This window comes from Triplophysa dalaica, chromosome 23, assembly GCF_015846415.1.
Source record: "Triplophysa dalaica isolate WHDGS20190420 chromosome 23, ASM1584641v1, whole genome shotgun sequence".
Classification (NCBI taxonomy): Eukaryota; Metazoa; Chordata; class Actinopteri; order Cypriniformes; family Nemacheilidae; genus Triplophysa; species Triplophysa dalaica.
The window spans coordinates 4,045,371-4,189,549 of NC_079564.1; the positions used below are offsets into that span (position 1 = coordinate 4,045,371).

Sequence of the window (144,179 nt, forward strand, 5' to 3'; positions counted from 1 at the left end):
ATAGAGTTGACTATTGTATAACTATTGATCTCCAAATTGATTTTTCTTTGGTTTTGTTTATGCTTCTTTTCACTTATGAAACTACCTTTGTATGCACGCAGCACACTTGAGGTGGCCAAAATGATTTTATGCTTGGCTTTTCACCCACGAATGGCCACAAATGATCCATCCACCATCTTGACTCGCAACTTTTATGATTCCCGATGACGTCAATCACCTTTTTTTGTAAGTCTTTGTGGCATGAGACACTAATCTAAACCTCGAGGGTGAGAAACGCATGTAATGACAGATAAGAAACTGCGATGATAAGGATTATAATTGGATTTTTTAAAAGAATTATGTGGTAATTGAACATTGGGGACAGAATATTAATCTGACACAGTTCATTTCGTGATTCAACCTGATTAGCCAGAAACGTTTGTGCTAGAATGAAATGATAACTTAAATTGGTTATTTATAAAGAAGGTGCAGTTTTCAAAGTTTTTCCAAAGTTTTCAAACTATTTCAAAGATCTTCCACAAAGACTTGATGTACCTTTGCAAAGGGAAAAAAACATTTTACATTTTTTACATTTCAACACTTTACATTTCTTAACATGACGCGGGTGACGCAGACAGTGGAGGTATCATAAAGCAGACCAATAAAACCATTTTGTGGAGATGTGTGAAATATTGGTATGCGGGTAACATAACAGGTTAACGTGACTGATATGGAAATCAGTTGTGTTTTTCAAAGCTCTTTTCTGTGTGAAATGAAACGCGGTTGATTCGTCTTTAGTTTGGACCGGGTTGCAAAAGGAACGAATTTGAGAGGAATTAATCAAAGGCTGTTCAGTAAATTTTGCTTTGCATTTGTAATGCTGTGAAATTCAGAGAACATACATCACGAGGCAAGGCTTTAATCTTTTAGATCAAATCGAGTTGGCATTTCATTTGACAGGGAATGTTGATCAATTTCTTGTTTGGATATTGAATTCTCTGTGGAGCTATTAGGAGTTTGACATGAGGCATCATGCGTATAAACACTTCACGTGCAACATGTATAGTTTGCAAAAACCTAGTAGAATTAAAGTGCAAGAAAAAAATAAGGCAAAAAAATAAACAGGCAAAAATGCCCCAGATAATAACACAAAATGGTAAAGGTACTTCAGATTGTTCTTTTTTTATTATATAACAATTGATGTAATATATTCTGTTTTAGGAGTCAGAATCAATTTAGTTTTTCAATGAACAATCCCAACAATTAAAATTTAAAACTGAACATCAAAGAGCTGTATAATCTAGGGACTGGTTGGGAAAGAGGATTATTATAGCCACTTATAAATATGATCATCATTTTTCTTGGTGTGCCATAAATCAAATGAAGAATGTATGTTGCTAAAACATACATTATAAAGGGAAATATTTTGCCTTAATATTGTTTTCCCAGCAGTGATGTATTTCACAAGAAAATGAAAGTCCTCTCATCAGGACGCAAATCTAGCACCAGATGTGTCTTCTGATCTGAATCTCCTTCTGGGAGATAAGCACGCTGTTAAAAAATGAAAATCTGAATATTTGAGACATAAAACGTTCACAGCTGTACGCAATTTGCCTTTTAATTGGCGGTTCAGAGGAATGAAGAAGGAATAATGTTGTAAAAGAGCAGCACTTTAACAAATCTGCCGTTATAGTCAAGATCTTAGATTTACAAGCATGAGACTGAAATTACCGCCGCCGTATTCATGATTATTTGCGTACTCAGATAAGTAATGATCTTCCTTTAAAAGAAGACAATTCAGCATAACGGACAGATGCTGTCAGCTCAATGGTAAAGCCAGATGACTCACATCGGTGTTGGACAAGGATGTCTGAGGCCAGATTTGTGATTCCCCCCATATTTGTGTTTTCAGTTGAGACAAATACAAAATACGAAAAAAATCTACAATTCTCTAAATGCAGTTTTTTACATTTAGACTGGCAGTGGCAAAACAGTTCTGCCAAATGTCACAGATAGAGAATAAGGTAGACCTACTGTGATTGCATTTCATCCAAAGGGAATTCTGGGAATGTTGTGCTTTTGATTTATAAAGACTGAAACTTTTGTTGCTAAATTACTTTTGTGAGATCAAAATAATCTTTCTGTTGCACAAATCATTAGTGATTTGTTGTTCCAACTAATATTCTCAACGTTGCACAAAACCTGACTTTTATATCGATCTTAAATTTAAATCAAGATATTGATGTAGAAAATAAGAGCACAATAATGTCCTCGCTGTCTTAAAGATCCAGTATATGTAATTTAGCGGCATCTAGCGGTAAGATTACGAATTGCAACCAACGGCTACCCTCCGAAGCAACACGGTGGCTGGACTAAGATGTCGTCACGTTTTCGCTAAGGAGATAACGTATTTAAGAAATGCACTTTGCAGAGCAGTTTGTCTATTTAGGGCTACTGTAGAAACAACATTTCCATGTTAGGGGACCTGTGGTGTATGTTGATAGAAAAAGCTCATTCTAAGGTAATAAAAACATAAGCATCATTATGTAAGGTCTATACTGAATCAATTATCTGATAGAGCAAAACTTATAAAAATACATTTAAATTCATATTAATATTGTGCCTCTGGTACACCAAAAAAATTACATTTAGAAAATGTACAGACCAACAGGAAATCAGTGGTGTTCTCACACGGGGTAAATTATTCATTTTGTTGGGCTAAAATATTGAGGGCAATAAAAATATGGAAATATCCACAGAACGTAAATAGAAAAGTACAAAATGAAACTGAAATGATGTACTCGCCTGTATGTCAGTCCAAACCCATACGACTTTCTTCTCCCTATGAAACATTAAAGAAGCTGGACAAAAAACACTATATTTCCAGTAAGATCCATACTGAAATTTAGGTCATTATTTATAAAAAATTGTTTGCTTGACAGCTCCGGTCATCATTCAATTTTATCGTACGAAAAAGAACAGCTTTCCCATGCAGCTATATATAACTCATTTCGTGTTGCACAGAAGAAAGATCTACGGGTTTCGCAAGACATGATGTTGAGTATACGATGACGGAAATTTCATTTTCACTGAACTGTTCTTTTGAAATGACTTTTAATTGAATTGAAAAACAAATCACCCACGCACACGAATAAACAAAAAAATTCTGAAAGCAAGATGTCTTTGTTGCATGACAAATATTCAAACCAGACACGAGGGAGCCAACAGCAATAGTAAATCCCTATGGGGCGATCTATACCCAATGCTGAATTAATGGTTGTAAATGTGCATTTCAATAACGTAGACAGGGAGACCGACACAGACATGAAGGGAGAGGAAATTGCAGAGGAGTTGGAATCGTGCTTGCCCCAGCTCTCGTGCCCTTGATCTTGATTGAAAGTGCCAGAGGACAGCATTCAGAGTCATCAAGGGCAACCCGTAAATGAACGAGAACGCGACTGCGGTCGAGTTTGTCACAATCATCAGTGACAAATCATCAGACCTCATTATAACCTCCGTGATTCGGGTCTGAAATTCCCTCGCATCACGCCTTTTTTCTCCGGCGTTGGTAAAGCTGGATGTAGATTTACAGCTTCATTCGTTCATTTATTCATTCTTGGTTTTGTTCTAGGTTTAATATCAAATATTTCCTCTCACAGTGACAATGAAGGTACAGTTGCTTACACAAGTTCATACTCAGATCTCTACGTTTGTACAACTCGACACAACACTACCGGTAAGGGGAAATTCAAATCTTTACGTCACTTAAGGGATGTACACTGTAAGTCGATAACAAATGATCGAAAAATCTGATATTCATGCAGTAGAGCTCACGTAGAGAAATCAGTCTGTGTCACAGACTAGAGTCAGTCTGTGGCTCACGTAGAGAAATATTGCGGTTAAGGCCTAGTCAAAGCAGCTACTGAAGACGAATAAAAACACTTCATAATCGGCTTGTGATGTCATCGTCAACTTTGCATGTCATCAGAGCCAAACAAAGCTCAGTCTGTGGCACAGTTATGGTAAACTAATTGCTTTGGGAAAAGATCCATGGATGAGTAGAAAATAACAGCATTCATTCAAAAAGTCTCTAACCTTTCATATCATGTCCATTAGGAATCGTCTTCGGTTTTGATGACGTGAAAAAGCGTTACGTTAAATATGACCTGGTGTCCATTGTTCCAAGCGTACACCGCTCTCTCTCGTGCGTTGTAATCGAGCATGGAGATGTGGAAGTACTGGTTGTGAAACGGGATGTCTATGTACTCGTACGTGGACGTCTTTGTGTTGTACGAATAATACACCTTCGCTCCGGTCAGGTGGGAGTTGGTGATGTAGAGGGTTCCACAGATCATAAAAGACTCGCCCGCGTTCCGCTTGGAGTACTCCGTGTTCCAAGTCTGGAGAACCTCGAGCGTTTGAGGCTCCAGCTGAGAAATGACAATATTCCCCGCGTTCTGATTGGTGGCGTACACGGCCCACAAACCCAGCTCGTCGGCCATCAGATCAATGTCCGAGAAGCCGCCCCAGGTGTACGGATAGACGTTGTGGAAGCCGGCATATTCCAGGGCACGTTGTGCAAGAACCCTGCCGGTCTCGAAACTATATTTCACGATGATGTTGCTTTGTTCCTTGTTGTAATACAAAGAGCCGTTGTAGACCACATGGTTGGTTCCAGCCCACTTGAATGGGAGGTAATAGGTTCTTGACTCCAATCCAGAGACAAAGTCATCGATGTTCTTGTACTCCCTGACCACCTTGCTGTTAGTGTAGGTGTCCATGTACCAAATCTGTGTGAAACGATAAATGGAGATTAAACTTTTTTTTTTTAAGTCGGGTGCAAACGGGGTGTTTGCAGTCCTTGGAGTGAAAAAATGAATCAGGTGAATGTGGAGACGAACGCCGCCCCCTGCGCAACTCACCCTGTTGTTTCGTGATGAAGCGAGTGGGTCGGTCATCCATGCGCCGAACCGTGTGCCAGATGTCTTTATTGTTACAGGGCCGTTGATTTTCATTAATTTTCCACATGCTGGAAATGAACAGGCAATACATTTCTTTATTGTCATTGTTAAATTCCTTTCCATTTGCAAAGTCATAATAAGCAATTTTATGGAGTTAAAAGGTTGCCTTAAGAGTCGCTCTTGAAAATATAAAAAAAACACTTAATAATGTACTAGCTGAGTTCATCTAATTCCTCCTACGCTAGTTTGTAAATATCAGAGATATTATTAACATAACATAATAACATTGAAACATCTGCCAAATTTGCATAACCAGTTTATTAATATTGTGTGTTTTTTAACACACCGTCATTAGAATAACAGGTGTTGTGATCTGCATATGGTGAAATTGAATTACATCTAATCAGCACATAGATATGAAAAGTATGTGGCCTGGAGCAAAAATTTTTTAAAACTCTGTTATGGATAAACAAGCCTGTTACTATTTTCAAGGCTTTACTGGAATGTATCTCTGAATTAGGTCCCTGAATCTGACAAAAAAAATCAACTTTAAACTAGATGTATCAAGAAACAGATCAATATCATAAAACATGATGCCCCCTTTTTTATTTCAACACATCATGTACATGCATAAAATATTATGTTTATAGCTTAAAATGTAAAAATGTGGTAAATTTCTGTAGTTTATACAGGACTAAAAATAGTTGATATCGCCTGGTCAGGTAAATAGTGCACCGCTTGTTTTGGATATATTACCAAGATTTCTAAATAGTGCTGTCAAACCGATTAAGCATGATGAATCATTTCAAAAATAAATATTTGTTTATATAATATGTGCGTGTATAGCAAATATATACAAGTATACATTACAAATATATACATTTATATAATGTTTAAATAGAAATATATATAGCACATATTTCTTTAAAATATTAATGTGTATTTATATCCATATAAATACATATACACACACCACATGCTAAATGATAAAAAAAAAAAAAAAAATTCAAATTTTAATTTAATCAGCATTTCTAGATGTATCGTGACTGTTCTAGTTGAGTGTCCATTGAATTTCAACAAAATCAAACATCAGGGGTGAGAAAAAGTCACCCAACAGCAATGTGAAAGACTGACAGCAAGCTCGGATTTGCTCATCGGGAGGACCTGGAAGATTCCCGGTGGGCGGTCTTTCTTTTTGGTTGCGAGGGCTGGTGTTGTTATGCCACTGCAGGTGCGGACTGGCCATCTGGCATACCGGGACGAAACGTTAACGCATGGGCAGAAACACAAATGCGGAAAGACGGATGGATTACAAATGCGAATCGGAATGATAGCACCCAACGCCATCCATACCCACACCCCTCCAACCCCACACCAGGCGACAGAATGGATGGAGAGCCGCTCTTGGTCAAGAATGCCAGGGCTGATTTTAAGACACAATCCGCCCCTGACTGACAGCATGACAAGACACATGAAAACTGTGATAAAACTTGAGGTTATCACTAAAAATAATATATATAAATAATTTTCTAACTTCTAAATACATGTAAAAATATTACTTTTCTATTGCCTTACAGTGAATATGAACTTGTTTTCTTTTGAAACTGATTTTGAAATTGTGTCTTATTTTTTCCGTGGCTGTATATTATATGAAGACAAAATGTATTTTTTAAATAATTTATCACAATTAATCGTTTTGACAGTCCTTTTTATAAAATATATTTGAATGTAATTTAAGTAAATTACAATTTATGAACATAATTGCAATATCCATGAAATCAGTTGTAATTTTGTCACATTTAAATGTTTCAAGTTTTTGTCATTCTGAACTTACTGAGTTTGCTCATGCAGTTTCGCAGACGGCTGTCCAGACTGATGACTCTCTGATAGAGCTGCTCATAGTCGTAAGCACCCAGCTCCTCCTGGATGCCTGCGAGCACCATAGACAGATTCCTGATTTCCTCTTTGAACTGAGAGATCAGTTTAGCATCTGTTTTGTACTGCTCTAGCACAGGAATCAATGGTTGGAGTTCATCCATGCGGTCCTTAAGCTCCTATAGACAGACACACATTTATGATTTTCCATTATGAAATTCTAAGAGTTTGGTTCCAAAATGAGATAACTCAGTTTTTATTATGTTATCATGTTTTTATTGTGTTAGTTAGCTTTTTTATTTATTTAGTTATTATGGCTTAAATCAAAACAACCCACCTGCAGTTTGATTGATATTAATTGGAATGCACAAAATAAAAAAACATGAATTTAGATTTTTTTACAATGGAGTTATCTCATTTTGGAACAGAAACTCTTCATTTAACCTTTAACATACAACTTCATCGATCGGTTGCTCACATTTGCATTTCTAAGAGCAGATTTATGCAATCTTTATTATTATAAAACACCTACCTTAAAATTTCTAGCCATTGTGGTTTTCCTGTCTTCTTCGATTTGCCGGAACTTAGTCCGCAACCCTTTCATTTGATTTTCCATTTTCATGACGTACTGAAAATCTCGCTGTGTCCGCAGGTTCAGAACTTCAATGGACTGTGACATGTTCTGCACCTAAGCACAACCACAAAGTTACATACTGTATGCATCAACAACTTAAAACTTTGGTCTGTTTCGCACAACAACAAAAAAATATGTCTTTAGGTGACTTGAAATATAGCGCACAAATTGTATTGACTTTTTCTGGAGTGAACTATTCATGAAAGAAATCACGTCACTGACACGGACCCTTAAAGATAGACTCCAATGAATTTATCTTTAAAAAGGGGCTGATAAAAAATAGCTAGCTCCAATCTCATGGTGTTTATCATTGTCAAACGCTCCGATTTGCTACCTTGACAGGGGCAAAAAAGCATCTATGAATCATAAATGAGATTTGTTCTCTGTGGGCCCAGGCTTTCTTCCAGGCAAATGAAGCTGTTAATAAATGTAAATATCAATATTAACAGTGTTCGTGCTCCCGCCGAATTGAGGCACGTATCTTTTATCATAGATCAGGTATTAATGATCCCGCATAAAATCAACCTCTCGCTAATGCACTGAAAGCACCATCAGCGTTTTGTGTATATTTACTGCAGTGTGTGTGTGTTTCCTAAATGGGAATGAGATTGATAAAAGAGGATGGGGGGATTGGGGTGGGAGCACAGTGTAATGGAGAGAGAGAGAAAGAGAGAGAGTTAGTGTTAGTGCATTAGTGGCGAGCTAAAGTTGCCCGCAGGCTAAACAGTACATTAGATGTCCGAACAATATATACTATACTAACCAAATAGTGCGTCTGTGTGTTTGACACAGAATAGAAAGCGAGAGAAAGAGAGATGCAAGACCAAATCTGTCTACACTATGTACAAAAGGAATTGATGCTATATTTATATATTAGCCATGCTTTACATACCAAAAAATATTAAGCAAGATTGTGAACGTTGCAGTGATTTAGACGTACATTCATTTGACCATTAAGGTTACATTTCGGTTGCTCTCTTTATTACTATAAGTGGAGTATAACAACATCAAGACAGAGATGTTTAATAGCACTGCATTAAAATTCAGTTGAAAAAGTCTATCTATTGAAATGTTTTAGCAAAGGAAATTGGGTTATATTGCGGTTTGTTATGTATTGCTAGAAATAAAAAAAAAATCGGTGAAATTCTGTAATCATTTTTTACTACAATTCTACTGTGTTTTACAAAATAGAATCAGCTTGACAACAAGTAAAACATACAGTACTCATCACATCCCATCTTTTGTGTTTCTCTCTGTGTTTTCGATTTGGCCTAATACAATGTATTTTGGAGAAGAACATTTTTTTTTAACTCTGAAAAAGACTAAAAGACAGAAGAAAAATGTATGTGTTTATGTATGAGACCTTCTCCAGCAGCTGTCGAAGCTGTCTGCTCTTGGCATCCCTGGAGCACAGGTTTTGTTCCGGTGCGACCACAGTGCAGATACAGCGCCCGTCAGCATCCTGTGCCGAACTGTACACCTGCCATCCCTCCTTTGGACCAATCGTCTGCAAACACAACAACATACGTTTGAACATATCTGCAGGTGCGCAGAAATGCGTACAGTATGTGCATATACAGGTGTTTGCCCACCAACTGCAAAAGTAATACTAAAGACTTACTCTGTCTAATTTGCCTTTGAAATGTTATGCATGTATCTTGACCAAGCGGCAACCTTCCGGTCTCTCTCGTAAAACCAACATGGACGTGACTTAAACTGTAATTCATCAAAAGGCTGTTAGAGACTGGCTCCAAAAGAGAGCAGAATCTCATTGAGCCCTGTGTTAAAATGCACAACCTTACAGCAGAAAAAACATGTATACAACATGGTGCAAAAATATTTTGGTATATATAGCTAACTTTGCAATTCATGGCAACTGTGAAGTCGTCCATTAAGTAAAATTACATTAAGCCTTAAAATTCTGCATACTTAATTAATTCAGTTTCAGCAACCAGGCACCTCAGCTCCAACCGTGTCCTGCCCATTTTTGATTATCCGGGTGTGACTTACAGTGACATGCTGCTAAGACTGCTCCACCCAGCTCCTCCCACTTTAGGCTTCAAAAAAGCTCCTCAGAAGTCATTTTTATTGAATATAATAATTGTGATTAATGTAAACACTATACATATAAGTTGAGAGTTTGTAGTTGTACAACCAGTAACATACTGAGATTTAGGAAAATGTTTATTCTTAGGTCAGGTTAGTTTATTTGTACCCGTAGGCCGATATTAATAGGTTTTACTTCACACATCTTACATCACACAAAAATAAAACTTCTGCCATCATTTACTCATGCAGAGTTGTTCCGGATCTGTATAGATTTCTTTTTCTCAATAAACATAGACAAAAGAATGCTTGTAACCAAACAGTTTTCCGCAACAATTTACTACCATAGAAAGAAAAATTACAATGGCAGTCAAAAGTGCCCCGGAACAATTTGCATTCCTACATTCTTCTCACATTCTCTTCCTAGATTCTTCTCAAGTGTTCAACACATTATTACAAATTTATAAAAGAATTTTCCCTGCTCTGGTGGTCAATGTTGGCCAAGAACTGTTTGGAAGAGATATGGAACAACTTGAGGGTGAATAAATGAATACAGAAGTTTAATTTTTGGGTGAACTGTTCCTTTAAGTATTCCGGATAAAAATATTCTTGCATAACCTATACATTCACCTTTGCTTTGCTGACTACATGTACAGTAATTGAGATGAGGAAATAATATGAATCCTTACTCTTCTGCAGCCTTGAGATCAACACTTACAAAAAGGTTACAACAAGAATGCTATAATTCAATGTTATCTTTTATTTGAAGGATGTGGAGAGGCTTACTATCAGTTTAAGGCATGCCTTCACAGACCATAACAGTCAAGCCAGCATGCTATTGCCCCCCAGACAGCTGTTTCTATGAAGATGAATGAAGTAAATCGCTTAGGTTGACTGAAAGTCAAAAGGTCCACTCTGTACAACCACTTTTATCTATTGGAAATCTGTCTGTTGGTCATCATAAAGGTGGGTGTGTCTCTGCCAGTCAGCATAACGCTAATGCTTTCTCGTTCCAGTTCACTTTCTGCAACCGATTCAATTCCCAGTCTCTGATGTATTCTATAGACGTGTCGTAGAGCCGATAGGCACGACACATAGGTTTACCTTCGACGAACGAACAAAGAGCAGAAAACAAGCAAAAAGGGCTTTAAAGCTAACAAACACATCAAAAAGTGCAGGAAAAAAGAATAGGGTTAAGGATTGAAAGATTGAGAAGAGAGGGAGGATTCACCTGAGAGGACAAACTGATAAGCTTTTCGAGCCGGGATAGAGGCGTTCCATGTCATACATGTACAGACACACACACACACACACAATTTACTGCCGTCATCCATGACTGCCTCTGACTCTATTTCTTTCTCATGCTCTTATACATTTTTTACCTAGATAAAGATGTGTGTGTGTAAATACGCGCACACACACACACACACACACATATATATATATATATGTTACAGCCATCACAATATCACATTTTCATAGAAAAAAAGAATTCACTTTAATGGTGCTATTGTGATTACTATTGAAAATGTTGGAACATTCATAAATCATGATGGAATATCAAGATTACATAATAATTTGCATTAGACTATATCATATTGGTTTAGGAATAAATTACACAAAATGTAAGTTAGAATTTACTAGTGATCTGAGAAAATACAGACTATCACTGAACAGATACCGATGAGGATATCTTTTAAACGGAATCACATTTCATTCTTGGTGAAGGGAATCTTATTGTCAGAAATGCTTGAACTGAGACAGTTTAAATCACTTTCGTATGGACAATAGGGGAAGGTCTGTACAATTAATAGGAAATTAATCGTAATAGTCAATTTTGGCCTACATCATTTACACAAACAAAATAATTGAGGTAAGACGATTATTGTCATGCATTCCATTTTGCAAGAATCCACTCTATTCTTGTAGTATAAATTGACAGTGCACACTTTCCTTAATTCTTTACATTTATTTTTTCAGTTTAACTCAATTTAAAAGACAAGTTGTTTTATTTTTCTATGTTGTTTCCTAAGTCTGTGAGTAATCGTGTTAAATGATCGTGATCTCAATATTGGCCAAAATAATCGTGATTATGATTTTGTCAAATCAATCAGCCCTTCAAGCGGGTGTGTGTCTGTGAGCACTTCTGTTTGTTTATCGGTGTACTGAATGCAGGGGCTGATGTGATAGTTCTAGCGCAATTGAAAATGCAGCAAAGAACGTCCTCTAATCTTTTACTCCCACCAGTATTTGATAAAGTTAACAGAGTTAAACTGAAATAAACAACACCTGTTTCGGAATTAAATGCCTTAGCCTGCTGCCCGCATTATTTATTATAGCAGTGAGAATTGTTATTGCTTTCTAGATGGAGTTGTGATATGCATTTATGCAAAAAAAAAATACTTGGCATATTTCCTTCTGTGTTTCTACATGTCGGTCTATAGAGAGGTTCAAGATAGCCACACCAAACAAGCCAATGCAAAAGAGGATAAACAATACAGTATTACTACATTCTTACTGTGCTTATACCAATGCTTACACCTAAATTTATGCATAGTATAACTTCCAGGTATGTTTAGGTACAACAGGTAGGGGTATAACAATATGCTGGTTCCACAAAATAACCGTGATATAAAAATCTCGCTATTATCAATACCGTGTTAAATCTGCATTTACAATATTATTGTTAATTATTCAAACTCTCTCTCTAATCCTTACAGTTGAATTTTACGTGTGGCTTGTTGGCCAAAAAATTAAATCCAAAATGAATTAGATGTTCATAAAAACTGGGAGATATCGTGAAAATATTGCTGCGCCAGGTTTTTTGTTCACGATAACCATGAAGTGAAATTCTGATATCGAGACAAAAAGAGTAGAAATCAGTACAGAGCACATTTGAATTTATCAGACAGGAGGAAAGAGGACACTTGGACAGAGTCCCACATTTAATCAGTGTTCTGACCTCTAGACCATATCTCCATATGCGACTGCACTTTTAAAGAGAGAGAATAGGACTTTGTGGTAGGCAGTAAATTTGTCTCAGAAATTAATCTTTAAAGTAATAGACTGAGTTTGTGTATTGCATCCATTATGTGCATGCACACACTGCAATAATCTGTACGAATATTGCAAAGATAAATGTCCTGATGTATATCTAAAGACATCTTTTGAGCTTGAGATGTAATTCATATTTGTCCATTGGGTTTTCAAATATCTGAATACTGCTCCAGGCTTTGTAAACACAACGACTCACAGCTTGGACAGATATGGGAAAAATAGACTTTTACATCTTTCATAATATTTGTGCTAGAAAAGTTACCAAACCAAGTTCAGTCCCGAGGGTTAGGCTGCTGGACTGTCAGCATATTCTCAACACCATTAGAAATTAAAAATAAACAGAAGAGGACCTGTCAATATACCATGCCTTCCAATGTACACCAAGAACTGCGACTATGGAGACAAAAACTAATTACAGAATGTTGAATGTGATGTTGGTTCATATGGCTGGAATTAGATTCTCTCCACTGACTTTAGAGAGCAGGGTCCCCTAGGTGTGTAATGAAATTTGTACCCATAAAAAGCACAATTCGGCATGTCATATTAATCTTCATGAATCACTCATCCCATGAGCAATTAGAATACCATCATGCTTGCGTCCAGTCAAATAGCAAAAAATGAATAACTATCCATACATCTTACTATGCATTACATTACTGTGCATTTTCATTTTTATTGATATGTTCAAATGGCCAAGTTCACTAACAAGTAAAAGGTTACAGAAACAAATCATTTAAAGAAATAATTATACAGTATATTAGAATTATATTATGTGCATTTTTGTAAAGACTGTGGTCAAATAATTACACAATTCGTCGTGTGCATATTAACATTTAACAGGACCCAGACTTGTTAAAATTTTAGTTAAATTTCCTTAAAACCTCGAATGCTGCGTGACTGCACTCGTTTCCTTGCAACACGTTCGCAATGTACAGCGTAATATTTTATGATTCAGAATAATGTGAAATTATATTCAGAAACACCACCTTGAAGACAGCATCATCCAACTTATTTGTAAAGCATCATTGTGTAATTCGAAAAACTCTCCCTATAAAAATATTACGTAGCACCTTTAAATCTTTTATGTAGCAATGCATACAATCTATACATAAAGACAATTTTACGCTTTCTAAGGTTTTCAGTCTCAAAGATGTGATATTTAAAGCCAACACACTGAAGGCAGTGGCAAACTTATTTTGAATGCATGCATTATTTTCAGACAGGCTCGCATAAAGAAATAACGCAGCATCTTTAAATCTTTCAGCTCATCATCGCAACTTACCATTGATGGATATAGTCCGGAGAGAATGAGGACAAGCAGGGGATTCAACTGACCGAAAAGAGAACGCATACTGTCACGGCTGTATCGCACTTTCTGCCGTTAATATCACGTCCTCGGTGTGGGACCGAACGATGCCCGAACAGAACAGGGCGGATAGATCCACATTCATAACCCTGATGCTCCGCCGCTCGCGCGCAGCCGATACTAAGCGCGCGCTGCCCAAAGTTATGACCGCACGCGCGTGAGGATTCAGTGTACTAGACTAACATGCAAGGAGCTTCACAACGGATGTGACATCATTTGATGATTCACGCAGGTCATGGTGCCTTATGTTAACTTTTTGATCAACGTTGGGGACTGCACCCATCAACACACCCAGTTTGATCCAATGCAACGCAAACGTGAGCTGTAATGTACGTAGACAGTTTCCTCTAAACATGGAAAAAATATTTAAAGATCTGGTATAATTGAAAATAATTGAAAATGTTGGTATCTCTTATAAATACAAAGGTAGTCAAACGTACGTGCCCCACAAGCGTTTATTCTTCACTCTTCAAAATATCTTCTTTTGTGTTCTAGAGAACAAGGATATGTATAAAGCAATTTTTCCTACTATGGTAGATGGTGGCCAAGAAGCGTTTGGTTACGAGCATTCTTCCAAATTGTGGAACCTTTCTCTGTTCATCAGAACAAAGACCTTTATTCAGCTTTGGAAGAACTTGATGGTGAGTACCGGATTTTCATTTTTGGGTAAACTGTTCCTTCAATTACATAGCCAACTACCAATGCATTTTAGGAAGATTTACTTGAGAAAAAATGACTCTGGTCTCACAAATAGCTGGCTTATGTTCCTCAAGTGAAAAGGTTTGGAAGAGAATTCACACCCTCCATTGGACAACAGCCCAAAACAAATATATTGGATAATAAAAAGTTTTCACCATAGATATTAATGAACGTCGTGAGATTTCATTCACACACACACAGCAAATCCTCATCACGGGCAAATTATGCTCGGCAAACACTTTGAGTTCATAGCTAGCAGAACTTCTTGTTTGAGGATGGTAAATTGGAAAAATTCTCATCCAAGATTTATTTGCACGAACGGCCCTCCATGAGAAAACAAAGTCAAGTGTTTGAAAATGAGCTTTTGTTGAATCTCCGCATGTTTATGTAAAATTTATTGTAATTTGCTCTTTCAAATTCCGCCTGCATAATTCATGAGTCTTTCAGAGGGGTCTACAAAACTGTTTACTTCTGTTAATGACCAACAGACGCTATTGTTGCTTACGAATTCTTCACCTGTCTATTAAGCTAACTTTCACAAACAGCCACAGGTGAGGATTGGCAAGCTTTTAAGGTGTTGTGTTTGAGAACTTGCGCAGGTGTGTGTGGTCTGTTCCAGTGCTAATGAGCAGATTGTAAAGGAGAGGGAGCTGTCGAAGGGCAGTGAGTGTCCAGCAAACACCTGAGCTTCCCACACCACCACATCACATTAATCTCTCTCTCTCTCCCCCATCTGACTTGGCTCCATCTTCCTTGTTCATTAGGAGTTCTGTTGCTCGGCAACACCTGCCGATGATTTTCATTGGTCCTGATATTTAGCCTGAGCACTTTGTTTGTGTGTTACCGGGCATTTAACCGAAAAGCTTGCTTTGTAAAAAGTAGTGTTGCTACTCATGCATGCCTCATAATGATGATCTATTGTTGTTCTCCGTGTGTCATCCATTAAAGTGCACGTGTACTCATTTATATCACTCACTATCAAACTTACAGCTCTCATGAATGTAGCCACAGTGACTTTGATGTCTAATTACAGCAGTTTTCAGGAGAAACCAAATCCACCACAAACCTCAGACTCATAAAATTCCCAGACTGGTGTCACATGTTGCATGCATCCCCACGCCGATATTTTCAATGCACATCAATAATTTGTGCATATAATCTTTATATGTTCATAACCTAAACTTTAAGGTCCAATATGTATTTTTCTGGAGGATCTTTGCACAGAAATGCAATATATTATACGTATAGTATAATATACTATGTCTTCAGAGGTGTATAAAGACCTTACATAATGAAACGTTATGTTTTTATTACCTTAGAATGAGCAATTTCTATATACATACACTGCGGGTCCCCTTCCATGGAATTCGCCATGTTGTTTCTACAGTAGCCATAAACGGACAAACTGATCTACAGAAGGAGTTTCGTAAATATGTTATCACCTTCGGTAAAGAAACTTAAACGCGACGACATCTTAGTTCTGTGTCAGCCACCGTAGTGCTTCAAAAGGGAGGGGTGAGCGGTGGAATGAGCTTTTACAATATACATTTACAATGCTTAGTATTTAATGCTTAACTGCATGACAGCAGTGACAGCAGTTTGAAGTTATAGCTGTACTCAATTATATTATGCCATTACTATTTTCCCTGCTTAAAATATTCCTCTGTTGTCTGATATCGATCACAAAATAAGACAAATTTTGGGACCTGGCTCTCCGGGCTGAGACTGGTTTCTCACAAGTTATTTTTTCTCCATTTATTTATTATTGGAGTTTGGGTTCCTCTCCACAGGGCCATGTTGGCTTGGTCACCAGGAGACTGCATTTATAAGATATTATTTCCTAGAATGATATTGCTTGTTCTATGAACACCACACATTTAGCTGTGTTTCACATTTTCTGTGTTTTTCTCATTTTCTCCTGTAAAGCTGCTTTGGAACAATGCACATTATAAAAAGCGCTATAAAAATTAAATTAAATTGAATTGAGTTACTATTACTATGGTAAATACTGGACTAATTACAGCCCTTCAGCTAGTCAAAGGAGGAATGTAATGCAGCAAGACTATCAGTCATACTCACATACGTTACACAGCACAGGACAGCAGTGCCCAGGCATAAGTGCTAAACACTTATTTGTGATTTGTGGACTGTGATTCAGACCAGCGTTTCCAAAATTATAATGGATTTTAAATGCAAACATGTGCTTGTATGTGTTTTCATCAATTCCTCTACTGAACACCTTTTTTTGTGAGCATTTACACGTATCACTGTAAAATAACCAAGAAAAATTGTTGTGAAAGAGAAATGTGACAGCTGTTTCTAAAGTGGTGAAGATTGTCAAAGAGTGCAGTTTTATTTAAAATTGATTTGTATTTATTAGTGGCACTTCTTTTGAATCGCTCGTGGTTTTATAGCGGGTTGCCACCTGAAAGTGGGTAGCAGGTCAAGGACAGCAGAGAAAGGTAAAAAAGTGCAAAATAAAGATGATAAAATGTAACAAAGCATTTTTTGTACAACGTTATGATGGCAACATGCTACTGTTAATCAAACTTTTTTCCAGTCACTTAGAATTATTTTGTAAATTTAAAATATAAAAAATATTAACAAAAATATTAATATAAAAGGAACAGTTCCCACCCAGAAAATTCTGTCTTTATTTACTCACCCTCAAGTTGTTGCAAATTTGTATAAATGTCTTTGTTTTGATAGACACAGAGAAAGATTTTTGGAAGAATGCTATATACGAATATACAGAATAATGCACAAATAGGATTTCATGCACCAGGTTACATATATGGTTGGATCCTCAATTCAATTGTAGCGATCTTAAATGATTTCTATGAATCAAAAACACGTTTTTGTTTGCATTACAGTTTTGTTCCACTGTCCTGAAACAACCAATCGAGACCACACTGTTAAGATAAATCTTTCAAGTCGCTGTTATCTCTTCTAACACATGCTGATCAGAACTATGATACAAACCCCAAGAAACACAGAAAACGAAAGCACCTATTTTTCCTCTAATAAATCACCGAAAACCTATTTTCCATCACAGCCAAACAAATACCTGCTCCATATTACAGACACCCGAAACAACAGGGGACTTCAGATTCAGTAAATGTTCTATAACAATCAATCTCTTTCGATATCACATCTCTCGGGTTTGTCTGGGCAACTCGAATGAAAAACAGAGAAACAGTTTCAGAGAAATTTAGGCAGAGAGATCCACAGCTGAGCAAAAGCGTGTATTACAATGCCTTTGAGAGAGAAAGAGTTTAACAGTGAGATTATGCTGAAAAAATAAATAGGAGGTACAGTCCGGAAAATGTATGTGAATTCATTCATTCAAATTTCTGCTTACATTTTTATGTGATATTTTAGGTCATGGGTTCAAATCCAAAAATCCGTTATTTCTTACAGAAATGCAATGCAATATAAATCACTGTCTTATGAGGTGCAAAAACCTTACATAATGAAGAGTTATGTTTTTATTACCTTAGAATGAGCTATTTCTATCTACTGTACATACACCCCGGGTCCCCTTGCATGGAACTTGCCGTGTATTGCCTAAACGGACAAACTGCTCCACAGAGCGCATTTCGTAAACACGGTATATCCTTAGGCAAAGGAGTGAAAACATGACAATATGTTTGTTCTGAGTCAGCCAGCATAAAGTGCTACCAAAGGGAGGTGTGAGGAGTGTAGTGAGCCGTTGGTTGCAATTCGCAACCTCACCACTAGGCTGTTAAATTTCATTCAATAGAACCCCTAAATATATTTTTTTGGTCAAAATAGTGGTTTGATATTTAAGCTTTTTCCTGTTACAGATTGTTTGTTTTGTGTTTCCAAATTGTCACTTCTTACATTATGAAAATGTACCATAATGGCGGGGCATGTTTTCACAAAAGGTATCTTGCTATGATGTTTAATAGCTTACAGTCATACAAAATGACTAAATATAATATAAACCTACTCTGAGGAACAGCATATTCAGTTCAAATGTGCCAACCACCCAACAAAGCATCCTTCATCCTTTCACTGCCTCGTCAACGTGTACAAATTGTGATGCAGCCAGCGAGCTGTTAAAATGACTTTTGCTCTGCCTCACCTCTGCCGAAAATGACAGTTTATTCCACGACAGGTTTCAGTCATTCAGTCCCATGATGCACATCTCAATCATTCCCGTCATTACCCAGCGCTGATTACTTTAAACAAAGCATCAGCGCAACAGATCGGGGAGAAACGTCTCTCTGGGGTACTTTCCTTTAAACACCCCGCACGGCGCGATGCATCCAAATGCTTCTTTACATCTCTGCTGCCTGTGGGAACGCAGAAGATGTGCTTGAGCCTCCTCGTGCCCTGTGTTGAATTCTAGAGGCTCTTCTGTGTGTCTGCTTCACAGCTCCCTGCTCAAACAAAGATGGCTGATGGAAGGATCTGTCTCACGGCCCATCAGACCAAGCTGTCCATTTTCTATTGCAGAGGTGCTGGATCACGGTTTATCAGGGATTGTGCGATTCCCAATTTTCTTGTTGCTGTTGAGTCTACTCCCTCTTCTCCTTTCGGCCCCAGTGGGATCAAAATGGAAGAATCTTGTCTAGTTTTCAGAAGTCTTGTTTTTAAAAAGTTACTGTAGGCCTATTCTTTCATTTTATCTTACTGCTGGCTAAATCTGAGTAAGGGATCTAGAGTAAAGGTCACATTTGATGTTATATAAGGCACAGCATGAGAATTGAAAACTAAAGGAAAGTTTTCTAAAGTTTCTTTGAGACATTAACCCCATCCCGATTTAATGTTTTACTGCTCATGGCTTGCTCACAAGAAATCCAACTCTGGGCACGAGTCAGACTATAAGAAATGATTTGGGTTGTAATAGATTTCAAATATTTAATTTTTTTACAAAAAAAACCCTTCTAACTTAGCTCTGTATACTGTCCTTATGCGGTCCCAATTGCTTCCATAGTTTACCCCATCTGAAAGTCGCCTAAATGAATAAATGTAAATATGATATTTACTCCGGAATAAAACTGTTTTGGAATGAGCCATGACACTCAGTGATGTGAATGTCAGTTTGGACCGTATTAAACATCTTCAATCAAGCTTATTTACGTGGAATTGATTGCAATTTTAAGCCGATGTCCTGCCAAATGGGCATCAGACTGCTTTGACACACATACTGGATGAGCGAGATGAGAAACATTACATTTAGTCATTTTACAGACGCTTTTACCCAAAGAGACTTACAAGTTGGGTAAACAATGGAAGCAATTGGGGCAAACTTTAGGACAGCAAAAAGCATACGAGCAATAAAAACATGCCTCACAAAGCCTACTACAGTGTAGCAGCAGGCAGATCAGTCCCCAAATGTGGAACCGATACAGAGAAGGTTTGTGAGAGCTATTCTTTACCTTTTTTTTACCTTTTGAAATAACTGTTCATCTTACAGTTATTAGATAAACTTACAGTAAATCTAATTATTCACTGCATGAAGTCGTTTCGTATGCGTTCACAAACACAAGTTCTCGCCTCTCTTTGAGGAACAACAAGCCAGCACGCAAGGCGCAAATTCATATCAGACCTGAGGCGATCTTAGCATAAAAAATTTATTGAGATATGCTAAGCGCGGTGAGTGCAGTCAGGGGAGTTATGAAATTCATATAAAGTAATCCTGTTGCATTCTAAGTTGTCAGTACCTGTCAAAATGTGAAAATACTTTCATCATAAGGGAAACATAAAAGGTCATATTGACATGCTATAGGCACTTCGTCTGAGTCTTTGAGCCACAGGAGCTGTCATTCAACTGCTGCTAACACAAGTCAACACTCGCCACTGCTGATGTGGTCAGACCTGGCAGGATTCTGCCCAGCGGATGACCATATGGCAGCAGGTTTCTGGCTTTATTGCTCAAGAAAAGAGTATTCTTTAATTCTCAATACTACACATGAAATATTAAATGAATGTTATGGGCTGTGTTTGAAAATATACATGTTTTATTGGGTGTCTGCGTGGTCACACCTTTGGCTACCTGTGAGATTGTAAATACATCTAAATCATGTTTTATGCCAAATCTCTTAAAGGGATCAATCACCACAAAATGAAAATTCGCTCATAATTTACTAACCCTCTTGTCATTTAAATCTGTATGACAGGACGCAAAATAAAATATTTTTTATAATGAACAACGGCGATACCCATTCACTTCTGTTGTATTTACACAAAAACTAGAATATCGTAGATGTGCCCTATCAAATACCAAGAATACCATGGCAACCACAACCTTGCCATTTGCATAGCGATGCCCTAGCAATCAACCACATCGCAGCACTGTGGCAGAATTCTGCACATGCACAACTGAAACTTTACGTAAAAAACACATTTATTTCATTGTTTGGAGATCTATTTATTGTCAGACAATTTAAGAAATATGTTTATCAGCTCTAAGGTAAATACTACATGAAAATACAGTATGTACAAAATGTTCATAACATGAACATCCATTTAAAGTCACAAAATTCATGAGCTTGAATACGGCAGGTGTGAGAGATTTGTACAGATGATCTATAATCGTCGCTCTTTGTAGCTCTGCATGAGCGCAGGTTTAATGAGAGACAGACATGTATCCCGCTGACTGACTTTTCCCTTTATTGAACAGTTGTTGTTGTGTTTCGGCTCCCGGGATGCCATTTGTAGAGCGTCTCTCCATTTGAATCGCGTTTAATTGATGATGGTGACAAACACTTCAATGTACCTTACTGAATAAGAAGCTTCTCGGTTTGTAATTGGTTTGAAGTCTGAGTCAATTAGCCTGTTACACCACCATTGTCAGGATTCGCTATAAGATCTGATGTCGGTCTTTTGTTGTGTATGAATTTTGCAGTTGTTCTGTTTCCTCCTCTCACGATCACTGTTGTGCCTGCACTGGCACGATGCCATAAATCTTTGCATCTTATTTTGCATACTGTAGTTGTCAAATAGCATGCGAGATTAGAATTAATCGTGGTTGGTAGTATGATATACTGTATGTGCCAGGATTACGGTACTTCTCAGTTTATCAATTTGTTTTATGGTATTATTTGTTTAAAGGAATTTTCATCATCAGAATGGAAGTTCTGTCATCATTTACTCACTCTGTTGTCATCTTAAACCTATTAAAGGTATTCTTTCTTCTGCAAAACACAGAAAAGGGTTGATCACCAAAAACTGTTGGTCCCCATTCACTTCTATTGTATGGACACAAAACCAATACAAGTAAATGGGGACCAACGGTTTTCTTTAGCAACATTTTTTCAAAATATCAAATATCAGAATTGTGTTCTGCAGAAGAAATAAAATCATACAAGTTTGAAATGTAAGTAGTTTTCGTTTTCAGTAATTGACTGAATTATTAAGGCGAACTATTCCTTTTAAGTAAAATGATCATCTTTGTATCATTCTGTAAACGAGTGACAGCATTTCTCCCAATTCCAAATGAAAATATAGTTTTTCTGATTTACATTACATCATTATTTACACTGTTACATTTTAGCCAAACCTACCGACATATCCTCATATATTCCAGACATTATCTTCTCAGATACAAAGTTGATTGATTTTTTTCACACGTTGTTTCTTTCCTTTGACATAACTGTGTCTTGTGTTTTTAGTCATCTTACCTACAGTATCTAATCTGCTTCACAACAGGGTAAGAGATGGGCAGTTTGTGTCATGAAGCCGGAAACAACTGGTGCCCGTTGCTGTGGTTGGCATTCACGCATGTACCACGCCTCATGTGTGCATTTACATAAATATGAATACGCGATTCTCAGCATTCCGTGCTCAAACTAAATTTCATAGGAAGTCTATATACTTTCCTCTTTCCTTGAAATGAGTTCAACTATTCACTCTTAATTAACATTCCTGGTTTTACTGTGGACGATTGATCAGACATTACATTCTGTTGCACTTGAAAACATATGATTCCATCATGTTTACTAAAATGAAAGCAGTTCTTTCCTTATACAGTGACGTAATATACTTCCGAAGAAGAAGCCAACGACACTGAGCAGAGACATGTTTAATTCTTAATATAGATAGCAGTAATTACTAAGCAATCTAAACACAACATTTCACAGTCATCAATAATTCAAGAGATCAATTCCAGCAGCACTTGGACAGCAGCGGGCTTGGCAGAAGATTTAGACTGATCTCAGGAGTGCAGACTCCCTGTCCCCGAGTCAAATAATGGCACGATTCTGAGACAATGCGATAGCTTCTCTACAGTCACATTACATCTCATGTTGCCTTTGTTATAAAAACGCATCTTAACTGAATCAGTCAGACAAATCAAAACGAGCCCTGGATTTGTCTTTAGATCTCTGATATGGGTTTAATGCAACTTTAATATGTTATGTATCGACTATACCGGCGGAAACCCAGAGGCCAATTTTCCTCTACTGGTTCTGTGCAACATTGTGGACGGCAGGTTATTTTCTCCCAGACGGGAGCCGAAGTATAATACAGTACCTGAGATATCTGAAAAATAGATTTTGTAGGTGAGGGAAAAACTGAGAGTCATTTTGTTCCTGCATCAAATAAAAGTCACCCAAAGACATCCTTGAAACCATCTAGAAAACACAGAATATTCTACGATGAGAACCAATTTGTATTCAGAATCCCCCTTTCCACCCTTTTGATTTACCTTCTGATGTTTGCTGTCAGGTGACACACCTTCTCCTTTTAAGCAAAGCGTTCTGTTCATCTGTTCTTCGCACGCCCGGAGCTCGGCCTCTTACGATTCTGCCGCTGACCAACATCTTCTGAGAGCCACAACCACTAAGGTGCAGGAGCCGGGGGGATTGAGCCTTATTTTCCACGACACTCCGCTGCATCGCGTTACGGTCCAGGGCGGCAGGACCTGATTGAACTTATTCAAATGCCAGGGTGTCTTTGATGGAAAGCTTTGTTGGGCGGCCCAGCGGGGCTCCGTGTTGACAGTCTCTCAGGCCTGCGGGAGAGGGAGACCTTGCGGAGCGCCTTGGGCCCTGTTCAACATCACTTTTCTTCGGCTCTGATCACATTGCCTCTTGTCTCAGCTTTGCCCTTGAAGTCTGCGCGCTCGCTCCGCAAGACAAACATGTGATTTGCGATCCCTTTCTACGGAGTGTCAGCGTCGTCCGTCCTTTGTTAACAGCGTCCTCAAGGTAGTTTATTAGAAATATAGAGGGTATGCACGTGACGTCGCTTTCCCACGTGAAGACCACATGAACAAATCAAAAGACGCTCCTTTGAGTGGCAAAACACTCAGCAAAATGGCTGCTCGCAACATAGTCTAAGGACACCTTGTTCCTTTGTAAATCGTAAGGATCACTGTCGGGTTAAAATGCTTTTAATTTCAGTAAATAATTGCGTGCTTTAGTCCCAATTTCTTTGTTTCTTCAGGACTAGCATTATTGCACATTGTCTTCTGCGTTCTCCAGTCATTTCCGGTAACAGTGTTCACATGCAAAAATCATGGCAGATTATTTATATTTTTAGGGCAGTCACTAATTAAAAATAATAAATCCTGTTTGTGACGTTACATGCATTTTACATGCTTTAACGTGAGTTTTATGACAGATCTTGAATTAGCAGAAGTCCTCCTAATGTATTTTATAAACATATACTTATCTCCTGAATAACAAATCTGTTGTTTGCACCCTGCAGCAGTCCATTGCTTTCCTAAATGGAGTTAGTCTCATTGATTTATAGATTATATTTCATACATTTTAATGACACTTAAATTACACCATAAAACAACTGTTAAATGTTCTACGTTTATTTTGAATTATAGACATTCATTCACATGGGATGTATTTAAAGCAGTGTGCAGATAGAGCAGATTTAGTGCAAAGAGTTTTTCATATAGCCAAATATTCATTAATAAAGTATTCAAAACAGGGAATGTTTTCATCTAGATCTGTGTATTTAGGAAATGTTCTTTTTGGTTTGAATTATGATTCCACTCAACATTGCACATCATCGTGACCTGTTACATTTTATGTAATGTAATCAGACTACTTGGTATACTGGATTACATTTGGATTACTTTTGATTTAAATCTTTTTTGATGTTACATATATTGAAGCAGGATAATTATGCATTACTTTGACAGATACAACAATGAAAAGTATTCCATTCTTCATCACCAACAAGAGCCTCAACATCTTTTTAAAGAATAGCACAGACAAAATACTAACACTCATATAACTTCTTGTTAGTATTTACACTACAAAGTTTTCCCATAAATTATTTTAAAAATGAAAGGGTGTCAATTAGGGGTGTGACAAGATCTCGCAAGATTAAAATGTGACAAGATTTCTCGTCAAGGTCTCGTGATCTCTGCATGATGGAGTTGTTAAATTAGTGAAATTAGTACTGATGATGCCCTGCCACTTTTAAATCATATTATAATTCATAAAACAAATAAAATTACTTTCAATTGAGCTATATTTTCTAAATGCACCTATTTTGCATTATGTGACTTTCAGTTGAATAAAAGACTATATTCCATCATTGAGGATTACATATAGTGTAAAAATCTTGTCTTGTTCTCTTGAACCCAATCTTGTGTCTCATCTCATGTCGTGGGATAAGTGTAACAAGGTATATTATGTCACATATAGCATCAAATGAGCCTGTCACTGGTGCCCATAGTACAGGTTAGTTACTCCTAAAAGCAGCTTTGCACATCATACACATCGCTGTCATCCCACACAGATGCACATGCAGGCCATCATGACAGCCCATTTTAAAGATCACCTGCTGCTTTTGAAACTTAATGACACTTGCGAGCAGATCAAGCATTTAACGGTTGGTTAGTTGATACTTTCTCACCCATTAAACTCATTAAAGGTCCATATACAGGAGTACAAGGCAGGTGAAGAAGATGAGCCAGAATTCCCCTACTTTACGAAAGCTGTTGGCCAGCCTAACCCTTCCCATTCTCACTTGCCCTAACAGGGAGAACTGGTTCTGATAAAATTGCAGACCAGTTGTTGTTGAGTAAGGACCTTACAGAAGATTTATCAAAAACGTGGTGTTTTTATTACCAATGATGTTCAGATTGATTTTTCACATGTATGCTGTAAAGTGTATGTTGAGCTTTCAACATGCAACAACACAAAGTGAATAAATACTTAGGATAAAACAACAGGAGCCAACAATAAAGATTCTGTTATAACTTACACACTCACCCGCAATCGGAATCCTGACAACTAAGGGCTGGAATACACTACCAGACTTTTAGAATACGAACAGATTTTTAAACTAGACGTCACACACTTTTCAAGTTTCAGATAGAATCACACTAACTGATCTGAAATCTGCAGACTGGCACAGACTTCTGCAACAAATAAGGACTGAAAATCTGGGCAAAATCTGAGCAAAAGTCCTGTAGTGTATTTTTGCCTTTCACATTACTGTCTGATAAAGTTCCCATTTTTTAAATCAGGGGTAAAAAAACACCAGTTACGCAGCAACTCTGCTTTTATTTTGTATAAAATGTGTGGCTGTTTGTGTTTTTTGATTTGCAGCTAACTATTCCTTGTGAGGGTATTAAGGACTGTCAGTTACGTAGCATCTCTTTGAACCAATACTGCTTAGAATATTCAAAGTAAATGCTATTGGCCGGGCTCTGTTTGATGTAGGTTCATGTGCCTTTGAGGAGATTGAGAAGAGAGAGAAAGGTCTCATACAGCTCCTGAGAAAGGAGACATGTGGGTGTTTTTCTCCTTTGACGTAAAAGACGCCGCATGGAGAAAATTAATTGCACATTTTCATTTTTGGACAGCTCAGGTAATTACTGCCGGAGTGACGAGCCAGACACAGACAAACACCTTTGTTGTGGTTTATGTTTTGGAACAAATTAAACAAGCTGCATCCTTCAAGTTTCACTGAACACAGCAGAGCCATGCGGGTGATGAGGGGGTGGGGCTTAAGATGAATCATTATGTGATTGAATGTTACCTGACGGTGTCAATCAGATGTAATTCAGTCAAATCTCAAGAGACCGGTTCAAACCATCAATTCATCCAATACCTAAGGACTAGTTTCACATTGACAGACTTTTGACATAAAATCTGGTTCACTTACAGATACCAGGAACTGCTTATTCGAAACTTGACTGTTTGACTGACACTTGCTCCATCCAACCACAGTTGACAGACAAAAGAATTGGCAGAAATATATGAAGGCTTTGTAATCAAAGTTAACGTCCACCCAAAAGTAAAGTACAATCTATTTTTCAGACATAACAAAACAACTGAATTTGTAACCTACTATTATGTTTGTGGATATTTATTATAGACCTCTTTGGATAACGTAAACAATGCTGTTTCAACACTGGTCCAGACGAACTTCCTGTTTTATTTCTTTAAAGCGAGCGGTAGAATGGGAGTGAATGGGCGTTGACTTTTTGAAGCTCCAAAAAGGGAATCCATCGTCAAAGAACTGCTCGACATGGCTCCGTGGTCTGAAAAAAGGTCTTCTGAAGCAAATCGATGCGTTTCTTTAAGAGAAATGCGCATGAACCTCAGCTTGTTTTTCTGGTAAATGACAGAAACGAAAGCTCCTGCAAGAGTAGACGCTATCCTATTGGCCGTAAACAAAAAACAGGATCGTTCATCACCACAACACCAGTGTCATCTGCCGGAAAAACAAGCCTCTGGTTCACGGGCGTTCCAGAGATGAAGGAAGCTAGACATCAACGTTAATAGCGCTGTCAATATTTATATTTCCTTAAACAAACGCATCGATTCGCCTCAGAAGACTTTTGCTCAGACCACAGAGCCATGGCGAGCAGTTCTTTGATCGATGGATGCACTTTTTGGAGCTTCAACACCCTTTTACTCCCATTCTACCGTGTGGAGGCAAAATGATATGGGGTATTATAAATTCGACCGCATTATTCTTCACGATGAAAACCATATTCTGTTAGGATGCCTTGAGGGTGAGCAAAATAGGGGGAAATTTTGATTAAAGGGTGACTAGACAGCGCATGAACAGAATATTTATAACCGATTGAAAATGTTAAATAAATATCTTTAATGTTTAATTACATAGGATTGAAAAAGTAAGTATTATTAAATAAATAAATACTGATTCCTGAATCTTTACATCTTTCAAAGTCATCTATAAGGCCAAGTGTAGTTTCTGTAAAACACATTAAACAAAACTCTCAGTACTTCATGGATTTAATACCTGTAACACAAGTTATTTTTCTAAAGTATTCACAAAGACATTCTAGCATTCTAACATTTTTTTGTGCAAAAGAAGAAAACAATGTAGGCCGTCAGACTGGCTTTTCTAGAAGTTCTAGAAGACAATTCTGATTTTGCTTTGTCATTTTGTTATAAATTTAAATCAGCTTTACACAAAAATTCCGGGTGCATTCATTCTCTCCACATTTTTGATAAAAGTTAAAAGTATCTTTTCCTAAAACTGCTTTGTTTTCTTCACCTTGCTTAACATGAACGATTCATGCACATATTTATCGTATATCTAGCACAAACAATAACAGATAGATAGCCAAAAGTTTATTTATTCATTGAGTTCTATAACTTATAAGACTTTTGAATTGAGGAGCAAGATGCGACATGTAAAAGTGGATTCTGAAACAATAACACACAAAAGAATAATTTTAGTTTTATTTAGAAATACCCTTTCTCCTTCTTTGAACATGCACTATTGTTTTTATATATAATATAAACTTATATCTGGTCTTAAAAAACTGCTTTACCGATGTTGTTTTCTAAATCTGTCTGCTTGGTGTGCACAATTTATATCTAGCAGAAACAATGACAGAAAGTCTGCCAAAAGAAACAGTCTCCTGCAAACTCGGCTAACAAAGCGTGAAAGAAGTTTTAGGCTTTAAACGTGCTGTTTAGCAACAAAACAAACTCTTTGAGGTTTGAAGTCTTTAATGTATCGTCAGATTTAACATTGCGACTTTCTTCAGAATGCTGGAAAGCTGCAAACAATTTCTCTTTCATTTCGACCATAAACAGGTTACTACTCTTTGAAGTAACCCCTGTCCTCTTTTTGCTGCTTTCTCATTCGCTTGTATTTTTCAGCCGTAGTCACCAAAACACATCATCGTACTTAAAATACTTTAAATAACAAAGAAGATTTTCTATATCTTGAAATATAAAAGAATAAATGTCAAAATGCCGGACTATAGGCTATCCACTGAGAATCTGATTCCTTGAAAACCTTTTTAAATGCTAAGCAGAGAATGCCTGTCACAAAGGAACGGTGAAATGGCAAACTCAAAGTCTTTGCCTTAAGAAAAATATTAAATTGGCATTCATTTGAAAGCCTGAATAGTGATGTCCAATAATCATTTTGGGAATTCAATGGCGATCTCACCATTGAGGATACATCAATCGCAGAATAAAGAGAGGTCTTATTTCAGCTATGCCTGTAGTTTATATTAAAGACGATGCCCAATGAGACGCAACGGTACGCACCAGCAAATCGAAATGCTTTAGCTTCCAGCGTCCTATTAGTAAGCAACCAGAGGGACCAATGATACGCGTGCTGAAGCTTCTCCAAAGCAAACATGTTGTTCTCACCTCGTTCAGACACGCTAGACACCTGCTAATGAGATCTAACGCATGATAAACGATACGAGATAATAATTCATTTACTACGAGTTAGCAAACATTTATTTTACGCAGTGCATGTTTGGAATATTACAGCTCACTTTCTGGAACGTCAAAGATTTCGAAATCTTCAGATGTTATCACCAATGGAAATGAACATCATTTGAAAACATTGCGGAGAAACACGGATGATGTGGAATGACAAACAAAACAAACAAACAATCCACACCTCAGTTTCATGGTTGGTTGGAATCCAGTTTTTAATAATGAAATGATCCATAAAAAGCACATTAAAACAATTTCTCTTCTTAGTTACAGAAATGGGTCACCGAAAAGGCCTTATCATTGCATTCACAGACGTTTTGAATAAGAGGCCTAACAGATATGTATTTCTCCCATTAAGAAAAATCCCCACCCGAAATATATCAACTTAACTGTATTACCAAGGTATATACAGGGCACACCATCCTTGCACCGGTATGGTTTTCACGATAGACTGAGGTATACGACTGAACTACAACTGAAAAATAAAAACCTAAAACAAACAACAAACAAAAAAGAAAGAAAAGCATTAAATTAAAGTGAATGAATGATTACTCCAGTCAACCACAGGGGGCAACATTAGTGAAACGTTGCTTGCGAAACGTTGTGCCGACGCATATTCTTCTTGTGGTTAAGTGGAGTCCAGTTGGCCGAATCGCGTGTTTAACTTTCGGATGGTCAGTATATACAAAGGACTTGCATTACATTTAATAATAGGGATCTGTTTGACAGCTGTGTTTTATATGTTTCATAATAAGTACACAGTATTCATCCACAAAATATCATTCAATTCTTTATTTATTCAGTTCTATAATTTATAAACGTTCGTGGGGAATTTTGAATTTGAGAGCCATTGTGATACACATGCAAGTTTTGAAAGCAGATTCAGAAATAACAATAATGTACAAAATAATAATTACAGTTTTATTAAAATACATCCTCTTTCTTATAGCACCTCTTTTTGTATTTTGAACGAGCACCATTGTTGTGTGTTTCTGTTTTGTTTTCATATATTTGCACTGCACCGAAAAAAGAGGTCCTTCCTTTCTCCCGCTTGTGGACCCCTCAGGTTCACGGTTTGCCTTGGCTCGACGTTGTCCTTCACCTTACGTTCCATAACAGGTTTCATGTCATGTGATCCTTGCCCTACAAGGGCAACAAGTATTTTCCTGGGTAATACATACATACATGGCAAGACGTGTTCGCTACCCCATTTTTTCAAAACTTGCATGTGGCAGGAACGGGGCTCGATGGTTTGCCGATGTCGAGACGAAAAGTCTCGACTCGCCTGCTAACCCGTCCTACCCTGTCAAGTTATCTGTATTTATTGTCTTTGTCTGTTTTTTTAGCCAAGGAAGCACACCGGACCAACTTCGAATCCAAACTTCTGGTTGGGATCACCAAAGTCAGTGAACATCACGTCGACAATCGGAACCTGATCGATTTTGGGAGTGTTAATCTCCAGAACAGTCTTTCCGTAGCCTTTCCTCATCTGTAAGATAAGAACAAGACAATAAGAGGTGGTGCGCTTCCATATTTCTTAATTTGTTTGTGCATATTCTTGGAGAACAAACTTACCGAACAGCTGTCTGACACGGCCTTGATAAAGGGATTGTTGTCGTATGACATCTCCTCATCATTGGAGCCGAGGAAGCGGAGCCCCTTGTCGTAGCTGTCCGTGGTGTCGTCGTACCAGGCTACGGATTGATGGCAGCTGTAGGTCAGGTTTTGCCTGGCAGAGGCGGTCAGTAGTTTGAGGAACGTCATTTGGACCATGTCTATTGAGTTGCCGTCTGCGTCCACATACGAAAGCTTGAGGGTAAAATAAAAACAAAAGGGTTTTCAGGTGATTCTGAATTTAAAATGTTCCTTTTCATCTCTGGGTTAATAAATCATTATTATTAGTCACCCCTTTATGTTTGTCACTGGGTTTTGCAAATATCTTACCAATAGAAAGTATTAGAAAGTGCTTGTCAAGTTTGACATCACAATATTTAATCATTAAGTACTTTCGACATTTCCAGAAAAAATAGTGAATTTTAACATCTGAGGTTTCGGAAATATATATTACATACAAATATATATGTATTTCTTAAACCTCAGATGTCCAAATTCACTATTTTTCAGGAACATATACATACAATATATTAAATAATTCAAACTGAGAAAATTGTATGATTAACCATATTAATTATTATTTATTACAAATTAAGAGTTCATTTGAAAAAACAGATAATTCTGTTTTTAAAAATGTTCAAAAATCATGTTTTTTATTGTACATTCACAATAAATATAATCAATCAAAAGGCTGTATGGTTGATATAATTAAGTAATAATAACTTTCAAAACATCTAACTAACACAATAAAACTATGATTTATGATAATAAATAAAAACGAAGTTATCTGTTTTTGCAAATGAACTCTTTAAATATTATTAAACTTCAAATAATAATTCAGCATCCTGTTTCCTCTCAATTCAAATGAAATTGGAATTCGAGGTGCATTTTCAATTCAATTCTGAACCTAAGTGAAAACAGGTAAAATTATGTTGTAACCCTGAACAAAAGCAAAACTGTTTTGTTTCTGACAAAGTGGAAAACAGCTGGAATAAAAAACAGGTACACAAAGGTGGCACATTTCTCAGAGGTGCCGCGTCGCCTCTATGACACTCCACCGCATCAAATATAAATGCGGCGCGTGGATGTGTGTGTTCTGTATGAATGATGGTGGGTGTGCTCAGATTGTTGATGGATCCGGGCCGCGGCTGTAAAAAGCACAGCTTTTATTGGTGTCCATCTAACGGTCGGGTAAAGTAAGAAGAGGAAGGAGACCACTCTGATCCTTTTAGCTTGGAGAAGGACTAGATGGTGTTTTAATATAAAGGAGAGGAGAAACAGAAGATGAAAGTGGGATGAGAAAGTGCACTTACTATTTTGCCACGCTTAAATTCACTGAACCAAGAGCCAGGAACCTCTTTGGGCCATGAAGATATCCTCACCTGAAGAAAGCGTGAGAAACGGCAAAAGCTCAGATTTGGACAAACAGATTTAACACATTAAACACATTTATCAGCGGAATACTTTCACTTCAAGTAAACAGTAAGCTTATTATTTCAATTTAATTCTCTTAAATTGCTAAGCATGCATACATTATGGTAATATTTGTTTTACTGCACTTAATTTTTGCTCAAGAAAATAATTTACAGTGTTATGGTATAACAGTAATGAGAAACTAATGAGAATCATCATCGACCATAATGAGAACTACAAACAAACTCACAATGAAAACATCTAGAAGCATTACAGTAATGAGAACTGGGTAACAATAAAAGTAGGACATTATTCTTGGGGTGAAAAATGAATCGGATCTATTTTTCACTTCCAATGACCAGCATGATTTTCCATTGATTCTATGTGAGAGAGGTAAGACGCTTTCAGGTAAGTTGTCTGTTTTCGGCTGGTTCTTCCTCAGAAGAGGGCTTTGAGAATGTCACTTACTCCGTTTGACTTTTTATCGGGGAAGATGCAGGTTTCGCCTCCCGCTGTGAAGTTGCAGTACACTTTGAAGGAGTCTCCTGAGCATCCCTGGTTGGGATCAATGTGGTATTCACCTGAGATGAAAAAACACACATACGCTCTCTGAGTCAAGAACATCTACAGATATGGCTCTCAAAAATCCGGGAAGAGCTATTGTCATTATGATTTCGTTCCAGGATATTCCCTCGTCTCCACGTTCTCTCGCGTTTTATCTTTTTCAGAAGATAAAAACACGGTGGATTGGGTGGCTCGCGTTAACAGAATAGCGGGCTTATGTGAGCGTAGTAAAAGCAGCTCTGAAAGGTCAGTCTAAGAGCTGGCATTTAGTAAGGCATGATTTGGAAGATTGGTCGGCTGATGTGGGAGTCCACGGAATGCTAAACATCTCTCCAATCAGGCGCCTACATCTATGATTCAAATCAGCTCTGAATTCTAGAAACCAGCAAACCGTGTTATTCAGATTTATCTTTCCGTGTCCTTTCCGATCGCTTACCATCTGGGAACTCCGGATGAGCGAGCTGGAGGTCTTTGCAACTTCTCGCGGGGTTGCCCTGCGTGCCCATGGGGTACTTCATGCGTTCGATGTCCTGTTTGAGGTTATTCAAGGAGCTGAAGATGTCCTCCATGCCCTCTCCGTAGTCAAGGATGGTGCCCGCATCATCGGCCTGCATGTCGATGGAACGACGGGACTTCTTGGGCATATGGTAGGGCAGAGGCTGGATGATCTCACCGGGTGGACCCTTAAGAAACAAGGAATGAATGTACGGCCAAGAATGTCACGTTTTACGAAGACCTCGAAACAGATACTTACAGGAGGACCAGGAGGTCCAGCAGTGCCGGTGTCTCCCTTCTGACCAGAGGTACCCTGCAGCAAGACAATTTCAAACCATGAGCTGCTTTAAAACGCCAGTATGACATGTACGTCAAATGGTTCAGAAATAAAAGTTGAACTTACAGTTGAACCCTTGGATCCCTTTGGCCCTTGTGGACCCTAAAAAATTCGTTGGAAAGAAAGTTACTTGAATGCAACAACCAGTAGAATTTGTGTACAAACATGTTTGATTCATTTAATAAATTAGTTATTCATCATGTCATAGAAAGTCCAAATCGGCTTTCTAGATGCACATTTTTATGAAATTATAGGATGAAAATGGGTAGTATTAGACAAATTGATATTATCAAGTTCATAATTATATATTTTTATTTAGTTGTTTTCAATACTAATATTAAGAAGATCAAGGCTTCCGGACGGGACAGGCCAAAATGATCATTTTATTGCTCAATTTCTTTTCATAAGTTGTAAAAATAGAACAAAATATGTCATTAAAGAAGGAAACAGAAGGAAGACTCACAGGCAATCCAGGAGGACCAGGTGGACCAAGGGGACCAGAAGCTCCACCAATACCCTACAATTCATAGAGCAGATGGTGATTAGACTGTGCATTATTGGATACATTCAAATTCATAAATGACCCACAAGACGTATAGATATCAAGTCAAATGACAAACTAATGTTGGTCTTCTGCATCTCCAACAGCGTGAATAAGTGACAAAATGTGTATAGATTTTTCACTCCAGGAACAGTCTGCCAAACAAACGACACTGCGTTGCTCACAGAGATGAAAACGGCTCTTGTTAATTGTATAATCCTCTGGTGTGTATTACACACTGATCATCCCAGTTCATTAGGAGTCAAGGACTATTTAAGTTGTTCTGTGGGGAGAAATTCAAGCTCAGTTACCGAACGCAGCAACAGACCGCACATCTGTCTAATGGGAAATGTTAGTGAGATGTAATGGACTTATCTATTTTTTTCTAACTCACGGAAGGGGAAAATACAATTTCATCAAGCTTAATAGGAATAGGTTTTTTAATATATCGCATTATAAAGAAGCGAGAGGTCGATGGAGGGGCAGAGCTATTTGTAACCTTCTATTTCCTCGATTTTATGTAAAGACAGACTTTAATGTTTTTCATCTGTAAGCAATATATTTGCATTCAGGGTCTGAATCGAAACCGTTTAGATTGTTTGACTAAAATAATGAGTTCAATTTACTGATAAATGTAAGGTTTAAGTCATAAGTTCATGCCTATAAGAATATGTTGCAACAAATATGTAATTCCATATACTGTATATTATACAAATATCTTATTTCTCCTCCATTTATTCAAATTGCTTTCTAATAGAAACAACTGAGATGTTTTAAAGATTTTTCTGTTCATCGGGATTGTAAGAGGAGGCGAAATCTTTACGCTTGACCTGTTTAGATCTGATGGTATTGGGTAAAGTATCTTATACTGTATAGTGTTTCAACTAAATTTAAAAAGCAAAAAACTTCACAGCTTTACAATGAAACAAAGGCCTACTTTAAAACAATATAACCGTCTGGTGTAATAGAGTTACAGCTGGCTTACTGATCTCCTCCGCCTGTTATGGCAGTTTCGTCCATAACACGATTATGATGATGTACACAGATGCAATAAGCGCACACATTATTGTTTAAGGTGGTCGTTACTTTAATGTGCAAGCAGCGTTTACGGTCAGAGCGGGAGGTCCTTGTGCTTTCTGGTGAAGGTTCGGCGTGCGTTTGGGAAGGTGGGAGGGAGAAATAAATCATTAGCGACTTACAGAATCACCCTTGCTGCCACCCTGGCCCTGAGGACCGGGCAAACCTCGATCTCCCTTCTCTCCCTGCTCACCGGGGGGTCCGATGAGACCAATTAGACCGGGGTGACCCTGAAGAAAAACACGAACGATAACAGACATCACACATCAGTGGATCGGGCTTGATGATGCTTCATTTGCATACCATATGTACAGAGCACACAAATTGAGTTTATATGAGAGAAAGCCAGAGGCCAATGAGCCAACCGCCAAAGACAACAATATAACAAGGTTAACACAAACAGGTATTCCCGTTCAGGCTACACCATTTATATTAGTACATGTGGTCCCTGGGTATTGAACGCATGACCGTTAGCATTGCAAGTGCCACAAGCTGAGCTAAAGGAACTGAAACGTGTAAAACTGATTATGATTATCAAAATATTGATTATGAAATTATAAACCAATGCAAGATCAGAATAGGCATTCATAATATTTGTGTAGAACTAATAGAATTAATATGAATATTGCTTGAATGGCTGAATGAATAAAAAACGACTAAATTAAATGAACAAATACTCTTTATAACTTTAAAAAGGTTAAAAAAGCTAAAGAATAAAAGTTTTGCAGAAGCTGCTGAAACTTCCCCCCCTGGGTTTCTTCAGAATGACTTTCTGTGAACACTCCCAGTCTTTAGATTTGACCTTGAACCTTCAAGAGATGTAAGACAGCACATTCATAAAAATGACAGAAAAGGAATTAATGTGTCACTGACCTTTTCACCCTTAGTGCCAGGGTCTCCTTTCAGGCCAGGGAGACCAGGAGGTCCCTAAACAGCAAAACACCAACGGTACGAATTAAATTGGCGTGCACACACGAAAAAAAGAGATAAAAAAAGGGAGACATAAGGAACGAAAAGGGGACAGATCTCGTACCATCGGTCCAGGTGGGCCATCTTGTCCGGAAGCACCAGGAAGTCCTTGTTCACCCTGTGAAAATCCATCCAATTACAACAGTCATTATTGCAACCTGTTTTGCTTACGGTCTGCTATCGATGTACTGCGAGCGGGACAGTGATTAATGGCCCAGATACTACAAAACGTGTGTGCGAACAGACAAGAAAAAGATACAGATTGTACAAGCGAGGGGAGGTGGGGATTGATTTGTCTGGTTATTTACATCTTTTATGCAGTGGGGGGTGTGTATTAAATGTATTTAGGGTATACAGTACCCCTAAAAGGAATTTGGAAACTTAAACAACATAAATGTCATTATGCCATTAAAGAGATTCTGTCATCATTTATTCACGCTCTTGTCATTTTAAACCCGTTTGGCTTTCTTTCTATATTTTGAATATCTTTGGTAACCAAACAACAGCAGAAACCATTCCCTTCTATAGCATGGACGCAAAACCAATGGAAGTCACAAACACTGGTTAAAATATCTTCATTGTGCTCTACAGAAGAAACAAAGTCAAACAGGTTTGAAATGACAAGAGGCTAAGTATCTGATGATAGCATTTTTTAATTTTTAGGTGAACTATCCCTTTGAAAAAAAACAAATGTATGAATGTTTTATATTGCTAAACAACAACAAACCAATCTGTGATGGGTGCGTTTTTGTTCGAATCCAATATTATACATTTAAAAAGGAAGCTTAAAAATAGACTATTTTGGGATCGTTCTTCATTGGTGTGCAGTTGCAGTATTAACTAAAAAGAAGAATGAAATAAGGACCTACCACAGGGCCAGGGATTCCCCTGAGACCTTCAGGACCAGGCTTTCCGGCGGGACCCTGAGGGCCAACTGGACCCGTTTTGCCTGGCGGACCCTCAGATCCTGCCTCACCCTAGAGAGAAATGCCCAAACGAAAGAAAACACATAGATGAGATCTATCTAATACCCGCAATCACAAGTCCATATTATTGAAGAGCTCACTATGAACTCAAACATTTCTCATCAAATTTACCCAAATCCAACCTATCTTATACAATCTACAACAATTGTACACCTCAATTTTTTTTATCCCTACTAAGCAACTTTAAATATTAAACTGATGCATTAATGAAACTCAACTACCGTAAGCAGTCCATCAAACCTTCTGAGCTATGAAAGAGTAACCATTGAGCAATACAACTTTCCTCTGGTATGTACTATGTGTGAAATAATACAAAATAAAACGCTTGAATTTATTTACAGAATGTATGTAAGTAAACTCAAACACACTCTTAAATCCCAAACCCATAGCTTCCATAATGACAGGCTTTCACACGTGAGTCATTCAGTCAAAGATGCGCTTTCTCTCTTGGCTGTCTGGGCTTTAATTATGGCACTAGAAGCTGCAGTGTGTAACGCGCTGAATTGATTTGGAATGATGCGTTACCTTGGCGCCCTTCTCTCCTTGCCTGCCTTCGGATCCGGCAGCCCCCGGGGATCCCTGAGGACAGAGGAAAGGACAGAATATTTGAGCATTTGTCTGTGCTGGGCTATAAAACAAATGGTAAGAAGGTCACGAAAAGACATCAGAGTAGCACTTGGGGGATTCTGCTTGATGGGTATTAATGAGAGAATGGATTCGCTGGGTGTAGTCCGTCTTGTATGGGCGTACACACTTTCTGTGAGGAGCCGGGGATTGTGAAGAGTGTTCTTCAATAGGGGAGATGAGTTGTTACACGTTTTACTCCAGTTAATATTTCTCAGGAGTTTATTTTTGAAAGTCAATTTCCGTGTAGAAACAAAGACTCGACAACAAAAAGGTTTTCAAATCATTGCTATGGCATGGGAAAAAAAGTTGAATAAAAACAGGTCGACCTTTTCTAAAAGAAACCCTAATAGAGGTTGCTGTAACGTAATTGGATAAAGGGAAAGTTGTCAAGATTATGCATTTATACTAATTTAAAGCGCGAGACGTGTTGAATTTGTGAACTGTAAACAGTTGTATTTCTGTCGAAATCTATATTCGTAACATACCCATGTGTGACAACTTGCCCCGGCCTCCTCTACATGCAATGCAATAGATGATCAAGTGCAACTAACCATATATTGCCAGTTAAAAATATTCAACGGGAAAAACTAATTAATTTTCAAGTTGACTGCCAAGGGACCGGCTGAAAAGCGAAAGAATAAGAAAGAAAAAGGAAATAGGGGAACGATTTACATATTCATTTCAAACTGCAGTCGGTAAAATGCTGAAAAAGCGAAACACCTCGTGTTTAATGCAATACAAGCTCTAGCCGGAATTATTGATGCCGCTGAGTTAATACCGCGAGACTGGTCCGAGATCAGTTTTCCCCCGACTGTCTTTACCGTCTAGGATTAAAACACCATTGGTGGGCCACTGGTGTCTGCATGCGGATAGGATGTATCATTTTACCGGGGAGATTGCCACGAAGTATATTGGGAAAGCGAGTGGTGTTTTTTCAACGTTTTGCATGAATAATGTATTTGTATGCGGAAGTAATGCCATAAAGCTTTATGGAGGGAGTTGCCCTAACCGCCTATTATATTTCAAGCGGGACTTTTTGCCTTATAGAAAAATGACAAAACCCAAAGAGGGACTGTTAAACTCTGGTGCACATGCTAAAGGCCCCTGCTAGACTTAATCTCGAGAAATGTTTAAAATCTCAAATCTTTATGACGTCTAAACGCTGGTGTTTTTTGAATATAGAGACTGTTTTTTTAATAACTGCAGGAGTAACACAACAACTAAAACAACACACACTAGCCAACATACAGCTGCAGGCGGCACAAAGTGCGGGTACACACATTTACATTTATATTTAGGCATTTGGCAGACGCTTTTATCCACAGCAACTTACATTACTTTATCCTATACATTTTACTTAGGTATTTGCAATCCCCTGGGATTGAACCCACAACCTTGCGTTGTTAACACAATGCTCTTACCACTGAGCTACAGGAAAGCTACACACAATGACCCCGCTGCATGTGAACCCCGAGACAACCGTTAAAAGATGAGAAAATACTGTGTAAAGTCAATAGGAAATAACAATATACTGCCGCAGGCCCTGAATGCACCTCAACACGGTATAAATTGGAAAAGTTTACTTTTCCCTGTTTGGAAAATTGATGCGTTATTTTCCTGACTGGTGCAACAACGCTATTTCCGTGAGGCGGCGAGGTGTCAGACGGCAGAACAAATTTCTTTTGATGTGGCGGGGCGAAAAGGAGCTTGGGTTCCCATCACAAATGTGACAGTTATATTTCCTCTTCCTCTGTAAAATCCTTTACGCCGCTGTCCCCTCATCGCTGTCAATCAAACTGCCGAGATCAATACAGTGTCTGGACAGATTTTCCTCTCTCATCCTGAGAGAGATGTAAGACCTCGGTGGAGGAAATTAGTCCGGGCTTCGATACCATTAAAGCGGTGTTTTCGACTTCAGGCAGATGATTTAGTATGCGCCATTCATCATCCTGTAAAGGACTGTTTTTATTTTGCTGTTAAGCGGCACGACCCCGGGCCAGAGCCAACCAATCATGCGTGCTGATTATCATTCATCTCAAAAGAAAAAGGATGACCTAATTTACACAGGTCGTGATTTTCATAAAACGGCTCGGACCATCAACAGCAGTTGATTTCGTACCATTTTGAGATCAACAGTGATCTGCTTGTTCTTTGAAAACAAAAATACGGATCCAAAAAGCCACAGGTGCTGCAAAACATGGGGAATAAACATGCATTAAAATATAAGATGAAAGCTTTACTTACTCGCTTGCCGGGAGGTCCTGGTGGACCAGCTTCTCCAGATGGACCAGGGGGTCCCTAAAACACAGAAAATAAAACAAATATGAACAACTTACATTAGAAGACGCAGAATATTACTAAACCAGCAGATGGTAAATAAAAGACTTTGGCCCGGTTTCACAGACAAGGCTTAAGACTAAAATGAATGAAAACTTAATTGAAAACAACTGCCCAGAAATATCTTAAAAATATATCAGTGCCATTGTTTTGTCTCAAGACAAAGTAATGTATTCTTTATTCAAAGTAATCTAAGGAATTTTATAAAAGCAACATAAATCTTAATTCAACTAAGCCATAGTCCTGGCTTAAGCTAAGCCGTGTCTGTGAAACCGAGCCTTTAATTTATAAATAACAAAATTCATAACTAAACTTTCTTTGCCTCGACTGTGGTTGCCTATTTTGGAAAAATTAATTGAACGCAATTAGTAGACGCTCTGGGGTTTCATGAGCATACAAACGTAGGATGGATATAAATTTGCAAACTTATTCAGCTGTGTAATTGATGGATTCTAAAATGATGAACTTCTTATCAAAATAAGGGAGCTGTAAATGTTTGCCTACGTCTTGCAGCACAAAACAACCCCACCTCATTAAACTTTCAGAGAACCGGCGCTTATACATGGACCTCGCAATGAATCGCTCACAACAGTGATGCTAGACACCCAAACATCTAAAGCTAGATTCTCAAATGTTGAATTTAACAGTAAATTACCCATTCCCTGCACTGGCAAACCTAAATTACTGTACAATATAAAAATAATCATAAGGACTTAAATTTATGAGCTACCGCTGTGGGCTCAGGAAATGACTTCAGTATGATCTCAGTATATCCAAATATTAGATTAAAGGGATAGTTCAATAAAAATGATGTCATTATTTTACTCACCTTTGAGTTGATCCACATCTCTTCATATTTCTTTGTTCTGATATATATAGAGAAAGATATTTGGAAGAACCTTTGGAACAAATAACTGAACAGATCTTGGACCCCATTGACTACCATAGTAGGAAAAATTACTTCTAATTTTTTTGTTCTGTTGAACACAAAATATATTTTGAAGAATGACGGACAGCGAACAGTTCTGAGGCACTTTTGACAACCATTACATTTTTCCTACTATGGTAGTCAATGGGTCCAAGGATTGTTTGGTCACAAGCAATCGTCCAAATATCTTTCTCTGAGTTCAATCAAACAAATAAATGTTTACAGATTTGGAACAACTAATGAGTGAGTGATTCATGACAGAATTTTCATTCTTGTGTGAACTACCCCTTTAATATATTTATACACCTACGCACGGAGGAAAACACAATCTCTCTGTTAAATTGATTTAAAAATAGACAAATAGCTGGAATCAAAAAGGAATTCAAATAAATTACTGACAAAGTAGCTTTTATTCAAAAGCTGCTTTCAAAATGAAGAAACTTCTGTACAATAGGAAAATGTATTGCTATACTCACAGGTTGACCATTCTCTCCATCTTCTCCTTTTTCTCCAGGTCCTCCATCTATTCCCTGATATACGACAGATGTAATTATAAACAAAATTAAAGACGGAAAGAAAAAGGATGAAACATTTTTTTTAACTGAAGAGAGTGATTTTTATCTCCCAACATCTGTGACATTTATAAGAATAAAGATGGATTTTGGCACTTACACCAACACCTGGCTCACCAGGTGGACCGGGGTCTCCAGGAAAACCAACAGGGCCCTATAGTAACAAAGCACAAGGTTGACAACAAGGCAATAACTTAAAAGCTAAATCTGCACTTAATAAATTCTATAAAACAAAATTGATCTATGTGAGCAGTACACGCTTCAGTAATTTCAATTGAATTACCTTGTTATATTCATCTGGGACACAAAGCACTACACTCATTTCCAATAAGTGAAGGAAATCTCACATGTAATTAGCATAATCCATCTCAAATACCATTACCTGTTATAGCAAGGCTCATTTGCTCAAGGAGATCATTAAAAAGTGTTTTTATTTATTTGACCTCCCTTCTCATCTCAATAAGGCCATGAAAAATCATATGTATGCTGTATGTATACAAGCTGTGTCACACTTACGGAGTTACCCTTGGGGCCATCATCTCCAGGGGGTCCTTTGGGACCAGAGGGTCCGGCGGCACCAGATGGACCAGCTTCGCCCTTTTCTCCTCTCTCACCTTTCGGGCCCTGCAGCATATATCAGAAAGATGAAAGGGTCGAATCCAGAGCCCTGGGGCACTTAATGAACCAAAGCATCCGGAGAACAATGAGCGTAGACAAGCTCTACATTCTAATGTGCAAATTCAAAAGACTTCATCAGCTATTCATGTCGGTATTGACAGGCTTGGCTTGCGATTGGCCATATTCCCATCTGTAGATACGCCAGAATATTCATCAATATACTATAGCAAAGTTTACTTTTTAAAAGCTTTTGAGTTATCCGAATGACCGGAAATAACTGTCAAAAAACACCCATCTGTCTATGCAATCAAAATGAAGAACCCATCTCTCAACAACTTTTCACCATGGCTGATATTCCCAAACCTCTTGTTTTTTAACCCTTTCCTAACCACCTGTCCACATAGTGATTTCTCATGATCTAATCAATTTCCAGAGGATACAATCCTTTGAAGTGCTTGAGGGAATATGACCTTGAGTTCCTTGACAATAGTGTGAGTTATATTTCTTTAGAATGTTGACTGTTGTTTGTATGACTAGTAAAATCATCTTTTAACAAAAACATTTTGTGACCAACAAAGCCAGAATTTCACTCACCCCGGGTCCAGGCTCTCCAGAAGGTCCAGGGTTGCCAGCTTCACCTTGCTCACCCTGTAAAAAATATTACTTGTTTAGTAGAGATATATGATACAGTACTGTACACCGGTGTCACCAACTACTTAAATTAGAGCCATATTCAAATAAGTTTCGAATTCTGTCCAGTCAGCAAACATTGTAACATTGGCACAATATCAGATTGAGTATGACCCTTACGAAAATTAACCATGGTTAAAACGTGGTTACTGCAGTAAAACCATGGTGACAAAATAACCATGGCTTTGAAAAAACTTAGTTAAACAGGGTTACTATAGTGAAACCATGGATAGCAATCAATGAACCAAACCCAGGGTCATTACACTTTGACCACAACAAAACCATGGTTAATTGGTTAAATATTTTTGTGATACCTATCGAAATTAAATAAATAAATGATGCTATCAGTCAAATTCATCTTTAATTTTAAGTTTAATTTTGTGTTTATCTTCTCTTTTTTTAACAGAGTGAGTTTGTGACCACTGGTTCAAAAGCACACCCTATGTTGGAGTGTCATGCAAGTACTGGAGCTGAATGTTTTAAGATATTATCTGTATGTGGACTAACACAATATCAATAATCACAGTTCTTCATATCCCGGTGTTTGTCAATGCATGATATTGTGACAGTGCTACACACTACATAAATAAATGGATATTAAACATTGATTTGAGTTTAAATAATTTTATTATGCGAGATACGAGAATCTTCTAGAATAGTTATGTATAAAACGGGTTGCCTGGGACCACAGTCAATTCTAGATTCTTTTTTACCAAAATCTGAATGTCGTGACTTAATCGATGCGAATTAGGTATTCCAGAGAGCCGTGTTATAAAGCTGAATACAATTATATCCGAGCCAGGCTGAAGTGGATAAAAGTACTTCCAACTTCTAATGGACGTAACATAACAGTGACCTAAACATATTCTAGATTCCTCACAGCAGCCAGCCAGAGAATTAAATATTAATAGCCGGTGTGCCTGCCAAATAGCGGTGAAATATTGTCAGATCTGCACTGAAGTAGGCATCAATCGTGTTCTTTTACTAATTTAGACAAGAAGGTGACACTTTAAATGAAGTCTACAACAGTGACTCCAAGCAGAGTATCTCTTTGAGACCAAAAATAAACAGAGCTAGAAATTTTCTTACCTTCTCGCCGACGGATCCCATAGCTCCTATTCCACCTGGAGGACCTTGTGCACCCTATAATACAAAAAGTCGATATGTTAGGAGGAAAGACATTATTGTTAAAGCTATTTAGCTAAACAAAGTGGTGTAATTTGGTCAATCTGTTGGGATAAATGCTCTTACATCAGCACCGGAAGGACCCTGAGGACCTCTAGGACCAGGTGGCCCGGGGGGTCCCTGGCGTGAAAAGAAGACAAATAAGAGACAAATATGAAATTACTATTTGAGCTTTACATTACGATTTGAACGAATTAATTCACTATTTGAGTTGCCATGATGACTGCTACTGATATGCAGTGACCGGTTGTATTATTTAGGTGGACATTCTGCAAACAATGTGACATATTTCCCCAAAGGGACAGACTATAAAACAAAACGATGTAAAATATGCATATTTATTCAAAGTATATTTCAAAAAGCATGTGTAGGGAGTTAAAGCTAAAATAATTAATTATAGAGGAGTTAATAAAATAAATTCATATATAATATATTCCTGAAAAGAATCTAAATAAATTATATAATCAAATGTAATATAATACAGTGAAATATTATGTAATGTTATATCAAATTAACAACACAAATTGTTAAAACATCTTACCATAGGACCAACGTCTCCATTTTCTCCTTTCTCACCTGACGGTCCAGGAAGACCCTGTTAAAAAAGAAGCATAATCTTATATTTTGATGTAGTGTTAAACGATGCCCTATCTTCACACTTATGGTAAAGTCAGTAATATACAAAGAAGCATCGCTGCTTACAGACAACACAATGGACTTTTGATGAAAGGGAATTCTGGCGCATATGCAGTTAGCAAGGACAGCAATAACACTAAATTTCTGAACTGGCAGAGAAAGTAAAGGGGCCATATGGCAATGGAAGCAGCAGAGGAGGAGTAAAGGCATTTTAATTGAGTTCCAGTGTCCGTGATCTTGAAATATAACAGAGCACCTAATATCGTTCTTTAGATTTTCGTCTGTGAACACTTTAGGGTTATTTTCCCACCTGTGATCGATGTAGTAGACTTTCATCACTAAACACAATATAAAAGCTAATTTAGCCAGCACAGAAACTTATAATCGATGCTCAGTCATTACACAGGTCTATATTTTTCTCTGTTAGAACAATCCCTGAGGATGACCAGCGGTGTGCGACACACTTCTTCTGCACTCCACTGAGTAACTGTTTGCAAAATTTATCTTGTTTTTCAGTTTAACTAATGGCCAATTAAAAGGCAACTCCATTAAGAATAAATAGTACCTGCTGATAGTGATGTAGAATAGAAATTATGCAAATCAATTAGCAGTGCAAACATGAGCCAAAAAACGTTGTAATAAGATTACACAACTACAATTCATAGAATGGGTGTTTAAAGCACAATGTTAATACCGCTTACTGGGAATAACTCATATTTGTTATTAGACCTAATTTACTTAGGAAGGGAGGTTTTAACAATGCAATACGTACTTACTTTAAAACAATTCCAAAAAATCTATCATATTATTTACCATGTTTGAATACCACAATGTTACACCTGACAACTAGGGCTGCACAGTATTGAAGAAAAAAACAATACGCGATAACTTGATAAATAATGTAATTTCTGATGTGATATTTAATGTTTGTAAAAACATTTTAAATGATATTCATATATACTTTAAAACTGAAAATGAATAAATTATATTACTCTCTTTGTATCTCTGCTATGCATACACTTTGATACCTTATTGCCAACTTCTGCGAGATGCACAATGCAATATGCATATTTCTGATAATTCCATAATTTAGATTTATCTTCCATCTATACTGATAAATAAGGAGAAACTTTCATAACGCATCCTTTTTTGAAGGTATAGGACCCCTTTGAAAACACAAAGACCTGAAATGCATTTATTGTTGGATGAATAAACTAACCACGTGACCCTGGTGTGTTTTGGTCCCTGACATTTACTCTCTAATAGGCCCTTTTCACACGGCGTCACGCATCTTCCATTCTGCCGTGAAAAAGGTGTATCGTTACTTCCGCTAGCGCCTCAAAATGAGTTAAAAAATCAGAACCCTGCACAGCTGACACAAATATGGCTAGATGGTGTAAAACATCATGCAGACAAATTGTCTCTTACGACAAGATCAAAGCTAGAAAAAAGAATACAAATTCTTTGTTGAACAGTACCTGTTTGATTACGAAGGTAAGGGTTTTGTTTTCTTTTTGTGTTAGCGAAGGTGCCAGGATAAGTATTTGAATAAGTTTTCTTTCAGTTTTTTTTCAATGTTGTTAAATTCCAGAGCGACGGCAAAACGTAAGTTCTTCTTCTTCTTTTTCTTGTTTGTTTTAAGACGGATGATATTATACACTGCTTTGCAAAAAAGGCGGAACTTAAGTGACGTCATTGTGATAAGGGCCTATTGCCTCACAGACCGATCACTATACAGTAGGCGTTATTCAAAAGTGCCCCACTTGTTAAAAGTAAAGAGATCTTAACCCTAAATCTAAATGTTTTCCTTATATTTATTCACCCAACTATACCAATAACTTGGCAAAAGCAAACATTCTCGCTAGTTGATTCTTGGTGATTTCTCATCAAGGCAGAAGCTCTTAGTCAGAGACCATTAATACAGACACTTATTACGGCCTGGAGAGTGTGTGCACTCTAATGTCTGTTGGACCGAGTCACTAAATGCAATTAATAAAATCCAAATGGAAGTACATTACGCCCAATTAAAACTCAATTGAATCAAATGGCTCAGAGATTTGATGGCATAAGAGAACTACGAGCAGTCGATGTACCCCCATTACCGCAATGACTCGCTTTCAGAGAATCAACTAATTGATGGATGGTGGATTGGTAGAACCCAGAGGCTTTGTTGTAATATGGTCAAATGGAAAGAGGAATATAGCATGTTTGCCACTCAAACATGAAATATCTGCTTCTGTCCTATTTACCTGTTCCTCAGGATTGATTGGTTTGGTTTACTTTCATTCCTTAAACCACATTTAACGTCTTCTCAAAACGAAAACAACAGAACAACATGCTTCTCCACTATTACTGTCTTCCACGTGCACTTTTTTTTTGTACAGTATCTGATCGACAGCGTTATTTCTACTTATTTGATTTTTACAAGATGTGTTCCTGCTGACATTCTTCGTTCTCCACAGCAGGAAGACCTCATTCCTTATGCTTTTTTGAATGAAAATGGTCTGCCACATTATATAAGGATTAAAATCAAAAAGCAAAATCTCACAGGCATTCATGCTATGGAACTAAACGCCAGCACAGCTGTGATGTCATTCTCATGACATGATATTGCTTAGATATGGGTATGCAAGTTAACTACCTGTATTTGGATAAATCTTTCTGTTTGTGAGATGCGAGCCAAATCGGCCCTGAAGGGACGATAAATCATTACTTGTACAAGCTCACATCAATGAAAGACGTTAGGAAAAATACACAGCCAATCCTCTCAGCTTGAGACTGTTATTTATCTTTATTTTCCTTTGTTTTCTTTTCTTTGTCTGCGCTCATGAATTATTCTTCTATTCAGCAGCATACTTGAGTTAGAAGCGCTGCATTGCCAGCTACCCTCCTTTCCTCTTCTTGCAATACATTGAGTCTGGACTTGTTCACGTGGCGATTCCATCAGTGGGATAGTCAAAAGGAAATCAATTCACATCTGAAACACCTCCCAGTTCATCTACTGCCCAGGGCAACCGGCGAATAGCCTGTGCTGTATTAATCTGGGTTACCATGAGACACAAATCTGATCATATCTGGGGTGGTGTTTGACACAATTGCACACACCTGCAGACCAATGGGACCAGGAGGTCCTGGGAAGCCCCTGGCTCCTTCATCTCCCTTCTGTCCAAACATACCCTGCTGTCCACGGGGACCTGGTTCTCCATCAGATCCCTGAAAGGGGCATGATATTTGATCAGAGTCTGAATATATATTTTACTGCATAACAAATGGCAAACATAATGGATGGGGTTAGTCTGCAGTGCAGTAGGACATACAGCAGGTCCGGGAGCTCCGAGAGGACCCTGAAGACCAGACGGACCTGGAGGACCCTGGTGGACGACATAGAGAAGATATTGATCAGATGGAGAGCAACTTGGATCTGTTAACACCAAGGTTATTATAGTTTTCTAAAACTGTTAAACATTTTGGTAAAATTACAAAATTCTAATAATATAGTAGATGGCCTAATTTTGTTTGAAAAACTAAATCTGAAATTAAAATAAGTTAAATAAAAAAAGTTCTGAAAAGTAAATCATAAATTTCTGTTTATAAAAATCAAAAAATAATCACATAAAATAATACAACACAGCATGAAATAATACAATATAGACCTGAAATATATTTTTTTAATAAAAATAAATCAACTGGAATAAAAGTTTTTTTTTTTTTTTAATCATATTGAAATCAAACATAGTATTATAGGCCTTATTAAAATATTACAGCCGTGAAAATTATATTCTATGCCTAGTTTTATTTGGAAAACTTTAATTGAAATAAAATAAAATTAATAAACATTTCTGTTAATTGAAATCAAATAACATAATACAGGTCTAATCATTTAATATAGGTATAGTTTTATTGGAAAAAATAATAATAAAAAAAACATAATATAAAATAAATGAACTGCACTGAAATTAAAAATGAAATACTAAAAATGTAAAAGAGTAGTTCACTTAAAAATTTGCCCCCATTCACTTTCCATATTAGCAATAAAATGACCATGATAAACGAAGGGGGAAATTTTGAAGTGATTTAAATGAATACTGAAATGAAATAATTAACCATTTTCAGTTTTACAATGTTTATTCTAAAATCAAAATGTTTATTTTTAACGAATGAAAATAAATAGGTGTCAAACATGGTTCTATGGGCATATTTACTCACCTGTTCACCTTTGTCAGCTTTACTTCCCTTCTGGCCCGGTTCACCAACTTCTCCCTGGGACAAGTTTTAAAATCAGTCAAGCAGTGCCTTTCTTGCATTTTGATAACCATAAACATTGTTCTGCATTAAAAATCACCCACTGGTGATTGTAATGGAAAGAGACATGTCTAAGTAAACAGTTTAATAAATAGTCCGGCGTAGACGTTGACCCTCATGAAGCTTTACTGTAAATTAAAAATATTGTTTCAGAACAAGCCACGATGGCCGGATAAAGCACAGCTAGAACATATTCGTGGCACGTAAGCCCACGAACCTTGTTAGAAGATGCTGATGGAGAGACAACGTTTATGGTACCCTACGCTAATTCCATTATAGACTGCCTTTGCTGCTGATGATGGATATGCGGCAGAGGAGAGCCGCGGGGAGACGGGCATGCATTACAGATGCCCGTGTGTTGTGTTAGTGATGATGAAGAGTGATTACAGATCTGTTCTACCCAACAAGTGGCTGTGGGTGAGGAATTCTGGGAAGCGGTGCGAGGGGTTTGGTTACTGGCTGCACACTGCAAAGCATTCTGAATCAGTGTTTTGTCTTGTTTTCCTGTAAAAGTATTAAACCATGAAACTTAATGAGGGAAATTACTTCAGATATGTTGTTTTATGATTTAGTGACGTTTATGTCTAATAAACAGGAAATAAAATGTAAAAACAAAACAAATTTAATTCTTCTTGTGCAATTTCTTACGCAACAAGACGTGGTACTAATTTAGAAGAATATTTTGCACAGTAAGCCTGTTACTATAGCTTCAGAGGTTGTGTTTGTCTCTTTTGTGTTGATGTAAAACTTTCATCTAGCCATGAGTATGCTGCAGTAAGTAAAAGTAAAGCAGATATCTTTTTGTGGCGGCAACAGTGAATGTGGATCTGCCATATCAGGAGAGAATTGTTTCGTTTATGTTTATGTATTAGTATGTAAATTATACAGCACTTTGTCTTGTAACGTGTAGTCTACCTAATGTCTCAATTTACCTTGTCACCATCTTCTCCAGGTGAACCCTGAGGTCCTGCTGGACCAGGCAGACCAACCGGACCTTGGACTCCATCACGACCGGCTGGACCAAGAGGGCCTCTCTCTCCCTGAACAACGCACATACACACATACACTTTACCAAAGCTTTATAAAAGCAAGTCAAATCACACATATAAAAACATGAATCGATTTCCATATCTGATCGGCTCATTTACCGGGGCACCCTTCTCTCCAGCAGGTCCTGGAGGTCCTTGAGGTCCACTGCGTCCAGACAAACCGATGGGGCCAGCAGGTCCTGCCGCTCCTCTCTCACCGGGAGAGCCCTATGATCACCACATGCACAAAACACATCAACTGAAGAGGTTTTATTTCATAAAGAATGCAAACATGGATGTACATTTAGTGTTGTCGATCCAAATATAAATTTTGGCTTTGAGTGAGTTTCAAAAAGCATTTTTATATGCCTTCCTGAATACTGCTTATGTTTGTCTACTGCATAAATAACTTCCAAACATAGAAAGCTAGATACAATACCTGGTATAAACCAACCCCGGCCGAGTAAAACTATAATGCCGAGGAACAAGACTGTTATGTTTCTGAGAATATCCTGTGCAACAACCAAGGTCTTGCTATGCGGTTGCTAAGGTGTTTTGAGTATTTTTAATGTGTTGCTATGCAATCGCTAAGGTGTTCTGGATAGTTACCCACAAGCCGAAGTCATAAAAGCCCCCGTATCTCTTTATTATTCAGGTCTCTACTGCAGATATGGCTCGGTCCCGCCTCAGATGTGCGTTTATACAATTTTTCACCCATTTTATCACATACTGGGTACAACCGGCTCTGAACACTTAGAAAAGCAATAACGCGCCTTTTGCTGAACCTAAGGTTTCATCATGGCTGCAGCACAAAGAGGTTTCCGCACCACATTTGTTAACCCTGACGTATGAGCAATAGATTATATTACATTCTGGCAAAGGTCATTAAAGGTGGTCTACGACAGACAAGGATAGGATTTAGCCCAAACAACCTTTAGGGCATCCGATCAGCTTTTGTATGTTTGTACGATCCTTTGAATCAATCTATCAAAACACAGCGACGTCATTCCGGAAATGTATATAAGTATATAAAGTGATGACCCCTACTATATGTGACGACTCCTAACAGTGGGAAAACATACACTCCGACTTCTTTTCTGTCCTTGCAATGTGGTTTAATTTGTAGACCTCAGCATCTTCATACAAATGCTAATGTGTTCTTTATCAGACTGACACAGCTGAATTTAAAACTCCTCAATGACTTTTCATCCATCCGTTCTAATCTCACGCTGTGCCGTCAGGTCCGAAATAAGAACAATTATGTGGTGACAATACCGATCTACTTTCTCGAGAGAAATGAATCAGCGAGTAAAAGAATTTGGTTTTAATTCAAAGGGGTCTCCGAGACATTGCAACTGGCCCGTCACATGCAACGGGTATGGTGTAAAATGTCAAGAGGAAGTAATTATGGACGGAAGATGTGAATTTCTCTCGACTCTGATAGACGCCCCCTAGTGTAAACTCATGGCACTTCATGCTTGAAAATGGGGATGTGTGACACATTGATCGAGCTTTGCGCTTTGGTGAGGTGTGCATCGACTGTGCTCTTCTGATTTATTTGCGCTTGGTTGTGAAGTACACTTTTAAAATCCTTAATGGTATTTTTGAGCCTTAGATCTTTCTGACCACTCCCTCAACTCGCGGAGGTCCTAAATATTGAATGTTGCTTTTGGGAGTTTTCCTGCATTGAGTGAGGAGAAACCATGGTAATAGAGTACTTACAACAGGGCCGGGTGGACCCTGAGGTCCCTCTGCTCCTTTTAAACCAGCTGAACCCTGCACAAGGTGAGAGAGAGATAAAGAGAAAAAGAACAAAACACGGGTAAATCAAAGCCTAATAAACAGGTTTACACTGGAGTGTCAACAACGCTTTCCCCCCTATCTGCATTATCCGATGTGTCATCTACTGGATTTCAAAGGCAGATAAAAACACAGTGCACTTTTTCAGACTGAACTTCTTCAAAGAAATCCAGCTAGACAAGACCAGAATAACCAAGATGTATTTAAATCCAGTCCTAATTATTCTATTTATAGGAATTTTTTACCAAAGAGAGACAATTTTATGGGTATGTAATTCACTTTCAACTGTCAAACGGTTAATCTCAATTAACATTTGCATAATGTATGTTCGCGAACAGTGCATATTAGTTTTGTATTAACAACATCAAATACATGTATACAAATTTAAGAAATATTTAGATGTATTTATTTATATTTACCAATCATTTATATTACACATAGATGTTTAATAATTTGGATAACGTACATATTTTTTTTTATATAAATGCATGTGTCTATGTGTTTATAATACAAAATTAATATGCACAGTACATGATAAAAACTTTTAAAGACAAACTTTTATTCTTGATACAATAAATCGTTTGAAAGCCCTAAACTAACTAAACATTTTTTTTAATAACTGCAATTCCAGCACACTTCTCAATTTTTTATCCAAATAAAAACAGTGTTGTTGGCGATTCTAGAATGAATAAAAAAAGTCTTCAGATCCATACCATTTCACATTCCTAGACAAATTGTTTAAAAACACTGGCAAAATAATTAACATTTAACTCTGCGAGAATGTATCTTGACTTCTGCTTCTACATGAATCTTTGTATTTGGATGGATTAGAGAGAAAACTGACAGCGGGTTTTGGTCTTTCTCGACTCTGCAATTCATTAATCTTCTGTCTGATAGTGTGATCCACAGAACTCTATCAGCCTGCTGCTTCTGACTCAACAAGATTGATATATATTGGCCTGTTTGAGGTCTCCCGCAGGACGCTTGCCAGCTGGGGTACGGTAAAAATCAAAGAGTCGACACGAGATCGTATGCGTGTGTGCGTTTGGAGTGGGTAAGTTTGTGAATCTATGTATATGTAAATGGAGGTCTCAAACTACTGGCTAAGTTCCTCTACAATTAATGTAAAATCAGCCCAATAAATACACAAATCATTTTCACTCTGACCGTTAAAGGTCTTCTCTATTATCGTTATATAATTTATATTTACATAATACATCGCTGATGTCGTTCTGAAACCTCGTATTTCCTTATTTTGTGATTTAGATTTTTTGCCATAGATCACTATTATTAGTCACCCTTTATGTTTGTCACTAGGTTTTGCAAATATCCAACCAATAAAAGTATTAAAAAGTGCTTGTCAACTTTGAAAGCAAAGTATTTAATCATTTAAAAAGTAAAGTGTTTCCATTTCCTATAAAACATCGAGCATCTAAGGTTTTAGAAGGACAGCAATGGTTTAAACAATGGGATATGAAGGCGATTCTCTCAACTACAAAAAAGCCTTTGGACATATCAATATATTCATAACTGTAAAAATAACAGTATATAGGTAAATTTGTGGCTTTAAAAAACACATATTTGTTGTGACTGTTGCAACTGTCCCCGGTGGATATGGACTAGCAGCCCGGGGTAATTTGAGGTCGCTGAGATAAATGAATTTTCTGAGTTCTGAGTGTCAGTGTTATAAAGTCGGCTGCCTGTTTATGCAGTCTTGAGTAAAACTTCCATCTGGGAATAACAGCCTGGAGATGTATATGTTTTATAAATGTCCTTGTGGGTGCATCTGTGTGTGCCAGGGCTTGGGGAGTGTGCCCTTGTGTGTGTGTGTTTGCGTGTGTGTGGACTTGAGATTGCTTCTCTAAAGGGCAGACACACACAGTGGCCCCAGTAATGACTCTTGCTGTCCTAAGATGGGAAAAAAATCAGCCAGTAAAAAACAATCAGCCTCCACGTGGAAAGCCAGAGCTCGCCGTTGACCTTGGGATCAGACATCAACAGTGAACAAACAACCTATAGTCTCCGCAAATCTAATTGGCAACCTTTCAATTAAATCATTCGCTGCACTAATAATGCATATAAAGGACACAACAAAGCTGGTAATGTTAAGGATAGCTGAATGTGATCCGCTGCAATTTCTCGTGTTTTTGTTTTAAACAATGAAAAGTTTGCTTGTTTTAAGGTTATTGGTCCTATAAAAGCCCAATTCCTTAGCTGTAATGAGGCAGAGCTGCTGTGTAACTCCCTGTAACATTAGCAGGATTTATCTGCGCGCTTTATTTGCGGCGGAGACGTGATCTTACCGTCGCTCCAGGAAGACCTCGCTCTCCCGGGAATCCTCTCAGACCCGGAGGCCCGTCTTTTCCAGAAGTGCCCTGAGGACCTGGATCTCCCTGCGGACAGACAGTCGCAAGGGTTCAGGAAATTACAATATTTATTTCATTAAGCCTATAACTATCCATTAAGTTTATAATAAAAATACATTCTAACCACAAAATTGATTGTCCGCTGATTATAATGAACGTAATATGGATTAAACAAACATGCTAGGTAGCTTAAAATCAAGTGTTGCTCCAAAAGTCAGAATTGTTAATTCAAATTACTTTTATTACTTTACAACATAATTTAAGGTAAAGTGTGTTTATAATTGATCAATATATATATATATATATATATATAAATATATATGCCCTCGAAGCGTCATTGGTCAGGAACATAGATAGTCCTGCCCCCAAATTGTGTATGCCAATGATGCAGCAATGAGATGAACGGTGCCACACATTTTTTGCCACTTTTTGGGAGACTCAAGCTACTGTACGAACTCAACTCGTGTCGTTTTTCTTTATACTTTAGTAAAAATTAGTACCTTTGAACCAATCAAAAGCAAATCCTCAAAAAAAACATGCAATATGTTTTTTCAGGGGCCAACAAGTTACATAAAAGAGTTAACTGCAATCAGACGGCCCCTTTATCCATCAACAGACTGGATACTTGAGAGTTTGTAAATTGAAGGTTGAGATTTGCTTAACACAATTATATTTTCCCTATAAAAAATGCCATGTTCACTTGACCTCCATGTCTTATGACCTAGTAGATGATGTGCATTTTGATTGGACCACTGTGATTTTTTGCTAATAACTAGAGGAAACGAACGAGTGAAATCAGACTTCAGAAAGAGTCAGACTGTGGCAGCACTCTCTCTGCCTCCAGGGCGTTCGCTCACATCTGACGGCCCGTCTGAAGTGGGCCGATCAAGCTGATTAAAGTGTCTCCATTCAGGAGTGACAGAAATTGAAACCGAGAAAGGAAGGGCGGATGCTCGAAGAAATTCCATCCAGATTTTTAAAAGCACAATTTAGGTTCCATTTAGAAAGTGAAAACTTGACTGCCCTACAGAACGGGTTGTTGGGTAACTTAATGGTATTTCTATTTCTTAAAGAAACACAGCAATAAGCCTGACCATCATTTGGTAATTTGCTGTGCCGTTCTATGCCAGATAGTATTTAAAAAAATATAAAAAATACTGTTTATCTTTCTTATTGTCTATAGTGGTTATCACTTACGGTTATGTATTTATGTTTTTCATAACATTGATTAATATGTACTGTGTGCAAAACATGAAGATACTTACCTTTGCACCTTCTTTTCCACCAGCGCCTGGAAGACCTTGCTCTCCAGGAGGACCAGGGGGTCCAGGATGTCCTCTTTCACCATTGGGACCAGTCTCTCCTGTTGGACCCTTTCAAGAACATTACCGACACATTTGTGAGCTTGACAGGCTTTCAGTTTTTGTATAAATGAAAGCTGCACCAAAATACATACAAAATGCAAAACTCACCTGAGGCCCGACAACACCTCCAGGTCCAGGTGGGCCAGTTTTGCCTTGGAATCCCTAGGACCAAATTCAACAGCAATTAATACAAATCTAAAATGACTGAGTAGCCAGGTAGACCAATCTATCTATCTATCTATCCATCCATCATCCTTAACAAATTTCCCATGGGCAGACATGTGACAAACGAGCATCCCCCAGACGATCAGACACAGCAGGATTATGCACCCACATGCTTGAACACCTGACCGATGATGTCTGCTATTCAAGCAATTGCTGAGGTGCAGCAAGTAAGCAACAATTCACTTACCGTCTCACCGCGCTGGCCAGGGTGACCGGGCAGCCCGTCCTTTCCAGGTGGTCCCTTCAAAACAAAAATATAAATAAAGTATGCTGTAAATTACATGACATAAGACGATCCCATGGTGTTTAAAACAGCACATGTACTTACAGGGGGACCTTTTGGCCCTGGGAAACCAACAGGACCCTGGGGCCCTTGAGGTCCCTAGAACAGAGAAGAGAAAAGTACATTCAGTCTAATTTAGAAATAAATTAGAAGCGCATGATCGCCACACCGATATTTTAACACCAAAAATTCAAGGACTGTTGACTATATAAAAGAGAAGAATAAAGTGTGGTACAATCCATAAAATCGAAGCTCCATTGTTTATATACACACAAAACACATGAATAAATTATTAAGAACCAAAACTATATAGAGTATGATGCAAAGTCAACATTCAACAACAACATAAAAAATGCGTAAAATCCAGACGGACAAATAAAGAGGAAAATCACATTAAAGAGAGGTAAACAGAGGCATGCCAGAAACAAACAAAACAACATCAGGTTTCACTGTGATGTAAGTCTTGGCCAACAGGCTTCCAGTAGTCTAATGCTGAAGAGCTCTTTATAAATCTATAAAAGCTTCCAGATGAAAACACGAGTCTGTTTGGAAGTCCTCTTATCTGGAGTTCTCCCACATGCTGAGCTTATCCTCGCTGTGCTTCTTGAAAAAGCATCACTCTCACTAACAGCACTCAGGGATGAAAACATTTTCTGATGAAATGCATTCTGGGTAGCACTTACTCTCTCACCAGGTGGACCAGGTGGACCATCATTGCCTGCTGTGCCCTGTGAGATAATGAGAGAGAATATAACGACTGTTTAAAGGTAGCTCACAAAAATAAACCACTTTGTGGTTAGCGGCAGGAATAAAAAAGTTGTACCTTAGGGCCCAGTTTTCCTGTTGGGCCTCTGGCACCACGTGCCCCTCGAGGACCCTGAAAGTTTAACAAGGCTCAGTAAAACTGCATGTGCATTGTTTCATTTAGAAGGAATGTTTCTTGATAAACATGGTAGTAGGAGTTGGTTAAATTATAAAAGCATTGCATACCGTTGGACCTCTTTGCCCTCTTGGACCGGCTTTTCCTGCCAGACCCTTTGAAAAGAAATGAAAAGATATGATTGGGCTAAATATTGAGAGTGAATTCAATAGCTGTACACAATAAATTGCTGCAATTGTCAAAGTTATTTTTGCCATGATGAGATGTCGGCGCATATGAGGGAAAACAAGCATTGGATACCTTTCCTTAGGATTTCTGGGTGCCGCTGTGATATTTGTTTTAGATGAGATGTGGGTTTATTAGAGCACAAAGAGCACTTATTTATGTGAACTTTGAGAAATTAACACTTGTGTTGCGAGGAATATATAAAATCATGAGTGCTTAGGCACTCTACCGGAAGTTAAGTCGTTTGTTTATGTTGTAACTGCTGAAACTGTCTATAAGCCAAATTTAAAAAACCTGATGTATTAGTTCATGCTGTCCGTCCCGACAAAAATAACTTGAACACACCTGACGTCGTAAACACGATTGGGCAGCTCGTAAATGTGAACAACCCAGAAGGAGTAAAATACACCAATAAACCCAAAGGTAAATGTGAACGTAAAGTAAACCTTTAAGGTAAATGTAATTGTTACTGTGGACTATCCCCGGTTGATCTTTCACCTGATGTACTCAAACACCTGCTTCGATTTCTGAACCTGAATCATTTTCCAGATGAACGATCAATGTTGAATCGCCGTCAACACAATAGCTTCTGCATCTTTTGTTGGGACTTATTGATTTGAGTCCATGTTTTGGTACAGAGTCATCATGCAAATCCTTTCATAAAAGGAATCAATCAGCACTTTTCATGTGTTTGTTATAAAGCCGCGCGCACTTGGAAGAATCCATCTTACCCTGGTTCCTTTCTCTCCGTTGGCTCCTGGGAATCCGGGGAAACCGGTCGAACCCTGCGAATCAAAGGAAAAGGCTTATTGGAGGAAAGGAAGGTGTGCAGGACCTGCATATTAATGAATGATGAACTCCAGAGTCCCAACTCTACTACCGAATCTGACACTGAAATGCCATTACGATCTGTTAGCATTAGCACCGTTGAATTTCCTACGCCGCCAGAGTTTTAAACAGCTTTGAGACTTTGTGTCCCTGTTGTTGGCAAGCTTTTATTATTAGAATAATTCAGCAGCACAAAAGTAGCCTTCGAAAGTGTGTAGTATATCCCTACAATGTGGTTCTCGGTTAGCAGCTACTTTGTTTTATTTGCACAAAACTAACCACAGGAGAGCGTTGGGAATCTTTGCTAGGAAAAAGGTCTAGGAGAAAATTCAACAGAAACAGCACTCCGGATGTAAACAAACAAACAACCAAACAGACGATTAAGAGTCACCGTCGATGAGTCTTAATCGGCGCTCACTCACTTTCAGTTTTTTCTCTCTCTCTTTCCAAATGCAGTAAATTAAAAAGAGCTTACCGGCGTTTCTCAATCCCAGCAGCAATATAAGCATTGGAGAAAGAAAATCAATACACTGTTTTACACATTCATTGTAGCCGGGCCCTGCAGAAATCGGGTTTGATTTACCACAAAGGATGTTATGAAACTCTAAAGGTGATATAGCGACGGTTATGTAATGCAATATGCCACAACGCTGAAGCCAGTAACCACGGTGATGGCTGGTCTTAAAAGTGCACTTCATGATAATTTGAGAGTTGGCAGTCTGGTCGAATCCATTCCTGACCGACGGGGAGATGATGGGATGCCAAAGTGCTTGTAATCACATCACTTGTCTATCGTTCCTTAATCCTGCTAGCTAGAAACTTGGATTTTAAATCTAACCCTGAATTAGCATGTTCGCTAAAAATGGGCTTTATTCCAACAAATCCAAGAGAAGCTATAAAGTGAATGTTCACACAGAAATGAAAATTCTGTCATCATTTACTCGCCCTCTTGTCATTTTAAACCTGAATGACTTGGTTTTTTTTTGTTTGCAAAACACAATTAAAGATTGAAAAATGATGTAAAACCAAACAACAGCAGGACCAATTCACGCATGGACACAAAACCAGTGGAAGTGAATGGGTCCCGCTGTTGTTTGGTTTTACATCATTTTTCAAACATCTTCTTTTGTGTTCTGCAGAAAAAAGAAAGTCATACTGGTTTAAAATGACTAGACGGTGAGTAAATGATGGCAGAATTTTTTTTTGTAAACCCTTACTTTAAATGCGAAGTAATTGTGAAATCTGCAATATATGTGCCTCTATCAATCGCATGAAACATGAGTTAAGTTAAAACGTATTTATTCACTATTGCATATGGTCACAAGTAAGCACAGTGGCATAACTGTAGTGTACTATTTGTTGTTGTGTTTTGTTTACTTTTGTATATTGGTTTATGTTTTAATTTTGAACAGCACTTTGCCCAACAGCTGTTGTTTTTAAATGTGCATTATAAATAAATATGATTCATTTGAATTTGCACACTCTCATTCTTAGGCCATTCTTGAATGTTTTAAGTTTTAATATAGCAAATCGCTGCGGTTCTTCCGAAAACTGAAATGTCCAAATTTGCAGTTTTTCAGAAAAGGGAAAAAAAACTTTTTGAGCTACTAAATACTATGTTGTCAAAGTTGGCATAGCCTTTTTTTTTATCATTTTCATTGGCTAGAAATTGGCTTGAAAACCCAGTCACAAACATAGAGGGTGACAAATAATATTGATTTATTAAAACTAAAATCACAAAATATGGAGCAATGAGGTTTCAGAAGAACAACAGCAAAATGTAATGTTGCCAGAAGGTCTTAAGATCTAGTTTGGGGCTGGATACAGCCAAACTGCTTGCCAACTAATGCCGTTGTTGAAAAGAGGCCTAACAAGAGCATCTGTACTCTGGGATGTTCCTGTAGCTTGCGTGACCAGCATCCCCAACAGCGGTGGGAACAATCTTGCCATAAGTTGTCCATAATAAAAAAGCCTTGCTCACTGTTCCATGCATAATTCATTCTCAGGAGGGCATTAGTTCATGCTAATGAGAGGAGTTGTTGTCTTGCTCGTAAGTGAAAGAATCGTGATGCAGGTACAGGTGTCATGTTTAATATAAGTGCGTACCTTTGGCCCTTGACGTCCCGGATATCCAGGCAATCCAGGTACGCCGAGCTTGCCCTGGTGAAAAACAAACCAAGCATCATTAGTGCGTCTTTGGACAAACATTAATATTCATAACAAAAGGTCCAGATCTCTTCCCCGTACGCTAAGTACAGTAAACCGTAATCAACAGAAATCCACCTTTTCTCCAGCGGGGCCCAAGGGGCCAGATTCACCGTTGGGGCCTGAGCGACCTTTCGGGCCCTCCGGTCCGTCCTCACCTCTGGGGCCGGCCAATCCGAGCTCACCCTAAACACACAAAAAAGACCAGCCAATCAGAGATGCTCTATATGATTCATGCAGTAAAATTAGCATGGGATGGACGCCAAAGTGTCTGAATGTCGTTTATTTACCCTGTCACCTTTAAGACCCATGTCTCCCTTGAAACCTGGGAAACCGTCCTCACCCTGAAAGCAAAATGAGAGAAAATGGTAACTAACACAGACATCAGGGAAAACTTGTGGAGGTGATGAAGATGTGGTTCATGCGTAGAAATACAGCGGCTCGGTCCTTCTTTATAGAGTTGTACTACACTTCCCCCTGGTGGCAATAATTCAGCATTGCAGTCAAGTCTTTTACAAGTATGCATACTAATAAAATGAACTTGACTCAGATACAGTTTACTTAATCCATCATCTGGGTTGTATTCATAAGATTTTGTGTGTCACTCGTATATTTCTTATTCCTAATTTTGGTGCACGTGTTTGTTTGCATAATGTCATTTGTGGCACCCTTCAGCTATTCTTTATTTATGTGGCTTTGTGTGCTGCAAGGCCTCTCACGATGGCACTCGAGCATCAATTCCACCATTAAACATCGCATATCATTTTCACGCTATTTACATTTAAATCTGTAATCAGCCTGATTAGAAATCCTTTCAAAATCGTTGATGGATTTCACAAAAGAACATTGCATGCACACGGACATAATCGAAGGTTACGGAGTGATTTTAAGTACATAATAAGTGTTGCGATCACTCTGCATGATTAAACAGCACTTGATGTGGTGTGATGTACAAGTGGAGGATGTGGACACTTCAGTGCATTTCGGCGCTTGCTGTGAACTGCCATTATAGTCAAGTAGTGCTTATAACATCTAGGTGATGGATTTGGTGTCGATGTACACGTACCTTCTCTCCTTTGCCTCCCTTTAGACCACGAACGCCATCTGCACCCTGTGAGACAGAAGGTATGTGATCAGTCAAAGATCTGCACTTCACGCGAACACATCTAAATCCAACACACGAACTGCTTTACCTTCACACCGCGAGGGCCAGGATAGCCGATGGGCCCTTGGGGACCAGGTTGACCCTGAGAATGACAATAGGAGAATATCATTATTTATAGCTGAACAGCTTTTTTAGGTCCGAGACTTTGCCAAATGAACCGAACGGATTTACAATCTATAAATGATGTAGAATGACTAGAGAATATAACAGTAAGTACTGTTTGCTCACCAAAGTGCCTTTCTCTCCGGGCGGACCCTCCTTTCCAGGATGTCCCTGTAGAAAGAATGTTATTCAATTCTGGTATTTCTCAGGTGAGTGACAGGAGTGTGTTATTTTAGCTACGGAGTATGCTCAGAAAATTTGACTAAATGTTTTTGACTGTGAAGGTTTATATGTCTGTCGTGTTCTTAATAGGAGCAGATTTCCAAAGACAGTCTCAAAAACGTGGTTTGAAACCATCTATTTTTTCTACATCAGAAACATGTTGCAAACCATTCACAGATGACCCAGGGGATCAGGAGGTCTGAACTGGTGTGAATAGTTGGAGGCAGGGACTAATTTGCATATTCATTGAGCATCAATGCAAATAGAGCCAAGATACACAGTTGCATTTATGGATTATCACTTTGATATCAACTATGACTCTTACAGGTTACATTTACATGGGGACTTTGAGCTGATATTTTATTGGCTTATATTTTATATTTATTCTATACACTTTAGAGAAAGGGGGAATTCAGCTGGACTCAAACTACATTATCCAAAAGAGCATAACATAGCAAAAATATCAAGATGTGCAAAGCACCGCAGCACAGTTCGAACTGTTTCTGTGAAACTGTTCAAATAAAGGTATACACCTGTTTTTCTGATTAGAGATCTCTTATATGATGCCATTATACTTACTTTAGTATATAGCTATAGTATATATCATCTATATATGAGCTATAGTATATATCATCAGTTTATGTGAAATGTGTATGAGGGCAAATAGCTGGTGGAGGCTGTTGTAATGGTATTCTGTTTCCTGTACTCATTATTCTTCGACAATACTGGGCCAGAGAGGTTTTAATTTAACAACGTGTTTCGGACTAATTGCAATCCAATGCGATATATCATTTTGTGGAGCTGTGAAGTGAGATCTTATACTTACAGGCGGTCCATCAGCGCCAGGCAATCCAGGCAAGCCCGATCTCCCCTGAGGACCCTACACAGAGAAATAAAAAATCATTTTGATGCATTTCAATGAAAAATGACACTATAATATAAATGTCACAAATTGAATATAAAATCTGTGCTTATTTAATGAGAAAAGATGACATCGTGTAGTCATTTTATAATTGTGACTTTAAATGCATATTTCTGTTTCAAAAGTATTATGCTTTGAGTGAATGCATAATAATGAAGGCTATGACAGGCTTACTTTCTCTCCGGGCGATCCGATGGGACCCTGTGGACCTGGAAGACCCTGTACAACAAAAAACAGACTGAAAATATCAGGCTTTGTTGCCATGGCAGCAGGGCAGGGGGAGATACAGGGGTAGGCTTAGGTAGAGAGCAGCCCCTAACTGATGACACAAACCCAATAATGGACGTATTGTACTGTTACTGTATGCACAGTGTGTGTGTGTGTCTATTGGCAGGGTCACTAGTATTTGCACAGCATGCTTGAATGTGTGTGCATATATGTATGTTTACAATGTGTGTATTTACAGCGGCTGGTCCAGTGTGTTTGTGTGTGTGAGGAAATCTGAGCTCAGTGATTTGACCGCTGCAGGTTGGGCTTTATGAATGAGATGCTTTCTGTTGCCCACTTCCTCGAGTGAGACCAGCAGACTTACAAAAATATTGTAGATCGGTTCACTGTGCCGCTAGAACCTCAATGAGAGAGCCATTTGAAAATAAGCTAGCAAAAGGGTCAACTGAATTCCAATTATAACACATTATAGCTTTTAAGAATACAATCGTTTAGCAAACCAAAATGAACGCTTCACGAGGTTCAACAACAATGAACAAATAATCCTCCTCACCATTTTATTTGCAAACAACATGAACGCAGACTTAAATGTGAAGGAAAGTACAACCAATGCATGGCAAATGGACCGGCCAATCCAAAGGCAACCAGTCAGTTTCACGCACATTAGAAACTACATTCCAACTACATAAAAACAAGCAAGTCTACATATTCCGTCTTTATTTATTTTTTTTGGTGTTTGTACTTACTTGTGTTCCTGGGATTCCCTGTTGTCCCGGGGGACCAGGTTCTCCCTGCGGTCCCTATACATCACAGACAAATAAAAATCACTGACAACGTTGTCGCAGATGTATGAGTTGACATGCAGCAGTTGAAATGTGTTCTCTTTGGCATAAATGCGATCATAATGCAACAAACAAAATGCTCGGGCTGAGAAGCTCTCTTACCATGTTTCCTTTGGGGCCATGTGGACCATCAACACCAGCGATTCCCTGCGAAAATCAATGGTCAGAGATTAAAAAAGAAAGCCATGAGCATTAGATTCACAAAGTTATACTGTGAAACACTTACAGGCTGCCCGGATGGCCCAGGAGGACCTCTAGGACCAAGAAGACCACGGGGGCCCTGAGAAAAGAGATTAGGGATCATATTAAACCATGCAAATATACTCATCTGAATATAGGAATGAATCATAAATAGGATACTTAATTATGTTCTGCCCCCTAGTGGCACATTATACATAAAATCACTGCTTTGTAACTAAATGATCATTATTACGCGGGAGAGACACTTACACTCTCACCAGCCAGACCTCTTGGTCCGATCTCTCCATCTTCTCCCTGTAGATAAGAAATAAAATGAATATCAAAATTTGGCATAGATGAAGCCACAAAAAGATTTTATTTTGGCATTTGTGTTTCTCTTTTGTCTCTTTAGTACGAGTGCTTACCCTTGGACCGTCTTCTCCAGGAGGTCCTGGGGGTCCAGCAGGGCCAGACTCACCCTGTTAGAGAAAGACAGAGGTTGAATACAATATTACCTCCAGAAGAGTTGATGGTTTCTTTTGGAGTCCTGTAATTATTACTATTGTATAAGAAAATACTGGAATAAGCCTACACAAGGATAAGCACGCCACACACATGCTAATGTTAGCTGAGAAGAGCATTATGTTACATAGCAATCAATATAAGAGCTAGTTAAATTCTATCAAAGCCTTTTTTTAAATATAATAATTCTTCTCCTTAAAGGCAGATTGCAATCTTCCAAGCCTCATTTTACGTAATAATTAAATCCATTCCTCATTTTTTGCTTTCTAAAAAATCCAAATCAACAAAATTTGCTGCATGTTTGGCATCCATGTTGTCACATTTTGGACTACAGGATAAAAAATTTCAGAGAGTCTAAATTATGATGAATTGTCATGACTTTTTCTGGGAAAACCATGTCATTTGAAGATATGGATTTGCATATATTCAACTAGAATATGAGGTATCAAGAGCATTCATTAAATATAATGCAGTAAATTAACAATGACAGTAAAGACAGTTATGACACATTACTGTTTAAATAATTAATCACCATTTTATTTTGATGACTTTTATTACATACTTCAATCAGGAGAGCTGAAAATATCATGACAGTTTTATTGTATTTTTTTGTATTACTAAAGCTTGTCATGACAGTTGTTTAATAACATTATATTGTAGCTACAGCGAGCTAATATATGACGTCATTTTTTGGTTTGTTTCTCAGTTTTCTATGATGACTGTTTTCTACTTGTGTCACAGACCGTTCAGTGTTATGGATTCATATGAATATGTGTTGGTTTAAGCAGTGACACATTAAGACCTGCTTCAAAAAGTGGACAAATGTAATGAATCTCTTCAGGCTATATATTGCTCATAAGTACCCCCTCTAGACAACGCTGTTCATTCACTTTAACCAATCTGCCACAACGACAGCTTCTGAAAGGTTCTCCTGGGATCTGTGTGTGTGCGTTGACCACTCACCCGATGACCCTTATCACCAGGTAGACCAGGAAGCCCGTCAAAACCTCTGTCACCCTGTCAAGACAACGTTAAACATGAGCGCATTCATCTTACATTTCCACTGAATAGCTGATCAATTTTGCTCTAAATATGCGAGTCAAAAAGAGGGTCTCTGTTTTTTGTACCTTGGATCCTGACTCTCCAGGCATACCACGGCCCCCATCGGCTCCGGCACGCCCCTGTCCAAAGGATAAAACAAATAAGAACCATTATGTATGCTCCTAATAACGAGAAACAGAGTATAATAAAAACGTCTACAGTAAAGTGTCAGTGAACATCCCTTGAATTTGTCTCTGAATTGCAAAGTATCATAATCATGTTTACAACATGCTTCACCGTTTGGTATCGAAAGTTTTCTGTTTTTGTAAACTTCAAAAAAATCTTACCCTCTTGCCAGATTTTCCAATCGGCCCTGGTGGGCCCTGCATACCCCTCGGACCCTGTCATGTAAAGAGAAATCATTTTGTAGGTAGATAAACAATAATAAATTAGGTGTTATTAGGTCATCGTTTTTGCCATCTCACCTGATGACCAGGGTCTCCGCTGTCTCCCTTCAGTCCAGGAGCACCTGGAAGACCCTAAAGAAGATTGACACCAGAGAGATGAGATCATCAGACACAACCAACTCATTGAAAGACATTTCTGCACTATATTAAAACAAACAGCAGGTGGCAGTCTTTCTCAGTAAATACAATTTGTCTCGTTCTGGAGTCTCTCAGAGACGTACGGCGTCAACAGGTTTTGGTTTGTTTTAAGAAGCACTGTAGTTATTTTGTGACTTGTAGTTATTTTGGAAGAATGTAATCTTTGGCATCTTCATATGAATTCTGAAACTCATGATTTTGAAATTGATGCCCTCTAAGCCAGACATATTTAGCTCATTTAAAAGATGATTTGAGAGTTTGTGTTTATTCTTTAAACGCACCCTACACTAGTCACAAGAGGAATCATTTGGAAGTTCAAGTAATTGAATCTGTCTGCTTTCAAATTACACATCTAAAGATTCATAGCAGACTTCTTTATGAGATAAATATCATAATTATAAAGATCTCAGCTTGTTATATGCGTGACAAGTGTGTCGACCCACTTTTTCTCATTTCTTGTATCTTTGCTATTGGTTTGTCATATCTGAGCATGTAAATTTCCTGCGTGAAATTGTTTAGACTTGAGTTGACTGTCTGATCGTGTATCAACAGGTCTGGATGATACCAGCTAATAGTCGACGATCTGAGATAGATTTTCTGGTTAATGGAGCACAACCATAGATGACAAATTACTCTCCTCTCTTCAGCACAGCCGCGAAAAAAGAGATTCAAATCGTTGGAGGTTTAATGTTGTGTGTTGAAAATGCTCTGACATTATGTTTTGCTTAATGATGAAGCAGTGCATTACATTAAATCAGTGTTATAAGCTAAATCAGTACATTACATTTCAGTTCAGGTCAAGTGTCAGGACACTCAAACCCAAACTGGGCGAGACCCTTGCAGAGGTCATGGGGTAACTGAAACTCACCACTGGTCCTGATCTTCCAGTAAGACCCATTGGACCTGAGGGACCTCTCATGGCGAGCTGTGGACACAAATACAGAATCAAAACCATTGGACAACAACCTAATAGTCTAACTTCAAACACAAATATTTTGGGTTGACATCTTCTGTCTTTATGAGAGGGTGGGGCGGTGTCAGCATTTGTCAAGGACAGATCGTGCCGCTTACGCTAATCTGCAACACCTGTCGGGGTCGTCCTCCTGCGGGTCGTGAACTTTAGTATTTTTAACAGTCTCCCCGCGTGAGTCAACGGACACTCTGCAGCTCCGTTTCACTCTTGTTTTAGCGCAAACAAGGACGGACTAAATCCCCTCCCTCCCTCTGACCTCACGTCCCACCTCTTCCCTGCAAACAGTGAAGAGTCCCTGACATCCCCCTCAACAAACAGCTGGGTGAAGCTCTGGGGCCATTTGGCCCGTTGCTTGAGCTTGCATTGGACCGTGTCGTGTACTCACCCGGGCTTGTGAGAGAATGGCCTGAGCCTGGGCCTCTTGAGCGGACACCACTGGACCTTTCTCACTATCACCGCCGAAACGGAACTGTGAAACACAAACACACAATTAGTAACATTTCATACGATGCTATACTGAAATTTACTATATATTGTAACTTAAAGGGATAGTTCATCCAAAAATGAAAAATCTGTCATCATTTATTCATCCTCAGGTTTGTTCAAACTTGTATACATTTCTTTGCTCCAATGAATACAGAGAAAGATATTTGGAAGAATGTAAGCAATTTACAGTTCTGGGACATCATCCACTACCATACTAGGAAAGAAATATTGTATTTTTCTATTCTGTTGAACACATAATCAGATATTTTGAAGAATTTAAGAAAACGAAGAGTTCTCGGACACCTTTGACAATCATTTAATTCTTCCTACTATAGTAAATGATGTCCCGGAACTGAAAATCACAAACATTCTTCCAAATATCTTTCTCTGTGTTCATCGGAAAAAAAATATGAGTTTATGCATTATTATGCAAGGATGACAGAATTAAAATTTTTGGATGAACAATCCCTTTAATTGGTGGAGTATTGCGTTTGTTTTCCCAGGAATATATATACTTGTTTATGTCTGCAAATGAAATGTGCGATACACTATAGTCCATTATTACAGTATATTTTAGTATATCATAGGATAGTGGTGTACCTTTTTAAAATATTTCCAATCTTAGAAACATATAATTGAATGATTTTCTTCATTGCTGTAATGTGTGACTCTTGTGGTACACAATAGTCGTAAAATCTAATAAAAGAGCTGTTTACTGTTTGTTAGATTGGCATTCTAAGATATACAAGTGCTTTTAGGGGTCTTACTGGCAACATCAGCATAGTACCAGGGGGGCCTGGGATACCATCTGCTCCGGGAAGACCAGCTCGGCCGTTAGGACCCTGGGGAAGCACAAAGAGAGAAATTATATAATTTGGGAACTCGACACTTCTTGACTTGACAACACCCAGGTACGAGAATGCCAGGAGGGAGAGAGATCAAAGGGTGGCAAAGAGACAAGAATAGAGAGAGAGAAAGAGAGATCCACCTTATACTTAAGTGAAGACCCTATTTTAAATATACTGACTGTGTTTAAATGATCTTGGATCATAAGGAAAGGAAATAATACTGTTACAACATGTGAAAATCCAGCTAAAGCCATTTTTATGATTTACAACATGTTCTACTTAAATCGTCCTTTCTGACAAAGAACATTATGTGAAAATATAACCTTGATATCTTTATTAAAATGAATTCATGTTTGAAATCAAACTTTGATGGTCATTATGTCAGAATTACATTTAGTTTCCAATGCTCAGCATTTGAACATGCCTAACCAGATTCTTATTTTAAATCCTGTTATTAAAGCATTTATGTAAAATCTATTTTATTGACATTTACATTAGCTTATCTGCGTAATATTTTCACTATATATTTGCAATTTAGTTTAAAAGCCTTTTATACATTACCACCTCTCTTTATTAATAGCTATTCCATCCTATGAGGTTTACCGAGAGGGATGTTGTGCTGCAAGATGTGTGTTAGTTGCATCATTAGAATCCTTGTGTGTGTGTGTGTGTGTGTGTGTGTGTGCGCTCGCACATTTGTATACGCAGACGTGCAATATCCACAAAACAAACCTAACATCAGAGTGCCAGACAGACTGTGGAGTGGGTGTGAGACTTTCTAATGATAATTATCCTCGACCATTTCAAGGCAGACGAAGTTTTCTGCAACGGTGGATGTCTTTTGCATACATATACACAGATTCATATAAGTGCCACGTTTCATTTCATGAAAATATTTTATATATTGAAAAACCACCATTCATTCCTCCGTGCAAGTATTGATCTTATGATATATTTCCTAATTTGGTTTGATTGATGGATAGTAAGTTTCACAAGTTCTTTAACACGCTTCTTTCAGCTTTACATCTTAAGCCTATCAACCAGGGCTGTAAAAGACGAGTGAAAACTTCACTGAACTTCAAGTAATAAAGAAAGTTACAACCAGGAAATGGACACTTAGCTTAAAGCCCGTGGAATGGTTAGACAACAATAAATCCTCACCCTGTCACCTGAATCTCCAGCAGGACCAGGGGGGCCTTGCAAACCTGGAGGACCTGGTAGACCCTACAGACACAAAAGCAAATTGAGTATAATTACATTTAAGTCTATTTTCAAGATTCTAGACAAATTCAGATCAAAGTTACAACTATTGTAAGTGTCAAATATAAGTAACTCACGGAAGGGCCAGGTGGTCCGGAAGGCCCCTCAATTAGCATTCCCTATGATAAATAAACAAAATCATTTAAAACCTATATAAATAGATACAGTGTATCTGCTAAACAGTTTGCCAAGTTTGGGCTTAACGCTAATAGACACAGACAAGGTGCACAACATTACAGTTTGGATGTCACAGGAATTGTGAGGATTGTGCAGGATTGTCCCTAACCCACCGGCTCAATAACGGCAGGCTCTCCCTTTTCTCCTTTCTGTCCCAGAACAGCACCTCCTCCCACCTGGAAACATAGAGGAACATGAGATGAGACAGACAGACAGGTGATATATCCAGAGGAAAGGTAAAAGATTCTACAAGCAATCTATAACTGTTAGTGGTGGTGCAAAGTGTGTGAGCTGTGAACTGTCATGCAACCATCTGCAGTATGTGATCATTGTCAGACCCTCGAACCTGGGACCAGGTGGGTGATAAGATGGCTACTGGTACTCTGAAAATTTGTATGGGGAAGAATGAGCCTCTTTAGGGTAAAGAGGAGGAGAAGGGTGTGTGTGTGCAGACAGCTGGGTCTGTGGTATGGGGTAATTGCCGTGTCCCCGGGGCAACCCGTGAGATAAGGCGCTGACAGTCAGGGAGTTCAAATCGCAGCAGCTCAGATCGTGTGTCCGTGTAAAGATCTGTGTATGTATGTGAGGGTAATATGAATGAGAGGAAGGAAGAAAGGTGATTTACTGAAATTCATTAGAGAGGGAACCAACATAGACAGAGAGAAGAGATGCACAGGTCTGCGCAGTATGTTTTAAAACATGCCAATGACAACACAGAGTTCATCCCAAACTGTAAATTCTATCAGCATTTATTCACCCATGCAAATAAATGATGACAAAATATAAGTTTTCGAGTTATTTACCATAAACCAACCCACTGAAGAAGTCAAACAACGAGATGGACCTCATGCAGAATGGTGCACTATAGAGTCAAGGATGCATAACCAAGAGTCCAAGCACAACGCTCCCGGATCTCGGGACAGATCCATACTTACTTCCGACCTCACTTCGGTTTCGTCTATGTCGGTTTCTGCAGCCACCCCCGGCCCGAAAAAGTCCTCATAGTTGGCCGTGGGGTTCGGAGCGACGCGGCCGAACTCATCATATGCTCCGTACTCATACTGATTTTTGTTAAGCCCAGTCAAATCATATTCTTTAAGATCATACTCCTTAAAGTCGTAGGTATCCACTGCAACGGGCTCGGCGGTGCCACTGGGCATCACAGGCTCTGGAGCAGCGGTCGGGTCCAGAGAAGCCTCGGGCACATCAGTGACGAAGTCACTGAAAACCTCCTCTTCCTCTGCCTTATTTTAACCAAATAATGCAGCGGGAGGAGGAAGGTTTGAGCAACGGGGGAGAAATGAATGTTAGTTTAAGCTGTTAAAGCAAATACTAATGCGTTTATGTTCTAATGCAGAGCAAAAGAATATAGCATATTAAAGGGATCGTTCACTCACAAACTTATTCACCCACCTGTCATTTCAAACATGCATGACCTTTTTTCTTTTGTAGAACACAAAAGAAGATATTTTGAAGAACGCTGGTAACTGAATCACATTTACTTCTGTTGTGTGGACACAAATCCAATGCACGTCAATGGGTACCGGCGTTGTTCGGTTACCAACATTCTTCAAAATGATCTTCTTTTGACGTCCTACGGGTTTAAAATGACAAGAGAATGAGTAAATGTATTTTCATTTTTGAGTGAACTATCCCTTTAAGAAAGCACTTTAACACTGGGCAGTAAAAAGGTAACGCTTTTTTGTCCCGATGAGAGGAAGTACTTGGGAAGATGTTTAAAGAATAAATATACCACAAATCTTTGAAAAACATTTTTTTAGAAATACGTTTTGCCAAATTTCCTGGACTTTTTTGTAGTGTTTTTAGAGGGACATTTAAAAGCATTAACTTACTGATTATAAAAGCATTATTTATTAATAATTCATTAAGTATGCAACTAAATTGCAGTCTATGATGATTTCTGTCTTTTTCTTCGATGAACACAATGTTAAAATCAAATTATGATTAAAGGGTAAAATATGTCTGAAATCCCACTAGAGGGTTTTATAATTGCTCATACTATTGCGCCCATGATGTGATCAAATGCAAGATACAGTAACAGTTGTAAAATGTTAAATACAAAGTATGTAGAAATGTTACCGAACTCAATGCATTTGACACAGCAAAAATTGCAATATTTAAAAGACAACTACAAAAGCATTCAGTGCTGAATATGATCACTGAAAACACAACAAATATTCCACTAAAATTACACCAAATTTGCACTATAAATATATTGAAAGAGTTCAGTTCTGTTGCAAACCAACAGAGCCAGAACTCTTATACTAGACTACAGCAGCACAAACTTTGAGAACTTTCATTTTATTCTGTTATTTGGAGTCTGAATATCAACACATAAATGCATTTATATCAGCTTGTTTAGGGAACTGTTGGTAATTGAATACATGATCTTATCAGTGATGGTTGGGGCTACAATATGTGCATTCGGCACATATTTTTTTAATCTTCGTTGTTAAGTTTTCTCAAATGTAAACCTGAGCATCACTGAAAAAACAACAGTAAACTGATATCAATGGCATGACCTGACCAAGTTTAAAACATGGCGTGAGTTTCATCCACAATTTCAGCTTTACGTTGTTAAATGATCTTGATATCAAGCAGTTCCCTTGAAATGAAAAGAATAATTGCTTCTGCTTTGCTTTTGAATTGTGCCTTTGTCATTTCATATCATATACTTCCTTCTCCAGAAATCTGTCTTCTCCCAGTGGTAACCCACACATTTTGTGACCCTCGCCCCACACTGTCACAAGAAAATCAAATAATTACCTGGCTAGGTCCAGAAGTTGCCCCAGGAGTTCTGGTATCATCTACCGTTCCGTAGTCAATTTCACTGTCTGTATAGAACTCCCCATCTACATTGTTAGGCTACAGAAGTTTACAGTGAGAGGAGAAGAAGAAGAAAATAAGAAAGTAGGAATTAACTAGGAGTGAATTAGGAACTCCACAAGAGCAACAGGGTCGAACCACTAGGACAGACTGCGTCTGCGTTCAGTCTGGTGGAGAGAAGAGGACGGCCGGCGGGCTCAGACTATCATCAGAGATTTCTCTCATTGAAAGAGAGATCTTGATGGGTTCTCATCTGAACTATTCTCGTACAATTACCCCTACAGCTTGTCTCGGAGATGTAGCCGGCAGGTATCCATATCCCTTCTTCTTAGTAGTTAACTTTTTACTAGCCACTGTGTGCTTTGGTTGCTGGTACTTATAGGGTTTGGGAACAAATTTGGGGGACTTTTTCGTCCTCTTCGTTGTCATGGAGACACTACGTCTCACCCTCTGGAGAAAGGTTATGGTGAAGGTAAAATACACATCAAAACATTCAAGACAGATGACCAATAAAATCGGTTTCCTTGTCTTTACTACACTACATTAGATTCAGGATAACTTGACATATATGATGCATATTTAATATAACATATAAAATATATATAATACACTCTATGACATTATGCCTTCTAAATACAGTACCTAACAGATGACGTATTTTTGTAGGCTAACCCGTAAGTAAGTGCAGCGCTGGTTCCCGCTACCGAAAGCCTATGCATTTTTTACATAGACTTTTGGAAGATCGCAAAAAATAAGCTCTGTGATTAACAAAGGTTTATGATTTTCACACATTTTGTCTATCCAGATAATCTTTACACATTAAACCAACATTTGTTACTTTTCAAGCCGGCACAAGTATAAAGCTAACACGGTGCTACTAACAGACTAGACTTAAGATAGTTAGATATCAACGTCACCACCAATAAGCCTCCGACAACTCTTTCAAACTTTATTAAAAATGTGTTCCCTGGTAACTTAAGTAATTCGTCCGTGAATAAATCCGCATCTGTTAGACATAAACCTTATTTTAACCGATTTACCAAAAACCCAATTAAAAAAACATAGACTTTGGGGCGAGTCCATTTAAGTCCTTAAATGCTAACTCGCTTCCGGGTTTGCATACAAAAATACGTCATCTCTGAGGTACTCAAAAGACATCGACCTTACAAACACAACAACATGCAACACGACAAACATTACATGGGCAAAAGTATGTGAACCAGATTAACAATTTTATATTGCATTAGGTGGATTATTGTCAATAATGTTGATTTAACGTTGAATAAACGTTAACTGAAATTGAACCAAACACATGATGTTCAACTCTCATACTTTTGCACATTTTACACAACACAAAGAAAGGGGAGGGGCCAAAGGATCCCACGACTGACAGCAAGACGCCACATGACATCACAAACTCATCAGGTTTCCTGCATTTACCTGCGGCTCAGAATATTCATCTGTGGCTGTGGGGGTCGCTGCATCATAATAATCATATAAATCACCATATTCAACAGCAGTTGGGTACTGTACACAGAAATAGGACAAGAGAGAGGTTAGTAAAGCGTTTTCGAAAAATATATAGCTCTCTGAAGAATGTAATCTACCCTTTGGGTCCATTACATACAGTACTCTATGGTCCGGTTTCCAATGTGTCAAAATTTGGACTTGTCACATTAAGGTGATGTTACGGTTAAAAGCTTAATAGTACGCTTAAGGAATTGTAAAAAAGCTAGTAAACGTAAGCAGAACGGTGGATTTATAAAATTGATTACTTGGGTGAAAGGTGCACAGCACATGTTACATTCAATACTTTAATGTATAACACTTGATGTACCTATTCTACAAATGTAGGTTTTAGAGACCAAATAAAAGGGTTCCGGCACATCAGGGACAGTCGTGAAACTACTGTAAGATAAAAGCAAATGTGTGGCCTGAAACCCCCTAAAACTAAATATGCGTCTTTAAATTACTGTCTGTCTTTAAAACATGGCAGATTATAGACTCAGATCTACAGAAAGAGCTGGATTCTTTCAAACACGTTTCAAAGTTACAGCTATAAAACCTTAAGTGTCGGGTCAAAAAGAATTTTATATATATAACGCTAGACTTCTAAAGTTAATGACAGAATGTATGTACATACAGTATACAGTTATAGTTTGTATCATATAGATACGTCAATGCCTATTAGCAGTTTAGCATAGTGGCTCTCAACTGGTTTTATTTAGATTTCAGATTTTACATTGGAAAATAGTTTAATTTACTACTTCTGTCTAGTGATTTTAAATAAGGTCAACAGCGGTTTTTGGCAATCAAGTTTCATTGACTCATTCATTCATTTTTTTAAAGAATAGTTCACCTTCAAAATGAAAATGCCCTCATTATTTACACTATTTACCTTGTCATTTCAAACCTGTTTTGACTTTTTTTGCAGAACATAAAAATAAGCTATTTTGAAGAATGTTGGTAACAGAAAACCGTTGGTCCCCATTGGCTTGCATTCATTTTGTTTCAATACACCGGAAGTCAGGGACCAATGGTTTTTGGATACCAACATTTTTCAAAATATCTTCTTTTGTGTTTTGCAGAAGAAGGAAAGTCAAACAGGTTTAAAATGTAAAAGTGAATGATGAAAGAATGTTCCTTTGCACGTTGGTCAGCCTTATTTTACTATCGTATATGCAAGATTATACGATTAGTATGTAGTTGCACTTAGCATTGTTAATGCTAAACCTGATCCCAATAAGAATCATTTCTGCAACACACCAGATGAGAACCAGTGCTTTAATATACAATAAAATCTATTAATTTTAAAAACAGATAGTATTTAGTGTTAGATTTAGTTATTTAAAGTCTGTTTCAAGAAAAAGGGACACGACCAACTACGTACTCATTCATCAATTGCGATACTCTGTAATTAATGAATGAACATTTTAAAAGCGTTTATTTGCAACAGTTAACAGTGGCCTCTTCCTCAAAACAAAGGCCACCAGAAGAGCAGGAAGGCTGATAAAGCACAAGTATGTGGTAATGCTCATACAGCATATGAGAGCTGATGGTGTCATCCTCTTCTGTGGCTGTGATAACTTGAGTAGGATCCTATTCAGCCAGACAGAGTTATTTTCATCCTCATGTTTGAAGTGACAAGACATGAGATAGAGGTTTATTGACTCCTCACACAGGAAGACGTTATTCCTGTTTCAGCTGGATGTAATGTGTAAAATCATGATGCGTTTGTGGTTTTTGGCCATGGGGAATATTGCTGTCTACGATCTATTCTAAATTAATTTAAAATCAGCCAAAAGATTAAACACGCTTGACCCAAATGAATGAAAAAACACAATTTACATATTTCTAAATAGACTATTTCATAAAATATTCACAATAAAGAACGAGCAGGCATGGCCAGGCATTTGATTGACAGTGTCAAACTGTCATCATCGGAGCGTAGCAGGAAAGACCCTTTTCTCCGATGGTCAGTGCAGGGGGCGATTTTGTCCTGATGTCACACTAACCTCCTCTGGTTCCTGTGCTTGTATTGTGTCTTTGTGAGGTACGTCACAGTCTGGGATGTAGTGTTCACAGTATTCGTAGGCTGCTTTGGGATCGGCCACAATCAGCAGTTGTTGAATGTCACCCTGATGATGCAAGATAAAAAGATCAGCGCTGTTATATACACCTGCACAATATAACAAACACATATTTATTCCTAAAACTGATCCTGATTGTTGATGTAATTTATGACTACAACCCTCTTCACAGTGGTGATTTTTGTATTGCTGTTTTTATATATTGTTGTTGGTAGCAATGCTCTATTAAGATTACTTTACGTTTTTTGTATAAATAATAATCACAATTGCACAACATAAATATATAGCAATAACAGGGCAGATTCTATTTGCAATACTGTAAGTGAACGAGACATTTAAGTACAGTATGCTGCAGAATTTAGCAATGCATCTTATCTAAGTAAAGATGTAAGAAAAAGCCTAAAAAATGTGGCACAAATGAACTATATCCGGAGTAAAATAAACAACCTATAGAACATTCTTTCTCTTGTACGACCAGAACAAGTAAACAAAACACATATCATTAAGACAGTGACAAACAAAGGTCAGGCGGTCAGGAAATTGCTGCCCTTGTTGTTAAGGTTTATAAGCCGGTACATAAAACACGCTTCAACACCTGGCTACAAGAATCCACACAGGAAACATGTAAGATGAGATCTGTTCAGTCTGTTTTGCTATGCATAAGCAACGGTTCATTAAACCTGTTGGCCAACAGCTAATTAAACGCATAAGAAGTGTGCGACAAATCTGTTTCTTGCCTTTGTTGTGTTATAACCAATAACGTACATATTGTCTGAAGTTTTAGGCAACTATATATGGATCTGATCTCCAGTAATCTGATAGGCTCAGGCAGCATAGAGACCTAGACCTGCTACAAAGCATTAGTATTAAAATTTCCACGTGACAGATGCCAATGAGGATGTGTTGGAACGTGAGAGAGACAAACAGAGAGAGAGAGAGACCATAATATCTAGCATCCACTGAAAAAAACCAGCAGGCTAGAACTTGTTTGGGGACAGCAAACAAGTGTGTGTGTGTGTGTGTTTACACTTCTCTCTGTAAACCAACTGTATAAACAAAATGCTCAGGTGTGCCCACAGTAAAACAGAGGATGCTTTACCTCCTCATTAAAACCAAATACCATGTTGCATACCAGCATTTCTTATTTTAGACTTCCAAAAATAAACAGGCTTCCACAATTATCATAATTTATTCAAACATAGAAATTACTATTACAGTGAACAAAATGTTCAGAATAATTAAAATTCCAAACTAGATTTGCTTTGCTAACATTGGAACCATTGCAAAAATTAACCAGACCATTAAAGCATCGGTGCCAAATTTCAGGACTACCATTGTGGACTAGTGCCAGAATGGAGAAAAACAGAGAGATCAAGCCATTGGTTGATCAAAAATGACATGTTTGCATCATCTGTCACCCGTGTGTCATAAACAAGTCCATGGACCCTTTTTTAAGGAAAGTGTGTCAGCTCTCAATAAATAATCTATACACATCTCTCAGCCTGGATATAACAGGTTCATCTAAAAGGTTCACTGTGTGAAAAAACTTTTTAAGATTTGGACCCCCGGCTCGAGCATACAGTTAACAGTTCAAACAGCGACGTTGCACAGTAGGAAACCCCTCATTAAGCGCCATAACCTCCCAGCTTTACAACATGAGAGAATTTGGTAAATTTTCTTGGGTCATTTAATTGTCCTCAACTGCTTAAATTACAGAACTGAAGTGAATGGTGAGCAAAAAACCTGTGACAAAAGACGCGTTGACCTTTGATGTAACCGAGCCTATAGAGCTGCGAGCCGATTGGCCGCATGATACGCCCAATACTATTAGCCGTGGTCAGCACAGTTTCCTCACCTCACAGAGAATAGCAATTAAGACAATTAACGTGTCACTCAGAAGGTCCAAAAAGTGCGGATGTGTTGTACTGTGGTTCAAAGCGTATAAGAGACTTATGTGGATAGGGTGGGGTTACATCAGGTTTGGGAATCAAAAATAAGTTGAATTATTATAAGTAGCTACGTGGATTTTTTTTATGTCATGTTCACTTTCAAACTTCATAAATCAAGGGCTTCTTTACCAGCCGTACAAAGTGATTCAGTGTTGATTCATCTGGGCTCACTAAGGGATGTTACTCCTATGACCAGGTATTTCCGCCATATTTCCCAGAATACACTTCAGAGGTAGCCATGCATTGGGAACAGACACCGTTTTCATGCCTTCAGACAGAGACCTCTGTGTTTCAAAGCACACAAATCCCAACTGAGATCCTGAATTTGGATACTGGGCATACCTCTCGCTGCGTTCTATAAATATGCGGATTCATAAGGCAAGAGGTACAAATGAAGAGTTTGTTTCCAAAATGAGATAACTCTTTTTTTGAGTTATTATGGCTTAAATCAAAACAAACCAATTGCAAAAAACTGGAAATAAACTCTTCAAATATAGAATCTGTGTCTGGGATGAAACTCCGAACTCTTTCGAGTCAAATGCATTCAAGACCACTTCTCAATTACCACAGACAACAACATCTGAAATCATTTCTGATCATAAGTTAAATATACGAATACTATTGTTAAGAAAATTCAGAATGCAGAAATCATATTAGGTATACAAATCTGCACATCAGTGACAATCGCACAATGTCAGCACGGTCGCTGACAAAACGTTCCTAATTTTTTTTGTAGCAATAAGTCGGATGAGGTGTTAAGATAGCTTTCCCAACCCCCTTGTAACCAGACTCTCTCTATTGCACAGGCAAACACACACGAGACCTCAAACTTGCCCCCTTCTTACCACAAAGCAAAGCATTTCAATATCACCTGTCAATCGGGCCATTGTACATCTTTATTTACAGCTTTAACTCAGTTTGACCTTGCGCATTCCAAACTGCCTCAAACATGACTATTTAAGCGCACACAAAACAACACAGTAAAACAGAAACGCTGCAGTTAAAACAGCCAGATTGATGCTTAGACACAAATAAACACACTAGAAATTACATTTATACATGTTGTATCTATACGTCCTCACCTGGGGGACTTGTGTTGTATGAATCACCAAAAACGGCGGTATTAGTACAAAAATCTTTTCTAATGAAGAGACAATTTCACCTATATCTTGTGTGAGTACATTTACATTTAAATTATTTTTTCATTATTCTTTGAACTATCCCTTGACGGTTGGGTCTTCTTAGGATAGCCTATATTACATTAAGTTTGAAACAACCAAGTATAGTTATATGTCATGCACATACAACATCAACCAGCCATCAGTTGGCCGTGAGCTAAAGCCCAGAGCGATCTGTGAATGAAGAGACCTCTGACACTGAGAAGCTTTAATTACAAGGTGAATGAAGCCTTCATAACAGGATTGAAGGGGAAAACCCGACTGCCCAAAAGTAAACAAGTCACACAAGGCTTGTCTGTGTTGCCCGGAGTTCCAGCAGTCCATGTTCAAAGAGCCTGTATCCACCAATGCTATTTCTGAACCCTGATGTTTGTAGAATCGAAGGCTATTTTATATTAATCCCAAAAAATCATACATTCACATTAATGACTTTCAAAGTTACTCACAGTTCAAGAAAGTGCACATATTGCCTAAAAAAGGCAAAGTTGCTCTTAAAGTGATAGTTCTCCAAAAAATGAAAAGTCATCATTTACTTAAACTGTAGTCATTTCAAACCTGTACGACTTTCTTCCACAGAACACAAAAGAAGATATTTAAAAAATATTTTGGTATCTTAACCCACACCGGTACCAATTGACTTGCGTTGGTTTTGTGTCTATAGAAGTGTAGATTACATTAGCTTTCCCTGTAGCTCAGTGGTAAGAGCATTGCGTTAACAACACAAGGTTGTGCGTTCGATCCCAGGGGATTGCACATACCTATGTATAAATGTATAGGATAATGCAAGGTAAGTCGCTTTGGATAAAAGCGTCTGCCAAATGCGTAAATTTAAGTGAATGGGTACCGCTGTTGTTCGTTCTTTAAAAAATTCTTCTTTTTGTGGTCAGGAGAAAAAAGAAAGTCATACAGGTTTGAAATGATAAGAAGGCGAGTAAATGACTTTTAACCGACCGAATTTTCATCTTTGGATGAACTATCCCTTTAAGGAACCACTGACCTAAGTGACCATCCCACATACCATCACCCACATAAAAATGGAGGTTGTCATGGAGACCACTGATCGTTTTCTTGGAGGAACAAAAGTAAAGCAATGAATGAGATGCTTAAGCAAGGAGCCGTTAGCTAATGGTAAACACAAATGTATACATGCCACAAACGTTTTTGAGGCATTTTCAGTACACCTGGCCCGAATTTTTGTAATAGTGCAATTTTTCAAAAAAAATATATGTTGGAGTAAAGTATTTGAGGTGAAAAAAGAACAATTTCTCATTTATAGGCTAATTACGTTCTGCCCCATGCTGGTTTTATTTGTCATGAAACGAACAACACACAACATATCGTAGCATGCGGAGGTTTCCAGAGCAAGACTATAAATCTTTTACCAGCTATTTACTCCACTCTCCTAAAATGGACAGATGTTCTCAGCGTTAAATGAAATACATCAAAGACCGGATAATTTTTTTCTTGATGTGAAAGCTGATGTATAGTCCTTTATCTAAGTTCCTTGAGAAATGAAATTGGATTTACCTCAAAAGCTTCTTCATCCAGGATCCTGGTGCCAAAGACGGTTATGCCATTGGTGTCAAGACCGGCACGGTCACTCCTGCCCAAGGGTTTGGTCAACTTCTTTTTACAGTCAACAGTTATAGTCACGGTCTTCTTCTCAACGCTGATGCCTACACGATGCCACCTGAAATGGACCAAAGAGCAGAAGATCGTCAGCAGAAAAGAAAAGTAAAAGACGACTGCACGTGAGACGCGTCTTATTTAAAACCCAAGTCAGATTTACTCCATTTCTGATAACATTCAAGGCCTCAATAGACCACATTCCATCCTTCAAACTTTGGCCTTGTTTAACACTGGATTAAACTCATTAAACTCCTGACCAAATCCCCCCGTGAATTATTCGGCATGACAGGCACCTTGAACATTGTGGAAAGTGTGTGTCAGAAAGGTTAGACACAGAAACCGAACTGCATAGTAAAACATCGAGCTGAGGAAGTAAAGCGTCGGTTGGGATATTGGTAACAAGCCAAGAGGTTTCAAAGAGATATCAATAGCAAACACACAAGGGCGATCAATTTCCCATAATCCACTTCAATAGAAGGAAAAGCTTTATTCTGGCTCATGTCTTTAATGTGCTTGGCAAACTTTAACTGCAGTAGGACAGGGCTTACTTGTGTTTTGAAAACCACAGATTGAATAGGAAGTGTTTAGGGAATTTTATGAAAACAGAGTTTAGACAAATTATGTGTATGATTGACAGAGCTATATGTAGACCACAATGCATATTTCATGCCTTGAGGCACTATAAATATCCTGAGAATCTACAAAGAAATGTGTTCAACACAATCCCAGGAATGGTCAAATGCAATGATTTAAAGACAAATATTTTCAGTATGGACATTTTCCCTAAGGGAATGCAGCAGTATAATTCTTCTTTCCGTGAATGTATGTATAGTAAATCACGTCAACAACACATTGTATATAATATAGAACTGCAATATGTTGTCCATACATTTTGACACACATATCACATTTTGTGTTTTATATCCATTCTAAATCACCATATCACCGCTAGCACATGTCCCTGGACCTTTTTCTTTTTAAAAACTTGATTGTTGATTAAAATTTGTACAAAATGGAATGTGAATATTTTAAGGGGAAATATATTTGACTATTTATCCTTTTTCACAGCGACTGCAACCAAATTCCAGTAGTTCCAAAAGCTCACATTACATATATAAACAATGATGAATACAAAATGATGAATGCCCTCTTACATATTGCATGATTAGCTTGGATGGGGAAATTATTTAAACATTGGAAAAAAATCACCTTTGAACAGTCCTGTGATGCTATAGACAAATTACAGAAATCCTATCTAAGCTTCCAAAAAGATAATGCAGAAATTCATATTTCAATAAATTAATTAATCGATTCAATTCTACTTGAAATGTAATGTCAAAGGTTATGTTAAACTGCAGAGAGATGATCTGTTCTACTACTGTAAAAAACCCTTACTAAATATCCACTCGTGTCAGTAATTCTTTCAGCATGAGGGAGCAGAATTGGTACTATAATCCTCCACATAGAATATTACAGTTTTTGCAGCAAAACAGCACATGTTTAGATTCATGCCCGGAACTGACCGACTACCCCAAATAATGGGCTAACTCAAAAACTTCTTAATAAACTAATTTATTGGAATATGATTACCACATATAATTACAAATGATTCAGATGTCCACTGAATTGCATCTTTACTCCCTTAAAGCAGTGTTTAAATACAGCTTTAGATAACAGACATTCTGCATGGATGATGTAATCCAGGAGGTTAATTTCAGAGGTCAAGCATCATCCCCAATGGATCCAATGTTTCATCTTTCTAAAATAACCGAACCTTGAAGGTTAATGGTGAAGGTCATATCACTGCGTATCTGCAAGTTCACCTCATGTACATTCTGATTTGTGTACTTGTCAACCGAACTACTAAAACCTTCACGTCAATACTGAACAACAAGATTTAGTAAAAAAAACCTAACTTTGGTGCAAACAGTTCCAATCTTTGGAATTCAAACCCATGACGGGAGCACGGCTGACACAATGCCCCACCGAACACCAAGCGCGTATGAAAGTGAAACTCACTGCGGGCAACAAATGACTTCCTGCTGAACCAGTCTGATGACTGACCTCTGCCTGACCCTGTCCGCAGTCAGTCTGTCTCTCACAGGATGGTATGAAACAGGGCTAAAAAAACGTACTAGGCATTTCATGCCTAACTTACTTCCCGTCGGCCAGGTTGAGGGAGCGGAACAGGGGGTAATCCTCAGGGGCGGGCTTGCCCGTCTGATCCTCGTACAGGAAGACAGGAGAGCGGCCCACTTCGACACCTAGTTGCTGGATGCCTTTCTCATTATAGATGGACAAAAGGAAGGACTGGATCCCAGCTTTGGGCCTGATGGTGGTTAGGATGGAAAAGTCTTCAGGGAACACACCATCTACAAATAACACAAACAAGAAGCATGTTTAATGTAGGTTCATTTGGTTTGGCATCCAAACCACGAAGTGCTTTCTAGAATCGACAGGCATTACATTTCCTGGCTTTGTTGTTAAATACCTCGAGGCAAGCCGTTTTATCACTCACATTTTCTTGCATTGTTTTACAAATGCTGTGTGCATTGTTGCATTTTTTGAAACGGCCATTGGACAAGTTTTTGTAAAATGTAATATTTTGTTTCCAGCTTGAAAAAAGTAAGAAACTTTGTAATATATACCAGATTTAGGCTTAACAAATGCATCTGTTTGCAACCCTTTAAAAATACATCTTGCAACGTTATAATCACACATTCCAATTACATTATACACTCCAAACCTATTGAGCAATTGGAATGACTTGAAATGAATTACATGGTTTGTATAAAGTACTTGTTTATCGTTATGTTTGCATGAATTTAAACCGCCTGAAGATTCCAGATTTTTTTTTTTATCCCGGGTTTGTAATGACATGAGAGCACATGCCAGAATTTAGGGTACACTATGCCTTTAGAGACCCCCTAAAATTTCTTGAAGTGTGGTGACATAACGTTTTAACATAGCAGTTAGTTTACCTCACAACGTGGAATTTAATGAGAAGTAAACGTGCAGAATGATGTGATAAAAATCGATGATTTGAGATGGCAAAAGTCATAGACTTAACGTTTTGAACATATATCCAAAATACTAACATATTCATACTAAAGGCCTTCAGTTTTGATTTCATGGAGACTAAAGATTCGGTTCAATTGTTACACAGCTAAGCTGACAAAACACGCTGCGGTCAGAAGATTTCGGCCAAGTTCTCCTGCAGCTTAACAATACAAGAGTTTGAGAGAAACACGGCCCAGCACCATCAGGGATAGCATCTTCTGTCTAAGCCCTGGCAACCGCAACAAAGGCCGCATTTAAACTCAGCTGAACGCAGGCAGGATACAGAGGCACGTTTCTGGGGTTCGGCTTACCTGGGAAAAGCTGCTTGGTTGGAGCGCTGATCTGGGCGTTCTTGCCTACTTTGTAGGCTGTGTCCGGCTGCGATGATCTTCGGTTCGTACAAAAGCCTGAAGTTTTCTGTACTCCTTCTGGGACATTGTGAAATTCTAATACTTTGAGGACATCCACGGGTTCTGCTGTAGGGGGTAGAAAAGACACAGAAGTCTTTATGTAAGGCAAAAATGCTTGAGCTACCTGTACATTAATGCATACAGCAAGTAAAGGCCGGGTTTAGCTGCTAGACGTGTATTTATGATGATTAAACTGACAGAATAGGACATGCAAGTCACAAATACAGTACAGATCACGAACGCTAAAAAAGTATACAAGCAACTTCTGAAAACCAGGTTTGTCAGATTAACATTAAGAATGGATGGAAATCTAAAAATCAAAACCACACCAGCCACATTTAATTTCTCAATGAATCGATAGAATTTAACTTTCAAACCACCTGTTTAGTAGAAAAACTTAAAAGAATCCAGTGAAATCAATCCCATACAGACAAGCTCGACTGAGTCTGGAGCTCATCTAAATATCCTTGCAGATCTTTTTGACAGAACAATATTCCAAGAGAGTTTAAGGGTACCAAAGTATCCACAGATTGCCAATTGTATAATAGTCTTTGGTCTGTAAATTCAAAAGGATCTAGGGATCTAGGGATCTAGGGAGGCAGAAAGAAAGATCTTAAATCTCTAAACATCGTTTAAAGACACACAGACAAGAGAGTAACTCGCTAATACTTCAGTTCAGCATCTGCTTGCCTTGGCTACGGTATAAACCAAAATCTTCAGAAAGTCTCTGTGACGTGACCCTTGTAAAACAGCTGGTTTCCCCCTCGACTCTTTGGAAGACACACATGAGCAAGGGCCAGGTTAAGCAAACTTGTTTCATTACGGTTAACAAAGCAAGAGAAAAGATCAACACTGTTCACCCCGGAGCTCAATTTGAGCGCTCACAGAACAACCTTAGAAAGAACCAGGGGCCGGATTCACAAAACATTCTTCTGAAGAATTGTTTTCTTAACTGTCATGTTATTTCTTAAACTCTAATTGAAGAACAAGTTAGGAATGTTATCTATTTCCGAAAAAATTCGAATGTTTCTCAAGATTGATATTAGTAAAAAAAATTAAGGAGAATCCAAATTCTCGAAACAAAAGCTGTCCTAAACATCTTCTTAAAATGAAGACCTCACGGTTGTTTTGCTCGATTTACATGTGACGTGTATTGTATTAGTATATTTATATGCGAGTTAACGTCTTTCCATTGACTTTTCATGTAATTTACTTAATTTGTGTGGGTGTGAACCCAGCATAACCACTGAGCCACAGGAAAGCTAGTAATGTATAATATATTGCATTTCTTTTAATAGATCCTCAAAAGAATTACACACTGGACCTTTAAAACAAGTTCAACTTTGTAAAAATTGTATTTAATGGTCTCACATAACGTAAATAAACCTGCATGCTATTATCAAATATTCTTACAACTATGAATGCCACAAATCACAACTTTATACATCATAGTTTTATAGATTTCAAAAAATATATATTTAAGAGAATTCAGAGATATTTCTGAGAGATCCTGTGGGATCGTGCAGTCTGTGAGCACGCAGGTCAACCAACACAAAGAACTGACTGAAGAATGTCTTGTCTTTCTTCAAGATTGAAATGGGGTTGTAAATGTTTTGTACGGGAGCGCTTTGTGTATTAGAAATACCCTAAAATCTTTATAACAGCGTACATTTAAACATCCCTCTTTGCAAAGCAACATGCTTTTAGAGATAGCCGTGAAGTTTAAGCACAACGTTTTTATGTGGTAGATGCCAAACACTTCCCAGGGCAAACACATCTTGATAAAATGTATAGCTTGAATGCACTGTAAATCGCTTTGAATAAAATATCTGCTGAATGCTAAACATTAAAAGAAGGTCACCCAGGGACATTTTTCCTTGAAGTTTATGGGTAACACCCAGCAGTCATACATGTGGTCTACATGTGTTGCTGTTTGATGCTCTCAAACATTCATGATGAATCAAGAAGGGCATTTTCTTTGGTCCTGGGGCTGGATTCACAAAACTGTTCTTAAGATAAATTATAGGAAGTTCGTAAGAATATTCTTAAGTGCGATTCTCAAGCATTTCTTAAAACGTCCTCACATGTTTTATTAAGAACATCTTAATTTGAATCGTAAGACTGAAATAATATAACACTCGCTTGCTCGTGTGGTGGTATTATATTTATATCTAACAAACTTTGTGTAACAAGCACTTTGCATTCTTATATAGCCTATATTAGCATGTGATGTGTTAAACAGCATTTACGATCGCATGTTAGCTAATATGTTAGCAAGCGTAAAAAATATACTTATTAAAATAAATTTTGTGTGATGCTACGGCACAAAACTTGTGACCCTCTTACTGCAGGCGGTGCAAATGTTGCAAATCGAGGGGTGCGATTGCCCGTGAACGCACATCAATCTCGTCTTCAGCGAAGGTTGAAAATATTTGTCAGATCGCGTCATTCACGCGAAAATAACGAACTTTTCCCTCTTGTAATAAACAGCCACTTTGGTTTGGTGTGAACCCAGCTTTAGAGAACCAACCTGATCGCACCCAATTGCGTATAAATAACACGCTTTTGCATTATCGTCTAATACGTACGCCAAATTGCGATTTTGCGTGCATATGATACGCCAATGAGTGCTTGTACCTGGGTGGAGAGCAGCCATTTTAAAACGTACATGAAGAGGAAACACTGAAATAATTAAAATAATAAGGTTAGGTTTAGGGTTTGGGTTAGGGTAGAGGTTATAATATGCACGGACGCTAACATTAGGTTTAGGGTTTGAGTTAGGGGACAGGGTAATGAGACAAATTGCTGTTTAATATGCAAACGCGCTAATTGGCGTATCATGTGCACGCAAAAAAAGGCGTATTTATGCACGCAAAATCGCAATTTGGCGTCCTTATTATACGATAATGCACAGCGCGTGTTATTTATACGCAATTGGTGCGAATGGGCTGAGAGAACGGTACTAGCAACGCCAAGGTCATAGATTCGATCCCACGGGATTGCACATGCTCAAATAAATTGTATAGTAAAATGCAACTTAAGTCGCTGTGGATAAAAGTGTCTGTAAACTATGTGTTCAGAGGTGTATAAAGACCTCATATAATGAAGCATTATGTTTTTTTAAAAGAATGAGCTATTTCTATCTACATACACTGCGGGTCCCCTTGTTGTTTCTACAGTAGCCCTAAACGGACAAAAAAAGAGAAATCATGACGACATCTTAGTCTTCTATAAGCCATTTTAGCAAATCTGAGGGGTTGAGTGAGCCATTAGTTGCAATTCGCAACCCCACCGCTAGATGCTGCTAAATGTTATACACTGGACCTTTAATAATTCAATGAAAGATTGATATTTTTTATCATCTTCTTACAGTTGTCCGGCAACTTCTCACATTGACATAAATTTGAAGTGACTTTAATTGAGTTTAATTCACTGGAACAATGTTTATTTATTAGCAAAAAATCAAGATCTACTATAAAAAAATCGCTTGTTATGCAATTAAACAGTTGCATCATCCCATCCAGCCGTGGTTGGTGTTATTGTGCATCTACGCTACAGATGAACAAAGATGCTCGTGACCGCAGACTTTCTCCAGTCCTCATATATTCCAGATGTGGCACATTAGCCTGCGTTTGACCCTGCCATGCAAGCGCCAAAGAAAAATGTCAATACTCCTTAATCTTTTCGAAAACCAACCGAGAAAGTGTTGTCATTAGAACAGTGCAGCTGAAGACCTGGTGTGATTTTAACCAGACTGCTGTCCAAACACACACATGCTGATCTCTTCCTCTCCGTATTTCTTTACATTAGACATGAGTGTGTGTGTTAGTGTGTAAGAGAGAGAGGGTTGATTAGAGATTAAGTGTGAATTTGAAGGGCGGTTCTAACTTAGAGAGAGAGAGAGATCATAAACCCTCTCTCTTTTTGAACACCCCGAAATGGGAGGAGCCTAAGGGAAGGAGGGAGGGAGTTTTAAATTTGCACAATTCATATAATTAAGAAATTCCCTGTTATTGTAACAGGAAGACATGTGTAGAGTTAAAATAATGGAGCTGGAAGACATATCAAGTGAACGCAATGAGAAGCATTCAAAGCATGGAGAATGTGCAAATAAATTCATTTTGTGCATTTTAAAGGGTGAAATGAAGGGAAAAGCTGGGGACCTTTTTACCTGCTGCTCCTTGAGACTCTAATAATGAATTCAGTCAGAATATCCCTCTCTCTATTATCCTCTCTCTCTCTCTCTCTCTCTCTCTCTCACTCTCCCTTCACTCCTCACTCTGCCCTCTTTGACACATGCTTGCCGCTCGAACAAGACTGCATTATGCCACAGGCTCTCCGTGAGGCAAACTCACGGGTGGAATTCCAGCAAAACATTTTCCCTGTATATTTTTCCACCTTTACCACAGTAACGAAACATCAAAGAACAATACATCCTTTCAAGGACCTGCTTTCCAAGAAAGCTAAGGAAAACGTTTCACTTCATATTTCAGCATTAAATCACTATTCGCTACAGGTAAAACCTGATTCAATTATGATATATCAAAACATTATGTCACCTTTCAATTGACTGGACCAACAAGTAAACTTTAATGCAAAATGTGGGCACAAAGTGCTCTTTTGCAGGAGACTTATTGAAGACCTTATAATCGACTTCATCTATCCAACATGTTTCCAAATAAAAAAAAAGAAACAAATGAGACAGCTTTTGACATGCACACCTTTAGAAAATGTGAATCCAATGAAAGATTGAATTGATTGAATTGAACACAATGAATTGTCTTTTCAGAGATAGTCGATTATTGGGGTCTTCTTTGTATAGGAGAACACCTGAGAGGAAGAGTCTCCGACCTCCCATTTACCATCCAAATAATCTTACTGCTTACTATCTTACAATCTTACTTCTCTGGGAGAAATATATGAGATCTCATTTGTGATTTGGCTTTCCTAATGGGATAGCGGGCCCCTAGAGTAGCCAAGATCATCTTTCTGAGACCTGGTCCGTCTATAAGAGCAGGGAAAGATTACTGAAATGTGTGCATTGTTTGAAGGAATGCACATCTGAGGTTTCTGAGCCCTGGGGGCTGAAGAAACGTGTTAGTACAGTGCCAGCTCAAGAGGGCACCAAGCAAAAATACCTTCACGCGCTGCAAACCGTAGGGGATGCAAAGCATTGCTCTGAAGTCAAATGAGATTAATGCATTCGTTAAATGATCAGCTTTGAGGGGTGAACAAACTGTATCACAGATGTAGCCTAATCGCCAAAAACGGCTCAAATATATAAGTAATCAAGTTATTTTTAAGTGGTTTTAACACTAATACCAAAACTAAAAGGAAAAAACAACATAAATAAATAAATTCACTTTTGGTTTATATTTGTCATTTCAAAAATTTATTTGACACTTATGTGACAGCATAAAGGCTTCATTTAATTTTGCAAGGTCCTTAGTTCCCGTAAGGGTAAGATCATTAGGCCGGTCTGGGGCCCCTTGATGGCTCTGGGCCCTTTGAAGACTTCAAAATAATAGGGATGAGCAGCGAGGACAGTCATCAAATAACTGCTCAGCACTTAGAAGAGAAACATTCCCACCGGGAACCCTACGTTAGTGGGTCTAGTAGTGGGGGAAAATATACTTTTTTAGCAGTTCTATTTAGCATCTTAATGTCTAGCGAAAACAAAGCAAGCATGGTCTCAAACTCTATTCTGCGACATTCTTTTTGAACAAAAAATATTCATTAACCTTCTCCTGAAACTCTAACAATCGTCTAGTTTATGCGCTCATAATCAAATCACTTGTTGAAGCTTTGGAATCATGATGCGTGTTCCGCCCACTGAAAATTCGGACCTCCCAGATTTCAATGGACACAAATCGAATTCTTATTATAAATTCTATGCTAAAAGATAATCAACAACTTTGTTCAAATGCATTCAGAATAGAAAACGAATAATCATAAAGTGTAAACATAAATTAATAAAACAATTACACATCATTTATCGTTCAAATGATCATTGGAGGCACACTGGCTGGTATTCAATCTCATCAATAGAAGCCCACAAACCCAAAAGATGCAAAACACTGAGGAACTCCACCCTGCTAACCGTGTCCACACACACCTAACGGACCACAGGTTGAAACAAAGGGCTTTTTACCTCAAAGTAAACCCTAAACTATCTCTCCTTGAGACTCACTTGACACATTCCTTCCCTCCAGCCTCCCCCTGACTGTATAGACCAGAACATATACACACATAATGAGGTAAAATGTGTTTTATAGTTTTTATAAAGGTTTGGACATGATGCAGTAAAGTGGACACTCAACAAGACCGGCGCAAAAATCAATAAGCTACTTGTATATGGTTGCCAATAGGCTACTTGTATATGGTTGCCAATAGGCTACTTGTATATGTTTGCCTCTCTTACACATGCCTACAGTAAAGACTTAAAACACTTTGGATGTCTAACAGTTTGACCACAGCTATTTGAAATCGGCGCAAAAAACAACTAAGTAAAGCTTTGCCGTAATGTTGTTAATGTGTCCTAAAAATGCGTAATGAAAGGCATCAGGTTCTCGAGAAAACTTTTTGGGAACTGGTGGCTTCATTTGAATGAACTCTAGACTGCATCGTAAAGGTGTTTTTACTGGCAAAACTGATATTCAAGTTCGTACACACATATAGAGACAGGGGATTCTAGATCTGCGCTCACCTGTCGCGAAAAGTTTAAATCAAATGCGCAAAAATCCAAAGGCGCAAAGTAACGGATGCGATTCCCCTACCTGGCGGTCCATGAAAATAGTTTGGAATCCTATCCTTACCTGCTCTGACAGTTGGAGCCTGCAGAATCAGGACGAGGGATGAAACTGTGATGAATTTGGAAATAGTGGAATCCAAAAGCCACCTTTTCGTTTTCCACATTGGGGACCACCTTGGCCTCTCCATGGTCGAGCGCCCACAACTGTGCACAAAGCCGGGGCGACCTCTGTTTATTTGAAATTGTTGTCCCTTCTACAATCCCAAATGTGCCCGATATGCTCTAAACAGCCATATGTGAGGGTTATTTTGTCTCGCCTGGCCCCCGTCGATGCGTCTTTGCTTGCGCCCAGCCTTCAGACTGAAGGAATCGGGCTTTAATCAAACTGAGACGCGCAGCGCTGGATCGCCTCACAGTCAAGAGGGCTGGACCCAGACCCTGGATTACAGCAAAATGACAAGGGAAACATACCCCGATTAGCAAATCACGGGGCTTGAAAGTTGGCTCGGGATCCACCCATCAGTTTTCCAAAGCCTCCCCCGGTCGCCCTCTTGCGCGTCTCCCCATGAAAGCAGGGAGAAATTTCCTAGGGGTGGCCTGGGTTTTTGTTTCTAGATTAGGTCACATGAATAATTGCAGTTTTATCCATTGCTAGTCTACAGTATATAACAATATATATTATAAATATACATAATATATATATATATCAACAGTCTTTAAACAAAACTCATTTTTGATGCATATATATATATATATATTACAACATAGATACATATATTATGTATGTGGGTCAATGACAAATAAGATTTTCAAGAAGAAAAAAAAAATATTTTAAGCAAAACAGTTTGAAAATGTATTTTTATGTCCAAAAAAATGTATTGTGTTGATTTATATTGGTTTTACAGCATTTTAGGGAGCATTAATTCATTATTAAACAAGATTTCTGATTTTACCACCCAGAAAATGTCAGGTGGTGCGACCATATATTAATTTAAAATAATATACATTTAATGTATTTAGCACTGAGTATTTTTCCCCTCATATATAAGAAATTTAACATAAAATCACGCCAAAATATTTTATTAAGAATTTTATTGAGAAAATTAACATTTATTTCTCAGTTTTGTTCTCTGTTTGTATGTTCGGACGGTCTCACCACCTGACATTTTTGGTCTTTCAAACACCAAAACTCAAAAATCTATTGAATTTCAATAAAATGAAAAGGGTTCCTTATAAAGGACATATTGTAGATCCATTTGATATACGACATGTATTTATTCAAATTCTTTTTAGTAAAATAATGAATTTGGACACAAAAAATACATGTCACGTCATTGACCCATGTATGTATCTATATTACAAGACTACTTAATATAATTATCTATTATTATAGATTTGTTATAAATTAATATTTATATATACATATTCATTCATAATTTGTAAATAAAGTTTTTATAAAGTGTTGCTCAAGTACCAATTATGGTTTGACTGGTTAATATTTGTTTTAATTTAATGCAATTTGTTAAAAACTAAACTACAGTATAATGGACACTGAACTGATGGACCAAGACTCTCACAGACACTCATTCAAGTTTAAAGTTAAATAGAAACCCACTATGCGCTTCCGTTTTCACTGTGAATCTTTCTGTTCGTCTTGGCTTTGAATGTCAATAAACAGGAAGGAAGATGAAAGAAGGGAGAATATGAACAGGAAACACTTTCTAATGTTTTGCAGCTTTTTATCCCTTAAGAGTACATGTGAAGGTTGTGCAAGGGAGGAGCTAAAATTGACCGACAGGATGACAGACAGCCCATCAGGCTTAGCAGTTTGATCTCTCTCCTCTCTAGAATTTGAAAGGCAATTAATCACAGTTATTTTGTACCATGTCCAAGAATGATGGCATAACATGATTTTTTTCAATGAGCAACCACATAATACAATCATACGGCATGCAATGGCTTTAACCAGCAATTGTCAAAACTATGCAACACAACTTATAAATACACAATGTCTGATAATTAAAATATGACATATAAAGTATAGTATAAAACATCTCTGCTCGTGGGCAAAAATGGTACTTTCCAAACACTTCAGTAAAGAACAAATTAATGGATGAAAGAAAAAATGATAAGCACAGGTATTGTATGAATCGAGATACTAGATCAGTTACCAAGATGATTTATGCAAGATGTGCTAGATAACTCAAAATAAAGAAAAGTGTTATGTCATCACCTTAGGGCAAGTTGGAATGCTGCTGTGTGAACTGTTTGCAGAAACAGGCACAAGAGATCTTTAAATTCAGAGATAAGAATAACTGAATAACACATTGGATCGTGTTTACTTATTAAATGGCAGAAATATTTGACAACTGATGAAACACAATGTTATATACGGTATATATCAATATAATATGCACATGATAAATAATATACTTATTTGAAATATGATAAAGTGCATTCCAAAATGTTTTGCAGTGATTGTCATTTATCTTTTACTGTGCTGATGGATGATATCAGAGATCAAGGGTCACACCTTTTTCTGACAGTTACATCTCCACATTCCTATTACTGTACATACTGTTGCGTGTGCGCAGTGTACTGTGTTGGCCAGGGCAGAAAATAACAAAGCTATGATAATTCCATAACAATACATTAAAGTTATTCCTATAGCCATGAATATTTGTTTGCATGTTAACATTTACATATACAACTTCCTGTACAACAATAGTAGTTGCATGCTCTAAGCAACATTCTTAAGAAGCCACATTTTTTTATGTGTTTGCAACACGTGTCTTACATCCCCCGGTAATAAAAAGAATAGCGGTTGTGAGTGACCTTTAAACCAGCAGACTAAATCTAATGAACTCATTCTTTTCCCAGCTTAGGGACATTCTCTTGGTACTTAAAGAAACTCAAAAATGAAAATTCTGTCTTCATTCACTCCCCCTCAAGATATTCCAAATCAGTATAAATGTCTTTGTTCTGATGAACACAGAGAAAGATATTTGGAAGTGCTTGTGACCAAACAGTTCTTGGACAAAATTCCAAGCTTTCTGAATAATGCAGAGGAAGTTATAATACCATATATCATTTTACTCTCAAGCGGTAGTAAGGGAGTGAATGAGTGTTGACTTTTTGAAGCTCCGAAAAGTGCACCCATTGATCAAAGAACATCTCGACGCTACTCTGTGGACTGAACAAAGGTCTTATGAAGTGAAGCGATGCATTTGTTTGAGAGAAATGTCCATATTGAGAGTGCTTTTAACCTTGTTTTCCGTTATCCCTTGGCTGGGCATGAAGCTTAGCTTTGTTTTTCCGGCAAATGACCCAGTCGTAAGTTCCGGTGACGAACGCTGCATTTTTCGATTGGATCCAATTGGATACCGTCTCATCTGAGCAGGAGCTTTCGTCGCTGTCATTTGCCGGTGACCTTTGTTCAGACCACGGAGTCACATCGAGCCCCTCTTTGATCGATGGATGCACTTTTGAGCATCAAAAAGTTGCTTCCCATTCTACCGCTTAGAAACAAAATGATACGTGTTATTATAACTTAGACTGCATTATTCTTCAAGAAGAAAGTCGTATTCAGTCAGGATGCCTTGAGGGTGAGTCAAACATGGGAAAATTTGTTTTGCCTTTGAAATATCTCTTTAATCTGCAGCTTTTGTCTCTCTATCGCCATCTCTGTCTAAAACATAAAATTACAGACTACTTTGTTTACCTTTACATGTGCTGAAGTCGAATGATTTTCCCTCAAAATTCTACCAAAAAGCTCAAATAATAAATTATAACAATAATCTTGCCATTGTGAATTAAGATACGGTAAGAAGAAACACCGGTCTTTTATAAATTTGCTTAATACGTTTTTATTTTATCGTTTTTAACCAGTTTCAGAACATGCAGCACAGTCTCTATCTGAATTTGACCAGCTTATAGTTACCCACTGCATGAGCATTTGACCTTAAGTGGAATGGTAAGAGGAGAAGTTTTCACAGACACACACTAACCAGCCACTAGCAGGGTCTAAATACACAGAGCCTCTGGGAGTATAGAGAGGTCTTTCTCTCCGTGCTCAGGACCAGAGCGGGTTGAGAGCTCACTCACGCAACATACAACCTGTGCTCTGTGTTCAACAAAGAACTCCCACAGAACATGCCCTCTCAATGTGGGGATCGAACCATAACTTATTAGAAACAATAAAAAATATTTGACTTGTACGTCGGAGGGAAAGATTTCTAGACAGTTGAATTACTGTCACTGGGTGCGTTCTGGGATTGCAAGATGGTTAGTTTCACTGTGGTTTACCATGGTAGGGACAAAAACGGATTCTGGTTAAATATCGTTTCCATTTTCAGAGCGTCTAACATTTGTAATGTGCACGTTGTGTATGGGAGAAGCCAATGAGGTTACTACCTTTATTTGAGTAAATAAATATCACCTACACAAACTTTAAATAGGTTTGAATAGCTTTTTATAAATGCAAAGAGCTTTGATGAAATGTCGATATGCATTTAAAAACACATTTCAAAAGGTAAAAAGTTATGAAATAACATCGATTATTGTTTTGCATAGATATATATCAAACCAGCGACATAATTGTCTTAACCCAATCTATTAACGTTGGGGGCGAGGTTATGTGTTTGTCCAAGCAATGGAGGACGGACAGACCGTTCAGGACAGTGGTTCTCAAACTGGGGACCGTCGTCTGGTGGGTTCCCCAAGATGGATCAGGGGGCCACAGATTTTGTGGCATTTTCTGAAATATGGAATTTTCGCATAAATTTTATGTATCAGAAAAATAAGACCAACAACCAACATTGACGTTCCAGCATTGTATAACTGAATATGTTTTGGTTTAATACATTTTTTTAATTTGAGATGATTAGTCTTTATTTGGGGGTCCGAAAAACAATGCACTCTACTCCGTAGGCTGTTCAACAAAAAGAGTTTGAGAACCACTGGTTTAGAAATCCAGACGCACTCACTGTTAAAGACACAAATGTAATATGAAATCTTTTTCTGACCTCAAACATGTGTTCATGCAAATAATATATAGCAGCTCACGTCTCATCTGGAAACACACCCAAGGGCTCTAACAGTTAGTCAAAATTGTAGATGTCAAAACTCACAGTAGCTCATTCAGTCACACTCTGGAATGTTATTTTGTCTGGGCAAGCATTCTTTACCTAGGGAGGTTTCATGTCCATTACTTTACTTCATATAGAATCCCTTATGACTTATATTTGTTCAACACTGTGGTTTTACAGAACATAGATGTTTTATAGGATGTTGTTTGATTTAGATGACCCTGTCAAAGGTCCTTTTAGGAGTTTCATTTCATAGAGATGGATGTTATCCACATAGCTGTATCTTGGTTGGTGGTCCATGTCATATTTTAAGAGTGAACACTCTGCAGGTGGAACTGCTGTGCGAATTGTGGGATTTTGGGGATATCATGTTAACCGTCAACATTTTTAAGTTTGTAGAATCACATTTAACACATTTTGGTGGTGGCATCAAATACTGCCAAATTGATGAGAATCTTAAAGCGATAGTTCTGACATCATTTACTGATGGGCACCGTTGAACACACCATAGTAGTTTTCTTCCATACTATAGGTGTAAGAAGGGAGAACTTTTGAACTGGGTGTAGCTACACCCTTGACCAGGTCTTACAGTAAATAGTTCCTTGGTAATATACCAAGGACGTATGGTTAAGCAAGAGAAGGTCAGTATGTCAGTCGTTTGAGGTCAACCCAAATGATCCCAGACGGACCACAGGAAGGGTGAGGTGAGCAGGAATCTCCCAGTGTCCAGGAACAGAAGGTCCCAGGGAATGTAGATGGGTGGTCTGCCATTAAGGGTATTCACAACCCCCAAAAGTAACCAGTGGAGATTCAAGCATGAAAGCTCCGTTCGTCGGTCTCTGTAGCAGATGGAATATGATCTTGGCACAGTTCCTTCAGCATCAGGGCACCAGCGCAATTGGGCATTACCCTTTGCAATAGGCCAAAAAAGATATTATAAAGATCTGATATTTACTCGTCGATTGAAGTTTCAAATAAGGCCACAGTTCATTTCTTCTTTATTACGTTAGGAAAATATACCATAAACTTAAACAGACAAAGACAAATATTTTTATTTAAACAAAAGTTTCATTTAAACAGATTCATCAGATGAAAGTGTGTGGGGTGTTTATTTGAAGAACTTCCACAGTAAACATTTATGGGGACCACACATTGCCTATCCATCTGGCTCATGGTCGTGGAAATGCATTTTTATTTCTTGGGAAATCTCACAGCTATCACAGTTGTGCATTGCTTGGGAATGTCTTTACAAGTAGCCAGCAAAAACACAGAAACAAAGCTTAGCATGAACAGTTTGTGTTGGCAAGTCACTGTGCAAAGCATTTTAAAGTTTATTACATAAACTGTGTTATAAACATAAACATTAGACAAAGGAATCGTTTAATTTAATCTGACATTGAGTATAATTAAACCAGATACTTTAAAGAAAACAGTTATTGTAAATAAGGCATGTTTTGTAAACACACTTCTAGTTTTCACAGTAAGGCCATCTTGCCAGCTAACATAAGCCTTGCAAATCTATAATTTCGCTGTGTATTCAAATTCACAAGACATTAACCTCACATATATAAAGATCAAGGATTAGAATTACAACAAACAAAAGCTTTAATTCTTTCAGTTTCAACAATCGCAGCTCAATGTAAACACATCACATTCCACTCCAACCATATACATAAAGACACCACTCCCCCACAACCCACAGAGCCCAAACCTTCACAACTTTTCTTTTTAAACTATATGCGACAAGACTATAAGATAAGATCTTACTCTCACAGGAGACGAACATAGGTACAGATAGAGAGACATTAGACAGGCAAACAGCAAGGTCTACAAATATGAATCTGAATTTAATTCTGTCTGAGCTTGTTGGGTCAACAAACCGTGTATATACTTTTATACGTTTCCAGTCATTGAGATGTTTAAATGTGTTTTGTTTGCCAAGGTGGTTTTTCTACTTGTATGGGAATCTGGCATTATGTTTTGTTGGCATGGTTGTGTCAGTTGTTATTAATGCTCTCTGATGCTGTCAAATGTAGTGAGCTACTGATCTAAACAGAAAACTGCATGAGGTCTTTTGTTGCTTAAGATAATTACAGTTCATTGATGGAAAAGATAATAATGAGAGAATCATAAACGTCACAGCCAGATGACTCCCAAAGACGTTTTAAAGACCCAAAGTCTTTTATTTACATTTATGTGGACAGTGACGGCCGTAGCTAATAGAGTAAAATCATTCATGGCTCCAGGGGGCCTATAACAATTTCACCATTCCTAGTGCTAAAATGGTGCTATTGCAGGACTGATGAGCTTAGGTTAGGCTAGGATCAATGAAAACGATATGTAAAAGTTGGATGAATAAATAAAAAATATGTAACTTGTTTTAGACGATAACACATTATTTTGATGTACACACTCTTTTAGTTTTCTTTGTGAGTGAAAACCACCTTTTCGACAAAATCAACAAAATTGTGTACACGTGTCTGTAACTTCTGCACACTTTACAATTTATTCTTGAACACAATGTTTTAACCACTTAAAACATCACCAGGGTCCATCACCCTCCTCCCCGTGCATAACAAAACAACACTAAATTCATTTGACCGCTCCAACAGCCATTGATATTTCCATTCTTTAAAAAAGAAATTAGCAGCATCTGGAGGGCAAAACAACTGCTCACTGATACAGGAAACATCTGATCAAACACACCATAACACCAGACTGATTCAACAAAGCACTCCGACACACCAGGGAATATGTGCCCAGCCTTGGATACAGAGAACAGTGATGCACACGGTCCTGACCTGCTGATGTTAGTGAACTGTTACAGTATACACAAGATAAAGTAAGAAAGTGTTTAATCCCAAAATAATTTTCCGTGGACAGCAGCGAGATTGAATGAAGAGCAAATGGATATTTTCGGTGAAGTACATCATAAATGTAAATCTTGAATGCTATATTTTTGGAGATCTCCCACATCACATTTCAAAAGAGATCTCAACAAGAGTATCGGCAAAGAACGTACGGTCTAGAATTAAACAACCTGATGTTCAATATTACTCCCCCCTAATAAATATATACATTTTTAATCATTAGAGTTCCTTGAAGTAATAATATCCAGAGAGCCATCTAACCTACACAAGAACCCCAAAATTAATAAAAATACTATCAAATCAAATACATTTCTTGCAGTCAAATCTGTAAATAATGTAAGGCATTAATATACATTCTTCAAGATGGTGAAAGTTAAGGCAACCATGTAATGACATCTTTCCTCTCTTAGAATCTCTAAAACAAAGCACATGTGCACCCATTTCCAACAAAACGCAGACATGTGACTCAGTTTCACTTACAGCGTGCGCCATCTATCAGTTTATCCATCGTATATATATCCATCACTAAAATTCTATGAAGAAACTAACACACACTACTTCTCTGATCGTGCAGGCCCGCAGCACAGGCATTCTTGACGCAGCCAGTCTTGATGGTAAGCGAGTCTTCCTATTTTCATGTTCGAAAAAAAACTTTCAGAAACCTATACCAACAAGTTTTTTTGTATATCGTTTTTGACAAGTTGACCATGTCAAGCATGAGAAGTCAGGTGATTTAACATTGTAGATAAGTCAGAATGCATGAAACACTGTTGCTTGCCCCCACAATAGTGACCTGAGTGCCTTTACCCTTAACTTATTTTTTGGTCAGGAAGCTTCGGGCTGAGGGTTCACAGTAAGTCTTGATATGATGGACTAACTGCATTCCCCATGCCTACCTCTGCTCTGTTCAGACCTGCACTGGTCTCCCACCCCTTTTCTCTTCCAGCAGGCATGCGAGATCCCAGCTATATCCCACTACAGGCCACTTCTGAGAGAGAGAGAGAGAGAGAGAGAGAGAGAGAGAGAGAGAGAGAGAGAGAGAGGAGAGAGAGAGAGAGAGAGATATTGCAAAACCATAGTTGTTAATCAATCCCATTTTTGAAATAACTATTACTAGAGTAACATATTTCTTGGTACCAGGGTGGTGGGAAATTATACAAAATACCCTAGCAACCACCTAGAATCTCTAAAGCATCCTAGCAACCAAATCAAACCAAAACAGACCACAAAACAAGATCTAAGATTCTCTTCCCAAGACCACATTGCCAGACAGAATGTAAATGAACACTTCTTTGAATATCAGACTACTGTATTTATGTTGGACTTTGTAGTCAATAAGTAGTTACAGAGGAACATAAGATTACCTTGAGGTCTGATAAAGCACAAAAATTACAGAGGAACTAATGTGTGTCCAGCCAAATCCGCTTGAAATCAGCACAACCCACTGAAATATTTTTTTGCTGCCATCCATAAATTTTTAAGTACAATCAACCAAGTCATTACAGACTAGACCATATTACCAATCGGATCAGAGTAGGTTGACAATAAGGAGGTGATTAGACCGATGAATCGCAGAACAAATCATTTGAGAGTCAGTCAAGAAGTAAGGTGATAATAACTGCCTAATTTTAGAAAACAAAAGTGTTTTATACCTTGTATGTACGCAAACTTGTTGTTGGACACTCCAAAACCAAAGTAGGACCTTACAAATTAGAAACTATTTGCTCTTTAAAGGCATATCAACTTTGTATTAAGGTATGTCAACTTCCAATGGCCGAAACCATTTTCATTTACATGTCCCTGTGGCGGTATAGGGTGAAAGAAAAGAATAAAGGGAAACAATCTTAACATACCTCAACAACCCCCCCATGGAAGAAAATGTCTATGTAGATGTAACGTTTCAGCGCCTTCGAATCTCAGGGAGTGAAACTTAACTTTCTGACATTTTAATCACCAAAGGGGTTAAAACAACCGTATGCTAGTTTAAAAGATGAGTGGGCAGACCCTCATCTTTCTAATAACAGATATTTCAACTTCCAGCATGTCTATGCTTGTACGTTTCAAATGAAAAAGCCCTTACGCTCTGCAGATGCTTCAAGTAAACCCTTACAGCTATTCTTTATTGCAGTATACTGTATCCCTTTACTATGGCTTTATGTTTTAACTACAGCAAAATAAGACATATACGGCAGTAAATAGGTTTGCATGTATCGTAAAACAGAGAAATTCATTGCTAGGTTTTGCTCAATGCTAAAAGACTATAAAATAAATGGTATTGCATGACGCAACATTTTTAAGTATGTATTTAAGTAAAATATCTATCAGTGAAAACATCTACAGAAGCTTATTTCCTACAGGATTGATTTTAAGGGATAGTCCACTCAAAAAAGAAAAGTGTCTTATTTACCCACCACCATGTCATTCCAAAGCTGTATGACTTTCATTTTTCCCTGCAGAACACAAAAGAAGAGATTTGAAGAATGTTGGTACCCAAACAACACTGGACTTCTATTGACATGTCTTTACCTTCTTTTTTGTTCCACTTAAGAAAGAGTCATACAGGTTTTGAACAACAAAAAAGTGAATAAATAATGATTTGATAAATGATAATGACAAAAAAAGATTTTTATTTTGGGGTAAAATATCCCTTCACATTGGCCATGTTCATAAATGTAATATATGGCCCATGCCTTAAAATGTATTTCTAAAAACTGTCTGTGACATGCAAAAAAAGTGATTTCACATCTCTGCAAGGTGCACTGCCTACGTGCAGAAACGAAAGACCGTTGCTGAGCGAAGGAGGAGTGGTTCCTGTAAAGTGGTTGTGGTGAATTTGTCCGTGGCCGTGTGGTCCACGCTGCTCTGTGGGTGGGGCGCAGCATCACTGAGATAATTGATAGCTGGGATATGACTGCCTCATAGGGCTGAATATTTGGGCGAGGTGCAGGAAACTCAGATCAAAAGGAAATATACTGTATATAGCAAGAGTGCTTGAGCAAATCTCTGATTAGCAAAACTCAATAGCCAAAATTCTGTAGCATGACTTGAACATTGTGGTCACCTTAAAGCCTAATCCACAATTAAATTGGGCCAATGACGACGTTTAAAACTCGGTTTGGGTTTGCAATGGATGTAAATCCTTTAACTTTGATATTTGAATCCTAAAACACTATTTGCCTTTCTATTCAACGTATACACTAAACATTTTTGGTCTTTGAGCGTTTTAAGGGTTCCAAAATTCTATAACAAAACAAAAATTGCAATGTTCTCGTGGCCAATGTAACACAGGCCCCTCTCAGCCCATGACTAGATTTATGGATCTCACATTTTTCTGAAATGTGGAGCACTTTGCCTTACATTCCTCAAGTCATATTCTCGACAAGTCGTAATGAGCTCAGCAATTTGACACATCACATAAAGTGTGCACGACGGAAGAGATTTTGGAAAACATCCCAAATGGCTTTTAAAAAAGACTCTATCTGATATTTAATGCTGATGAAGGGTTCATTTTAAGCCTGGCTGACCTGTCAAAGCAGTTCTCTGAAAAATTCACTCAATGCCACACAGTTCATAGCTTATGTGATCAAGGGAAGAACCCACGGTACTTATAGTTCCTATAATTTATGGCGTCGAACAATATCTTACACTAAACAACAAAACACGAGCAGTTACATTTACACCAAGAATAACTTATCAGTTAGTATGTGTGTTCACTAGATTGTCCTTTCATTTGGCCAAGTAGTACAATGTTGTGTTGCAAAACATAATAAAATGCTGCTCAACTCATTTTCTGTCAGACTTGTGTTTTGTCATTATCCCACATCAAAAACAGAGAAAAGCATGACAAAATCAAATGAATTAAAGTGTCTCGTTTTCTGTCAGGCGTGTGTTTTGTCGTCATCCCACATCAAAAACAGAGAAAAAGCATTACCAAATAAAGTGAATAAAAGAGTCTCAGTCTAGCTTTTTTCCATTCGGCAAAGTTAACATCTGCATGGCACATTGCTCAGGAATCTTCATGCTGATATCACACTCATATGGACCGGTTCTCCTTTTATCCTGGGTATAATTAAAGGAGTGATAACTGTAATCTGGCAAAGCGTTTCATCTAGCCCAATTAAGACCTGGGTGACACAAAAAATCCCCCCTAGGAAGAACAAGCATGTGTTTAAGGACACGGGCAGGTGCTGCTGGAGACGCAGGTGAGAGGGTGTGGTGTGACAGCAGACAGACAAAGATTGGCATAGTTTGTCAGTTTTTTTTCTAATGCTTCTACCCAATGACCTGAGGAATTCTCATATAGTATGTCCTTCCTGTGTAAGATGTTAGTTTGTGATGATGGTCTGTGGTTTAATTTCCTTTCGGACATGAATACAGCAAAGGGAAGCAGATGTGACAGTATCAACGTCTGTATGATTTAAAAGCGATTCAATGCCCTTGCTTCCTTTGCGAACTTGCACGCCCTGCCATCTACATTTACATTTAGCCATTTAGCAGACGCGATTTAGAGAAGTTCAGGCAGCAATAAAGTGATATATCATATAGGGGCAATAATACAATACGTGCTAATACCAAGTTAATAGTTTCCACAAAAGCCAGAACAAGAGGGTTAGTGTTGTTTTATTCTTAGCCTGTCAAGTATTCATAGAGGAACTGGGTTTTAAAGGGGTCATATGACACATAGCTCATTCTAAGGTAATAAAAACATAATGCTTCATTATGTAAAAGGTTTATACACCTCAAACAGACATTGTTATGTATATTATATTGTTTTCTGTCATGTACCGAAAAACTACACACTGGACCCCTAAATGACCTGTCGAACACAAGTTTCTTTTCTGCAATATTGACACAGGAATATTTGGTCACAATAACATTCTTTGTAATGTTTGCAATGGATTAATGTTAACGGGGGGTAAATTTCACACGTTCCCACAGAGAATAAACAGGAAATTTGGGACTGCGTTTTTGTTTATTTACTTTCCCTTGAACAAACAGGACTCCAGCTGTAAATATGTTGGGATTCAGTAAGGACAGGAGGCTTGGCCTGAGGCCTGTCATGTAAATTACAGCTAAAGGAATGCGGTACGCAGTGTTGGGTGTAACTAGTTACTAAGTAAGTCATTACATGTAATTTAATTACTTTTCCCTTGAAAAGTAAAGTAAGGGATTACTCTTATTTTTCTGTAATTAAAGTACAGTTACTTCTGATATAATTGAACTAAATGCTGTGTGTAATATACTCAATAGTGGAAATTGCAAAACTTGCAAATTGCATGACTAACTTTAAAATGTATGCTTTAATGTATCCCTCTAAAATTTGTATACTTTGTTCAAAATAAGAATAATTTATGCAGATTCATGTCTTTCCTTGAATCACTTAACTAATCAAGGTTTATATAGGATATAAAAAGTAATTAGTAATTAAATAAAGAGTAATTTTTACAGTAATCTAATTACACTATTAAATATGTAATTAGTAAATAGTCCTTTATTACTTTTTCAAACTTACCCAACACTGGCAGTTCACTTGTGTTTGTCTAGAAAGCATTTTTACATGGACCCTATTGCGCTGATCTCTCACCCTCCCACACCCAAATTAATGTTTGTGACCGGCAAACTGCTCAGACATGCTCTCCTCTCCAAGGGACATTGCACAGCATCTGTGTGTAAATCTCAACCTGGTCCCTGGATGCTCAAACAGAGAAGCCGTTTAACAAACATTTCCCTCACATTTCAGACTGAATAATATAGACCTTAATCGTGTTATCACAAAACAAAAAATGCTTCCCACGCTTGATGATTTTTGTTTCAAAATAGCCTGCACATATCGACTTTACGGACAAACAAAGAGTAAAATTACAGACAAACAAAGAGTAAAATTACAAAATCACTAAACAGCTGTCAACTACAAGCTCAACAAACTGTTAGGGCTATGCTATCTCCATACATATTATAGGAATATCCTTACTGTACGGTATGTAAACAGTTGTCTCATTTGTGTCTGTTTTTTGTCTTCAAACAGATTTTAGTAGAAACATTTAAGTTGATACAATCCGTAATGAGACAACTGAGAACTCAAAGCCTCCTCAATGAGGAACGAACACAATCTGACCAAAAACACTCATAAACAGAACAACTAACAAATTTGCTTCGTACATTTCGTTGTTCTGTTGAACACAAAATATATTTTGAAGAATGTAGGAAAGCATACAAGTAGGGGCATTGTAATTTTGGCAAGAACTGTTTGGTTAGAAGCATTCTTCGAAATATCTTTCTCTGTGTTTATCAGAACAAATATATTTATGTGGATTTGGAACTACGTAAGAGTGAGTAATTGAGACAGTATTTTTATTTTTGGGTGGACTGGCCCTCATTCACCATCACCAAACAACCACCAACAGACGTCTAAAGAGTCCACAATACATTCTGACCACGATCGGTCACCGCAGTTGCTGATTTATGCTTCACATGGCAATGCTGATAAGGCAGTCCTTCCCTTTTCTGACATGCTTCTGTCACTACTCAAGCCAGCTGACAGGGTGGTCAGAGATAGCCCCCTTCCCTGCTCTTTTCAGACTCGGACTGTTCGGTCAGGGATTAGATACCTTCCGCTCCTCTCTTCACCTGTGAAATTTCAGAGCCAGCCGAACTGAAAAGGGGCATTGTTTCCCAATGTAAGGAATGCCCGTGTTGTCTACAATGAAAAGACTTAATTTGCACTGGAATTTGGAGACTGCCTGACAATAGTGAAGACGATCTCCAAGTTTAAACCGTAAATCAGAGTCACCCTTTTGGGTGAACCGTAAATCAGGGTCACTCAATTGTACCCACATAAGCATAAAGTAACAATGGAGTCAGGATTTCACTACTGCTAGGCCTGTTAACCACCCAAAGCAAATGTTAGTGCTTTTGTCAATTTTCCATTGCATCCCCTTAAATGTGAGGGGGAAAATGTAGTAAGTAGCACACAGAGAGGTCCACTATAACCAGGAATGAAGAAGGAAAGGGCAAGATTTGGCTTGGTCCTGTGCCAGGTGCACTCACACATTTAAACTCCACAGGCACTACAGAGGGAAAAGAGAAAGTAGAGGAAGGTCAAGGGCCCCTTAACATAGCACATAAACGTCTTCTTGAATCGTTACTTATATGTAACGTAACACACATCTATTATTTACAGTAAATATGTTCCATACTTGAAGAGACGGGGCATAGAAGGTCAGCATCTGCAGTCACTGCAATTGTTTTTATATTCATTATTATATAATTACAACAAACAAAACGTTAAAGCCCTCAAAAGTGCACTTTTATTAACAGCTACTTTGGGCAATTTGTAAAGCAAAAGTTTATTTTCTTGTATAAAGGGCTGAGAGGTGTTCATTTTATAACTTACAGCGCCATCTTCCGGCAATTTTAAATGTTGTGTTTCAGGGCGTTTGATTGGTCCGCTCGTGATTGACGCGAGCTTGGCACCAACTGGGAGAGGAAACGTTCTCAACAGACCAATCAGAAATCGGCACTAGGCACGCCCACAAGCATTGTAACGAGGAAGTGGGTGATTCTCAATCGGGTATGTGCGTCTCCGATTATTAAATCACACATTTGTTGTTTTTATCTAGTTTATGCACGTTTACTTGCATAATCATCATTGGTTCCTGGATTATTTAAATTATGAGTGACTATTACGTTCACGTGTTTTAATAAACTGTTGATGTTAAATTACCATCTAACGTTAGCAGATTAGCATCAAGCAAAAGCATTGGCTTCTAAAGTTATATGATATTACTCTGATAATTCCTACATACGTTGAAGTTCATTGCGTCATTTAAAACCTAAACACCTTCATAGTCTTTGCTTTACATTATTGTTTTGCTGACCATATAACGTTAGATAGTTGTTGCAGGACCGAACTGTTGTGTTGCCAGAATGTCCTTCCCCCCTGCGCAAACTCCACGCCTATAGTTAGTTCCACACTAAAAAAATAAGGACTTTACAGTAATTAAAAACACATTAACGATGCTTGACCTGTGTGTTGTATTTATGTTTACGTAGTTGTTAATTTATAACTTTAGTTTTTAAATCCTTATACTATAAAAACATGACTGGACGAAAATGATTCCTTCAAGAAAATGAAATTACTATATTACAATAAGCTAAATTGCCATAAACTGAAGCAAAACAAGGAATCCAAATGTTCCTAACACAAGCAACATTTTCTTCTTGTATATTTTCTTTAGGGGTGAAATGTGGTCCAGACTTTTTTTAAAATATTGCATTCAAACAATCTACAAGAGAGCCAGGGACCTTAAATCAGGATTTAATATCTTTTCAGTTCCTGTGTGCTCTGTTCTCCTTAGACCCCATTTACATTCGTCCTCAAACAGTATGAATACGACGATCTACTAACGGACCTTTTCATTTTTGCATTCCAGAACCATGACTGAGATGGAGGCAGACGTTCAGCCAAAGAAGAGCAAAACCCTTATCGTACGACGTCTGCCCAGAGAACTCAACAGAGACGAGAAGCATGATCTCCTTAAGTATTTCGGTGCATCCTCCGTCAGAGTGCTGTCAGACAAGGGACCCCTAGTAAGTCGTGAGATCTGCTTGTAAGAAACTTGTAAATGGCTATGGGTAAATGGTGCAGGGTTCTTTAAATAAGTGCATCTGTTTTTTATCTTGTTTGCAGAAACATATGGCATTTGCAAGTTTTAGCAGCGAAGCTTCAGCGTCTAAGGTAAAACCAAAATGTCCGTTTCTGCAAAGTGAACTTAGTAAAAGAGCTGAGTTTGTGAAATGCTAATAAACTGAATCGTTCCTCCTATATGTAGGCACTCAACAGACTCCATCAACTGAGAATTCTTGGTCACACGCTTGTTGTTGAGTTTGGAAAGGATCAAGACAATGTCAGCGTATTAAAAGACCCGCCTGTTTCTGACAGGTAGATTGCAAAAATCAATGATAATAGACTTTTAGCTATTCTAGTGGACGCTGCACTTCTCACTTCCAATTCAAGCTGTCTAGACTTGACTCTGATTCGCTAAGCACTGTAGATGCGGTCTATTTGGCTCTATTTTCTAGAACTGTCATGTATGTATGTTTATTATCCCAGGGATGATTGGTTTTTAACTTAAAAAATGCACATTTTTCCTTTTTTATATGAAGGTCACATTTAATTTTTTTACCATGCATGCACGTATTTCATGTAATTTATGCGTCGATTTTTTTGTTTAATCATTCCATTTTTTTTAAATGCACGATTTTGATTTCCATTGCTTGTTAGAAAACTAATGTGAATTCATCTAAAAGTGCACAGGACAGGTGTCCATTTTTGAAACCATCCTTATTTATAATAAGTCACAACAGTTTAACTTCATGTTTCAGTGGTGCTAAGACCCAAGCAGAGAAAGAGAAGAAGGATAAACCACAACGCAGTGCGCCTCTGGTGGACAACAGCATCGCTCCCAATCTGGGGTAAGTGTGCCAATGCATCTTTGATTGCCCACATTGTCACTGTGTTTATGATGTCACTGGAGATATGAGACAGGCTAACGCTATTCATTGACGTCCTGCACCTGGTGTCAGTAGTTCAAGCCCTGGTGACCCTGTAGGTATACGCCCACAGCCAATGAAAAGCAGAGAGAAAGTTACTGTGACTGTAGCTGTCACCATCCTTCTCATGTCCAATTAAAGGACCATGTCTCCATGTGTCTGTTCTGCTGTGACAGCCCGTCTGTTTTTGCCATGTGTTGGCACCAGGTGGCCTTTGATAAAGAGACCGTGGGCTAAGAAATAAATTTGCACAAAGAGAGCCTCACCTTCACTTAACAAGCAGAGCCTGACAGATTTTTATTTATTAATTTCAGAATCTCATGCTCATACCGGGCCGTGTTGTTTAAAGTTTGATAAGATGCAGACAGAAATTGCAATAAAGATATGTGATGTTTATAAGTTAGACATGCGATGTTAACAGATCTTGATAGATCTTTAAGAATTCAATTTTTAATAGCCAAATAATTTTTTGGTTAAAATTTTGCTGTTCATCAGTATGCTTTTGATTCAGCGAAATATATTGCGGTTTATTTTATATATTGTTTTTAGTGTGGCTTCACACTTCTATGTATGTGATAAGCATCAACCTGCTTTTTCATAAATTTTGACATATCCTTATGGTTATGTAATTGAAAAGATGCTCAATGTAGCTCTGAGCTGAGAGAGATACTTCTCCCTTCCTAAGCACAGGTGCTTATGGGTACTTTACAAAGCACCAAACCTTTGTACTTTGCTAACATATTTATCCGTCACCCTTATTTTGATGCATTTTGTCACGGGCAGCATTTCTAGAAATGTTTCTTTTACCGACTCAAATCTGAGGCTAACAACGTGCAATTTTTACATGCGCTTGTTTTTCTTCCTCCCACAGGTTGAAATTTCAAAGAAACCCGACGTTGAAATATTTATACCCTCCTCCTTCAAGGGGAATTTTGACAAACATTACACACACTCTTCTGAGTGTGCCCAAGTTCTACGTTCAAGTAAGAGGCTACAGATATCTCTCTCTTTTATTTATATCATTTTTTATTTATCTCTTCATGTTGTGAATGTGTTAAAAAGCACATCATTATGAGTATCGGTATCTCGTGCCCTATTAAGCAAACATGACACCACTTTCAGGGTTCGTTTTCAGTTCATTCCAGAATTCACGCAAATGCATGCACCTGATTTGCTCTTAGAATGGCACTAATGTGATTTTTGAATCAAATCCAGCGCCTAAAACATCAAGCCACAATATTTAGAGGGAATTATACTGATAGTATTAATATCACGCTCATGTGGGAGGGATGAGTGATGTATTTAACATCAGCCCTCAAGCTACACGAAGGACAGGCTGTTATTCACCGTGCCGCCTTTTGGTGGCACTAGATTTCTGACAAAGAGGCTGGCGGTTTGAACAATATTAAATCCCCTGCTCATAGCTCATCTAAAGAGCCATCGGTGAACCTAAATATATTCCCACGCAGCGCTCTGGGTTACATATGGAGTCAGGCTCACAATTATTGTTTGTGTCGGAAGAAATTCACAATACCAGCTGTGTACAAACCAACGTACACAGGTGGTCTTGGATCTTTTCTTCACATAATGAACGAGTGTTTTCTCCACAGGTACTTCATTTGATGAATAAGATGAACCTCCCCTGTCCGTTTGGTCCAATGACGACCCCTCCTCCTATGGTGAGCTACTGTTGAACGCTCTTGCGTCTTTTTGAGTGTTTTAGAAAGAGAAGACAATTCAAACAACCAAGGGGGCAGATTCAGTGTGACTCGAAAAAACGCTACGGTTTTGCAAACAAACACACAACATGAATCACATCTGAATTAAAGGTCGACCTCACAACCGATGCTTTGCTTTTTACAGACTCATCGATAAAAGCGCTCCGCTGATATTGATGAACTGGAGGCTTGTTCGGGGGAGCGTTGGGTCCACAGAGAAAGAATAACCTATTCGTTTGTGCCATTTCAGTTTGAGATGCCCCCAGGCCCATTGCCGCCCATGCCCCCGCCCTACCCTCCAGAGAACCCCCCACTTCCAGGTCATGAGGAGGGGGCGTCAGGAAGCGAAGAAGAATCAGAGTATGAGAGTGGAGATGATGAAGACAAAGAAAGGTAGCTAATATTACATATTAATTCCACCAGCATTGGCACATTTATTCATTGATCGATTGTTTGTCACCCGTGTAGCTGCAGTATTCCATTCATTTCTTCCGCTCTTTTATTTTACCCTTATTTTCAAAAGCCACACACGTTTAATAGCTTATTTTTCCTGCACTCCTCAAAGGATTATCAGACTGATGGGACTTGTTAACCAGCCATGCAAAAGACCGCTGAGAACAAAGACTTCTTCTAAGAGAAAGAAACCAAGACTAAAGGATCTCCTGTTTGTTCCCAAACCCGATTCCCATGGGTGAGCTTCTCAGTTGTTTATTCAATAACACTAAATTACACCGAAAGAGTACCTTCATGTACCTTACAAAGCAAAATGGAATGCAAAAATATATACCTGATAGGTCATATGAGATTGTCTTCTATCTATCAGCACCCCAGTCCTGCAGCCAGAAGACGTTTTCGAGCAACCTCATGCGCTAGGACAGAAAAAGATTGAGTTTCATATATCAGCGGAGGTGTCCTCCATCCTCGAGGGGCCCGAACAGGATCAGAAGCAGCCTTCCACAGATGCGACTGAAGGTAAAGCTGCCACTCCTTCCTTCCTGTCATCCATTTATCTATCCACCCACATAACCGAACGTGCCCCAAGTTCAGTCATCCATTTTGAGCAGACCTGCTCAATTAACACAGCAATTAGCCCTGAGAAGTGTGACTCAGCTGGAGAGAAGATTTAATGTATCGACTTGTCATCAGGCCAGGCTGTCTCGCCGTAAGGGGCCGAGACCCTCCTCTGTGTCGGGATAACCCTAAAAGTTTTTTAAGGATCGGAAAAGTAGCAGAACTTACAGGTGCTATTATCAAACAAAAATACAAATCTTTCCGCTGCGAGTCACCATTGGCGGCACTCTATGCGTATGATACAATACAAGTGAGCTCAAAATGAAAACACCCCTCTCTTGTTTACCTTATCTTTTCTGTTTGTTTTGCATTAATGTCTGTAGACAAAAAATACGGAAAATGCTTTCTGTGTCAAAAACAACCGGCAGGCGCTCAAGGCAGGTTGTTAGTTTCATTACGCTTGCTTTCAAACGATAAACAATACGTTTACGAATCACATGAAATGCACTTCTGTGAGTGGAATCTATCTGGAATGACTTGCTGCTCTAGTACAAATTCAGAAAACTAGATCTGTCAGACAAGTTTCTCGAGGATTTGTGTTGCCTCGCTGCTTCTCGTAATTCCTCAAACGCGTTCGCTTACGGCTTACTGCCAAGCGCCAGGTGACATCTCCAACTGTGCAGTGAAAGAAACTGAAAGGATGCCCCGTGGACCATGACCCCACGCAGACACGCCAGGGTTAACCTTAGAAAATAATACACTCAACTGTTTTTTTCGGCTTTATACTTAACCTGCGTATTGTTATTGATGACAGGATTGGAACGTAATCGATTTCCCTTTTAGCCCTCCTGCTTAGCGCAGATATTTTGATTCGTGCATGCAGATGACGACTTGACTTGTCATTCTCAAAATTTGCAACGGGCTGCTCTGTGCAGACAACATGACAGCGAGTCTGAGGCAGATTGAAATGGAGAACAGTGGCTGTTAGAATCACATTATAATTATGTTCATGCGGTTTATTTCCAGACACGGCTACGACAGAGGCTCCAGCTCAGGAAGCCGCAGAAGGGTTCGGGAAGATCTACCCAAGCGTTCAGGCCCCCAGACAAGAGGAAGAGATAGAGGAAGATGAGGACATACCCTCTGAGTTCATATCTAGGAGAGAGCTAGAGAGAGGCAGACTCTCCAGAGATGGTGAAAGACTCTCCAATCGTGCATGCGAACAGAAGCTTTTCTTTCTTTCTTTTGAGTGTTCGATCTTTAGAGGAAATTCATATTTAATGATTTATAAATATGCATTTAACTGAGTGGTGCTCTATTGTATGGTTAGCTATTATGTTTGACTATTTCTAAATATTTAACAGTGGAATTTCGGATTCGATTTACGTATTTTCTTTTTATGTTTTCTCTTTGTACAGAGATAAAGAAAATGTCCGTGTTTAAGAATTACGAACCCGGTGAATCAACCTGCAGACTTTATGTGAAGAATATCGCAAAGCAAGTCGAAGAAAAAGTACGTATCTGCTTTACATAGACAAACAAAACATTATTAAATAGACTCATGGTTGACCGTTATGGGATTACAATGGCCAATAATACTAATATCAAAAAAGATGGTTGTCAGATTTTTGTTCCAGCATACTTTAGTCAAGAGGGACATGTTCGACACATTCAATATCAAAAAAGCCAAAAATGAAGTTTAATTGATCAAGCTTTTTATTTAACCATTGTTTCACTTTGTGGCCGACAGTAGTTAAACGCTTCTTGACACACATCATTTCAGCTACAAAACGTAATCTTTTCCACAGGATCTGAAGTTCATCTACGGCCGGTATATCGACATCTCCTCAGAGGAGCAGAGAAACATGTAAGCACCCCGGGCCCATTTCTTGGACCGTAAATCCGCCAATCAAAATCAAAGCAAACATCACCCCAATGTTTCTTGGGAGCGGTGAATGAAAGAGTTCTTCATAAACACGTGCTGATGTTTAAGTGTGTTTGGTCCCGCCAGGTTTGATATCATGTTGATGAGAGAAGGCCGGATGAAAGGGCAAGCTTTCGTCGGACTCCCGAGCGAGAGGAGTGCGGAGAAGGCCCTGAAGGAAACCAATGGATATGTTCTTCATGACAAACCTCTCGTAGTGGTATCCTTTGTTTTTGGGCTGTTTTGGCATGGTGTCGCCGGTGGTATAGAGGATTCAGAAATCCACAAATCAATGCTCGATTTAGCATTTTTTATTATGTCTTATAATACATCTTTAGTTTTAATACATCCTTTTTGTGTTTCTTGTTGTTACACATTAACTGACTTTGTCATAATCCTTAACACAAACTTCAGCAATTTGCCCGATCTGCAAAACCTAAACAGGAATCTGCTGATTCGAAGAAAGGAGGAAAAAAACAATGAATTCTGATGGGTGAACGTATACATTTGAGGTCAGTATTTTTAAACCGTATCTGAACCATTAAGCATCATGGGTGGTAAAGATTTGATCACACTGAAATCTTGGATTTTTTAAACTTAACCTAAGATTTCTATTCGTTTAAGATGTTGCATCATAATACATCACTCATGAGTCTACAGGAACTCCAACTTTACAATATCCTTTAAAATATCCTTTAAAAAATGATTTTAGATTTGTGTTTGTGTATAAAGGGTTTACAAATTTCCTTGCATACTGCAGATAATAGAAAAGTGTTTTCTTTAATATAAATAAAAATTAATGCCAAGCAATGTTTTCTCATGACTGTCCCTATATTATTTTATGCATAGAACTTATTAATTTTCTTTTTTCCCCTCACAGATTTTATTGCACTGCTGCTGGTGAATCCTGATGGGCTGAACCGTTTTTTTCTAATATTTTTGCAATAAAATATAAACCAAATGATGGTTATTTCTTTGGTCTGTAACCTTCACTGAAACCGCTGGTCAATTTTGAGAGTCTCATAACAATATTGTTCATATATATACTTTTATTTTTTAATATTGTTTTATTAATGTGGGTTGTTGTGCGCGCAGGAAACGAAAGGTCAGATCCTGATGTTTAATGGTACCAGTATTGTTGTGCGAGCCTGGCGCGTGCCTTTGATGGCAAGCAGAATAAATTTAGAAATAACTATCAGTCAGCTGAGACGTCTTCCAGTGGCACGGCTAACAGATGGTGCTGTCTTTACAGCAGAGAACGCAGAGAATACAGGCCAGTGACTGAGAACGGTGCAACTTAAGTCTGTAGTTTTCTGGTACTGATATTATTCAGTTGACTTCATGATTTTAAAAGTTAGGTTTCATTGTTAAATTGAATATTTTATCAAATTTGAATTATGATTAATTATACTAGAGTTGGCAAAGAAATTTGTGCTTTAAAATATTCTGTGATAGATAGTGTAAGACACCTAGCAATACTATAACATGGAATAAATCAAAGTATGGTATGACAATCTGAATCCCCTTAGTTTTGTAACGGCAAGAACAATTAAACAACATTAGTTTAAATGGGTGACACTGACATGAGACCCCACTAATATTCAAATACTCTCCAGTGCTTTGCAATGAAGCAAAGAATATTCGTTTCCATCTGTGTCCAATGGCATTCCCAACAAGGGCACTTTTATCACTTTTGAAATTATACCTGATAAATGTCTTGGTAATTCTCAATATTTCCACTGCGGCTGGTGCATTTGTCATCATTGAAGTCAGCAGCGGAGCACCTCACAGATGGGAACTCCTCACGCTGGCATTGAAGTAAGAGCCGCGGGTCGAGCGCCTCCTCTCCCCTCCGCCCGGCACACGCGTGTGATTGATGACAACGTCAACCCAGATCTTCACCTGCAGGAGCCGCATTGGTTCATTACCACCAGCCCACAGCACAACGCTGCCTACCGGGACGCCTCGAAGGACATTGCAGCGCTTTTCTACCTGCAGCAGAACCTCAGTGGTATGTGGTTATCAAAGCTCCTGAACACATTTTTTTGTGCAGAGACATTAAAATGAGTGATTTTCTATATTTCTTGGTTTTCACACGTTGTGGTCTCTTACACATCACTGTCTGTTGTGAGTTGGCAACTGTTCAAAGATGGAACTTTCGTTTATCTCAGGACCAGAGGTGAGCGCTGGAGATTGATGCTTTTTGACAAAGCTCTGGTGTTTGTGAATAACCATGACAACAATAGAGGTCAGGGGTCATTGGGGGCAACCGTCCACACGGTTTGGGAAGTCACGCAGGAGCTGTCCTCGCTGTGACCAAAGCACACTGGCTGCCCGAACATCACGAATGATGACTCTTGTCTGCTCTCATGGTCTTCAAAACGAACAAAATGGATGTGGCTCATCCCTACGGAAAAGGTCACGTCAGACTTCTGCCGGGATCAGTGTGTTGTTGAAGGAAAGGTGGATTGTGATGATGTAATGCGCTGGTGATGCAGCAGGGGTAAAATGTGACAGCTGTGCTTCTATAAATAGACAAAAGGTCTGGCCTGAACTTCTAATGGTCATCTATGATCATCTGTCTGTCTGTCTATCGATATATCTATCCGTCTGTCCATCCATCTATGTCTATCCATCCATCCATCTATATATTCACGTACCTGTCAATCAAACAGGAATAATACCTCACATTGTTGATGACAGGTGTGTTGTTTTTTATTTCTGTCTATGATGTCACACCTGACAACATTGTTCTTGCTGTAGGCAACAAGGCAGAAGACGAGTAGTCAGACGTCCCGTGAAGGACACAACTTGGTTAACTTTGTTTCTCGGAGAGTAAACGTGTCGTTGCCAGGTTGTGCTTATTCATTATGGGATGAGTGATGGCTTGACTTTAAATATTTCATGCATGCTACTCTTGAAAGTTTGATGAAGTTGTCCAAATGAGCAACATTTGCAGAGGAAGTGAAGTAATTCATTTGAATAATTGATGTTTAATGCCTTTGATAAGAGTCATCAGGAAGGTCATCGTTTCAGTCCAAGCTGAGAGAGACTATATAGTATTTTGCTTCGATTCTGTGGATGCGACTATGATAAAAATGCGAACTGTGTGTTTTATTTGCATAGCCAGGGAATGGGCTTACAATTTAGGTATACTGTATGTTCTCATTATGCCAAATTTTATGGAACCACAATTGAATGCTTTTATGTAATATGTATTAAAACCCCATGTGCATATTGTATATATATTTTGAACTTATTATATATTTTGAGAAATGTCTCAGTGGCCTTTTGTCCAAACAATGGAGGTCAATGGGGGTCAGTTTTTGGTTGTCCAAAATATCTTCATTTGTGTTCTGCAGAAGAAGAAAAAAACATTCACGTTTGGAATGACACGTGGGTAAGCAAATGATGGCATAACTTTTATTTATCTTTCTTAAACTGTCTCTTTAAGAACACAGGGTTAGCCAACAACAATTACATCATAAGAGACAGTGAGCTTTTCATGATGTCTCTCTTCCAAACTATATCCTCTGTTATCAGCGTCTAAACACTTTTATTGGATATAAAAGCGAAACAGAAGGCCACACCAGTCATCGCAACATGACCTGTAATCTTATGTACCTTAAGCAAGAGTTTAAAAAAACATAAAGACATCTTCACTGTATCCGCCTCCAAATGCTGCGTGTTCAAGAGTAGTTTAGCGCTGACAAACTGAAGGTTTTCATCTCGTTAGTTTTGTGTGCTGTCTGAAGCCAGAGTTGAATCTTCGACTTATTTCATCTGCAATAACCTTGCTTATTCCCGATGGAGGTATTTGTGTTCCTGTAAAGAATTTATTGCTGCTGAAGAGCTGCTAGGGCGATCTAAGAGAAATGTATAAATCCCAGGTTCGGATTTTTCAGGGCCGTCGGGGTGGACGGTGATCAGAATGTGTAAGAACGGCTACCTCTGAGACTTTTTGTGACTAATGCGGCTCAGCAACCTCATTGAATGCCAAACAGGAGCGTCATGACTGTGGTGGGATACTCACCCGGCTGTAAGTAACCCCTTTGATGCTAAAACTGTAAGCCTGCTGCAAAGTGTTTTTTTATTGGATCATATTTTATGAACAAAAGGATATCCTTGCACATATTAATGTAGATTACAGTGGATAGTGTTAATTGAACAAGTGGTTGTGTTGATACAATGGTCTGACCTACTAGCTAGAATGAGCTTTAGCTAGATTTTCCAGCGGAGAATAAGAAATATGTTTTGTTGGTTTAATTGAGTTGGGGATTGGTAATATAAACACAAAAGCTAGAAAATTCAGCAGGCCGACAGTATGGCAGAAGTAGCAATATATAACAGTCTCATAAAATTGAGCTGAAATTATATTTCTCATCCACAGATATGTCTGTAGCGTTCATTATTAATAACATGAATTATTGAACAGAACACGTCTTCTAATGTCTCATCATTCTCCTTGAGCAGGTGGGAGGTTTTCTCAAAAGGATGCTGGTGCGATTGCATCCAGCATACCAATGAAAGTGAATGACTTTGCGGGTGAGAGAGCGCTGGTGTGCGTGAGGCCCTTACGTGTGTGAAAAAAATTCGCACTTCACATCTGCGGAAGTCGCTTCTGGAGGAGCAGGAGGGAGTTCGTTGACACTTAAGTAATAACGCTGAAATTTTAATTGATATGACATGTTGTAAAATTCATCTCGATCATTTCCCAGTACCGGCATGAAAAGACGCCTGACATTTGACCTCAAAGTGTCACACCAGAAAGAGCGAGTGAATCCTCGGGCAAACGTTCCCTGAGGCGTCTGCAACTCATCCACAAAGTGCTCTTGTTTATTGTATCGGGTCTTTTGTACCTATTAAATAACTGTTAAGACTGCAAAACCGCATCCCGACGATTTCTGGCAGAGCTGAAAGTTCAGTCGAGAAGAATTTTGGCTGCAGCTCACCGAGGCATCCTGGGATTTCCCTCCAGTGAACACTGGCTTTGAAATCAATATAGCAAGTAAACTCAGAGACATTGTGTAGTCGACTATAAGCCAAACTGTGATTGCTTAAATTGATATAATCCTTCCTGTGTCCTCTGTGTGGCAAAGTTAATATCAGAAGAATCGTGCGTGTAGGCCAGCGGTTTTTAGATTTAATCCTTCAATCAAGAACAATTTAAACTTCCTTGCGGTGAGAATTGACCCTGTTCATCCAGATTAAGAGTTCAACCTTTTTGTATTTTGCGTCGTAGTCTGTATCAACAGTCGCCATTGATGTATAAAGTATCTAAATGCAATACTTGAGTAAAAGTAAAAAATCTTGACAAAAATTTTAATTAAGAAACCTTTTAGAATATGACTCGAGTAAAAGTCTTAAAGTAAAAGATAATTATTATAAGTGCTTTTGATATTAAATCTTCAGAAGTATTTAAAGTAAAGTAGAAGCCAACAAGTTTATATTTTTAGCATAAAGATCTAAAATGGTGCTTACATAGAAATCTACAACTTTGAAAACGCTCTGTCTCAAGCTCAGAGTTTTATCTGGAACGTGTTGCCAAATTGCTACACTATCTAAACACAAATTCAGAAACCACAATTTATAACTTTGATAAAGGATAGTTCCCTCCCAACCCAGTATAATCCCTCTAAGAGAACAATTTGGATCAAAATCAGAACAAATCTGACTGGCCGTTATTTCTTTCTTTCCATGGTTTTCCTTCACAGTAACAACGCAGTATTTTCATCATTCATTGAAATTCTCTTTATGTTTAAAGGAAGCAGCACATGTTGAAATTAACCGTGGAGAGCACCTTTTTGCACTTGCACATTGAGCTTTAACCAATGATTAGTTCAGCATTGTCATGGTGACCTGATCGCCGACTTGTCTATTTAAATTCTGTTTCTATGCTTTTACTTTGTAGTAAAGAACATGCTTGGTGGAAATGTATCAGAGTAAAAGTAAAAGTCTGCAGAAATATAAAGTCTCAAGTAATAAGTACAGATACTACCAGAAAATACTTTAATACTGTACTTCAGTATTTTTACATTGTTACATTACAACACCGACAGTCGCTAAAGAAACCATAAAAATTTTTATGTTTGGGTGAGACTACTTTTTATCTACTAAAAGTAAATTTTATCGCAATTTACAGGATGTAGATTAACTCAAATATTGGTATTGGTCGAGTTTTTTCACACTATAAGCTGATGATCAGTGACGATGTATCCGATGCCATATATGAAAGGAGGACAGGAAACTGCAATGAATTCGCACTCTGTATGTAGAAAATTTTAAGAAACCTCACCAGTTTGATGTTCAATTTTAATATCCAAATGACCTAATAACATTCATAATATTAATTTAATCTTCAGAATCGGCATCGGATATCACTCTGAATAATCATATATCGGTGCGTGTTGGTGGAGAAATTTTGTATCGGTGGATCTCTACACTAAAAGCATCAAAACTTTGATCTTTGATCCATATTCATCTAAAAACTTTAATGGCTTTACTAGTTTTTCCAAATATTCCTTAACACATTTTAAGTTTAAAGTGTCATTAATAAAAAAAAACTTTTGTTTAAAACCATGATGAAAGCAACGCTCGCCATGACTTCGTTGTAGATTTCTTAGGGTTCGATCGGGTCACAGTTAATAATCTCTCGGGATCGTGCAGCCGTGAGCTTTTTCGGGTGCACCATAAATGACCTGTTCATAAATCCCCCTCTCTATTTTATTATTAAAGTCTCAGCTAACTGGGCCAAGTGCAGCGGATGCGTGCGCTGTAGAGGTGAGCCGTCCTCAAAGCAGTCTATTGGGTTAAGCTCTTTCTCATTTCTGGAGATCTGCAGGCACTCTCGGCGAAGGCTGCCAATCAAATGCCTGGTGCAGGGAGGGTTCATAATCTAAACCGTATTAATCCGAGTCGTTTATGAGGGGGTCAAGTGAAAAAGAGATGATCGATTCGAAGAGCTCAGCACGGACGCTGTTTTTCAATCGTCTGCGGCCCCATCCTCTAATTACAATTTGTTTTGCAATATTGAGAAATAATAGCTTTTCCTTGGTTGTCAGTTATCCCAGAATTGCATTACGGCGCTTTGTTTAAACAGGAGAACAAATCGATATCATCTGCCTGCATGTATCCAGATCATCCCTGCTCGGAACACAAAGCAGCTCAATGACATTGTCAATTGTTAATATCAAACCACACACAAGTCCTATTGATTTTGTTTGGATCTGGGTATTTATTATCTTTGGTGTTTTTTTGGAGTGCATCTTTTGACCCTGTGAAGTGGCAGATTTGATCAGTGTGAAACCAACAACAAGGAGGCGATATCAAAACAGGAGTTGCGGGGTTTGATGGGAATCTCTCTCGGAAAACAAGTGCTGTATCTGGAATCTGGTATTTATTGACAGCACATTTAATAGCTAAAGTGTTATGCTAAGGTCGACCATTTCTGCTAGCAAGTCACAAGGCAGCTAAATAATATAGGTTAAAGTTGACCAAAGAAAGAGAACGTTCTGTCATCATTTACTCACCCTCTTGTCTTTTCAAACCCGTATGACTTTCTTTCTTCTGCAGAACACAAAAGAAGATATTTTGAAGAATGTTTTAAACCAGTCCCCATTCACTTGCATTGGTTTTGTGTCCGTACAATAGAAATTAATGAGCTGTTTGGTTACCAACTTTCTTCAAAATATCTTGTTCTGTGTTCTGCGGAAAACGAAAGCCATAAAGACTTGAAATGACAGGAGGGTAAATGAGTAAATGATGACAGAATTTTCATATTTGTGTGAAATATCACTTTAAGTTTATGGTATGTTAACACAACAATGATGAACTAAAAACAGAAGTCTTTGCTTCATGTACAGACATATTTACAACATAAGACAAAATTATCCCAGTTCAAATCAGATTTCTGATTTCCAGTTTCTTGCTTACCAGGCCAGTAGTTGGCAATATCACTTGTGAAGAAAAACAATCTGCCTGCGCACATACACACTTTTAACAGAGCAATATGCCAAAGACTGCACCGTGTTCACAATTTTGTTCTTTTTTTGGTTTACAAGAAGACAATTGCAATATTGCTTTTTGAAACGTGCAGTTTAAAATCTTGCTTTTAGTTTATGTTACAATTTACAGCTTTTTGTTATCCCTAATGAAAATGAACCGAGGTTTAAAATAAAAAGAACACATAATGATAAATAAACCAAAACATGTGAAATAAGCTTTTACGGAAATGAACAAGGATCAATTTCGTAAGGGATAGCACTCAAAATTTCTTAAAACACATGAAGTACTGAGACTTGTTTATTAAAGGAATTCACTGAACCGATCAATGACTGTACCCATTCACTTCTATTGTATAGACCAATGCGAGTCAATGGGCACCGCTATCGTTCGCTTCAACATTCTTCAAATATCTTCTTCTGTGCTCTGCAGAACAACAAAAGTCATGCAGGTTTGAAATGACAAGAGGGTGAGTAAATGATGAGAGAATTTTCAGAACAGAACTGAACTATCCCTTTAAGGTCAACAGTTAATAACCAGTCCTTACCAGAATGTTTCAGCCATGTTTGTGCAAGTACTGTAACAAACGAACCGTGTGTTTTTCTAGACTCGTTTATCTCTCAACACCGCTGTGTAATCCTAGCCCTGGCTTAATCTGTGTCCAGGGAAATCAGTTCTTCACGTCTAAATTAAAGTTTCAGGGTCAGGTCTCTTTTGTCAGGTGTACGTTTGTGGGCAGCACCCGAGGATAAATGAAGCCAGCAAATGTCCTGCCGAGGGCACTACGGAGCAGGCGAGAGGACATTCGGAACACTGCGGTCCTGTAGGGTGTTGAGAGAGAGGTGTGATGCAAAAACCTCGCCGCTCTGCGGTCGGTCCCAGCTTGACGAGCAATAATGACCTGTCAGCGTCTCTGTACCCCGAAGCTAAAATAATCCATAGAGGTTATTCAGCCTAATGAATCCTAACAGCATGCGGAGAACCTGCAGGACCACAAAACCCCTCATCCATTCCCGTCGTTTTATTTTAACTGACAGAAATATATTCGAGGGATGTAGTGATCTGGTGCTGAACTTAAGTGTGCGGCCTTAGTGGATTTTACTCGTGGGTGAAGTGTCTGTTTTATGTGGGGTTTGTTTCTGAGCGTAGGAGAGAGCTCATCCAGTATGTGATCTTAAAAATATCTTTCTTCAAAGAAAGGTCAAGATTGTTGAGGAGTGATAATGTTAACGTGAAAATTCTGTCATCATTTACTCATTCCAAACCTGTTTGACTTTGTTTCTTCTGTAGAACACTTAAGAAGAAATGGTGACACTTAACATTAAGATACCCTTTATTTATGAAGCATTTATAAATGTGTTCATTAATGATTCATAAGTAATTTACAAATGCATTATAAAGCATGAATAAAAAGTGGGATTCTAACGAAATATCTGCGAAATAGTGAGCAGGCATATGAAAAACAACATAACACCCTACAGTGTCCAGACTGACAGCCTATAATGCAAACAACATCGAGTCAAATCAATAATGAATAAATACATTTATCAAGCGTTTATTATACGTGAGTAAAAATGCCTCACTATTTGGCAGGTTTTTCGTTAGAGTCCCTCTTTTTATTCATGCTTTCTAATGCATTTGTAAATTACTTATTCGTCATTAATGAACACATTTATAAATGCTTCATAAAGGGTACCTTAATGTAAAGTGTTACCGAAGATATTTTGAAAAATTTCTATATTTAAACAAAATTGGGCTCCATTGACCTCCATTATACGGACACAAAACCTTCATATTTCTCAAAATATCTTCTTTTTGGGTCCCACAGAAGAATAAATCGTACTGGTTTTGAATGACATCAGAATGATTAAATGATTCGAATTTTCATTTTGGGGGTTTTATTTTGATTCCCTTTCCTTAAATGTTATGATTTTACATCCAAACTTCATTCAAGTTGTTGCCATCTGTTGTCATGTTGTAATATACCAAATAATCCCCTCACGTCCCAATTGTCACTTTTTGAAATGCAGCACAAAAGTATTATCCCCACTGCGGTCTCGATTATATATCCAACCATAAGATTTTTCCCCTCAGCTCCAACAATCGATGTCAGGCATGTCAAGAGCAGCTCTTCTTCTCTTATGCATAAACTCTCGCATTCCTGCTCGACTGCCAAATTTACTCAGCGGAGAGACTCTGACTCTGGAGTGCCATAATGGACTTGTCCATCACGCTTCGAGAGGACGAGGATTATAGTGGACTAGTTGGATTATGGGTGTTTTGATCCACGACTTCCTCTCCTCTTCCTATTCAAACACATTAGTCAAGGTGAATAATACAGCCGTCAGCTCTGACAGCCCCGCCCGCTATTGTCGCTAACTCGCCCTACGCCCATTGTCTGGGTGACTGACAGGTTTTTTGCCACACGCCTCATGGTAAAGTAGAGACGTACGCATTTTTCTCTGGAGCGCGTTTGTCAACCTTTCTGGCACGGTGGAATGACAGGGAGAGATAACGTCTGCCGTTTGTAAGATTGTCTCTCAGCCAAATGCGATGGATGCTCTTGTGAAATACACAAATGAGTCATTTAAAAATGGGGAGAATTAACAAATGATGTGCTCATTTGAGGGTGACTATTGACCCTTGTTGAGTTTTTCCTGGTCACAACTTTAAATGGAAACTTTGTGGTGTAGTTGTCATCTTGCGTTTCGATTTGCACGGCAACCGTTCGGATCAATTGGTTTCACCCGAGTGCATCTATGGCATTTACCATTTGGGGTTATACCAGATTGTATATTAAACAGCTGTTTCCAAAAACTCGTATGGGACGCCCTCTCAAGGTCAGTTTCCAGCAGCCATCCGGGTGAAATCAGGCAGCTGCACGGCAACATCGCCGTCTGGTTGGACAGGAAAGGTGAATTTCAGCATGAATTTCCACTTTGTCGTCATGGAAACCTTGGCCTTGATGACAGCCTAGAAAACATTAAAACATCTTCACGGAAGATGGAAAACATTTGGAAAAAATCCACAGGCTCCCTTCCAGTGACCACAGGAACCGAGTTAAGAGTACAGTGTGCGAAACAAGAAAAAACGTTTCTGTCAAAGTCCAATGAGTCTTAACAAACTACGGGACACGCAAGCAGCCATTTTCGAGAAATTTCCAGCCTGAACATATTGTACCTGTTAAATAATTTAGTACCACTCTGTGGTTTGGCTTCGCACCACACTGAAAGCTGTAGGTACAGATTAGAGCCCGCCATGTCACCGTAGCAGGTCAACCTCCGTAAGCTGTCACTTGCAGAGTAATGCCTTCACATTCATCATCCGGCCTCTCGAAACCTCATCACAAAGCGATTACACAAGCGAATTATCATTTACCACTCGCTAGAAATGTATTCGCTGTTGGTCAAACACTTGTTGGTAGCTCTGGAGGTCAGTCGCCCTTCCGCTACAGAATTACATTCGAGCTTATCTGCTCTTCTGTCATCACGTTATATCTCGCTCAACACACCAATGATGCCTGTGTTAAACACTCCAAGTACTTTAATACCTCCTCTGTTGTGTCACCTTTAGACATATACTTCACTTGAGCGAGAAGAATGAGCAGAGATCATGACTCGCAGCACTTAAAACTTTCGTTTGAGGTTTTATAACCTTCAGTCAAACCGGCTGCTATTATTAGACACCGCAGTGTATCCCAGATGCTGTTTTATTGCTCAGAGGTTGCCATTTTCCATAGCTCATATGAGCATTAATGGAGTCTCGCTTGTTTCATTTGAGTCTCAACTGTTTCTCCTAAAATGTCCAAAATGTGAGAAATAAAAGTTGACGCAAATGAGACAGCATGTGGCCTACAGCAATACTATAGAGATATACAACGAGCGCCAATAGCAAAATCACTTATGAGAAATTAGTTCACATCGAAATTTGGACCCTTATTTCAAGACTTTGGGGTTTATGGGCGATCTGAAAGCAGTTTGAGACACTGATATCACTACTGACACCCTAAAGGAGACACATGATCAGCCAAGTCTTTCCTCAGAAGGTGTTAATATAAAATATATGTGATTTCATATGGCTCATCACTGTTATGTCAGAGATATCTGATCAGATTGGTCATCCTCAGTGGATGAAAAATCCTTCTTTTGTTTGTATCGTTACAAGCCATTTGAAACACCACTTGGGGGCAGTGTTGAAGCAAACCTGTGTCACAGATAAGGAAACGTGAACTTGTGTGCAAGGCTTGGGTTGTGTTTGCGGTTGCACTTTGCTAAACTGCTGTTTTCCCCTTTGAAACATTAATGTGCAAAGACCTTTCTGTTCTCAGGCCTGTTTAGCCTTTGTGTTGAAAATGGTCACGGCTCTCGAGTATGTGATTGACTGTATGCATGTGCAAACGGATTGAACTAACTATGCCACCTATTAGCCTAATGTTAAGGTTTACGGAGTTGGTCTTTCATAGCTCAGAAAACTCGCTGGAGATCTCAGGTGTGTTTGATTTAAATGTCAACTTTGTTTCAGATGTTTCACATACAGCACATATAAGGTATAGTGCGATATCATTGATGAGATTTTGAAAAATATTGAGCTTTTTTAGACATGGCAGAATCTCAGCACCATCAAGATCTTTTCTAAATATCTAGAGTAGATGTGTGAGTAGTTTCAGTACGAAAACTAAAATGTCTCTGAAGAGCTTGAAACTCTTGATAAAGCATCCATGTATTATCATCGGGAAAAAAGAATCGCTTTCTTGGGGTTATTCACCTAAAACAAATATCCAGGCATATACCAGCAGAATGGAACAAAATACTCGATACCCGTTTATTTTAAATTCCACAAACGCAGCATGAGATGTGATGCATCGACTGTAGACGTCTGTTTCCAATCATGCCCCCGGCGTCCTTAGATGTAGTTAGGATGGAATATGAGTTCAGGAATTTATCATTTACTGACAAATTGAGCTTTGCACATCACTGAACACTCCCTCCGATTCCATGTCTAGTCCGACCCTTATAGATGCTCCACGGCCCTCGAGAACCTCTTTTATGCATGTTACCATACAGGTGGGCCCTTACAGATTAAACCCAGAATAGCGCTGAATCTCCTACTCATTTGCGTGACAACAACCCCATCATCGGCGGGTCAAAGTCCCCTCAGGAGACCCAAATAAATGCTTTTTTGGAGATGAACAGACGGCTGGGAAAGATTGAATTCTCTTTCTGCGAGGTGAAAAAGAACCGCATCACTGAAAGTAGGCAGTGACAGATGAGTTACATAGAGCAAGACAGTCTGGCCCGGTCTCCAGCCAAGCTGAATCAGACAAACGTCTGCTTGCACTCTCTCTCTCGCACTCTCTTCTACATGCGAATCTCTCTCTCCGATCTGCTTACGACCTTTTTTACAACTGATTACTAACAGGCAACAACACATCTGTATTTGTTGGTCTGCAAGCTCAGATTTTTACTTAATGAGTGTGCGCTTAAGTAAAGCACTGTGCTCGCTCTTTAAATGCTGGCTTTGGGACGTCTTCCCCGGGGCTGTCTGATGTTTTAAAGAGCTTTGTTATTTAGCTGGCGAAAATGCTGCAATAACAGAGTTTAATTAATACGCCAATTTTGTAAACCACGCATAATAAGTCTTATCCTGGGACTCTTTTTCCCAATAATAAACCACATAGCAACTGCATGGGGTTTTCTTTTTAGTATGTAAAGTGTTAAGCATTGGTGTAGAGCACCGGGGTCAGTTTTGTGAATATAGATGGAGAGCATCCTCCTCTCTCAGTTCACAGCTCCTGGAGGAGATGTGCTCAGTATCTGCCCTCAGCATCACCTCAACGACTCATTTTAGTCATCAGTCATGGAGAGCTACTGGACCTGGCCTCATTTCATCCACAGAAGGCCAACGCGTCCGGGAAAAAGCACATATATTATATTCTTTCTGTGCTCTTCCTTTAGGCGATCGGGGGCTCTAGGCTTATCTATGGTGTTATCTTTTGTTTCTGACCTCGAAACAGCACAGGCCAACTCTGAGGGTGAGCACTGAGGGCAGGGGATTCTGGGATGAGAAGTCATGTGATTGACTGACATCATCGCTGTAGGGGTGACACGTCAGAGACGAGAGAAGCAAATCAACGTGACTTGTCTGCTATGCTTTAACAATAAACAAACTATTGAATGAATTTTTCTGTTTGGAATTTTATTGCTTAACAATTTGATGAATCATCAAAAATTGAATGTGGAATTCTCTAATATTTCGCATGTACTCTTGGACGTTTTTCATAACCACTCAGCTCTCGACACAAAGCTATTCACTGGTATACTAACAATACACAAACCTTTCGGACCGGCCACATGGTGCTCTATGACTGCAACAATTTCATCTCTCTGGACTGTAATTGAGACATTAAAAGCGCACTCATTCTGTTACGCCGTGTTCAGCATTGGAATATGCATGCTGATGGGAAGGTTACTTTTAGATACATTACTGCTGCTGCGAGCTGACATCAAGGATCTTATATTCAATCAGTGCGGCTTAATGCATTACAAGCAGTCGTAGGCAATTTTAATGAGACTTCCTAATTAGCCAATAGTGAAGTCATAATCACTTCAGAAGCAAATTATATGGAGGATAAATGTTCTGCTGCTGCCCGCACAGCTGCACTCTTCTTTAACGTTGTCGGGTTTTAAATGTGACCCGCGTCAGTATACCATAGTTGTCATAACGTTTATTAACCCTTGTGTGGCGTTCTGGTCTTTGTTTACTTAAAAATGTGATTGAAAATGTGATTTTTCTATTGAAATGTGTTTTTAACCATAATGTTTTGTTCTTCCAGAACAACGCAGATAGTACCCGTGTACCTCCATATTTTGTGATTCAAGTTTTTCTCTCATACATCAAGTCATATGCATAAATGTAGCATATCATAAAAAATCTAAATCTATTTATTGCCTCACTGTAAATAATGTTATTTTTTAAGATTTTTCATGTATTTAAAATACAGTAAAACATAAAATGACAGAAAAAATTTGCAAGATAAACATGCAAAACCATACATTTTGGAACAAACCGTTTTATTTTGCTGCCAGAAAATCTTTTTGTACGTGATTTTTTACGGTTTTGTCAATGTACTTTCCATTTTATGAAAAAGCGAATTTGGACATACAATGTTTCGGAAGGACAGCAACAATATGTTGCCTGTAATTGGGATAAAGAAAACATATGTTAAGTATTTTTAGCTTAAATCTTAGCTGTATTTATTTAAAAGCGGAATAATGCTCTGGGCCTACGAGACTCCATCAGAATATTGTCACCATACAAAACATGATCACCTTACAAGGGTTAAATAAATCCTGCTACGCTGGAGTGAATGCCAGTGGGCTTTTGGCTTTATAGTCAGTTTCTTCCCCACAGATATAACTCAAAGTTGAGAGATGAAGTCCTGGTCAAAGAGGTCTGCGTAACAATGTGCTGGTGGAAAAAGACGTCCTTTAGAACTTTGAAATACATCGAGCCCCATCTGATTATTGGTAAGCAGCTCTGTGTTCGTGTATATCACAGTTATTTCACACTCTGGTTCAATTTTCAAAATCATCCACATGGTTTCATAGATACATCAAGAGTCTTCCGGAACCGTTTCACAGAATGTGGCATCTTTGTGCTCGTATGCGGACAAGCGTGAATCCCACAATCTTTAAACATCCTGAGCAAAGTGACACCGCTGCAGTTTTTTCCTCCCTTGAGCTCTGTGGAGGAAACATCACAGGCACATTCAGGCCACAGTTGCCATTTGATTGATGTGTCAAACTGCCCATCTAGAAGGACTTTGCCTCCAGAGGCCGACCTCTTCGCTGGAAACGCAGAAGCGGTGGCTTTGATTGGCTTAGATGGCTGGTTAAGTGTCTCTGCAGCTATACAGTATGTATGTGTGAACTTTTTGTTTGGCCTCGATGTGCTCTGACTCACTGGCTCCTTTTAAGAGACTTTCAAGTTATTTCAAAATAGTTGAACATTTCAAAATTTTCATATTTGTACTGCACCTGTTTGGTTTTGCATTCATCAATTCAATAAGCGGACTCATTCATTACGTGAAACATCACTTTAATGACAGTCATATATTCACGGCAAGGAAAATCATTTACTTTGAGAAATCGGCACTCAGCACAGCTGCTGATGTCTAATGATAATCAAGCACATATTAATTAAAGCGTGATTGCTGAGTCAATAATCGGCTGGTTAAATATTGATGTGTCTAAAAGGCCCATCGCGGGAGATGGACAGCCATGGCGATGGGCCGATGGCCATAGGCACAGTTCACTTATATGGCGGCGTCGGGATAGGTGCTGGATCAATGGGAGTGTGCGAATACAGAGAATTTCTCTGCAGATTTCATGCACGTAGAACTGAAAACTAACTGGCCCGTTAGCAGCTTTGGCTTCACAGTCGGGACCGTCTGATGTACACAGAGAGCTGTAAATTCACTGTCAGTTTATGGCTTTTATGCCATAATCTATTTTCTTCTAAATGGTGTGATATAGAGGCTCATAGGCAACGTTTTAAGCATCCCAGACCTTCATCCAACACAAAGCAGCTCCAAAAGCCATTTGATTTCGAAGCCTTCATACATGTTTTGGCCAAACACAACACACAGCACAGATTCTTGGGTCCATTGGCACTGCCTTTTTCTATAGTTTTTTCTATAGACATGTCTTTAGGGTTTTCGCAGCATCTAGGCACGACTCGTTTGTGTGAGTCAGAGTCGACTCCCCTTTTTTTCAAGCCAATATCTTTGTCGTTCATTCACCATCGGCTTTACAAGCAGACTGCATACATTCACACACGGCAACATTACACACGGCATGAAATGTTATTTATATGATCTCGTAATATGTACTCCTTAACAAATACATCCGTAAAGGGTTACCAATCTCTTCGACAATTACCCCCCCAAAAATTGTCATATTGTGCTGTGAATTTTATTTCCTTGCAGAATTGCATCTTTAGCTTAGGAATGCCAAATTGCGCATTCCATCACTTGAAAGGCAGCTGACTATGTAGGCAATCTGAAATGCTTCTGAAAAAGGGCCAAGGTTTACATGTATGATTTTAGTTTATCTTCTTTCTTGGAATTAAACTTCCAGATAACAGATAAACAAAATGTCTTTGCATATTGCTAAGTACACATTAATACAATCACAAATGCATTGACATCTTTTATTAATAGAGTATTGTAGGACGTCTATAAGGCTCCATCTATGGTTCAATATGAAACAGGTAAACTCTAAGGTGAGAACAACGGCTGGCACGCTGAGATGGTGCCATTTGTATTTGGATAAACCTTTGTTAGCAGTCTTTCTTTTTCTACCTAGCTCCATTGCCAATTCCGTAGGCTGCGCAGACAACTCAAAGTGGTCATGTGTGTGTGGCATATTATAACAGATTTATTGTTCTGCTGCTTCGGTGTGCGCGAGTACGTCTGAAGATAGATCTTCTGTTCTCTATAGTCTGCTATTTGGGCCAAAGCAATTCTACCGTCTCCTGGGATGGCCCTAGGAAGGAGATACATAAATAAGACCATTTTACCCCCCTCTGGGATGGCAATTTCTTGGCTTGGCCATTTTTTGCGGGTTCTCACCGCACTGACCATTAGCTTGGCGTATATTCACATATAGATTCCCTCACCCCTAATGGGCTCTTTAGGCTGTTAAGATTTGCCAGAGTCGCGCTTTGTTTCGCAGTGTTGTTTTACCACACGAAGACGTACAGCTTATGGTAATGTTCACTATAAAGACTCTGTCGATTAAGTTACAGTAACAGGTTTGGACTGTGTGCTGATTGCAGGCGGGCCGTGACAGAACCAATCAGTTTGATTGATTGGGTCTCTTGGAGCTCGCTGGCAAGTTGATTGACATGTTAATGACATCATCACGAAAGCAGCGCAGTCAGGCTTACGCTTCACGACAGCTAAATGACCACCCGAACGTTTCAGCGTTTTTTCTTGAGATGGTTGCAACAATGTTTATTTCGGTTGCTTTTTAATTGGTCACATATAGAAGAACATTTTTTGGGGTGTTTTTTAAACCGGTTGTAGTGTGTAGTGCTTAATAATTTTGTTTTTCTCTTTGGTTTCGTATTTCTCCTGCAGTATAGTTGGAAATTAAAGTTGCAAAAATAAACTGGATAAAAAAATCTGGTTTTAAGCAAGAACATAAATAAATCAGTGTTGATTGTGATTTATTTGGTATTTATATTTAGGAGACTAAACAGTCTGCAGTAAGTTTAAGTGGCGCATACAGTATATATTCATGAACACAATGCTAATGCTAAAAGGAAATTTGTTAACATCTAAAAAAAGTGTTTCGAGAGGGTAACAAAGTCCCTTTCGCATAAGCTTGGGTCAGTGCTCTTCTAACAGGCCGTGAAAACAAATATTATGTTGACTGCAAATACGTTTTGTGAGCAGTACATGAAATGTGACAGCTCGCTACAAGCTTCTGATCGATGCAATAATATAATCTCTAACACTGAAAAGCCTTAAAGAGTCAATTAGATGGTTAAATGACCCATCTGAAAGATAAATGCATAGCACGACATAAAAATACATCAGCATCACTCCCAGCAAGGCAGATAATTGCATTAGCCTTTGAGTGGACCCATCTGCCCGTGGCTGCCGCGAATCTTGACTCGTAAAATAATAAATCAGTACAAAAGCAATTCTGTCAGGTGTTTGTAGAGTTGAGGCGCAGTGATTTGCGTGCCGTAGGGTCCACCGTACAACCTCAAGCACGCAAGCATGACAACAACAGATGCTTTTTGTCTGTTTTCCCCCTATGGCTTGTCTTTTGTTTGTCCTTGACAGCTGAGAAAACATGAACGATCCCTTTGTTTAGTCAAGTGCAGTCACTAACTATTGAGACAGCACACCTCCCTTCAGATCAGTTCTTTTGAAATGAGTCTGATTTGAAATTGAGCTCTTTTTTCACACATATTCATGTATTTATGCTTGTTTGCCATAAGTCAGGGTCTGTGGGGAACGTTTGGCCGAATCGCCTGTCAGAGAGATCTTCAACTTCCACCTCCGGCAGAGCTTCGACCAGATCCCGAGGGAGTCTGGAGATATTGAGTCCGAGTGGACCATGTTCTCCACCTCCATTGTCAACGCAGCCACTCGGAGCTGTGGCCGTAAGGTCTCCGGTGCCTGTCGAGGCGGCAATCCCCGAACCCGGTGGTGGACACCGGAAGTAAGGGATGCCGTCAAGCTGAAGAAGGAGTCCTATCGGGCCTGGCTGGCTTGTGGGACTCCCGAGGCAGCTGACAGGTACCGACAGGCCAAGCGGACTGCAGCCCGGGTGGTTGGGGAGGCAAAAACTCGGGCCTGGGAGGAGTTCGGCGAGGCCATGGAGAAGGACTATCGGTCGGCCTCGAAGAGATTCTGGCAAACCGTCCGACGCCTCAGGAGGGGGAAGCAATGCCCCACCAACGCTGTTTACAGTGGAGGGGGGCAGCTGTTGACCTCGACCGGGGATATCATCGGGCGGTGGAAGGAATACTTCGAGGATCTCCTCAATCCCGCCGTCACGTCTTCCATTGAGGAAGTAGAGGCCGAGGGCTCAGAGGCGGACTCGCCCATCACCCGGGATGAAGTCACCGAGGTAGTCAAGAAACTCCTCGGTGGCAGGGCACCGGGGGTGGATGAGATCCGTCCTGAGTACCTCAAGTCTCTGGATGTTGTGGGGCTGTCTTGGCTGACACGCCTCTGCAGCATCGCGTGGCGGTCGGGGACAGTGCCCTTGGACTGGCAGACCGGGGTGGTGGTCCCTCTTTTTAAGAAGGGGGACCGGAGGGTGTGCTCCAACTACCGGGGGATCACACTTCTCAGCCTCCCCGGGAAAGTCTATGCCAGGGTACTGGAGAGGAGAATCCGGCCGATAGTAGAACCTCGGATTCAGGAGGAACAGTGTGGTTTCCGTCCCGGTCGTGGAACACTGGACCAGCTCTATACCCTCTTCAGGGTGCTGGAGGGTTCATGGGAGTTTGCCCAACCAATCCACATGTGTTTTGTGGATCTGGAGAAGGCATTCGACTGTGTCCCGCGCAGCATCTTGTGGAGGGTGCTCCGGGAGTATGGGATTCGGGACCCTTTGCTAAGGGCCATCCAGTCCCTCTACGACCGGAGCAGGAGCTTGGTTCGCATTGCCGGCAGTAAGTCAGACTTGTTTCCGGTGCATGTTGGACTCCGGCAGGGCTGCCCTTTGTCGCCGGTTCTGTTCATAATTTTTATGGACAGAATTTCTAGGCGCAGCCAGGGGCCGGAGGGCGTCGGGTTTGGTGACCACACGATCACATCTCTGCTCTTTGCGGATGATGTCATCGTGCTGGCCCCATCAGACCAGGACCTTCAGCATGCACTGGGACGGTTTGCAGCCGAGTGTGAAGCGGCGGGGATGAGAATCAGCACCTCCAAATCTGAGGCCATGGTCCTCAGCCGGAAAAGGGTGGCTTGCTCACTTCAGGTAGGTGGAGAGTTCCTGTCTCAAGTGGAGGAGTTCAAGTATCTGGGGGTCTTGTTCACGAGTGAGGGAAGGATGGAGCGGGAGATTGACAGACGGATCGGTGCAGCTTCTGCAGTAATGCAGTCGCTGTACCGGTCTGTCGTGGTGAAGAAGGAGCTGAGCCGCAAAGCGAAGCTCTCGATTTACCGGTCAATCTACGTTCCTACTCTCACCTATGGTCATGAGCTGTGGGTCATGACCGAAAGAACAAGATCCCGGATACAGGCGGCCGAAATGAGCTTTCTCCGCAGGGTGGCCGGGCGATCCCTTAGAGATAGGGTGAGAAGCTCGGTCACTCGGGAGGAGCTCAGAGTAGATCCGCTACTCCTCCACATCGAGAGGGGCCAGCTGAGGTGGCTCGGGCATCTTTTCCGGATGCCCCCTGGACGCCTTCCCGGTAAGGTGTTCCGGGCATGTCCCACCGGGAGAAGACCCCGGGGAAGACCTAGGACACGCTGGAGGGACTATGTCTCCCGGCTGGCCTGGGAACGCCTCGGTGTCCCCCCGGAAGAGCTGGAGGAAGTGGCTAGGGAGAGGGAAGTCTGGGCATCCCTGCTTAGACTGCTGCCCCCGCGACCCGGCCCCGGATAAGCGGTAGAAAATGGATGGATGGATGGATGGATGCCATAAGTCATATTTGCTTTAATGATATTTCTAGACACATTTATTTTTAGGGACGGTGAGAGATGGGATCCAGATTTGACCTTGCGTTGGCTGAATGAGCACCATGACTCAATGTTTCAGACCCTTTCAGGTCAGTAACTTTTTCTTTTAAAATCATATGGTGCACACATCAGTTCACTAGGTGATTAACACTATTCAGTGTGCGTTTGTTGTGTGTATTATTCCTTATTTTATTCCTCTATTCCAAAAAAATTGCCAACAAAGTAACACTCAAAGTGCATTTTAAGACTCCCGTCTCTGGTCTGAGTTTGTTTGGAGCTTCTATGTACAATCTTTGTTCAGATCTCTGAAAGAAATTGGTGAGAGGGGCCATTTCATCATTAGTTATGACATCACGAGCTGCATGATTCTGACAACAGAGATAATCACAATGCACCATTACTTTCTTTGCATGGTGCATAGACTTCATGTATAATTGATTTGATATTCTCTACACAATAAAATCTGCTTTTTTGTTTGCTTGTTCAGTATCATCAAAGACTACTTACCTTTTTGATGTTGGTGATTATGATGTGAATGTTACCTGAGGCGATTTTTTCCAGATAACTGTTTTTGGGAATATGTTAGTTGGTTGACCAGCTGGTGACCAGCTATACTCTTAAAAATAAACAATGCGATAGAAGAACCTTTATTGATTAATGGTTCCACAAAAAAAACTTAATACAGTTTCACAAAATGTGCTTTGTGTTGAAAAAAGGTTCTACAGATCATAAAATGGTAAGAAAGAGATGGTTCACAAAGAACCTTGACTGAATCGTTCTTGTTGGACCAAAATGTATTCTTCTATAGGCATGTTCTGACCGGATTAGTTAAGTGGAGTGAAGAGGGCTGTCCTATGCGAATTTAGGTTTCCCTCAGGCCATTTCTCTGATCACATTCGTACAGGCAAAAGGAAATATTTAGTGACATAAGCTGGTCGACAGTGACAAATTAGCCACCACGTATAATTGCAACGAATTCCTGAAATATCAGAATGTTCTCACTGGCAAACTAGCTTGTTGATCAGATAAACCATGAGGTGACCTCCTTGGATAGGTCTAGAGACATAAAGAGACAGTTCACCCAAAGATGACAATTCTTTCATCATGTAATTCCAAACATAGTCATAAATATCTAGATTTGGCATTGGCTGCTCTGCTCTGCTGATGCAATACGTCAACAGGGCTGACATATTATGTAGGGCAAAAGCCCATTAAACTCATAGAAGTGAATGGGAAATTATCTTTTTTGGCATTAAAAGCACAATCACGTTTACATTTCTTAAATCATTTCAATGGTTTATGATATACGATGATACAAATGTATCATGTCCCTAGGAACTTAATATCTCTAAAGTTAAACTTTAAACGTTGCCATAAGTGTAAGGATTAGTCAATAATAAAACACACTGAGATTGTGGCAAATTTCAGAATCGTCTGACAATAAAGTATAATATCTTATAATTTAACATCTTAAACTATAGCCATAACGTTTCTGTACTCCACATATAAATAATTAAGTATTCGAATTAGTTGATAAATGAAATTGTTGAAGTTATTGTGTTTATATGCAGAGAACCGCAGCTCCACCATTCACATGTGTTTATAGTCGGCTTTTGCCCTGACCAATATGGCGGCAGCGTTGACATACAATCGAGCAGACAATGGCGCGTCTAGGTATTATATGTGTCGATGATTCCAAACCTGTATGGCTTTCTTTCTTCTGCAGAATACAAAAGAAGATATTTAGAAGAATGTTTGTGGCAAAACTACCCTGGACCCAGTTCCATTGTACAGACACAAACCACAGAGAAATTTCTCAAAATATCATTTTTTTGTGTTTTCCAATGAAGAAAGAGTCGTACACAGGATTCGGACAACATAAGAGTGAATAAATGAAGAGATTGTTTCCAAAATGAGTTAACTTGCATTCCTATTAATATCAATCAAACTGCAGTTGCTTTGTTGTGATTTAAGCCATAATAACTAAAAAAACAAACATCTTACTAACACAGTCAAAACAAGGTAACATAATAATAATAATTATCTAACCCTTATTTTTGTAAAAACTCATTGTTGAACCAAACTCTTCAAATAATGACAGAATGTTTCTTTTGGGGTAAATTGCTTATTTAAACTAGCCGTGTTCCCCTTCCACGTGGAGGTTAAACTTTAACTCAAAGCATATTCCGCTCCCTAAACTTAGCATGCATACTGCTTTGTTTTCATCAGAAAGCTAAATCCCATCGTACAGTCTCCATTATGCTTGGCCTCATTCCTCATTGAAAACAAGCGCTGCCGTCTATTGATCAGGGCCTGCCACAAAACTGATTAGACACCTCTTACTGCTCTCTCTCTCTGTGACTGCCATATCAATCCTGCCTACTCCACCGCCATCATCTTACACAAACATATCAGCTGACACTCTGCATTATCTATCTCAGAACGCTTACATTATACAGTCACAGATGAAGGTGAGTGCCACACATTTTTTTGGCTGGGGGTGCCATAATCACCCCGTAATCTCTCGCAGGGATTATTAACCTGTTTATTTTTATTGCATTACCAATTCGTTCCATTTTTCTGGGGTTCTTTGGAAGGACATTCGGCGTGGGCCGGGTTAGTCAGTGTCTGTTATCCCTGTGGTGTACAAAGGAGTTAGTATGCTACTGTTTGCTGCACAGCTCTGGGTTTCATGTGGTCCATATGGCGACTACTGAGATACCGAGGGGGGAGAGAAAAAAGAAAGGGAGAGCTGTATGACGGCCAGTGCTAATGAAACAGCTCCTGCCGTGTCGACACAAAGCTACCTGTGCTGATTCATTGGATGACTCAGAGAAGCGACACATCCTGTGAGACAGACAGCTCGGACAAAATGCACTCCACTGTATCTTGCTCATTAAGGTGCGATTATACACAGTAAGACCGGAAATCAAACATGGAGATTGATGCACCATGTGCACGGTGTCACGCTTGAATCATTTTTCAATACAGTAGGCAATGGTGCACTTATGATGTCATGAGACAATCTGATGGGATTCATTGACAGAATAGACCTTTGAGTCTTTTGAGTTTATTGGAATACAGCAAAATAGAAGTCGAACATGGAAGGAAGGGATTAAGAACTGTATTCATATGTGATGGCAATCATCTGGTGTTCTTAAACTTTTTGTTGAAAAGGTGATTGCATAAGCAAGTTGAATTAAGCTTATTCGTTTCTCACCCTATTGGTAGATATATTTCTTGTTTTAAACTCATTCTTACTTTTGACATGTATCATGTAAATGTAAATCTGTCATCGTTTAGTCAAAAAAAAAACTTAACATGACTCTTTCCTCTGTGGAACACAAAAGGACATATTTGAAGAAATGTCTCGGTGATTTTGTGTCTGAACAATAGAAGTCAATGGAATCATACAAGGTTAGAATGACATGAGCATGAGTAAATAATGATGAATTAGATTTTATTCAGCTAGGCTCATGGTACAGAAATGACTCATTTTCAGTCCTTTTTGTGTTAAGTGTCACACCAGTTGACATTAACCCAGAAGTCGTTGATTGATACAGTCCATTATTATTTCGTCCTCGAGTAGTTTTATATGTCTAAAAAAGCTTCATCTGATTGACTGTTCTGCATGTAGCCAGTTAAATGACTGACCAGCAGGTGTCCTGCCAGTGTCGATGGCCGAAATTGAGGCAGAACTACGCAGGGAGAGCATGTGGAATCCAGGGGGGGTGATCTCTCTGGAGGGTGTGATCCCGTGTAATTCCCACCTAGCTCAGCCTGGCCCCGGTACACGGCCCTCGGTCGCCAATTAAGAATTGCTCATGCAGCCGTGGTGAGTCTGGATTCATTAACGAAGTTGGACACCGAGAGAGCAGAAGTTCGCCTTATTCTTCCTCTTCTCTCACTGAAGGTGGAAATTCATATATAAAGTGGACATACCTGTGGTGCGCTCTGGTGTGGAACTGAGATGCTGTGGTTAGTGAAGCAGAGCAGCATGATATTAAGATCTTTGAGCTGAACAGACTGTACCTACAGCTGCCTGGAGACTCTCGCCCACGGAGCTGACCTGATTTTCCTCTTAAATGCCAGAATAGCTCAATTAGATTTAGCTTTTTTTGATAAAAGGTGAGAGCGGAGAGGTCTCAGGATATTTACTCAAAAATACGAAACGTGATATCTTGTTGATTAAAGATTAAATGGCTATTTTATTCTGGTTGGGTGATAAACCTTAGTATACTTTACCTAATAGTTTACAAAATAAATGTCATGCATTGTACGCATACACTAGTGTACAGGTAAAACTAAAACTGAAACTTTGTGCAACTTTTGCATTATGATGTGAAGACAAATGCATAAAGAGAAATTGAAAGAATTGAAATGTTTGTGTTGTCGAATCTTTTATTTGTGGTAAAACATTTCATGAAACACATAGGGGTTCGTTCACCCCAAAATAAAAATTGTTTCATTATTTATATACCCTCATTTCATTTAAAACCTGTATATGACGATTTTTTGTGCAGAACACAAAATAAGAAATTTTAAGAAAGTCATTTTGTGTTAATACAATGGAATTCATTTTGTAACTATTAAATATCTTCTTTTGTGTTCTGCCGAAGAAAGAAACGCACACAGTTTTAAAATGACATGAGGATGAGTAAATGATAAAAGTATTTCTGTGTAAACTTTCCCTTTAACTGCATAAAAACCTACAACTTAAACATGAACTTTAAAAGCCAGCCTATTTACAAGAATTATTTTGTCAAACACCTGAAATTTCTATTTTAAGTAAAAACCCCAAAATGGCGCATAATTCATCTTCCCTCTCACCCTGCCTGATAGGAAGCAGAATTCGTTCTGTCTGTTAAAATAAGGAGCTCGAAATAAAGTTATAAATTATTTAAAAAGCTGTTTTTCCTCTCTGCAGTCATTTACAATTCTATATTTAACATTCGTTTGTTTGAGCATTATGGGTCAGAGATACATCTTCATATCCCAGAAACACTGCAGCACAGACAAAATGATGAACCGTCTTCTGTGTGACATATTTAACTTCCTGAAATATTCAATTACCTTTTTAGTCACAGGCTGTCTTGGAGCTTTGTGTTAACCAGGTCTGTAGCACAAAAATGTCTGCTTATATTCATTCTTGTTCAGCGACAGTGATGCAAGCTTTGAAAGGAAATAAATCTGTATGATATTAATCCCTAGATGGGATAACCCCATTTACCATGGCAATAAATGTATCAGTCGAGACTGTTAAAGTGCTATACTAAAACTTTGCTGTACTTGGGTTTAGTATTTAGACTTTAAAGTCTAAATACTTGAGAGCCAAAAAAAAACTAACCCTCTCTTTCTCTCAACAGGAAGTGGTCTAGCTTTTGTTGAAATCAGTTACTTTGTATTGGCCCCTTTTGTATTATTGCTCCTGTATGACATATCGCTTATTGCTCCCTTAACTCTTTGTAAGTCGCTTTGGATAAATGCGTCTGCTAAATGACTAAATGTAAATGTAAAGTAACGGCATTCCTAAAGATTTTATTGAAACCTTTTAACACTGGCTGGCTAACAATAAAAGCAAAACATTGTAAAAAAATTATTCAACTTTTCCAAATCAAGTCATATTGTTGCTTTTAAGTTTATAAGACATAAGTACTCTATAAACTTAAAGGAAGCAAATATCATGCAGAAATTTTTTACTATAATCTATTTATTTGCATTTACTGACACTAATTCCCCCCTTTTGTCGTGTCTGTCAGCACGACTTTCAATCAACTGAATTATAAAACACGGTATCTTTCATATAAATATACAGTATGTCAACGCAATGTGATGGGAATTCATACTTATTTTGGAAGGTGGCTCATTCGTGCCAATTCCTATTTCCTACAATCTCATTGGTATGTTTTGACTTTTCCCATGTGATGTTAGGTGTAGGGGCGGGTGTAGGGCAGCCATATATCATTGTTTTGCCACCTCGTGAAACTTGCGTATTTAGCAAAATTAGCCTTGTTTTCTGTGAATATAGCTTCCTCCGGGTACTCCGGTTTCCTCCCCTGGTCCAAAGACATGCATGGTAGGTTGATTGGCATCTCTGGAAAAATTGTCCGTAGGGTGTGAGTGCGTGAGTGAATGAGTGAGTGTGTGTGCCCTGCGATGGGTTGGCACTCCATCCAGGGTGTATCCTGCCTTGATAGCCCGATGACTCCGGAGATAGGTGCAGGCTCCCCGTGACCCGAGGTAGTTCGGATAAGCGGTAGAAAATGGATGGATGGATGTCCATGAACATGCATAAATAGATTCAAAAATCAGTTTCTATGCCACGAACTGCCGTGAGACTGGAATGCAATATTCCAATTTGAAAGTTCCAAGGTTGCATTGCAGCATGTTCGATTCAGTGGTTATACGTTTCTTTTTCTTTTAAAGATAAGTGTTTTTGGTTCCTGCTGTCTTAATTTATGCTTAGTTTTTTATGTTGTTTTAGGTTGACGCAACTTTTCATATGTCATCTCAGTTTCTCCTAAAGACAATGAGACTATTGTTCAAATGCATTAATTTACAAGTATAGGGCTCCAAAATGAATATAGATTGAATAGGAAGCGTATAATTAAAATATTGAGGATATTTGATGAGAAATGTTTAATTCATTGAAGTTGTCGTTTTGATTGTAGACTTGGCATTTCTGAGCTCAGTTTGTGACATTGTTGAGATTCTTTTCTTGAAACACTAATGTAGGCACTTGTGAGATCTCTGCGTCTTTTTCTCTGAAGAAACATTTAAGACAGTTTCCGTTTGCTTTCCATCTCATTGATGTCTCTGAGAAATAGTTTCATCTTTGAATTTTCTTTCTAATGGAAGTGTTGTCCAATCGTCTTCTTTTTTTTTGCTTATGGTTTAGTTCGATATTTTGAGTTCATTATGAAAGTATACGCTTTTTTCTAAGTGTATAAATTCCCTAATGAAGAACTGCACAGAGTTTTCACAGCATCCTCTATGAAGAGAGAAATTATGAGGAACTCCTTTTATCTTTTTTTAGTGCTGTCTGGAGTAGTAGAGATCTGGCAAAAACTGATCAACAAACCTTCAAAAGGATTCTCGATGCTTTGATGAGTCCACTTCCTTATTCTTTTGGATCAATAGGGGCATAGAGGTGCGCACGGTGAACCTCTGTAGAATCATCCGCTGAACCTGAGCTCAGCCGCCGGAGTGAAGTGTAGCCACATAAGCCAATTGATTCTGAAATGAAACTTTTCCTTCTAATTCAGAAGACCATGTTTTCTTGGTTCAAATGGGGAGTACAATGTTCACACCTTTTCAAATAAACTGTTATGCACTTATATGTAAATACTCACAGAGCACACAATGAAAAGCACAGTTGTGTTGAATGGAAAGGCACCTATTACACTGTGGTCAGTTCCAAATCTCTAACAGCATGAATCTGATTCATATGCAAAGTGGGTTCAAGATTGTGGAGGGGTTTGGAATGTGTCATGTTTGTGAAAATAAGCACGTTTCTGTCATGTCCCCATATAAGGAGATTCTCATCTCTCCATCGGCTGTGGCCTGAGGCTCAACGCTCTCCGGTCCCTCTGTTTTTGGAAAACACTGCATGCTGTCTGGAAGGACACAGTTCATGTCAGTGGTGTGCAGGACTTCCAGGTTATGCACTAGAAGTTATATTGTTAGGTTCAAGACTTTGGACATTTTATGCAATAACAAGCCTTTTGTTTTAGACCCAATTCAGAACATATGAAAAAATGAACAAATAAAAGTCTGAAATCTCTTTGGTGCAAAGAGTTTCAGAAAGCGCCCAAACAGTTTATCTCAGCTCCATCTCAAAGACCTTGCAAATGGGAAAAACAAATAAGTTTGATAAGGATGAATTTTAAATCATGGCTCAATTGGTGCATAGTAAATAAGGTTGTTTGCGGTTGTTTTGGTTTTCAAAAATGGTGCAGGCATACTTACAAGCTGTTTCAACAAAACGCAACAAATTACACTTAAACCCACAGCTGCATGTTAAATTTCAAGGTCATGAAGCCGATACAAAATACAGTCCCAGGTGAAACAAGTGTTCTGTAATACAATTAAACGTACCTGTATTTAAAGTGCTATATTTTCAAACAGTAATTAATATAGAAAAATAGTATTTTTCTTAATTCAAAAGTTAAACTCAGCAAGTTAAGTGTACTCAAGTGTGCAATTTTTAGACACTGTGAATAGGAGTACAATAAATATATTATATACAAATTAATTGTACATTACGAATACAGAACTGTATTTAGTGCACTTTTTTCTTGGGGTAGTATACAGTAAACTGTTGTTTACTATAGTATACTATACTATATCATATACTGTAAAAAAGTGATATTCTCAGTAAACCCAAATGACGTTTAAAGCTAATTTGCTTTAACTTAAACACTTACGAGGCAGTTCACCCAAACATGAAAATTCTGCCATCATTTGCTCACTCGTCTTTTTAAAGCTGAATGACATCCTCTCTTCTGCAGAACACAAAAGAAGATATTTTGAAGAAGGTTGGTAAATGAAAACAATTGGCCCCCATTGACTTGCATTGGTCTTTTGTTCGTACAGTTGAAGTCAAAGGGTTTTTTAACACGTTTAAAATGTCAAAAGAGCGAGTAAATGATGAATTTTTGTTTTTGGGTGAATTATTTTAAGAAAGCTTTTTTTAGTTCAAATAGGTTATACTAAGTTATACTGAATTTTACTACAGTTAACTATATACTACTATACTGCATAATCAGTATATACAGATTCAACAGAAACTGTGTCAGTGATGCTTGTTAAAAAGTGTACTAAGTAAAACACTTTCATAATGTACTTACCTGTAAAGTGCTCTATTGTCACACATTAATTTTGTACTTAATGCTATAAATTTCGTTTTTGTGCTTCCATTCATGATGCGCAGTTAAGTACACTTAACATTTCTTGTATATTAAGTACAAAATTAGTGTTTGAAAATAGAGCACTTTAAATCTATTATAGTGCACTTTTTTCATCTTAGAATAGCAACCACTCGCTATGTCTTTTGCATTGTGGTATCAAGCACTTTTTGATTATTTAATGCTTTTTTAAAGATTGAGTTGAGCTGTAATATTATGCTTGAATTCATTCAATTACAGAACGTGTCAGAAAAAGTGTGGGTGTAGGTCTGGTAGCGTCGTGAGTTAATTATCATGTTTGGCTATCACGTCTAAAAGCAGATTACTATCTAGATAACTGTCTGTCCATAGAGCTGTCGCATGGTCTGTTCGGGCTGTGAGTAATATGGGCTAACAAGACTTAAACATTGGCATCATTGCCCGAGCTAGGGATGAATCATTCCTGGCATGCTCTCGTCCGCTATGTCTTTGCGATGACATTGATCTCCATGAATATTTACCCAGATGCATGTTGGTAGTTAATAATAGCAAAGCA

The 144,179-nt window shown here is 38.6% G+C and overlaps 3 protein-coding genes across 6 annotated transcripts; 1 reads left to right on the forward strand and 2 right to left on the reverse strand.

The window, feature by feature from the left end:
* Nucleotides 1-3,212: 3,212 nt before the first annotated feature.
* On the reverse strand, nucleotides 3,213-14,072 carry olfm3a (olfactomedin 3a). The gene is made up of 6 exons (XM_056738448.1): nucleotides 13,835-14,072; nucleotides 8,813-8,956; nucleotides 7,348-7,503; nucleotides 6,775-6,994; nucleotides 4,902-5,008; nucleotides 3,213-4,769 (listed from the first exon to the last, which is right to left on the reverse strand). Exons 1-6 carry the CDS (start codon nucleotides 13,901-13,903, stop codon nucleotides 4,092-4,094), a joined length of 1,374 nt encoding a protein of 457 aa, XP_056594426.1. The 5' UTR covers nucleotides 13,904-14,072; the 3' UTR covers nucleotides 3,213-4,091.
* A 15,415-nt stretch (nucleotides 14,073-29,487) lies between these two features.
* Nucleotides 29,488-91,702, reverse strand: col11a1a (collagen, type XI, alpha 1a). 2 transcript variants are annotated; one of them, XM_056738750.1, is made up of 67 exons: nucleotides 91,427-91,702; nucleotides 84,513-84,677; nucleotides 83,300-83,513; nucleotides 81,040-81,202; nucleotides 76,311-76,433; nucleotides 74,236-74,322; nucleotides 72,736-72,834; nucleotides 70,884-71,192; nucleotides 70,062-70,124; nucleotides 69,849-69,890; nucleotides 69,673-69,735; nucleotides 68,431-68,505; nucleotides 67,563-67,646; nucleotides 67,073-67,129; nucleotides 66,085-66,138; nucleotides 65,947-66,000; nucleotides 65,686-65,739; nucleotides 65,522-65,575; nucleotides 64,462-64,515; nucleotides 64,307-64,351; nucleotides 64,083-64,136; nucleotides 63,959-64,003; nucleotides 63,761-63,814; nucleotides 62,961-63,005; nucleotides 62,691-62,744; nucleotides 61,769-61,813; nucleotides 61,569-61,622; nucleotides 61,442-61,486; nucleotides 60,666-60,719; nucleotides 60,454-60,561; nucleotides 60,277-60,330; nucleotides 58,074-58,127; nucleotides 57,228-57,272; nucleotides 57,061-57,114; nucleotides 56,921-56,965; nucleotides 56,283-56,336; nucleotides 56,142-56,195; nucleotides 55,838-55,891; nucleotides 55,631-55,738; nucleotides 54,303-54,392; nucleotides 51,922-51,975; nucleotides 50,320-50,427; nucleotides 50,104-50,211; nucleotides 49,076-49,129; nucleotides 48,187-48,240; nucleotides 47,975-48,082; nucleotides 44,775-44,828; nucleotides 44,300-44,353; nucleotides 44,138-44,191; nucleotides 42,953-43,006; nucleotides 42,257-42,364; nucleotides 41,841-41,894; nucleotides 41,645-41,698; nucleotides 40,148-40,201; nucleotides 37,802-37,855; nucleotides 37,160-37,267; nucleotides 36,355-36,408; nucleotides 36,195-36,248; nucleotides 35,444-35,551; nucleotides 34,167-34,220; nucleotides 33,770-33,805; nucleotides 33,626-33,679; nucleotides 33,308-33,554; nucleotides 32,776-32,888; nucleotides 32,208-32,276; nucleotides 30,856-31,089; nucleotides 29,488-30,769 (listed from the first exon to the last, which is right to left on the reverse strand). In XM_056738750.1, the coding sequence occupies exons 1-67, from the start codon at nucleotides 91,548-91,550 to the stop codon at nucleotides 30,623-30,625; spliced, it is 5,457 nt and encodes a 1,818-aa protein (XP_056594728.1). In that variant the 5' UTR covers nucleotides 91,551-91,702; the 3' UTR covers nucleotides 29,488-30,622. The 2 variants fall into 2 exon arrangements, with proteins under 2 accessions (XP_056594728.1, XP_056594729.1); XM_056738751.1 differs by lacking the exon at nucleotides 70,884-71,192.
* Nucleotides 91,703-106,843: 15,141 nt separating this feature from the next.
* rnpc3 (RNA-binding region (RNP1, RRM) containing 3) lies at nucleotides 106,844-116,804 on the forward strand. Of its 3 annotated transcripts, none has more exons than XR_008905410.1 (17): nucleotides 106,844-106,889; nucleotides 107,752-107,908; nucleotides 108,009-108,056; nucleotides 108,151-108,260; nucleotides 108,704-108,793; nucleotides 109,743-109,854; nucleotides 110,482-110,550; nucleotides 110,840-110,982; nucleotides 111,155-111,280; nucleotides 111,413-111,561; nucleotides 112,627-112,794; nucleotides 113,019-113,113; nucleotides 113,409-113,467; nucleotides 113,612-113,744; nucleotides 113,939-114,036; nucleotides 114,149-115,535; nucleotides 115,696-116,804. XR_008905410.1 is itself a non-coding variant. In XM_056737603.1 (16 exons), exons 2-15 carry the CDS (start codon nucleotides 107,756-107,758, stop codon nucleotides 114,005-114,007), a joined length of 1,524 nt encoding a protein of 507 aa, XP_056593581.1. In that variant the 5' UTR covers nucleotides 106,844-106,889; nucleotides 107,752-107,755; the 3' UTR covers nucleotides 114,008-114,036; nucleotides 114,149-116,804. The 3 variants fall into 3 exon arrangements, 1 of the variants encoding a protein (XP_056593581.1); XR_008905411.1 differs by having other exon boundaries at nucleotides 114,405-115,535; XM_056737603.1 differs by having other exon boundaries at nucleotides 114,149-116,804.
* The last annotated feature ends 27,375 nt before the right edge of the window (nucleotides 116,805-144,179 follow it).

Coding starts and splice junctions, on each gene's coding strand:
- olfm3a (XM_056738448.1), bottom strand. CDS start 13,903: ATGCGTTCTCTTTTCGGTCAGTTGAATCCCCTGCTTGTCCTCATTCTC. Junction 8,957..13,834: donor CCGGACTATATCCATCAATG/GTAAGTTGCGAT, acceptor TTGTGTTTGCAG/ACGATTGGTCCAAAGGAGGG. Junction 7,504..8,812: donor TTCGACAGCTGCTGGAGAAG/GTCTCATACATA, acceptor GGTTGTGCTTAG/GTGCAGAACATGTCACAGTC.
- col11a1a (XM_056738750.1), bottom strand. CDS start 91,550: ATGGAGAGGCCAAGGTGGTCCCCAATGTGGAAAACGAAAAGGTGGCTT. Junction 64,004..64,082: donor CTGGGCCATCCGGGCAGCCT/GTAAGTGTTTCA, acceptor TGATTTTCGCAG/GGAATCGCTGGTGTTGATGG. Junction 33,806..34,166: donor CTGGTCCTCCTGGATTGCCT/GTGAGTCTTCCT, acceptor CGAATTTTTTAG/GGTCCACAAGGGCCAAAGGG.
- rnpc3 (XM_056737603.1), top strand. CDS start 107,756: ATGACTGAGATGGAGGCAGACGTTCAGCCAAAGAAGAGCAAAACCCTT. Junction 109,855..110,481: donor TGCCCAAGTTCTACGTTCAA/GTAAGAGGCTAC, acceptor TTTTCTCCACAG/GTACTTCATTTGATGAATAA. Junction 113,468..113,611: donor TCAGAGGAGCAGAGAAACAT/GTAAGCACCCCG, acceptor TGGTCCCGCCAG/GTTTGATATCATGTTGATGA.